This window comes from Falco rusticolus, chromosome 4 (assembly GCF_015220075.1).
Source record: "Falco rusticolus isolate bFalRus1 chromosome 4, bFalRus1.pri, whole genome shotgun sequence".
NCBI lineage: Eukaryota > Metazoa > Chordata > Aves > Falconiformes > Falconidae > Falco > Falco rusticolus.
In genome coordinates, this window is record NC_051190.1 from 10582958 (window position 1) to 10719714 (window position 136757).

The following is a 136757-nucleotide window of genomic DNA, read 5'->3' on the forward strand; positions in this document are numbered from 1 at the left end:
CAGTTGGTGCCAGGGCAATCCCTGTACTTGAGCTATGGGTGCTGGGGTCCCACGTGATGGGTACCGTAAGCTGTGGGTGCAGGAAAGGTCCTGGGCAAGGCTCAGCCATCCTGCAGCCTCGTGGGAGCTGCGGTGGCATGGGGAGCAGCCCTTCGCCACCACCATCGTCCTTCCTAGGGCTGGTGCTCAGAGCCAGGCTGTAACCGGAGGGGACCAGGGGCTTGGGTCCCCGTGGCACCTCTGTCCAGCTCTGTCCAGGGCCGGGCAGTGCCCTGAGGTCCCTGGGGACGAATCCCCTCCAGATGGATGGAGGTGTGTGGCCGGCTCCTGGCTGGCAGGTCTAAGAGCCACTTGCCACGTTCCTGAGATGTGAAGGATGGAGATGCTGGAGGGAAAACCGCCTTGAGCCTCGCCGGTGCCCACTCAGCCCCACACCGAGGTCACACTGGGCAAGCCCAGCAGAAACCCTGGCCGGGGGTCCAACCCCCCCCTGCTCCATCCCCACCTCGGTGCCCTCCTGCCCCTGCCCAGGGCGCAGCCGGCGGCGGAGCCAGGGCTGGTGCTTTGGGGGGGAACAGCCCGAAAAGCCACTTTCCCCCCATCCCCGGGGAGCGGGTGGGAAAAGCCCTTTCTGGGGGGCCGGGCTGGGCGGGGGCCGCGGTGCTCCCGCTCCCCCCCCCGGCACCGCGCTCCGGGCCGCCCTCAATAAAGGGGCGGGAGCACCGGGGGCCGCTCCGCGCCGGCACCGCCTGCGCCCGGCTCGGCACGGCACGGCCCGGCACGGCTCGGCACGGAGCGGCACGGCACGGAGCGGGGCGGCACGGCCCGGCACGGCGCGGCCCCGCGGGGTTCCCGGGTGAGTGCGGGCGGTGGCGGGGGGCCGGCTGCGGGCGCGGGCCGCTGCGGAGCAGGACCGAGCCCCCCGCACGGGCACCCGTGGGCGCTCACCCGCCCTCCCGCGCCGGGGCGGCCGTGGGGGCTCGCACCTCCTGAGACCCAGCGCGGCCATCACCGCGGTGTCAGGCTGGGTGACCCCGCAGGCGTGTGCGTGGGCAGCGGCGGGGTGTGAGGGCTCACGGGCAGGGCTCACCCACCCTGGTTCCCCTGGAGCACCCCGCTTTGGCCACCCATCCCGGGGTGGTGGGGAGCCCCTGCAGGCTGGGGCGGCAGTGGGCAGGAGCGGGCAGGGTGGGCTGCTGCCGGTGCCGAGGCGTGGGGCGGGCGGGCGGGCAGGCAGCGCCAAGGGCTTGTGGAGGCAGAGCCCGCGCACACCCTGCAGCCGGGGCTGGCAGCCTCCCCTGGCCTGGGCACGGCTCCCCCGGGCGTCAGGCAGCAAGCGGGGCCGCGGGCCAGGCCTGGCCAGGCTGAGCCGGAGGGCTGGAGCGGGGCCAGGCACCGGCCGGCATGGGGCACGCACGCGACCGTCCTCCTGTACCCTGTGCCACCGCCAGCCCGTGCCCTGCCACGGGGCAGCTGCCGGCACCGCTCCCACCTGGCCGGACGCTGGCCAGCCGCTGCCCACCCGCCACTTTTTGGTGAGCCAGCAGACCTGGCCCGCTGGGTAGGGCACTGGGTGCTGCCGGCTGCTCCTCTGGCGTGGGGGACACGTGGCAGCGTGGCTGGGCACAGCCCTGCTGCTCCCCGCCCCGGCTCAAAGTGAGGACTCTTCCCTGCGCCGTGGGGTGCCGGCAGCCGTGCCCAGGGCAGTGCTGGCACCGTGCCCTCCCGAGGCTGCCAGGTGTCCTGGCACGGCACGGTGCTGGGACATCCTGGACCCAGCCACTCTGCCACCGCTGCCCTCAGAGGTGTGAGGCTGTAGTGGTAGCATCCTCTCCCACAGGCTCCCACGATGAGTGGCTGGCTCCTGCTCCTCGCCATGCTCCCTGTGCTCCTGGCCCCCCCGGCCGCCATGGCGCAGAAGAGGAGCCAAGGTGGGTGCTGAGCACTGGGTGTACATGATGGGTGGGGTGAGAGGGCCCAAGCACCACTGTGCCATGGAGCCAGTCTGTGCCCTGAGCACCATCGCTGCCCCGCAGCAGTGTGCGAGGATGTGCTGGAGGCCGACATCGCCTTCCTGGTGGACGGCTCATCCAGCATCGGCAGGAACAACTTCCGCGCCATCCGCACCTTCATGGACGACCTGGTGGGGCCCTTCGTGCAGGTGGTGGGTGAGAAGGCGGTGCGCTTCGCCGTGGTGCAGTACAGTGATGAGCCGCGGTGAGCCCCGGGGAGAGGGCATGCAGGGCAGCGGGCAGCAGGGCTGGGAGGTGACACAGCCCCGCACACCCCCCAGGGTGGAGTTCCCCTTCTCCCAGCACACCGATGGCACAAGCGTCCGGAGGGCCATCCAGCAGCTCAGCTACAAGGGTGGCAACACACGGACTGGCGCTGGCTTCCGTTACATCGCTGACAACTTCTTTGGCCCCTCGCAGCTCCGTCCCGGGGTCCCGCAGGTACATGCAGGGCAGTGGCCCTAGGGACACCCAGAGTGTGATGTGGTGAGTCCGCAGGCCCTGGTCTGGGTCTCATGGCTCTGTCTTGGCCCCGCAGATCTGCATCCTCATCACAGATGGCAAATCCCAGGATGATGCTGAGGGGCCAGCAGCAAAGCTGAAGAGCCAGGGCATCAAGGTCTTTGCCGTGGGTGAGCAAGGCTTCAGAGCTAGGCAAGGGGGTTTCCCGCCGGGTTCAGGGTCCCTGCCCTGACCCATCATCTCCATCCCTGCTAGGGGTCAAGAACGCCGACCACAAGGAGCTTATCCGTGTGGCCTCAACACCCACTGAAGCCTTCTTCTTCTACGTCGGTGACTTCAAGCTGCTGGGGACGCTGGTGCCACTGATGACACGCAGGGTGTGCACAAGCGCTGGGGGGACCCTGCGCATGCTGGGTATGAGCCCCCATCCTCCTCCCTGTGGGGTGCAGCTGCCAGCAGTGCTGGCTGCCAGGCTGTGCTCACCCTGGTTGCACCCTTCGCACCCATCCTCCCCAAAATGCCCTCCTGGCCACCCTGTCCCACTGGGCACGTGGCTGTGCCACCCTGGCAAGCTCTCCCCACTGCCCGATGCACCCTGGAGACTATGGCCCCTGCGCTCCCCTGCAGATGGACCGAGCCACACTGGTCCCTCCAACCTGGAGATCCTAGAGCGCGGCCTCGACCAGCTGCAGATCCGCTGGACGGCAGCCAGCGGCCCCGTCACAGGCTACCGGGTTCAGCGTGTGCCACTGACGGGGCTGGGGCAGCCCATCGTGGCGGAGAGGCAGGAGGTGAGTGCTCCCACCTGCCTGCTCAGAGTCCCTGGAGATCCCCGGTGGCTCCATGTGTGGCCAGGGGATGGTGAGGGGATAACGCAGTCCCTGCCCAGGTGAGACTGGGACCACGGGAGACGAGCACTGTGCTGCGGGGGCTGCGCATGGGGACGGAGTACCTGGTCACTGTCACTGCCCAGTACGCCAACAGCATCGGCGAGTCAGTATCCAGCCGAGCACGTACCCGTGAGTGTCCATGCCCACAGGGACACGGGCAGGTGTCGGGGGTCTGCGGCACACGGGACTAGGGGCTCATCCGTGGCTCTGTGTGCCCCTAGAGAGCCGTGCTGGCTCCCTGCTGGATTTCCGTGTGGTGGAGACCGGACCAACCTTCCTGCGTGTAGCCTGGCAGCCTGGCCCTGAGCCCCCCCAGGGCTACGGCCTCAGCTACGCTGTGCAAGGTGAGGGGACGGTCCCTATGAGGGGACAGTGCACAGCTCGGTGGGCCGGGCAGGACATGGCAGAGGGTGTGCATGCGTGGGGGTTGATGCAGGGGGTGCATGCCTGCCTTCACCACAGCGGCCAGCACTTGCGTACGGGCTGTGGGGCACCCGTGCGTGCAGAGGCGTGGAGGTGGCGTGTGTGTTCCTACACCCAGAGGCTTTGGTGCGCAAGGCTTGGGGCATGTGCTTGGGTGTGCACAATGCCTGGGGGCCTGGTGTGTGCCCCAGCCTGGAGCTCGGAGCATGGGTATACGTGTGCCCCCATGATTGCTGCGCATGGGGGGCAGGCGGCAGACCCCCGTCCCAGCCATGCGCTGGGCTGGAGCTGCACACCTGGCAGCCCCTCCTTGGCCCCGGGCACTCCGGTGGGTGCCCTCATCCTGGCTGACATCCCAGCCTCTCCCCATGCTCCCCACCCCTGGCACGGCCTGGCATCCCTGGGGCAGGGTGCCGTCCCACAGACACCCCTTCCCTGCCAGGCCCGGTGCATGCTGTGCCCCTGTGCCCACCTGCACCCCCCCGCCTCCCCTCCAGGAGCAGCCCAGGGTGAGGAGAAGAGCCTGGGAGCCAGCACACAGTCAGCCACGCTCAGCAACCTGCGCCCCGACACTGAGTATGTGGTAATGCTCCGACCCCGCTATGCACAGCAGCCCACCGTCCCCGCCACGCTCACTGCCCGGACACGTAAGCACCGCGCCTTGCCCTGGGCCCAGCCAGGGATGCAGACAGGTTCCCAGCACAGGGATGCCCCTGCAGTCACGATGCCCTATGGGGAGGGGGCTGCCTGGCCCATTGCTGCCTGGAGGATCCCAACAGGGATGCAGGCAAGCATGACTACAGGGTGATGCTGTGTGCTCCCAGGGGAACACAGTACTGTGCACTCTCAAGCTCCTTCACAGCCGTCTGGGAATGTTTCCACCAGAGCTTTCCCCACGTGATGTAAAAATGTCAACTGAAAAAATGCGGGGTTTTGTTTTTTATAAATTGAAGCACTGCGCTCTTCAGGAGGAAAGTGCGGTTTCCACCAGGAAAGAGTGTGGTGGAAAGCATCGCTGGGCAGGAGCGGGGGTGAGGCCCCAGGGCAACACCTTTGCAAGCCTCAAATTTTGGCAAACCAATTCCTTCAGCTGCCCCAGGCAGCCTTAACCCACAGAAAGTATTTAAGGCATTAAGAGGAAGGTGTTTGAGCTCCAGTTTGCTGGAGCTGGGGTGCTCTGAAGGAGCTGTGTGGGTGTGGGCTGCACTCGGTGACTTCAGTGCAGTTCAGCATCCATGAGCAGGGGCAAGGGGGCTTCTTACTCCTGGAGCAGGTGGGTTTGCAGGTGAAGGTGCTTCCCCCTGCCTCCTGCTCCACTGTCATGTAGGGGATGCGACAGGCACCTCTTGCCCACAGGGCGCCTGGTGGGCATGCAGCACTTGGCTGTCCACAACGTCTCAGCGCAGAGCATGCTGCTGGCCTGGCAGCCCGTTGGTGGTGCCACCGGCTACCGGCTCTCCTGGGCAACCCTCACAGGTAGGTGTCTGTCCCAGAGCTTGTGGCCCTTCTGGTGGCACCAGGGAGGAGAGACGTGGGGGTGGTGGCACCCATTGCCTGGACCCCCCATGGGACTGCTGTGCCGGCTCTCACAGGGCAGGACAGGCATAGGGTGGACCTGGATTCTGGGCGGACGTCACACGCGCTGGGGGGGCTGCAGCCCAACACTGACTACGTGGTGACGGTGGCCCCACTTTTTGGGCAGCTGGAGGGGCCCACAGCCACTGTGCGGCAGAGGACGGGTAGGTGACGGGTACGGGTGGTGCCATCCTGCCTCTGGCTTTACTTACGCTGCCATTACCATGGGATGGGGTGGCAGCCATCCCCTGTGGCCCCACACCATGGTGATGCTCCCTACCCTGCCATGTGCGGGGGCTGGGGACCTGCTATGGTGGGTGGCTGGTGGCAGAGTGTCACAGGATAGCCTGGCCCACGGGATCCCTCTTGCAGAAGTGGGCACAGAGCAGACACTGCGGACCAACATCCTGGGCCCCACGTCCATCCAGGTGCTCTGGACCAGTGCCCGTGATGCCCGTGGCTACCGCCTGGAGTGGAAGAGAGCCACAGGTGGGATCAGGGTGCCCAGTCACCCTTGTGGACCCCCTATGCCAGCAGCCAGCAGTGACCTTCCCCTCCCCACAGGACTGGAGCCCCCCAGGACGGTGTCCCTCCCCAGCAGCACCAACACCTACCAGCTGACGGGGCTGCAGCCAGGCACTGAGTACCGCATCACCCTCTACACCCTCTATGATGGTGGTGAGGTGGCCACCCCCGTCACCACCTTCCAGACAGGTGAGTGACTACTGTGGGTCCATGGGTTGTCCCCCACCCTCCCGAGCCACTGGGATGGAGGAACATCTCACGTGGCATTGGTCAGCCTGGGGACCCCTTTGGTTGTGAGCCCCTCCTGGTCTCTGGTCACTGCCGAGGGTGAGGATGGGAGATGTGCTGTCTGGGCTGTGCAGCTCCAGCTGTGCCTCACCGTGTCCCCTTGCAGGTGTGGAGGCACCTGTGGGTGCCGTGTCGGACCTGCGGCTGGTTGAGGAGTCGGGCAGGTGGGTGCGACTGGGCTGGACTGGTGTTCCTGGTGCCACGGAGTACAAAGTGGTTGTGCGCAACAGCCAGGGTGAGTCTGTGGACAGGGGCGGGGACAGCACCCAAGGGACCCTGGCTGGCTGGCGCTGAGGGTCCTGTGGCTGCCCTGCTCCCGGCAGATGGCACGGAGAGGACAAAGCGTGTCCCAGGCAGCCAGACAGGGCTGGAGCTGGGTGACCTCCAGGAGGGCATCGCCTACCTGGTGCGTGTCTCAGCACTGGTGGGCAGCCGTGAGGGCAGCGCCGCCACGCTCACCGTCCGCCTCAGTAAGTCCACATCAGGGTTTGGTGCTGTGAGTCCCGGTACTGTGTTTTCTCCCCCGGCATGCATTTGCCACCTATCCCCCTGCAAGCGCTCAAGGTGCCAGGGTGGCCGAGGGCCCCCCCGGGCCCCCCAAGGTGACGCCATGGTGCCGTGGGGTGGTGCAGAATACCCAGCTGTGGGCAGCATCTCGGAGCTGCGTGTGATGGAGGCCGGGCCCAGCCAGCTGCGGGTCACCTGGCGAGGGCTACCAGGTGCCAGCAGCTACCTGCTGACGTGGCGAGGCAGTGACGGTGAGCATGAGGACCGTGGGGTGCTGCAGTAGAGGTGCTGGAGCCCTTCCCATCCTGGCCGTTTCTCCTAGGTCTGGATCAATCCCGCTTTCTCCCTGCCGACCCCACCACCTTCACCATCGAGGGGCTGCGTGCTGGCATTGTCTACACTGTTGGTGTCACAGCTATTGTGGATGGCCGTGAGGGCAACCCTGTCACTGCCACGGGGCGGATAGGTGCGGTGTCCCCCCACCTGTCAGTGCTGGCTGGTGCCGCTTGCTGTGAGCCCAGGTGACAGGGGTCCTCTTGGTGTCACAGCACCTGAGCAGGTGGGGACAGTGTCTCAACTGGAGGTGCAGGCATCCAGGAGCAATGTTGCCCGTGTCACCTGGGTTGGTGTGCCAGGAGCCACTGCCTACCGCGTGGTGTGGAGCCGCAGGGACGGTACTGTGGGACAGCATCAGGGGTGGGCTGCGAGGGCAGCAGGGTGGGGGCCTGACACTGCGGTCATTGGCAGGGGGCTCGGAGACCAGCCGGCGGGTTCCCGGCCACATCAGCTCTTTTGACATCCCTGACCTGGAGGGAGGTGTCTCCTACACTGTGAAGGTGACAGCGCTCGTAGGCAACCGTGAGGGAAACCCTGTCTCCATCATCGTCACCACCCGTGAGTGCTGGGGTGGGGGGCAGCATCCAGGGTGGCACCAGGCACCCTGCCCCTAATGCCTGTCCCTGCCCCGCAGCGGAGGCAGCCCCACTGCCCCCTGTCAGCAGCTTCCAGGTGATGGAGGCCTCGGAGCACCGCCTGCGCCTGGCCTGGGTGCCAGTGGCCAGCAGCGCCGGGTACCGCCTTGTCTGGCGCCTGGCTGAGGGTACGTGTGGCCGGCTGGCACCCCTGCCTCCCCCGCAGCCCCCGCGTCACACCCCCTCACCTCTCTCTGCCCCCCTGCACAGGGGGGCCCCAGCGCAGCCAGCAGCTCCCGGCCACCACCAGCTCCTACGACCTGGGCGGGCTGGAGCCAGGCCGGCGCTACCACATCAGCATCACCAGCCTGGGCAGTGGCCGGGAGAGCGAGCCAGCCACCATCACTGCTGTCACCAGTAAGGAACTGCATGGAGCTAAGGGGACGCTGGACCCCTGATGTGGGGCTGGAGCCCAGAGGGGCATCCAGGGACCGGGCTGTCCCAGCCTTAGGTTGGGGAGGGTGGTGGGTGGGGAGCTGGGGGGGGGGGGGGTGGCTGTCCCATGGGGCCAGGACACCCTTTCCTCTTCCTTGGCAGCTGCCCGGGGCCATGTCACCAACCTGCGGGTGACAGAGGTACAGAGGGACTCAGTGACACTCACCTGGACCCCAATTCCTGGCGCCTCTGGCTACATCCTTTCCTGGAGCCCCCCCACAGGTGAGACGGGTGGGTGGCCCCGGGATAGGGGGCAGCATCCCTGCAGGGTCTCAGTGTCCCCCCTGACTCTGTCCCCTGGGTGGCAGCTGGTGGGGAGACAGGGCAGACGCTGTCTGGTGCTGCCAGCTCCCAGCAGGTTTCTGGGCTGCGCCTGGGCCAGCGCTACACCTTCACCCTTCGTCCGCTCCTGGGGAGCGCGCCGGGCGCCGAGACATCTGTCACCGAGCGCACAGGTATGGTGGGGTCACTACAGGGATGGACTGGGCTTATCTCTGCTCTGGTGGCAGCTTCACCCCTTCCCTGCCTGTAGTTTGCAGGGATGCCCGTGGTGACATTGTGTTCCTGGTGCACGGCACCCGTGACAGCTCCTCCGGTGCCGATGCTGTGCGCACCCTCCTCTCCAACACGGTGTCTGCCCTGGGGCGCCTGGGCCCTGAGGGCACCCAGGTAGGGGGCTGCTGCATGGGCAGGGGGCCTGGGTGTGCGGGCAGGCAGTGGTACCCACTGCTCCCCTGCACCCTTGCAGGTGGCTCTGGCCACGTACAGCTACCGCAGCCTGCCCTGGCTGCTCCTCAACCGCTCCAGTGACCTGCCCGCTGTGCTGGAGCAGATCCGCACCATGCGCTATGAGGAGCCCAGCGGCAATGCCATCGGTGAGGTGCGGCACTGGGAGCCAGGGTAGTGGTCGGTAGGATCCTGCTGACTGTTCTCTTCCTCCTTCTCCCTCCCTAGGGGCAGCCATCACCTTTGCCAGGACCTACCTGCTGAGCCCGGGTGCAGGGCGCCGGTCCAGTGTGCCAGCGGTGCTGGTGGTCCTGGCTGATGGCCCTTCTGGGGACGATGCCATTGCTGCAGCCAGGGACGTCAAGGCTGGTGGTGAGGATGGATAGAGTCCCAACAGGGTGTGCAGGGAGTTCTGCGGGGTGCTGAGGGTGCTCTTGGTTCAGGAGTCCGGGTGCTGGCGGTGGGCTTGGAGGGGTCAGACCGAGAGCAGCTCCGGCGCATGGTCACTGGTGAGGACCCGCGCTACATCTACAGTGATGGTGGTGCCCTGGCAGAGCTGGAGGGAGAGCTCACCGACGACCTCTGCACCATCATCTCCACCAGGGTAAGGGGCCAGGGTGCCCCAGGGGGCATGAGGGGGAGCAGCCTCATGGGGGTCAGGAGCTTCTCCTGCTCCTGGGTTCATATGGGCTTCTCTTGTCTTGCCAGCCGGAGCCCCAGCCGAAGCCCTGCACAGTGCAGTGCCCCAAGGTGAGCATCGCCACGCTGTGCCGTGCTGCGCCATGCCGTGCTGCAGCACAGGGGCTCAGCATAGATCAGGGTCCCCCCAGATGGCAGCAGCGCAGTAGGGAGCCGAGCATGGGGGTGCAGCCCTAACCCCTTCCCTCTGTCTTCTTGCAGGGCGAGAAGGGAGACCGCGGCGAGGCAGTGAGTGCTTTGGCATCCCCCCCCAGCTGGTGGCACGGGGTGGGGGCTGCCTTCCCCAAACCCTGCTGATGCTAGCCTGCGGGGGATGCTCACCGCTGACTTTGTCTCTGCAGGGACCACAAGGACGCACGGGGCCACCAGGCCCCCCTGGCGAGCCGGTAATACCCTGATGGGGGGGGAAATGGGGGCAGTTCCCTGGTGGGGGGCAGCAACAAGGTCCCTGGGTTCCCTTGTCCTGCCGGCAGGTGGGTGCGGTGCAGGGACCTATCCAGCCCTTGCTACAGGGATGGATGGGACCATCCCTTAGCCACCACCCGCCTGTCCTCTCTGCTGTCCTTCCAGGGCCGCCACGGGCTGCCTGGCCCTCCAGGACCCCGGGGGCCACAGGGTCTGCCGGGAGAGAGTGTCGAGCGGCCGGGCAAGAAGGGGGACAGGGTAAGTAACTCCAACCCCCTCACCCAGGCACCCCAGGATCCCCAGGCATAGTGATCTGGCCCCACAGGGCCTCTCTCTGCCTCTCGTCCCTCCCTTCTCCTTCTCGTCCAGGCTGGAGGAGGGATCCCCTTGGAGACCCCTGGTCCAGCCCCACACTGCTCCCTCACACTCCGGCTCAGCACACAGGGGAAAGGCACCCTGGGACCTGGCTCAGCCATGGGGCTGTTCTGGGCTCCCAGTGCTGGGACCAGCACTGCCTGGGGCACTGCGGGGGTCTGGCAGTGCCAGGGTCCACCAGGTGCTGGTATGACGCTCTTCCCTCCTGCAGGGGTTCCCCGGAGCTGATGGGACACCGGGAAGCCCTGGCCGCCCTGGGAACCCTGGATCACCTGGGCAGCCGGTGAGTGGGGATGTTCCTTGGTTTTGCTGCTCCCGGAGCCTACCCTTTCCCTGTGCCGGTGTGGCTCTGTAGCTGGCAAGGTCACTGCTGTCCCCTGTGTGTGTGTCCCAGGCCAAGTGTACTGGGCAGGGACTGTCAATCCCTGCTTTGGCTGGAGCCCCATCCAGCCCCATCCCATCCCATCCCATCCCATCCCATCCCATCCCATCCCATCCCATCCCATCCCATCCCATCCCATCCCATCCCATCCCATCCTCACTCCCTTGGCTGGCAGGGATACACACTTACATCCTGAGCTGTTGTTTTCCAGGGTACCCAGGGCATCCCTGGCCCCCGAGGGGATCCTGTGAGTATGGCCCCAGCCCTCCCCAGCCCTGCTCCCTGTACACACCCCCTCCTCACTCTTAGCTTTCCTTCCCAGGGGGCACGGGGGCCAATGGGGCTTTCTGGCCCGAAGGGGAACAAAGGCGAGCCGGTAGGTGATGGGCGTGGGGCTGCCCTGTGGGGGTCCCTGGGGAGCAGCGGGGACCCTGATGGGCATACCTCAGCCCCTGGCATCTCCTGGTCCTTGGTGTCTGGGTGACCTTGGAGTCTCCCCATCTACCTGATGGGCCCCTGGCCTTGTGGCACTCTGGCCCCCATCCTGCACGGGGCACACAACAGGGCACATGGGGACACTGATTTTTCCTCTACCTCCTTGTGCAGGGAGAGCCCAGAGTGATTGTGGATGGAGCACAGGGACTGCCAGGCCAGAAAGGGGAGCCGGGCACACCGGTAGGTGTGTGGGTGGTGATGCCAAAGGATCTCTGCCAGCACTGCCAGGCCGTGCTGCAGCCCCAGCTTAACAGAGCATCTCTGTCCTCTAGGGCAGCCCTGGCCCCCCTGGGAGCCCCGGCCCACAGGGGCCCTTTGGTGATCCAGGTCCCCCCGGTCTGCTTGGACCCATGGGGCCACCAGGACCTCCGGGAGAGTTTGTGAAGGTACATCCCCTGCAGGTGCTGTGTGGGGACAGCTGGGGGGACGTGTGGACAGATGGATGGAGGAACAGCCAGCAACCTGAAGCTGCTCCCTCGTGCACTCCTCCTGGTCTCACTCGTGGGCTGTGCCCCCACCAGCTGTGCCCACGCACACTTACATATGCATGAGCTGGTGCTGGGCAGTGTGGGGAGAGACGCGTGGCTTGCATGTACCCCAATACCACTGATGATGGGCTCTGTCCAGCACGTTCCCCGCCTGTTCACGGGGGCATAGGAAGAGCCCAAACCTGCCCTTACTTGCTTTTTTTGCCCTTGCAGGGGGAGAAGGGTGACCGAGGAGAAAGGGTGAGTGGCTCTGCATTTCCCTGGTTCTGCCCTCCTGGATGGAGGTCCCTGAGGGCTCTGCAGCCCCTCCAGGGTGCTGGGAAGGACTGAGCTCCCTGGGGCTATCACGCAGGAGCTGATGCCTGTCTCTGCAGGGCCCCCCTGGACTTGTGGATGGGGCAGTGCCTCGAGGGGAACCCGGCCCTCCGGTGAGTTGGGCCCCCAGGCCAGCAGGGATGGCAGAGGGGAGCAGGGCCATGGCAGCCATGTATCCCTGGGGATGAGCTGCATCACCAGGGGCTAAGCTGTGCTCTCTTGCAGGGCCTGCCTGGGGACCCTGGGCCCCGGGGACCTGCTGGGTCCCCTGGCCTGAAGGGAGAGAAGGTAAGAGGATGGTGGAGATGCTCTGTCCTGGGGCTTGGACCCCACACCGCTCTCCAGTGGGGGTGCCAATCCCCATCTCACGGGCATGGCTGTTGCCTTTCCTAATCCCTAGGGTGATGGCAAAGAAGGTTTCCCAGGGCCACCTGGCCGCCCTGGGGACCCAGGAGACCGGGTGAGTTTCCCGAGAGAAGGTAAGGCGGGCTAGAGCTGGCCTCACCAGCAAGCCAAGCCCGGACGGCACCCTGGAGGACTCCTGCTCCAGACAGCCTGGGCATTGACCCTGCCACGCTGGAGGTGACATCTTCTCCATCTTCCTTTGCAGGGCCCTCGGGGACCACCAGGGGAGCAGGGCAGGAAGGTGAGTGGTGCGGGGACTGAAGGGGTGCTCTCGCCTTGCCTTCAGCGGGTTCTGTGCCAGGACCTGCGCCATTCCCTGCAGGTCCTGCTGCCCCTGACCCCATATTCCTCCTGTGCCAGGGAGACCGTGGGGCGCCGGGTGAGCTGGGAGAGACGGGCGAGAAGGTGAGACAGTGCCGGAGTGAGACTGTGCCATTTGGCAGCATCGGCGGGTCCTGATGTTCCTGTGGCCCTGGTTAAGGCTGCACTGACCCTCAAATAAAAAAGCCTAATCCATTGTAAATATGCAGAAGACACTCAGTTCTATTACCACCCACTGCTTGTTACTTTCATTCAGTTTTTAAGGAGTCTGCCTCTGAGGTATGGTCTCTAATCACAATTACAGCGCTGGCTGTGCCTGGGGGTTGCTGTCAGACCCCAGTGATTTTGGATGGGATTCGGGGCTGGGCCCGGAGGGCTCTGAGGCGGTGCGTGGGGTGGGGGCAGTGTGGCGTGGCGGGAGGAAGGCTCCCTGAAACCCTCCTCTGCTTTGTTCTGCAGGGGGACCGCGGCGTGCCAGGCCCCGAGGGAGAGAAGGTAGGTGGGCTGAGGTGGCTGCAGCCACACCGGGGTGATGCCTGTCCTGCCCTGCAGCAGCTGCCCTGCCATGGGGTGGGAGGATGCCCCTGACACCTTCCTCTTCCTCCCCTCCTCTAGGGTGAGACAGGAGCCCCAGGGCGCCCAGGGCCATCTGGCAGAGAGGTGAGTTGGGGTAGCAGCTGTGGTGATGAAGACCCAGCACCCTGGGACTGGGGGGGCTGCCATGCCCTGGGTGCGCATCCCCAGGCACCACCAGCCCCTGAGGTCTCTTCTTTCACCACAGGGAGGTCCAGGACCAGCCGGCCCCCGGGGGGAGAAGGTGAGGGCAAAGCGGGGCCCTAGCAGGGTGGCAAGGGGCTGTTGGGGAAAGGGCTGGCAATGACACCTGTCTCTCTGCAGGGCGATCCAGGACCACCTGGCAAGCCGGTAAGTGATGCTGCCTGGCAGGTCCCCCTCTGCCTGTCCCAGCTCTGAGACAGGGATCCGTGGGCAGTGCCCAGCATGGTCCCCTCTGCTTCTCCCCCAGGCTCCCAGTGTGGCCAGTGTTGGAGGAGAGAAGGTAACCCTGCCCCAGCTGTGCCCCCCAGCCCTGTGCTGGTGCTCCCTGGGCATGGCTGTGGGCTGGGGAGGGCGTTTGCACAGATGGCCATCAACACGAGGGGATGCCCATGCTGGTCCCTCAGCCTGGCTGTCTGCAGCTGTAGTGGGAGGAAGGGGGGTGGTTTGTGGGGGCTGACAGTGCCATTTCATCTGCTCCAGGGTGACAGAGGCTTCCCAGGACCAGAAGGACCTCCTGGCCCGAAGGGCGAGGCAGGAGATAAAGGCGCCCGTGTGAGTACTGCCTGGGACAGGGGGCACAGGGGGCACAGCACAGACAGCCTGGGCTCACGGTGCCTACGCTGTTGCTCCAAGCTGCATCCCTTCATGTCTAGGGTGCCCCTGGCCTGAGCATCCCAGGGCCGGCTGGCCCCAAAGGCGAGCAGGGTGATCGGGTGAGTCTGGGTGCACCCCAGGGGCTGGGGCTGGCTGGGCTCTGCCCACAGAGGCACTGGTTCACAGCCCCAGTCACTCCCCGGGCACGGGGCCGCCCCAGTCCCTGGTGACACGTGCTCTCCCTCTCCAACAACCAGGGTATCGTTGGCCTCACGGGCAGGAGCGGCCCAAAGGTAACGTCGCTGCAGGAGGCATTGCCCCTCCATCCATCTGTCCGTCCATCCATCCACCCACTGGGCTCTGGAGGGGCAATCCCTGCAGGCTGTGCCATGATGCTGCTCCAGGGAGTGGAGGGTGCCGTGCTGAGCCCCTTCTCCCCTTGGCAGTCCCCACACTCCCCCCACACTGTCTTAACCCATTGCCCTTTTTTCCCTGCCCAGGGCGATCCAGGGGAGCCAGGAGAGAAGGGTGAGCCGGGCCGAGCAGGCGCCCCAGGGCAGACCGGGCTGCGTGGCAAGGAGGTAGCGTGGGTCAAGGGGGCAGTGGGACAGGGGGCTGTGGGGCACCGTGGCCTTGAGGAGGTGGGGGATGGCAGGGAGCAGGGGGATGCTGGTGACTTGTGCTTTTCTCCTCCTGGCTGGTGCCCACTGACCTGTGCTGCAGGGAGAGCGTGGAGAGAAGGGTGATGAAGGCACCCCGGTAAGTGAGGACCCCCCAGGACCACTGCCCCCCTCCCCACTGCCCCCCACTCACCCCCTCTCTCCCTACAGGGTGAAGCGGGTCTGCCTGGCAAACCTGGAGACAGGGGCCCCCGGGTAAGTGCGAGGCTGGCGGGCACCCCGGGGCAGGCAAGATGCCCAGTGGCTGCCAGGTGGCTCCCGCCAATGCACGCCCTCCTCTGCCCTCCACCCAGGGCCTCCCTGGCTACCGCGGCCCCCCAGGGGAGAAGGGGGACTCAGGGGACCCAGGTCCCGAAGGCAGGAATGTGAGTACCACTTTGTGTGTGCCCACCACCCTGTGGGCACCCACCACCCCATGCACCTCATTGCCCCACACCCACCCTTTTACCCTTTTCCAGGGGTACCCTCCACCCCACAGGACCTCCCATCCCATGGGACCCCCATTCCCTCCTCCCCTCACCCTATCCTTCTTTGCTGCAGGGCAGCCCTGGAGCACCAGGGAGCAAAGGTGACCGTGGGGAGCCGGTGAGTGACGCAGGGCCGTGTGCCTGGTCCCCATCCCAGAGCCAGCCCTGCCCTCCCTGGAGCCACACCAGCTCCCCTTAACCTGCTTCCCTTGCCCTTCTTTCAGGGGCCTGCCGGACCCCCAGGACGAACTGTAAGCCCTGCCCCCACCCCTCTCCCTGCCCAGGGGCTGGTGCCTGCCCCCATGTGCTCTGATACCTCTCTCTGCCCCACAGGTTGATGTGGGGCTCGGTGGAGTAGGGGAGAAGGGTGAGAAGGTAACAAGTGGGTCCCCGGGAATGCTGGTGGTGGGGTGCCCTGTGCTGTCCCCGCTGGGCTCTGCCTGTGCACTGGGATCCTGGTGGCACCAAGCCCTCCCTGCCCAAAACAGCCCCTGCCATGCGGAGCTGATGCACCACAGCTGAGAGGCATGTGGGATCCGGGGCAACATAGGCTGATGCTCCTGCCCAGTGCTGGGAGGAGGGTGCCAGGGCAGGAGGGCCCTGTAGGGCTGAGTTCCTCGAAGGAGCCAGCATGCTTATGGCTCCTCAGCCCCACAGGGATCCCACGGCAGTACCCCACACTCTAGGTGTTCTGCTTTTATAAGCCAGCTCAAGTTCAGGGCAGCTTTGGCCATGGGCTGTGCGCTGTGCTGGATGGAATCATGGTCCCCAGCCGTGGCTCAGCTGGCTCCTGGCTCAGCAGCACTGCTCATTGCATTTCTTCTGAAACCAATATCTGGCCACCCGGGAGCTGCATCGAGCCCAGCAACCTCTATTTTTCAGCCTGTGCCTGTATTTTGAGACCTTTGCTATTATCCCGCCCTTAAACCACAGCATAAGCAGAGGTGCTCAGCATGGGCTCTGGCACAGGCGTTTGCGCGGGCGGCGGGGCAGTATCCTCTAACTGCCGTGCCCTTCCCTGGCAGGGGGACCCTGGGGACCCTGGTGAGGATGGTGCAAAGGGTGCCCGGGGCGATGCCGGCTCCCCTGGCCTGCCTGGAGAGAGGGTAAGTGCTGGGGCTTCAGTGCGGGAGGCAGTGGGACAGCAAGACGGGTGATGTTCTGCGGGAGAGCTGGGGGTCCTGGTGAGCACCCAGGATCCCCTCCTTTCCCTCCATGCCCCACTGCTAAGTGTGTGTCTCTCTTGCAGGGTGTGGAGGGTCCTCGTGGCCCCCCCGGTGCACGGGTGAGTGCCCCATCCCCACGGGGGTCTGAGTCGGGGGGTCCGTGCCCTCCTCAGCTCCCGTTCAGGGCGGACAATGCTTACTCCTGTTCCCACCCTGCAGGGTGACCCCGGGGACCGAGGCCTGCCAGGAGAGAAGGTGAGGGGGCTGGGGGCTGGAAGCTGCCCCATGGCACCCCTGTCCTGCCCCATGGCTTCAGCCCTCCTGCCCTGCTGTCTTACAGGGGGACCGTGGCCCACCAGGGCTGGATGGCCGCAACGGGCTGGAAGGCAAACTTGGACCCCCAGGCCCTGCTGGGCTGCGGGTGAGCGTGGTCCAGGGCAGGGGGCACGGCTGCCCCCGGGCACTGTGGGTGGGGGGCTGTGGGACAGAGGGGCAATGGGACAGGAGGAGCCACCCCCCCCCCCCCCCGGACACTCTCTGCCCCAGGCTGGGGATGCTCGTAGGGGGCCTTTGGCGAGGTGGGGGTGTCCCTGCCCTCACCTCCTCCTTGTCTGCAGGGGGACCCGGGGAAGCAGGGGGACCCCGGCCGGGACGTAAGTACCTGCAGAGAGGGCGAGTTTGGGTTGTGGTCCCTCTGGGGCCATCATCCTTGCAAGGGACAGATGTCCTGTCCCATGCTCCTTGGTCTGGGGCAGCGCAGTGGGACTGTCTCCTGTCCCCAGCAGGGTGCCACCGTTCCAGCCATGCTCCCTCCTCCCAGAGCTGGCTGGGGATGGTGGGTGCCCTGCTGCCCTGTGCTTCTCCTGTCTCCTTTCCTCGCAGGGGCTGCCTGGGCTGCGTGGGGAACAGGGACTGCCTGGCCCCGTGGGTCCCCTGGGACCACCTGGCATCCCCGTAAGTACCAGCCGCCCTGGGGACACACCCTGCTCTGTGCCCGCTGCAGTCGGTCCCAGCTGGGTCTGCCTACCGGGGCTTGCCCTATGCCCAGCTCCCCCTTCCCTGCACCCTGGGGCCGTGATGGGTGCCCAGGGACCCCTGGCTGCTGGGGCCGGGGGGAGAGCTGGGGGTCTCTCTCACTGCCTCTTCTTCCTCCCAGGGCAAACCTGGCGATGACGGCAAACCCGGCATCAGCGGCAAGAACGTGAGTAGGGGGAGCGGGGCTTGGCTTTGGGGCTCACCTGGGGTCCTGAGGGCCAGTGATCCCAGTACAACATAAAGGCGAGAGGGGGAGCTCCCATGCTCTGTGCTGTACACCCGGTGCCAGTCCCTGTCCCATGTGGTGCCTGTGCTGGGGTGGTTGACCCAGGCAATGACTGGCAGCCTGTGTCCCCAGGGAGAAGACGGGATGCCGGGAGAGGATGGGAGAAAGGTAAGGAGCCAAGCCCTGGGTGGTCTCTGCGTGGTCCCCACATGCCTGGTGGCTCCTCCCTGCCTGGGTCCAGGAGCATTATTTTGGGGCATGCGGATGGGGCAGCATCCCTCTAACTCTATTCCCACCTGGTTAGGGAGACAAAGGTGACACAGGACCTCCTGGCAGAGAGGTGAGTACCTCCCCACAGAGGAGGTGGTGATGGGGGTGCTGGGTACGTGCCCCCACCTGGGACAGACCTGGGCACCCAGGTCCTGGGGATGACACTGCTTTCTCGGCAGGGCCACAGTGGCGCCAAGGGCGAGCAGGGGGACAGAGGTCTGCCAGGCCCCCTTGGCCCCCCCGGCCTCCCCGGCATCCCAGGCCAGGTCGGCCCCCCAGGCCAGGTATGTAGTCCTTGAGCCCACAGTGCCACCCAGCACCAGACCCTGGAGTATGGGCTGCTGTGGGGCAGGCAAGACCCCTGCTCACAGCTCCCTTGGGGCATTGCCCTGTGTCCGTGGGTTCTGGGTGCTATTGTGTCCCCTCTACATCTTCCAGGGCTTGCCAGGGCTCCGTGGGGTGGCTGGACCAAAGGTAGGTGTGCTCATGCCCCTGAGCCTTCCTTGCAAGGCAAAGGTCTGGGGGACCCTGTGCCACCTTGGCATCTTTGCTGTGTTTCAGGGGGACCCGGGGGAGCCTGGACTGCAAGGGGAGCCAGTGAGTACCCAGCACTGAGCCTGACAAGCTGCAAGCACCCCAGGGTGGTGGCAACCACAGCCTGCCCGGGCAGCACCAGCAGTGTTAACTCTCAAACCTACTGCTCTCCTCGCGTACTGCACCTCTGTACATCTTTTCATTCCCTTTTTCTCTGCAAACCTAGGGGCGACCTGGCAACCCTGGAGCACGTGGAGACCCTGGGGCTGCAGTGGTGAGTGCATCTCGACCTGCTGGGCTGGGATGTCAGCTCTGCCTGGGGAATGGAGGACCCTCCACAGCCCCTATGATGGGCACAGGCCAACACTCACTTTGTTTTTAATATCTTTTTATTGCAGAACATTGAACGTAGCCTGGAAGCACTTGGCATCAAGGTATGTAGTCCATGGCTGTCATGCTGGGGGCTGTTCCTGCCCACATGGCAGCAGGAGGGGGGGGATGTGGGAGGTGGTAGGAGACCACCCAGGATGAGTTGTTGGGGCCATGGGGTGCTGCCACATCTGGGTTGCACTGACCCCATGACTTTTCCTCCCTCCCAGATTTCATCCCTGAAGGAGCTCACAGGTGCCTACGACGGGAGCTCGGACTCATTTCTGCCGGTGTCGGAGCGGCTGCGGGGCCAGAAGGGCAGCCGGGGGGAGCCGGGAGAGAGGGGGCCTCCAGGTCGAGAGGTGAGTGGAGCCAGGCTCAATGCCATGCCCCAACATGCTGCCCCACTACCCAGTCTGGTTGGGGGGGCCATACAGCCGGCTCAACCCTGGGATGCTCCAGAAGGACTGACCCCCGGCGCACGGCTGGCTCTGGCAGCACGGTGTTATGTTTTGCAGGGCTCCTTAGGCTTCCCCGGTGAGCGAGGACCCAAAGGTGACAAGGGGGACCCCGGTGCCCCTGGCCCCCAGGGCCCCACGGGCCGTGCCGTGGGCGAGCGGGGTCCTGAGGGGCCACCCGGGCAGCCGGGGGAGCCTGGCAAGCCAGGCATCCCTGGGGTGCCGGGCCGGGCTGGGGAGCTGGGGGAGGCCGGGCGGCCCGGAGAGAAGGTGAGTGGGGCAAGGGCTGTGGGACCTGGTGCCGGGGCTTGGGGACAGCCCCGTGATGGCTACCACATTGTTTTCCCAGGGCGACCGGGGCGAAAAGGGTGACCGGGGCGAGCAGGTGAGCCAGAATGGGGACACAGTCCCCTCTGTCCCCCAAATGCTGTGCACCTCCTGGGGGGATGGGGGGCTCTCCTGGGGGCAGGAGGATGCCCTATAGGGGCCAGGATTGGCCATAGCAGGATAACTCTGCCCAGTTTGATGCTCAGCCTATTTTTCTCCCCCTTCTACTAGGGCAGGGAAGGCTTGCCTGGCCCCCCAGGGCCCCCAGGGCCCAAGGTAGGTGATGGCTGCTGCTGGGGACCATCCCCAAGGGGTGCGAGCCTGCACCTCTGGGGATGGATGGCCACGTCCAGACCCCTGGCACAGGGGCCTGGGGAGGGCTGTGCCCCTGGGGGGACCTTACTGAGATCCCCTGGGTGCTGGCCCTGACGGTGCCCTGCCCGCAGGCAGACGTGGTGGAGGGCAGCCTGATGGGTTTACCGGGTGAGCGTGGCCCCACCGGACCCAAGGGAGCGAAGGTGCGTGGTCAGGCAGAAGGGAATGGGGCGACCAAGCCAACCAGGCTGGGACAAATGATGAGCTGGGCAGGGACTGAGGGCTGTGGTGGGGCAAGCATCCCCAGAGGGGCAGCAGAGGCTGATGGCATCTGTCTTCTCTGTGACACAGGGCGAGCCAGGAGCCGAGGGTGAGCGCGGACCCAAAGGAGATAAGGTCTGTGGTTTTAAGTCTCCTGCTGCCAACAGGGCAGCCCCATGGAGTGAAGCCCTGGGCAGGGGCACCGTGGGGGCACCCCTCTTTGAGTGTCAGCAGGCCCTGGGTGGGGACAGAAAGGTCCCTGCCTGTTCCACAACCCTGCACCTGTCCCCTCTGCAGGGTGAGGGTGGCCCACGAGGCGAGCGAGGGGAGCCCGGCGAGAAGGGCAGGGATGGTGCCCCGGTGAGTACCGCAATGTCCCCCCACCCCTTGCTGACCCTGGACCCCTGCCTGGCACTGACCCCGTCTGCATCTCTTGCTCCAGGGTCTCCTGGGTGAGAGAGGGCTGGCTGGCCCCGAGGGGAAGCCGGTGAGTGGGGACATGATGGGGAGGATGTGGGATGGGACAGGGGGAAGGTCTTGTGGTCCCACACCAGCCACCACCAGTACTAGCGGGAACATTCACATCTCATTTACCTTCTTCCCCCACTCATGCAGGGCCCACAGGGCTTTAGGGGGCTTCCCACCTCTCACCCCCACCATAAGTACCCCTGGGCTGGGTACCGCTTGCTGGGAATGGGGAGCATCCTTGGGGGGCAGGCAGGGCTGCTTGGGGGTAGTGGGCTCCCACTCACCTGCCAGCTCTGACATTTCTTTGCAGGGCTTGCCAGGCTTCCCCGGCGTGCTGGGACGCCCGGTAGGTGTCTGTGTCCCCTCTGTGTCACTGTGCCCCCCCACCTCAGCATGCAGCTGGGGGCTCCTGACGGCAGGTGCTGGGTGAAGCTGTAGGGGCCACCCTGCTGCCTGGGTGGGTGCTTGGCCCCAGGCATCTTGCCAGGAGCCGGCCAGGCTTGTCCTCACTCAGCATGGGTGCAGTGTCTGGGTCTCCTCTCCCAGGGGACACCCCATGCACCTACCAGGGAAAACTCATCCCTGCAGTGACCCCATCTCTTCCTCCCTTCAGGGCAACCAGGGAGACCCAGGACCCCCAGGACCTCCGGTAAGCAGCCACCCCATGCCACGTGCAGGGGAGTGCCATGCAAGTGGGATATCAGCTTGGGGAGGTGTGTGTCCCCAGGGAGCAGGGGTAGGGTGGCAGTGCTGGGACCATGCTACCCCACTGTCCCCTCCCTGTCCTATGCCACCAGCAAGCACCACTCCAACATAATGTCCCCTTGTTCCCTGCAGGGAAGCACTGGCCCACCGGGGAGCCAGGGCCCAGCTGGGACCAAGGTATGGCATTGGCATCGGCATTGGCATCGCCACGTCAGACCAGGCAGAGGAAAGCAGGGCCTTGCCAGATTTGGGGGCTGGAGGGACGGGGGCATTTCAGGACATTCTGGGCTGGACAGAGGAACATTTTGGACTGGCCACCCTCATGGATCCAGCCAGCCCTGGGGAACAGCCCCGTGGCAGGCATGGGGATGTGGCTGTGACCATGGTGGCTGGTGGGTTGGGATGGTGGGGCTGATGCAGGCACTGTCTTCACAGGGCGATCCGGGGGAACCTGGCTCTGGCATCCGGGTGAGCGAGCACTCCTGCCATCCCTGCTGGCACCTGCCTGCCCCCCCAAAACCATCCAGCTCCCACCCACAGCCGCTGCACCTTCCTGCGGTGGCAGCCGAGGTCCTGGCTGTGCCAGGGCAGCATGCCATCCTCTCTCTAATGTGGCTGTTTCCATTGCAGGGCTTGCCTGGTCCCCAGGGCAGCATGGGACTGCCTGGCTCCCCTGGTCCCCCGGGCCCAGTGGTAGGTATTTGCAGACATCTCTCGCCCCAACCTGTCCCTTGGCCATTCCTGGTGCCTGGGCTGCCACTTGATTTCTGCTTGTCTCCCTTGCAGGGCCCACCAGGTGTTCCTGGGCTGCCAGGACAAGTGGTGAGTGTGTTGTCCCCTGCCCCTGCCTGGCTGCCATCAGTGTGGACACTTGGGGTTGCCTGGGGGTGTTGCAGGGCCCCTGTACCCCAGCCCCACTCTTATTGCCCTCAGGGGGAGAGCGGGAAGCCAGGTGTGCCGGGCAGGGATGGCGTGCCAGGGAAGGATGGCGAGGCAGGGATGCCTGGGAAGATGGTACGTTGCTGCTCACCCCATCCCATCCCAATGTGAGCCCCGTGGGGCTTAGCCTGGGGTGTCTGCAGCTGAGGCTGAGGGCTGTGCTGCTTGTGCCAGGGCGTGCCGGGACCTTCAGGCCCTGTGGGTCCCAAGGGAGAGCCAGGGGATGCCGGCGTGCCAGGGCAGGTGAGTGCAGAGCTGCTTCCACAGCAGCTGGGAGCTTCCCTGGGTGTTCCTGGGCTGGGACGAGGGGGAGCATCCCCATGCAGCCCTACTCACCTGCCCTCTCTCTCCTCTGTGCCCCAGGCCATCGCCGGCCCTCCTGGCGCCAAAGGCGAGAAGGTAAGGAGTCAGGGAGCAAGGCAGGGGGGACCCCCACCCCTGCGTGGCGTGGGCAGGGGTCCACAGGGTGCTGGCACCCATTGCGGGCTTGCCTGAACACCCATGTGTCACTGCAGGGCGAGCCGGCGCTGCTGGAGGGTGTGCTGCTGGGAGAACCCGTGAGTTACCCCCTTAACCTCGTCCCCTCTATTAACCTCATCCCCCTACCACCACCCCCTGCCTTCTGGGGGGCGAGCCAGCCCTGTGGCCTCCCCCTCCCCTAATGCTGCTCTCCCCAAGCAGGGCTCCAAGGGCGACCGAGGCTTGCCGGGCCCCAAGGGCGAGAAGGTGAGCGCTGCCCCGGGAGGCAGCAAGGAGGGTGCCATGAGGTCCCTGGGCTCCCTGGCTGCCTGGCCACAGCGTGGGGGGGGAACTGGCTGCAGCTGCTGCCCCTGTGCACCATCACATATCCCAGCTTTTTGCTTGTTTCACCCCTGCCAGGGGGAGCCAGGACGATTCGGGGAGCCAGGAGATCCTGGGGAAGATGTGAGTAGGAGGCGTATGGGGGGCCAGGGGGTGGATGCTGGGGGCAGTGGATGCTGCGAGGGAGTGGGGCCTGTACCCTTGTCACCTACCACCTAGCCCTTCCTCATGGCTTCATGTCTTCATAGGGAGCCAAGGGATCCTCTGGAGCCAAAGGGGAGAAGGTGTGTGTCCCCTGCCCCCAAAGACACTCCACAGCCCTGGGGGGCTGCCCCTGGTGGCATGGTGCCCTGGCACTGCTGTGCCCACCAGCCAGGGGATGTGCCACGTGCTCTCTGCCACCACACAGGGATCGCCAGGTGTTGGTGTGCAGGGGCCGCCAGGACAGGATGGGCCTCCAGGTTTGAAGGTAACCCCTGTCGCCACGTCACCCTGGCTCTCACCACATCCCCAATGCTGGGGTGCTGCCCTGCCTTGGCTGGATGAGGGAGAGGCACGCTCCTGAGGGGCTGTTTTCATAATTTTCATCCCTGCTCCAGGGTGACACCGGTTTGCCAGGACTACCAGGACCCCCAGGCTTAGCAGGCATTGCTGGGACACCGGGACAGCCAGGCCTGAGAGGGGACAATGGGCAGCCTGGCCTGCCGGGTCCCCCAGGAGAAAGGGTAGAAGCTACAGCCAGCACCTGGCCTCAGTGGTCCTGGTGACCCTGGACCCTTGGGCAGTGTCAGTGGGGTCCCTGCAAACCCCGCTGCCTCCCAGGCACAGTCCTTGCTCACTCACCGCTGTGTCCCTGCCCAGGGTTTGATCGGCTTTCCCGGGAGAGACGGCACCCCCGGGCCACCGGGACCCACGGGGCCCCCAGGGCCAGCAGTAAGTATGGGGCTCCAGTGCCGCAGCATCCCCAGGGGTACAGGCTCTGCCCTGGCTCCCCACCAGCTCGGGCAGGGTGACAGGGACTCACCCTGCACCCTGTGGCCCCTGGGGCTGGGGGTTGCTGGGGGGCTCTGGCATGGGGGCCGCTGTGGGAGCCCCAGAAATGCTTCGCAGGGCACCTGGCATCGCCTTCTGTGACTTGCTCACCCCGTCTTTTCTTTTAGGGCGTACAAGGGGCTTCTGGCCTGAAGGGTGACAAGGTAAGATAGGGCGCAGCCCTACAGCATGAGGGGTGTGGGGCTGCTCCTCTCGTGGGGTGTCCCTGCTTCAGCCACCCCACAGGGGATGCTGAGCCCACTCTGGATGGTGGCACACGGGAGCCTGCTCTGCATCAGGCACACAGAGAGGTGGTGGGGACTGTGGGGTGTCCCTGGCATGGGGGGGGACGTGGCACAGCTGGGAGGAGCAGTGGGCAGCAGGGACAAGGATGAGCTCTTGTCTTCCCCCTGGCAGGGTGCGCCGGGGGCCGGGCTGCCAGGAGCCAGAGGCGAGCGTGGAGACCCAGGGCCACGGGTAGGTACTGCCATGGCCCCTCTGTGTTCCCACCGCAGCCCCCCATGTCCCCGCCACCAGGGATGGGAATTCCCACGGTGTCAGCCTTGAGGGGATGGCGAGCCAGAACTGTGCCTGTCCCTGGGGTGGGGTGATGCTGGGGGTGCCCCCATCCTAGACTCCCTTCTCACATCCCTTTCTTCTCGCAGGGTGAAGACGGGCGCCCAGGACCAGAAGGGGATCGAGGGCCGGCGGTAAATACCCCACTCCCCAGGTGCACCCCTGTCCAGGACCCTCCCTGACCCCCTCCCCCCTTCTTCTCTCCTGCAGGGCTTGCCTGGGAACCGGGGGGAGCGTGGGGACAAGGTAAGGGACTCTAGGGGCTGGTGAGCTGGGGGTGAGCAAATGATGCATCCCCAGAGATCGGGGTCCACAGGGAGGTGCTGCCTGCTCCCCACCGTGCATCCTTGCAGCGTCTCACCATCTCTCTTTCCTCACAGGGTGACATTGGGGCCCCAGGGCCCAAAGGAGACAAGGTGAGTCCCAGGGCCAGGGGCAGCAGGAGGAAGAGGGCAGCAGTGCTGACCTCCCCGCTCACCCCCACCTCTCTTCTTTGGGTGTACAGGGCGATACTGTGGTGGTGGAGGGGCTCGCTGGAGCCCGAGGCAGCAAGGGGGAGCCGGTAAGAGCTGTCCCCATCCTTCCTGCCCTTCTCTGCATCGTCCCTCTTGTCCTGATGGGCAGGGACTCTCCTGTACATCCCCTCCCCAAGGCCCTGCCCGCCCTGCCCATGGTACATGGCAGCTCCCAGCCTTGTGCTGGGAAAGCTCCCAGCTTTCCTCACGTACCCCCTCTCCCGCCCGAGTGGCACAGGACAGCCTTCCCCCCACCTCTGCTTGCCAGAAGAGCTGGGGTGTGGGTCTTCTTGCCGCTGAGGGACCCTCCCTCACAGTGCATGTTGTCCCCTCTCCTTCAGCCACCTACAGACCCCTGTGTCCCTACCCCAGGGAGGTCTGTCCTCCCCACCCTGATGTGTATCTGAGCATCTCCTTGTCCGCTGACCCCTCCCTGCATTTCCCTCTTTGCAGGGAGAGCGTGGCCTGAAGGGCACAGAAGGGGACAAGGGGGACAAGGGGGAGCAAGGCATGCCCGGAGAGAAGGTACAGGGCTTGGGGGCTTGTGCGGGGCTGGGGGCTGCTGGGTTGGGAACTACAGAGGGCTGTTGACAGGGCAATGGACAGAGGGACCAGGGCATGATGGCATCCCTGTGCCACATGTGCTGGTGCTTCTGGGCACCCGGGCATGGTGCTTGGCGCCCCAGCAAGAGGAGCTGCTGCAATCAGCCTCGGAGGTCACCATGGCTGTGCTGTGGCCATGCCATGGCCAGAGCTCTTCCTCTTGCCCTGTGTTGATCTGGTTTTCTGCTTGCAGGGGGTGAGGGGCGAGAAAGGCGAGAAGGGCTCCACAGGCTTTCCTGGGGCACGTGGCCCTGGTGGGCAAAAAGTAAGGAGCTAGGCACCCCCAACTGCTTGGGGTGCTGGGGGGTGCTGGGGGCACCAGCCCCCTCGCCTTCCCTGAACGATGCCTTTGCCTTCCCCAGGGAGAGGTCGGAGCATCAGGAGAGCCTGGCGAGCCGGTGAGGAGCCACGTCTCGGTGCCGCTGCCACCCCGCTGCGGAGCAGGAGCAGACCCCTGTCATGCTGTGTGCTCTCTTGTAGGGCCAGCCTGGCCGTGATGGGATCCCCGGAGCCCGGGGGGAGAAGGGGGACATGGGACCCCTGGGCATGCGTGGCCCCAAGGTGGGTTGGCCCCTCTGTTCATTGGTGCTCTCCCAGCCGGGACCTGTGCTGGCTTGGTGTGGCTCTGTGACTCCCCTCCTTATCCTCGCAGGGTGATCGGGGCATGAAAGGCGCCTGTGGCCTTGATGGGGACAAGGGCGAGAAGGTGAGTGGGTGCCCGCGGGGTGCCACAGGAGCCTGGATGCTGCCTGGAGGCTGCGGCCCTTTGGATCCCCTCTGCCAGCCAGCAGGAGCAGGGACATGGCTGAGGTTGGACCTCAGCCCCGTGGCAGGGGCATGGGGTCCCCTCCTCTGCCTGCGGCTCTGGGGTGAGCATTGAGGGGGCACAGGACTGACCGCCCTGCCTCTCTCCTGCCTGCTGTAGGGAGAGCCGGGGATCCCGGGGCGCTCAGGGCTGCTAGGGAGGAAAGGCGAGCCGGTAAGCACCACGCTGACACTGGTGTGGGATGGGAATGCACGGCTGGTGGCTAACAGACATCTGCTTTGTCCCCCAGGGAGAGCTGGGTCTGTCGGGACCACCGGGCATCCCTGGGAAGGAGGGGCTCATGGGACCCAAGGTATGTCAGGACGGCACTGGGAAAAGCTCTGCTGGCACCTCAGCCCCCATGCTGCCTGTCCCCCACTGCCTGTCCCCCACTGCCTGCCCCTTCCTCTTCACAGGGCGACCGGGGCTTCGACGGGCAGCAGGGAGCCAAAGGAGACCAGGGGGAGAAAGGAGACCGGGTGAGCAGGCTGGAAAGGGACGGTCTACATTGCACCCCACTGCACCGGGCCAGGATCCATCCTTGGTCAGAAGCACATCAGAGCCTGATAGTCCCAGAAGAGCCATCTGGTGCTGCTCTAAATTGTGTCACTAAACTAAAAGTGGCAACAAATTCCCGCTCTTTACAAGAAGGCACTGGTTCTGGTACTTCAGGGGTGCCCAGCTGCAGGGTCAGAGGATGCCTGTGGCACCTGCTCTGGGGCTGGGGGCTCCGACTCCCCTGGCCTCACCCTTTGCTCTCCTGCAGGGTGCCCCGGGCATTATCGGTGGCCCTGGTCCCCGGGGTAGTGATGGTGCTCCTGGGCCGCCGGGGCCCCCAGGGAATGTCGGCCCACGAGGTCCTGAGGGCATGCAGGGCCAGAAGGTGAGTCCGCGCTGTGGGTGGCTGGTCCCCCTCGGTGCGTTGAGGAAGGGAGAGCCTTGTCACCGGAGTGGGTGAGGGGTTGGTGGTGTCAGGAGCCGTGTCCCAGCTCTGTCCCTGCCCTGTCAGCTCACTGCCTCTGGGGTCCTCCCTTGTGTTCCCTTGTCCAGGTGGTGGGAGCCTGGGGGGTTGGGAACGCTGCTTGTCCTGGGGCTGGGCTGGACCCATCCCCAACCGCATCCCTATCCCCATCCCTACCTGCACAGGCATCCCCAGGGTGTGGGGACTGGGAAAACAGCACATCCATGGCACTGGGGAGAGCAGAGAGGCTCCAGACCCACCAGCCAGATCCTGAGCATGTGTCCTTTGCAGGGAGAGAGAGGGCCCCCTGGACAGTCGGTGCCAGGGGCCCGTGGTGTGCCTGGCATCCCTGGTGAGAGAGGAGAGCAGGTGGGTGAGCGGGTGCCTGGCCCTGCCTAGGAGAGCCCCAGCCGGGGCCAGCCTCCCACCTCCCTTCTGCTTGTCCCTAGGGCAGTCCTGGCACCCAGGGGCTCCATGGGGAGAAGGGGGAGCCGGGCATGACGGTAAGGAGCCAGAAGGGAGCCGGCACAGGCTTCCAGCAGGTCACTGGGGTGGGAAGGGGTGCCGGATCCATCCCACTGCTGCCGATGGAGGGTCTTCCCCCACCTCTGGGCTCTGGGGCCTGGGAAAAGGGATTTTGCTCCTCTCTAACTGCACCGTCCCCCATTGCGGTGCCGGTCCTTTGCCCCTCTGTGTGCATGGCAGGAGGAGGAGATCCGTGCCTTCGTCAGGCAGGAGATGAGCCAGCACTGTGGTGAGCATCCCCCACCACTGCCCTGGGGCTGGGGGTCTGGCCCCCACTGCCCCTGACCCCCAGCCCTGTCTCTCCCACAGCCTGCGGCGGCCACTTCCCGCGGCGCCTGGATTCACGTGAGCACTCAGGTTGCGGCTCTCCCTTCCTACCCCTCTGCTTCTGCCCCCGCCCCGCATGTGTGGCACTGAAGGGGCCCAGCACCCAGGTGTGCTGCTGGTTTGGGGGACACTAGAGGTGTCTGGGACCCTCTGGGACCCCCTCAGTGAGGACCAGCATGAGTGGGACCATGCACAGGGAGAAAGGATGGTGTGTGGCAGAAGGGATGGTGCAGCAGGGATCCCCAGGGGCATCTGGCTTGGGATGGTGCCAATGGGATCTGGGTGCTGCCAGGGTCTGCCTATCGAGAAGGGACCATGGGTCCTGCACCCCATCCATGCTTGAGTGCCAGAGCCAGGGCAGGTGGGCTTGCAGTGGCCAGTACTGCTGAAGGGGAGGGTGGGGTGAGGGATGGAGGCAAGAGGTGGGCTGGGATGAGGTGGGTGCTTTCTCTCCAAGGAGGCTGGGGGGCTCGGGCCAGGAGCAGCCTCCACTCTGTCCAGGGAGGAGGAAGAAGCGTCCGCCAGGAGAGGGAGCATGGCCAAACAGGTGATGGAGAGCCTGGAGGACCTACAAGATCTGGCCCCATGGGCACTTGGGGCTCCCCATGCCCATCTTCATCCCCATCCCCACCCTGCTGGGCTCCCAGCAGTCACTGTCTCACTGAGCAGCAGCTCCTCCTATCTGTTCCTCCTCCGGGAGCCCCCAGCAGCCCTGGTCTGCAGTGCAGAGAGAGGATGGGGTATCCCCAGGTCCCCCATCCCCAGCCGTATGCTGCAGCAGTGCCAGGGCACTTTCCCCCTGGGAGGCTGGGGGAAGCACCCTGGGCCTCCTCGCCTCCCCCCTGATGCCGGTGCTGTGTCCTTTCCCCTCACAGGGCTCTTCCCCACACAGTCGTTCCTTGCTGGCGGCGCTCACGAAGTCCCTGTGCTCAAGTTGTCACACACTGAGGAAGAGGAGGGTGAGTGTCATCCCTGTGCTCTTAGTCCCCATCCCCCTTTACCCTGCTCCATGTGTGTGGCCAGTCACGTCCCTGCTTGCACCATCGGTGGCCATGCTGCCGGTTCCAGGGGGCTTTAATTAAAGAGGGAGGAGAGGGCAGCAAGGAGCGTGTGTGCGTGCAGGCACGTGCAGAGCAGGGGCCATGGCTGGGGGGAGCAGGACAGAGGGGGAAGCAAGGACTGCTCACGCCTGGCACTGTCTCCCAGGGCAAAACAGGGCGGTTATGCTTGACACAGATGACCTCGAGTATGAGAGCATGTATGGAGAGGAAGAGGACTATGATGAGGTCCTGGAGATGGACAGCTTGGAGCAGCCCTCAATGGATGGTGAGCTTGCCTGTGCCCACCTGGCACCGAGGATGGAGCTGGCAGGGGTGACTGTGGGGCTGCCTGAGCTTTGCTGGGGTGATGCCTCCACATCCTGCCTGGCAGCTGGTCCCCACCCCCTCTGGCTGGGGGGATCTGGGATTCGCAGCCCTCTCGCTGGCACCCAGCTGGGGTGTGCGTTCCCCATCACAGCACTGCGCCGCGCACACCTCATGCTCCTTCCCCCTCACAGAAGCTGTCCCTCTGGGCTGGTGGGACCTGCTGGCCCTGGCAGGTTTCCTGTGCTCCTGGTCATGAACCACAGGAGGGGATCCCAGAGCTCACAGGGGAGCAGGGAAGCCCCAGCAGCAGCAGTAGCATGTGGAGGATCCCTCTGGTACCCTTCCAAGGGACACTGTGGCCATCACATCCCCATGCCACCTCCTTCCCAGCTTTTGCTAGGAGCTGCTCCTTGGGGAGGGCTTGCCCAGAGCTGCGTCTCCTGCCCTCGCTCCCAGCACTTGGGCAGGGCATGGGAATGTCCCCTCCAGCCAAACCCTGCCCATGCTCAGTTGGGAACCATCCCTTGCCTTCCCCTTCTGGGGTTTCTCCTCCTCTGCCAAGTGGCTCTGGCTGCCTCCACCGCTGGTGTGCTGCCGGCTCCTGCCTACCCTCACCATTGCCATTTGCCCCCCACAGCTGAGCCCTGCAGCCTGCCGCTGGACGAGGGGGACTGCCAGCGCTATACACTGCGGTGGTACTACAACCAAAGAGTCACCGACTGCCGGCCCTTTGTCTACAGTGGCTGCCGGGGTAACCTCAACCGCTTCGACAGCAAGGAGGAGTGCGAGCTGCGCTGCAGGCAGCGTGCAGGGGCAGGTAGGCATGGCATGGCATGGCATGGCTGCTGGCACCAGCAGGTCCGGCAGCATCCCTACGTGGTGCCACAGGCTCGGCCAATGCAGAGCCAGGGGAACGATGCTGGTCCCCTGCTCAACTCTGACACCGCTTCGCTTCTCTCCGCAGATGCCCGTGGCGTTGCCAGCAGCACGGCGGGAGGGCAGCCAAAGGCATAGGTGTGGGCAGTGTCTCGGTAGGCAGGGCTGCCTGGTGGCAGGGCCCTGCTGCTGCCTCAGCCAGGGCTGGGCTGCCCGCGGTGGCGGGGGCCACGTGCCCACCGGCCCCCAGCAGGAACCTGGTGCTATTTCTAACGTGTCTTTTTGCTGCTCGTGGGTTTTCCCTTTCATATCAGTTTTATTGCCCATTAAGGTGAAATTTATATTAAATGGGAACACACCCCCCTTCTTCAAGGCTCTTAACCCCCTTTCCCACCTGGAAGTTTCCCGGGCTGTTCCCAGTTTGATTTTTAACTTATTTGCAGCCAATGAGATGGTGCTTGGCCCCGTGCCCCCTGTGTGGCAGCCCAGGAGCAGAGATGGGAATTGGCATGGTTGGGCTCCTCCCCTCCTCTCATCTAACATCCTCATCCCCTTCCCTGGACCCCCCACACCCCCAACTCCTCCCTGATCTCTGCTGGGGGAGGCTGCCTGCATCCGTGGGCCAGGCAGTGCCTCCCTGCACGGCATCCCTCACCACCCCCGGTCCCGTAACCAGCTCCATCTGAATAAATTTCACCTTAACCTCAAGTGAGGCCCAGTTCCCCTTTTGTGGCTGCCGTGGTTTGGCAAAGACCTGTGGGGAGGCCAGAGGCTTTCTCCATGTGCTACCTTCCAGCTTGCATGCCCGCCAGCAGCACATCTGTCTAATCCAGGGGGGCTCTCCTGCACCCCCCAGCCCAGTGGGGAAACCCTGAGGATGGTGCTATGTTAGAGGAGGTTCCTGCTCGCCTATGCTCGCTCTCAAAGGCTTCATGAAAGCGATGTTGGCTCCAGGGGTCTGCAGCTCCTGCCTCCCCCCACCTTGGGGCCTGGAGCAGGCTGCTGGGTGGGCTTTGTGGCACCCATACGTACCGCTGCTCTTTGTGTATATCTGTATACAGTGAATGTATATGTGTACCAATGATATTAAAGCTGCGCTCGCGGGGAGATGCCACACTTCTTGATGCATTGCCAAAGGTGCCCGTGGAGTTTGGGGCCAGCTCTTGAGCCAAGCATGCCCCCTGCCCACCCTAGCTGGAATGCCCTTCCCAGCTGCTGAATGCTGCACCAGCTGGGGGTCCTCACCCCCCCAGGGACCCCAGTGCTCCATCCCTGTGCCCGGTGTGTGCCCAGCTGACGCAAGCTAGGCCACGACCCTGTGGCCAGGCTGTGACGTGTCGACACGTGAGGCTGCAGCACTGCATGATGTGCTGGGTGAATCAGTGCCACTGGCTAATTTTGGCTGTTGGGTGTGAGTTCCTGGCCATCCCCTGGAGGAGGAACAGAGCTGGCATTGTTTCCTGCCCTTGCCACTGCTGGGGAGGCTGCCCTGGGTTAGGTCATCCTGCGGCCACGGGGGTGGGCAAGACCCCCAGCAGTCTGAGCCCCAGCCCCGGGTGCCCTGGCTGCTGACCCTGGCCAGCCCTCCAGGCTGAGCACCCACCAACTGATCTCATGCAGGTGCCTGCCTGGCCTGAAAGCCCTTGGGTGCTCCCACAGCCCCTAGGGGGGGAACTCTGGGGCAAAACCCTTCTGTGTGGGGCTCACCCCACACCAATGCCTATAGGCTGCTACTCACGGCAGAGGGACTGGGACAGTCTGGACTGGTGCAGCTGGGCTGCAAACCAGTGGCATCCCATTAGGACTGGTTGTAGGTGGGCTGCAAACCGGTGATGTCCTGGTTGAACTGGTGCAGCTGGCTGCAAACCAGTGGCCCAAGCAGCGTGCTGGGGTTGGCACAGTGGGGAGGCAACGTGTCTCCAGATATAACCCTCAGCTGGCCAGGGCCAGGGACTCCATCAGGACAACAGTGCCAACCAGCATTGGGAGATGTCCAAGAGCCTCGTGTGGCACAACACCTGCGGAGCTGGCACTCACTGCCATTGCCACAGATGCCAGCCGGTAGTGATAACGCATATGTGTTTTCTCCCTTCCTTAAGTGATTAACCAAAGCTGACAGGAGCAGGAAGGCTCAGTTAGATGGAGAAAAACCATCTTGCGAGTCAGATGTGAAATAATTATGCCTGAGCTGCCCCAAGTTCCAGGAATCCCCTCTAAATGCAGTTGATGGAGATGCGAGGGGTCACACACCCACCCATGGCCCAGGATGATTTCATCCGCTATTAGGCAAAATGTATTAATAACACTGTCGTGTGCCCCCCGCCCCCCCCCCCGCCCCGCATGTCACCGTCACCCCCTGTGTGGGTCGGAGGTGGAGCTGAGGGCAGGATAAGAGCCAGGGCTTGGCGGGGAGCAGGGCAAACCCCCAGTTCATGGTCTGCACACGCTGGGAGCATTGGCTGAACATCCAATCCAGGGGACGAGGACCTGCTGGAAATGGTGAGGCTGCAGCCTTTGGTGGTGCTTTTCAGGGGGCTTTTAGCTGTGGGTTGCAGGGGGTTGGATGCTTTTCATTACCTGCTTCCCAGTGAGTTAAACTGCCTCCAGCTGCCCAGTCCGGTACTTTCCAAAGGGTTCCACCCCGGAGATGGGTTGTAGGAGGTTGGATGCCTTTCACTGCTCTCCTTCCAGCTGGGCAAACCCCTCTGGGTGACTGATTCAGGGGAGAGGCAGCTATACAGCAGGATTTGTGAGGCACTGCCCCTGCCCCTGCTCTGACCCCCACCCCACTGCACAGCATCCTGACCCGTCACACTGTGGCACAGAACCCTGCATCCCCCGGGGCCCTCCCTGGGACCAGGGTGGGGGACAGGGTCAAGGAAGATGCTGAGGCTTAGCACAACTCAGCACACGTGGCCAGACTCATGCCCTTGTCACCTCATTGCCACCGACCCGCTGTGTATTTTAGGTCAATTGGCTCACATCAACTCCTGGTGGGTGGCTTTTGCTCCAGAGAGCCTGGTAGCCCCGTGAGGGGACAGCATCTGCTGGGGAAAGCGTGGGAGGAGGAAAGCCCCACAGTCCGCCTGGCCCCGAAACCCCAGGCACGTCACACTTCCCCAGCCAAAGGGCAGGTCCGGGCCAGGGAGCAGCGGCAGACCCCGGGCAGCCACCCCCCCAGGCAGGAATGTCCCTTCCCCTGGGTGGCAAAGGACTGGAGGGTGTAAAATGAAGGGGACAGCTGGCATCTGGCCAGGGGCTGCAGGAAAGGATGGGGATACCCAGCTGATTTGCTTCCCATGTCCCCTTCAGCCTCCCCAAAACTCCCCCCACCCCATGCAAAAAGATTAAAATCAGGGTGGAAAACTGAAGGCCAAAAGGGAGGCGAGCCCCCAGCACTGGGCATGGCCAGCTGGTGCAGGGAGCGGGGGGGCTCTGCATGTGGCACCCCGGCAGAGATGCATTCTGTCCAGGGGGCTGCAGGGCCATGACAGTGTGATGGGGGGTGTGATGCTCAGCACCAGCCATGTGGTCCCTGCAGGCACTCCCAGCCACGCTGCACTGCAGGATGCTGCTCACCTTCCTGGTGGTCCTTGGAGCCCCAGTGAGAGCCTGGAAGGGGCTGAGCAGCGAGCAGCTCCCACCAGGCCCCCGAGTGGGGGACGGAGACAAGCTGATGAAGCAGGAAGCCACTGGTGCTAAGGAGATGCTGCCAGGTGTCCCTGAGATGAGGAAGGGTGACCACGGCTCCGGGGAAGGGTCTCATCCGGACAAAGCCAACCTGCCACTGCTAGAGGCATCAGCAAGAAAAGCATTGCCCTGGCCGATGAGCCCAGCCACCAAGAGACCTGCTCCCAGGAAAAAGTCAAGAAAGCTGTCCCTGTCACTTGATGTCCCCACCCATGTATTGAAAATCCTGCTCGACCTGGCCAGAGAGAAGGAGCTGCAGGCCAAGGCGGCCGCCAACGCTGAGCTGATGGCCCGCCTCGGGCGCAGGAAATAAACCTCCCGGCTGGGGCATGGCTTCTGCCAGGGCTGGGGAGGGCAGCAGGGCTGCTGGGGCGCACGGGTGGAGGGCACGTGCCCGCAGGGGACCACAGACACAGCACCTCATCTCCCCGGTCCCGGTGCACGAGGCACAAGCAGCAGCCATAGAAGGGTTTGGTTTAATAACTGTCACCTCAGCATCACCAGAGAAGATACAGCTGGGTTTGCCTATGGCAGGGCCAGCACAGGAGCACAGCCAGGTCCCAGCCCCAGGCACCGCAGGGACCTGTGTCCTGCTTCGGTCCCTGCTCCCCTGCTGCTGGGATGTCTCCAAGGAGGCTGCATCCAGCTAGGCAGGTTTTCCTGTGCCGCCTCTCTTGGGGTGGCTGCAGCGTGCAAAATCCTCTGCAAAGCTCGGCTGAGCCTCAAAGCCAGGGTTGGTGAGCGTGCACAATAAAAAGTTGGCATCAAACATGACTGGTTGTGGTTTATACAGGTCCTGCATCCCTGTACACCCCCATTTTGTGTTCCCTCTCCCCAGAGCTGCAGCGGGGACACATCCTGGGCCAGGGCCAGCACTGGAACTCAGCAAATCCCAAAGAGGGGCTGTCAGCCCTTGTACTGGCAGCAAGGCCAGCCCCCGGCCCAGGGTGTCCTCAGCAGCTCCGGGCCAACGGGGACATCGCGCTGTGCCGTGTGGCTGCCGTCTTTGGCGGAGCTGGGAGATAAGAGCGGCGTGGAGCAGAGTGCAGCTGCCCCGTGCAAAGTACAGGGTGGTGCGAGCGAGGCAAAAGCCAGGGGCCACGTGCCGGAGGGGCTGCTGGAGCTGGTGGGGGACACGGCCATGCTCTTCGAGGAGTACCTGCTGCAGGGTGAGTGCAGCCCCTTCACCTTGGAGCGGACAGAAGCCATCGGGGTGACCCAACGCCCCGTGGGAGGGATGTATCTCAGTAGCCAGCAAAGGGATGCGCCAGCAGATGGGTGGGTTGGGTGAGGCAGCAGGGTGGGTAACTGGTCCTGCCCTGCCTGCCCCAGGGCTCAGGCTACGCCTGGGCAGCACCGGACCCCCAGGACACCCTGCTGCAGTGGTGGGGGCTGCAGGGCTGGGCCCCGGGGTTTGCGGGTGTAGAGTACAGGTGGGGTGCCAGTGGGGACACGGGGCACAGGAGCTGCCAGAGGCGGTGTCCCACAGCAGGGACACACACTCAGGTGAGAACTGCCTGTCCCCAGGAGGGGTTCTCCCCCAGAGCACTGAGCCCTTGCCAGGAACTCCCCCTTCCCACGTCCTGCCCCACTGCCCCATCTTCCCTCCCTGACTCCCAGTGTGCCCCTGCCTTGCTCCGGCCCCCTCTGGCCCCAGCATTCCCTGATCGCCCGGTGCCCGGCTCTGCCGCTCCCAGGGTATCCCCCTGCCCAGTGTGTCCCAGGGATCCCAGTGTCCCCTCCTGCTGTGTCTCCTGGACTGTGTCCCCCAGTACAAGTGTCTCCTGCCCCAGGCCTTGTGCCGTCCCCAGCTCCACTGCCCCAGCATTCCCAGTGCCCGTACTGCCCTAACACCAGTCCCCCCAGCCCCACTGCCAATACTGCGCCCGCGCCAGCCCCAGTGCCTCCAGTGCCCCCCAGCGCCGCTGCCCCCGTTGCTCTCCGGTGCAAGTGCCGCCCCCAACCCCAGTCCCCCCCAATGCCAGTGCCGCCCCCAGGCCCCGTGCTCCCCAGCCCCACTGTGAATACTGCCCCAAGCCCAACGCCCCCCCGTGCCGCCCAGCCTCACCGCCCCCGGCCCCACTCCTAGCCCCGCCACCCCCCCGCCAATCAGGCCCCGCCCTTCCCAATCGGTCCCGCCCTCTCCTCCTGTCAGTCACCGAGAGCCACGTCAGGGCGGGCGGGGCCGCGCCTGCGCAGTGCGGCGGGCGGCGGCGGCAGTGACAGGCTGGCAGGAAGGGGCGGGGGGCAGGAAGGGGCGGGCTGGCACCGGCACCGGCACCGGCACCGGGACTGGGACGGGGACGGGGACTGCCACGGGGCGGGGAGGGCCTCACCTAGGGGCCGCTTGGCAGCACCATGCTGAAGAAGTTCGACAAGAAGGACGAGGAGTCGGGTGAGGGGAGGCCGCGGGGCTCTGCGTGGGTGGGGGGCCCTCCCGTGGGGAAGGGGAGCTGTGGGGGGAGACCCCTCCCGTGGGGAAGGGGAGCTGTGGGGGGAGACCCCTCCCGTGGGGAAGGGGAGCTGTGGGGGGAGACCCCTCCCGTGGGGAAGGGGAGCTGTGGGGGGAGACCCCTCCCGTGGGGAAGGGGAGCTGTGGGGGGAGACCCCTCCCGTGGGGAAGGGGAGCTGTGGGGGGAGACCCCTCCCGTGGGGAAGGGGAGCTGTGGGGGGAGACCCCTCCCGTGGGGAAGGGGAGCTGTGGGGGGAGACCCCTCCCGTGGGGAAGGGGAGCTGTGGGGGGAGACCCCTCCCGTGGGGAAGGGGAGCTGTGGGGGAGACCCCTCCCGTGGGGAGGGGGGTTGTGGAGGGAGACCCCTCCTGTGGGTAAGGGGGGGGCAGCTGCGGGGGGAGACCCCTCCTGTGGGTAAGGGGGGGGCAGCTGCGGGGGAGGCCCCCGAGGGAGCCATGAGGGGACACTGGGTACCAGCTTTGCAGCCGGGGCTGGCTGGCGCGCACCGGGGTGCAGTGTGAAGCACTGTGGAAGCACTAGAGCAGCCTGCTGCTGTCCTCTCCCTGCTGCATCCAGGGGCTAAACCAGTTGTTTTGGCACAGCACACCGAGGTCGCCCGCTGCACCACCAGGTGTGGAGTCTGAGACTAAATATTGAGCATATTAGCCCTGTTCACATTTACCCAACTCTCAAACCAGGTGCTAAAGCAGGGTAGAATCCGATTTGTAGTTTCTGGTATTTTTTCTGGCACACGTGGTCTGCTGTTCCAACAAGATCACTTCCACTTTCAGTGGATCTGAAAGGCTGAGAGCACCTAAAAACCACCAAGTGACTGCTTGACCTTTCAAAACTTTAGGCCTGGGTAGTAAGGAAGAGGTAGATATTTTATGTGGTGTGGAATTGAGGCTAGCTATGATAGTGTTTGCTTTCATGGTTGTGCCTTGTGGTATCTTTTTCATCCTCCTGTGAAGCTTTCTGTGTGCCTTGTTCTGCGTAATGAATCGGTGTGTCCTGAAGTGAATTCATTCAGTGTAAATCTTAGTGGTTGCTCTGTGGACTGTGCTTGCTTTTGATTTTAATATGCATTAAATGCTTTGCCCTTCTTTCCCTTGTCCAAAGCCTCCAGTGACATCCTGATAAGCAGAGAATTTAGTGAGGCAACTGTTGGAGGGGAATTGCTCTTGGCTTTCATTTTTGGGGCTATTCTTCATTTGCACCTGCCACACACTTCAAGGTGTTGGCACTACTTATGGCCAAGGCTGGCAGGAGATGCACTTCCTTGTATTATGGTGCTGACTTGTTGACTTTGCTCATATTCAGAGCTCACAGTGTTTGTTCTTTCTGCCACTGCTGCTTGCGTGCTTCCCAGCATTTTTTCTTTGCTATTACATCTATTTCTCATCCTATTGCTTCTGTCTCAAATGAAGATTCCTAGCATTTACTGCACCTGCCTTTCTCCCGTGGATTGTGTATATGTCCAAAATGTATAGCTTGAGTGCTTGTTTTTCTTAGTATTGGGTGCAGTGCATCACCTCTGAATTTACAGGCCTTGTATACCCATCTTTTCCATGTAAAGGCCAACAGGATGGTCATCTTGTTAAGATAAGTGTGTCTGCTTAATTGGCTTCTGTGACTCTGATTTTCATGGGTGGTTTAGGTAGCCTTAGATGAGCTGCTTCCAGCAGCTCTCAGAAATGCACTTTGAGATGTTATTTTGGGCATAAAATTACGAGATCCTTGCTTGGTCAGTGACTGTTTTTCTGCAAATCAGTATGAATTGTTATTAGTCATCCAATACTAGGAGCCTTCTGAACACACAGCTTCTGTCTTCCCTGTGTCTTTCTCCTCCACTGATGGAAGAATGCTTTGAGACCAGACTGAGACGTCATGTACAATGTATTTCAAGCTCCTTAGTACTATGAAAGATGAAGCAGCAATGCTCCCTTATTCATAGCTGATTTAGGGATTGTAGTTTTGCTGGGCCATGGGAAATACTGTTTTACCGGGCAGGTTTTTTGGAACGTGTTCACATGCTCATACTAGGACTGGTTCATACTAGAGATGTTAATTTTGTTCTTTCCCCTTGTTTTCTTCTCTCCTCAACCCCACGTAAGAGTCTGTGTTTTTTCAGCCACCTGCTGCATTTACAAACTCCTGAGCCAGAGAAGGGCAGTTTATGAACCAGGAAGGAGGCAGAGTGCAGATGTGCTTGCCTTTAAGTGTAAGGGTTACCCTTGCAAAGGCTTCTGGCACCAGCATAGGATGCTTCAAGCCCAGGTCAGATCGGAGCTGGGCCCAGGAGCTGCGCTCTCTAGCAGATCAGGCTTGTTAAACATTGCAGCCATTTCCAGCTCTGTTCCGTTTTGTCCCAGGGCCAGATTGAACATAGGTACTAATTAAAGCCTGCTTATCAATAACTGGCAGCTTTTGAAAAGCTGCAGCTCACAAATGCTTAGGAGGCGAGCTAATAGAGACCGTGCAGTATGATACTGCTTTTCCCTCTGATTATTTCATCCTTAATTGGTGAGGGGTTTAATTATTTAATATAATTTATTCTGTTAAGTGGAACAATGAAAGTTACTCTGTGTCCAGACTCTCTAGTCTGCTGTCTTGTTCTATTAATTAGTGATAGAGCCAAAAATACTTTACTGGTGGATTCCTGATTGGTTTATAAGGGAGGGATAAAGCACTCCTGACTCAACAGTCTGGCAAGCGATACTTCTTTTTGTCTGAGCTTTTGTTTCTAGGCCTGTCTTATTGATGCTCTAACTGTCAGCAAGCCTCCAGCCCAGGGGCTAGAAATAGGTCTTTGGGGATAACAGTGGAGCACAGTTACTTTACAGCTAATCAGTCTACCTCGGCTTATGGCTAGTTACTTCTGGAGGGGATGGCAAACTGAAGAATATTGTGTCTGCTCTTCCCTAACTGCTATGAAGACATCCAATTAATATTACTTAAAAGAGGGAGCTCTGGTTGCTTGGTGTTCATGAAAAAAGTTAGCCCAAAATGCTCAGTCTGTTTTTGAAGCATGGGCCTAGTTAGAAAGTCGCTTTCTCGTAGCACTATTCCTGGAAAGACTTTTCTTTCTTTTGCAGGTGGGGGGTTCCAACCCATTCCACACCTGAGAAGAGTGCAGTCTTGCAAGAGGTAAATGCTCAGATGATCTCCTTTTGTGTACCCCTTTCTGGATAGTCTCTCCCTTTCTTGAGTAGGTCACTGAAGAAATTCAGCAAGGAAGTGGGGGTTTATTAAAGTCTGTCTAGCTCTGAAAAAATGGGTAACACTCCCATTGGTTCTTATTTTATTGTTGGAGGGAGGAAGGAAGGAGGTTGAAATGGTCTCTGTGACAAATTAGAGACTGTGAATATAAATAGGAATAAAATGAATAAAATTACCTGGGAAAGCTCACCCTCAAACGAGAAAGTTGGAAAATGGGCCTTGAACACCCCAAATGTCCTGTAGATGACAAAGTTAATGGGTAGGGTGTCAGTAGTTATTGAATAGTCTGAATTCGCTCTGAAAAACTGCCTTTCTGTTCAACAGCAGGTAAACTCAATCCCCAGACGGTGTTGTTTCAGTGTTACCTGTTTGCTTGCAACGTTGTGAATGGTGTTGACTCCCCTTAGCCTTGCAAGAGCTTTCATACATCTGTCAGAAGAGTAGTGTTTTAGCTAGCATACAATCCAGACTTGTGTGGGTGAAAGTGTGATGAGGATTTGGCCTTTAAACCTTAATTGCACTTGGATTTGTGATCCCAGACTGTAGAACCAGCTGTTTAAAAAGGATTCCATGTTTAACAGGAATTAAGGGGTAATCTGATCCAAAGTCATTAAGAACCTTGCCATACCTTGCTCACAATGTGGTGTTTGTATTGGTGGCCAAGACCAGACAGGACAGTGTTTGTGAGGAGGTGTTGGTGTCAGCATCCTTATCTGTGCTTTGTTTCCAGGCTCGGGTGTTTAATGAGACTCCCATAAATCCACGAAAATGTGCTCACATCCTCACCAAGATCCTGTATCTCATAAACCAGGTAAGGGAGAGAAAACTTACACCTATACAGAGACACGTGCAGCAGGTCCAAAGCTGGTGGTGATAATTGATATTTCCTTCCTTCCTTTCCAAACATCTTCTAGGGGGAGCACCTTGGTGTCATGGAAGCTACCGAATCCTTCTTTGCTATGACCAAACTCTTTCAGTCCAATGATGTAAGTCTGCTTGTTGTTTTCTGCTGTATTTATCTAGTGGGACAAGCTGTCAATGGGACAAGCTTGACAAATGTCAAGCTTGAGGCATGCATTTTTATACAGTCAGCTTTTCTGTCCTGCCTGGAGCTACCTGATCTGAGTGGGAAGAGTAGGCTGAAAGTTTAGAAACAGAGATCAGCTTCCTAGCCCTTCCCAGACCTTGTAGCAGCTTAACTGAAGCAACCTCTGATTTTGAGACAGATTCCTCCTTCTGAATTGCTCTTTGCCTCTTGAGACTGTGCTAGGCACAGATCAAGCATATAATCAGCTAGAATATACTATGCTTTGTGTCTGGCTTTAAAAGATCCTGCTTCCTGCTGAGAGTCAATAACTGTGTGTCCTGGAGGAGTTCAGGAATTAGTACCTACCCACAGCAGTAATACCATCGCTAGTTGTCCCCTAAACCACAGGGCATTACAATCATGAGACCAGTGTAGAGATTCCGAGACTCAGGAGTATAAATTGCTTGCTTTCTTGCTTTTGAAGCAACAGGGTGCCTTCAGCTAACGATTTCAAGCTTTTCTCCTTGTTCAAGTGACAAGTGAAAGATGAAACTAGATCCACGTAAATCTGGTATCTCTGCGGCTTCACTCTAAGATTGACGGATATAGAAGAGGAAGAGGCATATTGTTAATCAACATGGGTTTTGTACATCTTTTACGCTAAGGCACTGGGGCCCTCTGAAGGTGTCAGGTTCTTGATCTTCACAATAAAATCATAGAAGCAGGGAAAACTGAGATCTCTTCCTATCCTCTCAGCTGATATCTGTCTTCCCTCTTTCCTTGTCAGCCAACTCTTCGTAGGATGTGTTACCTGACTATCAAAGAGATGTCTTCTATTGCAGAAGATGTAATCATTGTTACTAGCAGGTCAGTCACTTCAATTTTCTTTACTGTTATATTCATGTGTCCTCCAGAAGGGCTTGTTCAACCTCTTGAAGATAGTTGTAGTCCTTAAGTAGGGTGAGGATAGGGAATGTCCTTGGTGAGGAAAAGATTTTCCTTTAAAAGAGGCCATTAGAATACAGACATTGAACTCCTAGTGAAGTATGTGAAATGCGCTGTGTCCCTATATCCCATGCTCGTGGCTGTTTGGGTTGTCCCTTTTGGTTATGTGATATGGCAGCACTGCTGATCTTTTGCCCTTTTGCAAAAGACTGGTTCATTAACTCCTACTTTCCTGTCTGAATGCCTTGAAGAATTTCGAAGACTTCTGGCATTAATTCCCAAGGCTTTCAACAGGTAGACAAGGCTTTACTGCTCCTGTAGCAGCACAGGATGCAACTTCACCAGGGAACAGAATTCCCTCTGTGAGTCATTCCTGAATTTCTGATCATCCCACTAAAAGGCTGGTGGGGGGAGACAGGAGCCTGAGGGTATAGGGTGTGCTGAGGGCCAAGGCCATGCAGCAGACAGAAGACAGTCCCAAGTGCTGCAATGTGATGAACTCCCATCCACTCATAGATGGTCTTGCACTGACCAGGACCCTGGGGAAAGGGCAGGAATGAGCATTCACTAAGGAAGGCAGATGCCTTAGCGGGGTACATGTGTGTGCTCCGGTCTTGATTGGTGATCAGGAGCCCATACAGGGCTTGGAACCTGAGTACTGATCTTTTCCTCCTGCCTTCCCATCCTGGTGGGACTTTCCTGACACCTGCAGTTGCCTGCTTGGCATTCAGCTGTGGTGCTGGCTGCCTGCTGCTCTGTGTGCACTGCGTGTACCTGAGAGCTGCTGGCTCAGCAGTGCAGTACTGAGAGCTTCCTGTTTTCAACCAGCTTAACCAAAGACATGACTGGGAAGGATGACAATTACCGAGGCCCTGCTGTGAGAGCGCTCTGTCAAATCACTGATGTAAGTGCTGCTTTTCCCTTGGGGCAGCCCTAAGCCCTTCATCTTTCCCTACTTCACTCCATCCCACCTTCCACTCTGCTTTTCATGCCTTGCATCTCCCTTTTCACACTCCTGACAGCTTTTCTGTGTCAGCTGTTGTTTCCCTCTCCCTGCAGAGTACCATGTTGCAGGCCATTGAGCGTTACATGAAGCAGGCAATTGTTGACAAAGTGCCAAGTGTATCCAGCTCTGCTCTGGTGTCCTCCTTGGTACGTACTCCCTGCAGGGTGGGCCTGAGGGACAGTAAAGCTGGGAAGCAGTTATCTGTGGTGGGACTGAACAGTTTCAGGGTTTCATTGTTGCTGTTCTTTGTGAACTGAGGGACTAGTACTGAGTTCGTGGGCGATGATCGACCTCTTGAGGCCGCAGCCGTCACGGGCAGGTCTCTGCATGCTCTTCAGTACGTTGCTGCCACCAGCACCCTTGCGGGGAAGGCTCATTGCTTCTTAATATGAGCCGTGATTCCCAAAGCTTCCTCCGTCCTTTTCTTATGGGTCGTCTGTGGCTTGATCTCCCCACAGCACCTGCTGAAGACCAGTTATGATGTGGTAAAACGCTGGGTGAACGAGGCTCAGGAGGCAGCTTCCAGTGACAATATCATGGTGCAGGTAGGAAACCCGCTGCTGACACAGGGAACAGCAAGCAGCAGCTGGGAGTGGAGAAAAATGCTAGAGCTCAGCCAGCCACCTCTGGGCAACAGAGGGCATAACAGTGGAAAGAGCACTCCATGGGTTTGTGACGATCTCTTTCCCTGCGCAGTATCATGCTCTGGGCTTGCTTTACCATGTGCGGAAGAATGACCGCCTGGCAGTCAACAAGATGCTCAGCAAGTTCACGCGCCACGGCCTCAAGTCACCATTTGCCTACTGCATGATGATTCGAGTAGCCAGCAAGCTGCTGGAGGAAGAGGCTGGCAGGTGAGACATCTCCTTTGCCCTGCTGGAAGAATTTCCTCAGGTTCTGCTTCCATTTCCTCTTGCAGACTCACTTACCGTCTCATGAGGGCAATTATTTCTGTCTTTGAAGAGCAGCATGCAGCTTCTACCCTCTTACTGTTGGGTGAAAGCAGCAGAGAAAATAGAGGATGCTTTCATGTTTTTTACGAGCTGGCTTCTATGAGTTGTGTGCTTGCACACTGAATACTTTCTGGTTTCTCTGGACTGTTTTGCATAGGTGTTCTTTACTGAGATATTCTACTTCATTTTCTCTGTCTTCTGTAATTCTTTGGCTACCCTGTATGCAGCGTGGCTTCCTAGTGGATAAGATTTCTGGTGTGTACAGTAAACTCTTGATGTGTGAGGTCTAAGGGAGATTCTCTTTAGCCTGTAAGGCAGAGGGAGTCTTCTCAGAAGGTAGCCTGACTTCTAGCCCCTGCATGCTGGAAGTACAGTATCATGACCACTGCATAATCTGGGGACAGTGGATTTATGGCCACTTTTACCTTTCCAAGGGCTATGGGACCTGCCCATTTCTGCTGTCGGATTCTTAATGTTGTTAGCACCCTTGTTTTAATTCATTCTTGTGGGGTTTTTTGTCCCTTAGCCATGATAGCCCCCTGTTTGACTTCATCGAGAGCTGCCTAAGAAACAAGCACGAGATGGTGGTCTATGAAGCAGCATCTGCCATCGTTAACCTGCCCAACTGCACTGCCAAAGAGCTGGCTCCAGCTGTCTCAGGTAAATGTGGAGCTCACAGCAATGGCGAGGGAATTATGGACCTGCAGTGGTAACATCTCCTGATGACCCCAAGAAACAGGACCTTGTGTAGTTTCAGGCTTGTAGTACTGCCATACCGTTTTTTGCTTTATGCTGATGCTGAGAGCCTGTGATATGTGTGAGTAGCTTTTCTCCTGTAAAGGTTTTTGCCTGGTGTGTTCAAGTGTGGGTTACTGGAGGGGTCTCTTTTTTTTTTTTTCTTTCTTTCTTTCCCTCCTCTCTCCTGGGAAACAAAGCTTGAGTTCTAACTGATAAATCTTCCTGCTTTAGAGTGAGTGTACCTGTGCAAAAAGCCAAGGTATTGGGGTCCTGCCTTCCCAGCTCAGTCCAGTCCAAAGGTTCTTCTGAGCTGGGACTGTTGTCAGGTAGGGAGGCTGTGTGTCACCTCTTTGCACGGAGAGAGGGCCCTTCATGGGCCAGCCCTGGGAAAGGAACAGAGTTTGCATAGAAATGGAGAACAGCAGTTCAAATTGACTTAGTAGAAAAGATGACAAGGTGATGAAATCGGCTTTGAAGAAGAGTGAAGGATAGCAGCACCATGGAAGAAGAGGGAGGTGGGTAAGAGCTCTTTGTCAGCAGGGGTGTCTGGCAAAGGAGAATACAGGGAGGGAGGGAGGAATCTGGTAAATTCACAGTTGTTTTTTAAGCATTCTTCTAGTTACCTTGTGCTTGCAGCTGTCTCTTCATTTAAGCTCTTGCTTTAGGTATGAAACACTTCTCAATAATAGATTGCCTAAACGTCTGCCTTTGTTGTTTTCCCTCCTTGCAGTTTTGCAGCTGTTCTGCAGCTCCCCAAAAGCAGCGCTGAGATACGCAGCTGTCCGTACCCTCAACAAGGTAGGAGCCAGCCTCTTGGGAGCTGTAATAGTTTCTCATGTGCAGGGAGGTGCAGACTTCAGAAGAGAAAGGGGGGCAGATTATGTGATGATTTTCTGTGAATAACCTCTACCGTGAGCTACAGCTTTACATTTCATTGGTGTCTGAGTGCAATAAAACCTCAAAGAACACTTTAAGAAGGAAAAAAGAACACCTAAAGCAATCATTTTCACAGGTCTCTGTAAGTGTGTCACTGGTCTTATGTGTTAACTACTTTCCCTTTTGAGCTTCCCATGGTGAAGGAGCTCCTTGTAAAACAGGGATCAAACCTTGATGCTGCTTCTTGCCTGTTCCGTGGCAATCTTTGCTCCAGCTTTTCCTTTGACCTTGTAAACTCTAAAAAAAGAAAAAGACAGGATGGCAGTGTCTGGTAACTGCTGTGCTTCCACCCACAAAGCTGTTCTGCAGAACTAGGCTTGCTGAGTTTTTATTGGGAGTTCATAGCTTTCTTTTCTTAATATAAAGAGGAGAATGAGAGAGTTAAAAGTAGTAAAAGATCGTTTATTACTACTGCTTCTCTTCCAGCAAGAGATGCAATTCTGCAGGAAGAAACAGCTTGTTACTTCAACCTCAGATTAGTTGTTTGTCTGAGATGACCTACATGTACAATCATTTATTTTTACAGGAGGGAGTGAGAGCTTACAAGACTTGAGTGAGTTTTGCCAGCTGGACTTTCTGCATCTATTGAGTGATTTCTGCTCTTCCTTCTCTGCTCTAGGTGGCCATGAAGCACCCATCTGCTGTGACTGCCTGTAATCTAGACCTGGAGAACCTTGTGACAGACTCGAACCGCAGCATAGCCACCCTGGCCATCACCACACTGCTGAAAACTGGCAGTGAGAGCAGCATTGACCGGCTCATGAAGCAGATCTCCTCTTTCATGTCCGAAATCTCAGATGAGTTCAAAGTAAGGAAGTGGGAGGAGGAGGGACATGCAGGTTCCTGAAGAAAGCCCTTGGCCTTTGTCCATGTTTGTGTGTGCAGTCTGAAACTTGCATGGAGCTGTTCCCAGGAGCTGGGCTGCAGAATATTTTCGGGGAAGAGAAAGAATCTGAGGCTGTTGGCCTAAGCCATGCCTTGGTTGTACAGCACTCAGCTCCAAAGTCACATGCTCTCTTCTGGGAAGACACCCTTTGAGAATTAAATCTTTTTCTTCTTCCCAGTTGGTGTGGGCTTTTGCTAGGGGCTGGCCCAGTGCATGAAGAGCAGTCTCCCCCAGTTTCTAGGATTGTACCTCCTGGAACTGTGGTTTTTTGGATAAGTAAAGGCAAAACTGTAGTTTCCAGGCTAGGGACCAGCACAAAATTAACACAAGTCAGCCTTCCCCCCCCGGCCTGGTGACACTGAATCCTTTTTTCACCTGCCCCCCTTTTCCTCCAGGTTGTAGTGGTGCAGGCTATCAATGCACTGTGTCAGAAATACCCTCGCAAACATGCTGTCCTCATGAACTTTCTCTTCACTATGCTTCGGGAAGAGGTAAGTTTGCAGGACAACGACTTTTTGTTCCATGTTTATATGCATGAACTGCAGGACTGCATGGTGACCCCTGTGAGAGTCAAGCTTTTACTGATAGTGCTGTGCAGTAGGAGCCTCTCTCTAAAAGGCTTGCAGTCTGACTGGCAGAAATGGCCAGCTGGGCACAACAGTTATACGCATACTGCCAGGCATATTTTTAATGTGGTTTTCATTCTTTTATTTTTCTGGGGGTTTATTAACTCTCAAAGCAAATGCAGGCAGCAGCAGATCTATTGGCATTCCATGTGTGTTTCACATTTGAACCAGCTTTCTTTTATACTTTGACAGCAAATTCCAAGAAGTTTTGTCTTGTACACAAAGATTCTATAGCAACCTATTTATTGATGACACAGGACCACTTTTGTTCTGTTCTCTGTGGTGTGGTGATGAAGGCATCACGAGTACCTATAATCATTCCCTGCGTTCAGTCAGACATAAATTGCAGAAAGACAGCTTCACAGAGGTTTGCTGAGGCTGTTTCTAAATGAGCTAACATGCCTGCAACACAGCTGGCCCCACTGCTTGCTCTGACATCACTTTCTGCCAATTACAGCCTCTCATTTGGGAACAAACCAGAGCATCTCATTTTGCTCCTGTGAAAAATGGACTATTCTCCTTTCCCAGATTTTCTGTGGGTGGATGGTATCATTTTGAATGGGGTTTTGTAGTTCAAACCATTTTGTTCTAAAGCTTTTTTTTAACCAAAAGTAGCTCCAGAAGGATCCCCCCAAATACCCAGCACTGCACATGTAATTGGCAGAGGATAGTGTGCAATTTAATCCCCTGGTGTGTATTGAGGACACTAGGAAATAGTGTCTGAAGATAACCAAGCATCAACAGCATGTCAGGTTATGGGGTGTGCCTGGGAAGATACTGATTGCCTGTCTTCCCACACTAATGGGCCTATTTGCTGGGTCCTGCTGTGGCAAATATGATCCTTAATATATTTCTCTTGTGATTCATCCTCAGATGTCTGGTGCTAAAGGGGAGAGGGTTGGGCTTTTTCTCCTCCCATATGGCTGTTTTTATGCACTAATTCTAGTAGCAGAGGATTTTGAAGGAGATGTAAACCCTTCAGGCGGATGCATTCTTTTACCCTCTTTAGGACTTGTTTTTTCCTTCACTGCGGCCATTCTGAAGGGAGTTGGCAAGAGAGCTTGACTGTTAGCTGGCCCTTTGGGTGTAAAGAGGGTCAAAAGTGGGGACAGCATTACTGCCTTTCTCCTTTCAAACACAGATTAAGAGCGCTGAGTGTGAGTGACCTTTTTGAAGAAAAGTCTTTCCTGTCTGGCTAGTTCAGAGTCTCTAAAATACTTTGAGATTGCCAGCTGAGCAGTTCCCTTTTGCTCCTTAGGGTGGCTTTGAATACAAGCGAGCTATCGTGGACTGCATCATCAGCATCATTGAGGAGAACTCGGAGAGCAAAGAGACAGGCCTGTCTCATCTCTGCGAATTCATTGAGGACTGCGAGTTCACCGTGCTGGCCACTCGTATCCTCCACCTCTTGGGGCAGGAAGGGCCCAAAACCAACAACCCCTCCAAATACATTCGTTTCATCTATAACAGGGTTGTCCTAGAGCATGAAGAAGTCCGGGCAGGTAAGAGACAGACCTGGAAAGCTGTCTACCCTATGGCAGATCTCCAAGGAAATAGTGTATGAACACCTTTGCTTTTGTGATTCGCCCTTGTTCTGAGCAGATCTTTTTACACAGCAAAGATCCTGCAGTAGTATTGATGGAAGAGGTAGCCTGCAGCTGAGAAACGGGGAGGGAGATGCAACAACTAAAACTAGACAGAGGAGCTTTGCAGGCACTTTGCTGTAATACATCTGCCTCTCTCTAGTCACAGTAATGCTTTACTAGTGCTAGCATCTCTCACGTGGCATTTCATCAAGGCCAGGAAATGGAGGAAACTTCAACTGATTTCTTTGCTTTCTAATTCTGTTTTCATGACTTGTACTACAGGTGCTGTAAGCGCCCTGGCCAAGTTTGGAGCCCAGAATGAGGAGATGTTACCTAGTATCTTGGTGTTACTGAAAAGGTGGGTTGTACCTCAGAGGTTTTCAACATCCTGGGTGAAAAACCCTGTTTGCTTGAGAGCTTGTTAGCATCCCCATGCATGTCTAGTCTTTTCCAGCTGTGGACCTGAAAAGGTACAGTGGGTACCTGGGATCCTGTGATGGGATCGCCACTGGATTCAGCACCACAAAGTGGACAGAATCCAAGTGTGGCAGATGATTGCTTTTCTAAACCAATTACTAGTAGACTGCTGGTTGTCTCCTATTGGCATGTTCTTTCTGGCCCCGTAAGGTGTCTTAGTCACCTGGATGCATTTGCATGGACTCTGCTGCCTTGCACTGAAGAAAGTTTTCTGCTTTTTCCTCTCAGGTGTGTGATGGATGACGACAACGAAGTGAGAGACAGAGCCACCTTCTACCTGAATGTTCTGGAGCAGAAGCAGAAAGCCCTCAATGCTGGCTACATCCTGAATGGTAATGCAGGAAGTCCTCAAAACAAGTCTCATCTCTTTCCTGGTTTAACGAGTGACAAAGAGCTGGTATTATCTGTGGTTTCAGTGACTTGTCCCTTCTGTCCCCAGGTTTGACGGTGTCTATCCCTGGCCTGGAGAGGGCTCTGCATCAGTACACCCTGGAGCCCTCCGAGAAACCCTTTGACTTGAAATCTGTTCCTTTGGCAACAGCTCCTATCATCGAGCAAAGAGCAGGTGAGGAACAGTCCCCTAAATGCTGGTCAAAACTGCTAGTAATTCCCTTGCAGCTCAGCCCTCAGACAGCAGACTACACTGGGGTTGCTGGGAATTGCTGAGCTCCATCCTGTTTGAATTTTGTGGGATTACATCTTCTGCAAAGACTAAGGCCAGCAAATCTGGTTGCTCCCACATTAGTGTTTCAGTTTAGTACAACTGCTAATAGTAGTAATAGTTGGTAATCCTCACTGGAGCTGCTGCAGTTGCAAAGGTTTTAGGAAACTAAATATGGGTGTCTAGTCCATAGCAAGATGAGAAACGAGCTTTCCTCATTTCCTCCCTTAGACAAATTCCTCTCCAGACATCAATCTGTTTTCTTATTTAGTTACTACTTACTCTTCACCTTCAAATCTTTTGTTGGGTTTGTGGTGTGAGTGTGTTTTCTTTCTGTTTTGCAGAAAATGCTCCTGTTGCTGTAGTCAAACAGCCAGAGAAGGTGGCAGCGACACGGCAAGAAATATTCCAAGGTGAACTGATACAAGGCCTCTCCTATGCCTGTGTGTGAGAACAACATAGCAACTTCTTGCTGAGCCTGCCTTAGCCCCTCTGGCTTTTTCCCACCTGCTTTCATAAAGTGACATGGGCTCCCTCCCAACTTTAAGTCAACTGTTCGCTCCAGGGAGGGTGGGCAGGCATGCCTGCAGTCCTGTTCTTTCTGTATCGCGATAGATCTGGACACAGCATGACTCTGCCTTTAATTTTGAAAGTCCCTATTGAATCCTTATGGATTTTTGATGGACAGTTCCATACTGCAGCAGCTTCTGGCAGCTTAAATGAGGGCTCTGAAACTGCTAACACGTTCCTGTGAGGTGGGGAAGGCAATGGTTTCTGTGTCCTCTGTTTCAGAGCAACTGGGGGCAATCCCAGAGTTTCGGGGACTGGGCCCGCTCTTCAAGTCTTCCCCAGAGCCTGTTGCCCTGACGGAGCTGGAGACAGAGTACGTGGTTCGTTGCACCAAGCACACCTTTGTCAGCCACATGGTGTTCCAGGTGGGTAACTGTGGCATGTGGTGCTGAAAGATGATTGGAAAATAAGCTCCTGACCAGTTAAAAGCTCCACTGGGAAGAAGCTCGGGGATATCTGTGTGCAGAGCACGTCACTGCAATGAGGAGTCCTTAGTTTCTCACCCAGGGCAGCAGAGCCCCAGAAAAAATTAATTAGGGAGCCTGTGTGTGTGGCTGAATGGTGCTTACACGTAGTCCAAATAAAACGAGCAAGCACTAGATGGGGCTGTTCTCACTGAGCAGCTGGCAGGATGAGCTGTGTTCTTTCCTCACGGTCCCCAGGCTTGTGGTTTGGGCATAAAAGAGTGAAGTTTACTGAAACACTGAAGAGGGTACCCAGGAAAGGGACGTAGTGGGGGAGAACTCTTCATCCCCTACATCTTGTTTTAGCTTGTGTAGTACACATGCTTTTTTCTGTATGTCTTGGCCTTGGCTGTACTGCCCTGCTGCTACATGTGAGATACTAGGATTGGTGTGCCAGCATCTTTGGTCCTCGGGGAGTTCAAGGCACAATGAGTCTTACAATAGCTTGTCAACAGCCGTGTTTTGTCATTAGCCAGCTCCTTCCTCAAAAGCTCAGAACTGCATACGCAGTCCTCATAGGGGCTGATCTTTGTTTCTGTTGTCCATCTACCAGATATAATTGTGTGAGGTTAAGTGACTTGTGATTGCAGCTGGAGCAAAGTCTGATCAGCAAGTTTAGACTTGCTGAAACAAGCTTGCTGAAACTTGCAAAGGATCATCTTCCCATCTGCTGTGGGGCACTGTTCCCTATAGCGTCAAGTGAAGTGTAGGCAGCACAGTACTCAATTTCCATACAGCAAAGAGTTAACCTGGAAATTACCATCCAGGGAGAAAGGACAAAGTACAGTTAGAGGAAAAATTTCCATACTAACTGGTGACCTGAAACAGGCAGAAGCTGACACATCCCTGCCCTCGCTGAATTTGTGCTTCTGCCTGGGTTGCAGTAGGCAGGCCTCGGGTAGTTGTGTGCTCGTTCATTGTAAGTGTTGTTTCCTTTAAAAACCAAACAAACCAACCAAAACAGTTTGCTGGAGCACTGGAGTCCCCTGCAGGGTTTTAGTTTCTCCCCTAAAGCATTTAAATGAGTAGGTTTTAGTCACAGTTGCTCTGTGAGTAACCTGGAACAGACAAGCCCTATGACTAGCCAGCTGATAGCAGGGTGCCCTGCTGAAACACAAAGACTAGGGGTTCGTAAGTTGACACCACACTCCCGCTCTGCCTAAAGTGAGTCTGCTATTAGATCTATAGTGAGCAGCTTCAAGCTGTTGCTGCTTTCTGCTTCCCTGTTCAGTTTGACTGCACAAACACCCTGAATGATCAGATCCTGGAGAATGTCACGGTGCAGATGGAGCCAACAGAGGGATATGAGGTCATTGGCTACGTACCTGCCAAAACCCTGGTGTACAACCAGCCGGGTACCTGCTACACGCTGGTGGCACTGTCTGAAGAGGATCCAACAGCAGGTAAACAGTTTGCCCTCTGTGTTTTCCTGACATTCTCCAAATTAAGCGTACTGTATTGCTCACCCCCACAGATTCTACCTTGCATCCTAGCCAGATATTTATAGCTGTGTGTGGGTGCAGCCGTGAGTGATGCTGAGCATGACTTCTCTCTGCTGTTCGGGGGATGTCAGGTGTCCCTTCTCCTCTCCCCGTTCCCTTGTGCTATAGCATTGACGAGTCAGGCAATGAGAGCTGGCAGATAAGTATTCAGCACTCTGCTGAGTTATCTTCCATGCACCCTGGCATGTCCTTTAGCATGTCGGTTCTTTGTGTTAGTATGTGAGGAGCTGGTACTTTTGTAAAGTGCTGTGAGTGCCCAGCTGCTTTGAGTAGCAAATGCATATTTCAGAGAAACTGCTAGAATTTCAGGGATGTCTGTTTGAACTGAACATCCCCTCATTTGTCACTGTCCAGAACATGAACCGGGCCTTACCTGTGCTTTGGTTTCCCTCGTTTGTGTTCTGGGACTGTGCGCCTGTGGGTGTTGCTGCTGTTCACCCAGCAGTGCCCATCTTCTTAGGGGTGAGTCATCACTTCCTCTCCCAGCCGAGTGGTATTAATCAGCTGCTGTGTTGCAGTGCAGGGTGGTTTCATGTCAGAGGCACACGAACCGATCCCTAGATAAGGATCTTGCCTCTTTACAAGGCACTGGTGGGCCACGTTTAGTTAGTATTCCCAACACAACTTGAGGTTCATCAGTAATAGCATTTAATCTGAGGATTATGGTCTGGTACAACCATCATGAGCCTATCTTTATCACTGTTTGCTAGCCTTAATATTAAAAATAAATACCTTGTCCTTGAGAGACAGAAACTGTGGGAGAGCCCTCTCTAGGTCACTGGCTAAGCCTGTACTGCTGACAATGATGGAGAACCCAGATCTCCCAGCCCAGTCCTGCCACTGGGGAGTGCGGATCTGTGGTAATGTGAGATTTGCCTTTGCCTCCCCTGCCTCCAGTGGCCTGTACCTTCAGCTGCATGATGAAGTTCACTGTCAAGGACTGTGATCCGAACACGGGTGAGACAGACGACGAGGGTTACGAGGACGAGTATGTGGTAAGGAGCTGGGCGTGTACCTGATCATGGAAAATGCTGTCATTTTGAGGGGTTTTGTGATCTGTACTTAGATCCCTGCGAGCAAGTGATGTGACCACTGGCGCTGATGTGGGCAGTATTATGTGAAGAGGAGGTTCTTGCCATCTGTGTGGTGTCTGTCCCGGGATGCAGATGTGGGTTTGCAGAGCTTGCTTTGCCTTGTTTGGAATATCTGGCAGACACCTGACTGTGCAGGATACCTATGTTTTGGGAGGCCATGGTGTGTCCTCCAGGCTTGGCTGGCTGTGCCCTTATGGGCTCTAGCAATAGCATGGTCAGGCTTGTGGAGACAGAGGGCCTTTGGACATCTTGTGTTCTCCATGAGTTGCTCTTTGTGGTGGCACAGTTAATTGCCTAGTGGCTTGCCTGATACAGGGAGATTGCTGGCCTTGTTCTTGCTCTGGGGAAGGTGGGTATCATGGTGTAACCTCAGCTGGCAACTAAGTACCTCACAGCCCCTCACTCACTCCCCCCAACAGGGAGGCGTGGGGAGGAGATTCGAGGGAAAAGGTAAAACTTGTGGGTTGAGATAAGAACGATTTAATAATTAAAATAAAATAATAATAGTAATCACAACTGTAATGAAAAGGGGAGAGAGGAATGAAATCCAAAAGGAAAAGCCAAACCAAACAAGCTCCAGGTCACGCACAATACAATTGCTCACCACCTGCTAACCGATGTCCAGGCAGGCCCCAGCCAACCCCCCCAGTTTATACACTGAGCATGATGTTCTATGGTATGGAATGTCCCTTTGGCTCGTTGGGATGAGCTGTCCTGGCCGTGTCCCCTCCCAGCTTCTTGTGCCCCTCCAGCCTTCTCACTGGCAGGGCCTGAGAAACTGGGAAGTCCTTGACCTACAATAAATTGCTTACCAACAACTGAAACCGTCAGTGTATTATCAGTATTATTCTCATACTAGATCCAGAACACAGCGCTGTACCAGCTACTGAAAATTAACTCTGTCCCAGCTGAAGCCAGGGTGGTGGGGCTTTTCCCTCTCCAGCACCAAGACCGATGAAAGCACCGATGCTGCAGAAGTGCCTCTCTTCCAGGCTTTGCTGTTTCCAGGGCAGGCTGTTTTACCATAAAGCAAGAAGCTGAACTTATGCTTGGTCAGAAACTGAGGCTGGCTCACAGAGGGTGGTGCTTACTCTCTGGAGAGAAAGGGATGTTGTGGCACAAACTCAGCTTGCCCTGTTAGCTCCAGAGGCTGTTTGCTATGGATTGCCTGTCACTGCTTTGAATCTGATTTGAGGCACTGCTGTGCAGTGAGTCACTGAGGACACAGCTTCCTCCCAGAAGGAGTGGGGAGGGTTTTTCCTGATGGAATGTGCAAGGTTAACCCCTCTCTCTGCTTCTCACCAGTCATCAGGGCATTTGAGTGATATTTAAACAAGCTCTTCTATGTGTTTCAACCAGAATCAGGAGGAGATTCTTTCCTGCAGTGATTGCTGAAATGAATGCAGGCTGGTGTCCAGCCGGCTCTGGCACTGACTGCCCTGCGATACACGCTCTGGAGGGACAAGCTCAGTTCTGCTTTGCACAGATCTAGTCACAGCAGCAGTTCAGCTAACCTGGCGTGTCGCGTTAGGTGATAGCAACTGTCTGACAGTGTCTCACTGTACTTTACCAGTCTGCAAAACCATAAGGCAGAAAGGCAAAATACAAGCTTATAAACGTTCCAGGGAATCAAATGCGGCATCTGCGTGAGCACAAGCAGCTATTTCTTAGCTTTTGGTTTTTTCCTTTGTTTTGTATGTTTCTCCAGTGCTTTGATCTCTGTCAGGCCAAGGGCTGTGCTTAGAATGGGAACCTGCTTTGTAGACACTGGAAATGACATGACCAGTGGCTTTGCCAGGCCTAGCAGTTGCTTGACCAGAAGGGGCAGGACTTGTTCTGAGGTATCCACGAGTGGAAGTGGAGGCTGTCTCCTACGTTCACCTGATTTCAGGGAACCCGGTCTAAAGTTCACTTTGGAGAGAGCAGGGTTAAAAATAACCATGTTTCACTTGGACCTCTTCTGCCACCAGCTTGAAGACCTGGAGGTAACAGTGGCTGATCACATCCAGCGAGTTCTGAAGCCAAACTTTGGAGCAGCCTGGGATGAAGTGGGTGACGAGTATGAAAAGGAAGAGACCTTCACTTTATCTGCAATTAAAACCCTTGAAGGTAAGGGGTTGTTGAGCCCAGCAGAGCTCTTAACATTCCCTCCAGCAGGCAGAGTCTGGAGGCACAGTCTGGCTCACTTTAGATCTCTCACAGAAAGGCTAATGGGGCAAAACCCTTCACAAGCTATTTCACCACAGCTGTTAAATACAGAGCTACAGTTACCGTGATAACAAGTTGAGGTTTCAAAAAACCCAACGAGCATTCTGGGCCCTGTGGAGACCAGGCTGGATCATGAAGCAAGAGAACATCTTGCTTTGCTCTCGTACTCTACCTTCCTAAGTAGACAGACTGTCGTTCAGCTGTGAGCTCCCACTTTCCTTTTTGAGACCAGTAAGAAAAGATTCAAAGAGCAAAAAACATCAGGTTGATGGGCAGGCTCATGGTGTAAGCCCTCTTCTCTTCCGTGATGTTTTAGAGTCCTTTTATTTTTCCTGAGCAAGCTGCAGAAACCCAGTCCCTTTGATGGCTTAGAAGGGTGTCCTTGTCCTGTAACGATCGCTGTGCTTCCTTGTGCAGCCCCTTGGGATTTGTAATACCCTCCCTCAGCCTTTTCAAATTCCTCCTGAAGACCTGTGTCACCTGCAAGATGTCTCCTTCCTTCTGCAGCTGTCCCCAGAGAAAGAAGCAGGCTGTCAGGGCCGCACAGTTAGCGCGCAGTCAGCTGCATTCTCCTGCTTCCGTCGTCTGACTCATTCACCCTCCTCTTTCTGTTGCACCTTTGCTGCAACAGTTAACGGAACCGCCGTGTGGCGGTGGGGTTTTTGTGCATTGCCTTTGCCTCCCTCATGGCCTCCAAAACCACAATACTGGCCAATGCTATGTGTCCCTTGGGACCAGGAACATGAACCCTAACATGTAAGGAGGGCGTGAGTCGCCTTTAGATGCTCTCTGTGTGTCTCTGTTAAGGTACCTGTGACATGGAGCCCATTTTATTTTTTTCTTAACAGAGGCAGTTAGTAATATTGTGAAGTTCCTGGGTATGCAGCCCTGTGAGCGATCGGATAAAGTGCCAGATAACAAGAACTCCCACACGCTGTACCTGGCAGGTAAGCTGTGGGTGAGGCCTCTGCCGGAGGAGCAGCTCTTTGGGAGGTCACACAGAGCTGCCTGTTAAAAATCAGGGCAGGAGTTTCTGATGGAGCCCGCTGTGCTCTGGGTAGGATTTGGAGGCGTGTTCCTCCATGGCTTCTGTCTCCGCAAGTGTGCAGCAGCTGGTGTTGGGGATCAGCGAGGGTGCTGTGACGGGGGGATGTCGGCTGGGATCATCCCGAGGTTCAGCTGGGTGGAATTGGCTGTCTCCGTGACCTGTGGCCTCCTAGTTCAGAGTGAGCCTGCAGAGGAAAGTACGGCACCTTTGCCTGGCAAAATGGAGCTCTTGGGCAAGTGACTGGTGGTCACTGAAGGAGGGTCGTGCCTGGGTCTCTTCTCAGCTGGCGTTTAGGTTTTGCTTTCATGATTTGCACAGTAGCAAGAGCCCCAGGTACGTCATAACCAATGGGAAATGCGCTGCCTGAGGGTCTCTTCTGGCCCAGTGCTGGGGATTTGCTGGACTGCCTGGGGAAACCTGCCCTTGCCAAACAGTAGTAGTCATTTTTTTAAGCTTGCGGGAGAGGGTGGCCTGCAACACGCTCACTCCTTCCTCCCGCTCTCCCTTCCAGGTGTGTTCCGGGGTGGCCACGACCTCCTGGTACGGTCTCGTCTCGTCCTGACCGACACCGTGACGATGCAGGTCACTGCCCGCAGCGGAGAGGAGCTCCCTGTGGATGTGATCATGGCCTCTGTCGGCTAAACCGCCTTTTCCAGGACTGTCCTGTCCCCGAGCCCCTGCGGGCGACGCTTCTTTCTCTGGCAGCAGTATAGGGATCACATTCACGACAGCAGCTTTTGTGTCCTCTGCAGTACATTGTGTCCGGGGCTCTGTCCATAAAATAACCGTGCGTTTAGGGTCTGGTTTTACGAAGCGCCTTGTCGCCGCGCTGGAGCGTTTCCCAGCGGGTGCCCAGCTGTCGCCGCGGCGGGCAGGCGCCACCAGCCCGTGACCGTGACCGCCGCTCCCCTGTCCTTTTTATGTCGTTCAAATAAAACCATCTCGTACCGTTGCCGGCCTGTCTGGGGGAGGGCGAGGCGTTCCGCTCCCGGGGGCCGCCCCGCCCCGCGGCCCGCCCCTGCCCGCAGCCACTTCCCCGCCGGGGCGGAGCGCCGGGCCGAGCCGCGCCGAGCCCAGCCGAGCGGCGGGATGTGCGGCCGCACGGCCTGCTCCCTGGGCGCCGACAACCTCCGCCGGGCCTGCGCCTACCGCGACCGGCGGGGCCAGCGGCGGCAGCCCGAGTGGGTGCGGGCGGAGCGGTACCGGCCCTCGTACAACAAGGGCCCGCAGTCCAGCGGCCCGGTGCTGCTCTCCCGCCGGCACCTCCAGCAGGTACCGCCCTCCCCGCGCTTCGCAAACCGAAAGGGGCAGCCGGGTGTCCTGGGGCTTCAGTTCTGGGACGGGACGGGGTTGGGCCTCCCGCGGTGGCGTGGTACCGGTCTGCGTTGTAACGGCTGCTTGGGCTTCTCTTTGCTCAGGGTACGGGGCGGGTGTTGAATTTTCTAATTGCACAGATGCCGCCTCTCGTTAGTATTTACGTGTTCCAGAAGAGGGTGGGGAATCGGTACCGTACTTCCAGCATAGCCTTATATTTTCTGCAAAAAAATCATACATAAGTGATTAACTCTGGTAGAATTTGTTTCCTAAGTGTCTATAACTGCTCTGCTGGTTTCATTCTGCCTCCCTGAGGATTTTTTTTTTCCATTTCATAACATTGCATGATGTGTTCAGGTTGCATTGGTAGGGGAGAGCAGAGAAAAAAAAATCTGCTTCAGAGTTGTAAAATAACCGTACACCTGTGGTGACCGTTATCCCGGCTAATTTTAAGCCTCGCCAGACCTTTCTCAGAAAACCGGAGCAGCCTGTACAACTGTTTCTGCACCTTGTTTGGTTTCCGTGTAAGCAGGTGCCCAGGGAGGTGCTGCTCGTTCCTGTTCAGTGGGGTGAAGCTGGGCGCGCTGAGTTGGAACACACCTGTCTGGGCTCCCCGAGTTGAAGCACACCAGCCTGGGCTCCCCCTGCTCTTCCTCCCCTGGCCCGTGGGGCAGTGAAAGGAGCTGCTGCACTGAGCAGCCGGGACACCTCAGTGGGGCCGTGCTGGAGCGCCATGGGCGATTCCGTTAGCCTTCGTACCCTCCTTTCCTGCCTTGGGGTCCCACGTCCCCCTGAGAGCAGCTCTTGGAGCAGAGGAATGCAGGGCTGGGAGCGTCATACAGGTCACAGGCAGATGCCTGCTCAGTTGTCCACCTCTGTTGAAGTTGTTGGGATGCAGGTACAGTGTGAGGTGCCCTTTTTTGCCTCCCAAGATCTGTGGGAGGCTCTGGAAGACTTCACAAAACTGGGCACATACACATCCATATATATATCTATTTATACACACACGCCTATGGTAGGTATATATGTGTGTATCTACTGCAGTTCTTTGGGAGCAGATGCCCCCCGGGGCCTTGCTCACCCAGCTGTGTGCTGCTGGGGCTGGCAGCTTGCGGACGGAAAGTGAGAGCAAGCTGGGGGAGAAGTGAAAGCCACAAGCCATTTCCATTGTCCGAAGGCAGATGATATGCAAAGCACAAGGAGTGAAAGTGAACCAGGTCAGCAGAAATCATGTTATTAAAATGAAGGTGAGGTTTACACCCTTTGGGACACTCGCTGTAAAGAGGGAAGTTTTGAGGACCGTAATACCAGCCTGACGTGACTGTTTGCTCAGGAGCTGGGGAACTCACGCATCCAGGCCCTTCCTATGGAAGAAAAACCATGTTTTTCCTCCAAGAGTTGTCGGGCGAGCCTCACTGAAATGTTTATTTATTAGTTAGTTGTTCCCACAAAATATTCTTGTGCTTTCTACTGGAGATTAATTCTTACAAGCAAGCTGTTTAGAATATGTGAAGTGTTACAATTAGTGGTTATTTCTGCTGGTTTGTGAGTGGCAGCCCTGCAGAAGAGCAGAGGCAGGTTTGGTGTTGGAGAGGCTGCGAGTCCCAGCTCAGCTCTTGGCAGAGATGCCAGCATGTTCCCCTTTGCAGGGGGAGAAGCCGCATCCACAGGGCTCTGTGAAGCCCCTCTCTTAAGGGGTGGAGATGCTCATGGTCCTTGAGATGTGGCTCTGACCCAAGGTGTTTCTCTGTTTCATTCGAAAGGATGCCGACTCCTCCGAGCGGGTCCTCATGGACATGCGCTGGGGCCTGATTCCCTCCTGGTTCAAAAAGGACGACCCCTCCAAAATGCAGTTTAATACCTCCAACTGCCGCAGTGATACCATGCTGAAGAAGTCCTCCTACAAGGTGAGTTGCTCTTACCTTCGTGTCCAGCTTAGAGAGATCTTGTAGCTGGCAAAACCAGAGCCAAAGCATCTCCCTAGCAAGTACTAGTCACAGTACCTGCTGCCCAGGGGAGTAAGTCCCTGTACTGCAGAGCTGGTAGGTTTCATTAAAATAGAAGAACTCAAAAAGTTATTGCTGGTGAAGCTCATCTTTTATCACAGTACTGGTAGTGGCGGCATTTGTGCACCCTGCAGGGCAGTTTAGGGGAGCCCCAAGAGGGAGCGAGTGGGCTAGATGGTCCCAGGAGTCCCCGTCCTCCCTTGCAGGCTGCCCGAGGCTGCTGTTCACTGCTCACTTGTGCTTTCTCTCCCCCAGGGTGCTCTCCTCAAAGGCAAGCGCTGCGTGGTCCTGGCGGATGGCTTCTACGAGTGGCAGCAGTGCAGTGGGAGGAAGCAGCCATATTTCATTTACTTCCCCCAGACCAAGGATGCTGTGGTATGGAGTCCCTGGCCGTGGCTGAACGCGGGTGCCCAGCTCCTGAGCCCCTGCTCCCTCCAGCTGCCCTGGGAAAAGCCCCCTTCCCTCCAGCTGTGCCCATCTCTGGGAGTCTCTGTTTCCTGACGGGGCTCTGTTCTGCGGTGGGCTCTGCACTCTGGCATCCCTCTGTGGCCGCTGGTCCCTGCCACTGCGGTCTCCTGACTGTAAGCTGTGCCACAGCATCCCCACCGTCACGCTCACTGCTCCCCACGTGCCAGATATTTGCATGGCTGGGCAATGTGTCTCACAGGGGACTGGGCTGGGAGTTTCGCTACCTCTTTCTTTCGGCTGAGTCAGCAGTTGGGATGTTCAGAAGGGGAGGAGGGTGCTGGCTTGCCTGTGGGAAGATGAAGTAACTCTCCTGGAGTTACGTCAAATTAGCCGGACTAATTTGAGGACTCCTGGAAAGCCCTCAAATTAATTCAGTTCCTGACTTAGATCTGAGTTGTTGACCTGCCGTGGCACTCACAAGTCTGTGATGCTTCAGCTGCCCATGGGCTGGCACTGACCAGGGTGATGGGGCCTCTCTCCTGCAGGCTGAGGGGAAGGAGGGAGATGAGGAGTGGAGAGGATGGAGGTTGCTCACCATGGCTGGGATTTTCGACTGCTGGGAGCCACCAGCGGGAGGAGAAATGCTATACACTTACACCATTATCACTGTGGATGCCTCTAAGGATGTGAGCTTCATCCATCACAGGTGAGTGAGAGTGGGCAAGGGGCTGCAGGATGGTGGCAGGGCAAGGGAGGAAAGCTGCGCCTGTGAACACCAGTCTGACATCATGCAGGCAGGGGGGAGCCCTGCCTACTCCTGATGCCCTTGGAGAAAAACATTACAACATTACTGGCTTGTATCAGGTCACCGGCTCATGCCCTTTCCATAAATTACCATCTCTGTGCCTCTGGCAAGCAGCAGAGTTGGATCACACTCCACCTGACCAGGGCCTGGCAGTCAGCCCCTCTGTCTCTTCCAGCAAAACAGCTACCTGGGTGAAGTGGATGTGTGCTCTGCCTTGTGGAAGAGCATCTTGCTGCTTCAGTTTTCCATCCTGTTTGCTTCCCCGCAAGCTGCTACCTCCTTGCTAGCTTACAAACCTGGCTTTTGCCGCCCCGCTCTGCCGTATTGGTGCTGGGCTTAGTCTCCAACTGTCTTGTCCCCTAGGATGCCAGCCATCCTGGATGGGGATGAGGCCATCAGGAAATGGCTGGACTTTGCTGAAGTGCCAACCCAAGAAGCTGTTAAACTCATCCAGCCCACAGAGAACATAGTTTTCCACCCAGTGTCCACCTTCGTCAACAGTGTCCGGAACAATGCACCTGAATGTCTCGCACCCATTGAGCTGGGAGCCAAGGTGAGTGCTGGCAGGGGAGAGCATGGCTACATGAGGTCCCTGTGTGGCCACATGAGTGGGGATGGTGCTGCCAGGTTGCAGGAGGGCAGCAGCAGGCAGCGTCTGCAGGGCATGCCTGCGCTTGATGCTGAAGTGCAGAAGCCCTGAACAGATTCCTTTCTCTCCGCTTCCAGAAATAAACTTACCCTGTGCCAGGATTTCTCTGCCAAATGAGGCAAATTCCATGTGAAATGGGGCTTGGAACAAGCCTGTTCACAGCAGCCCAGGGAACCTCCCGCAGATGTGCCTGACTGCAGGCAGGGCCATTGCTCCAGCCTCTGCATCCCGCTCCAGACCAGCTCTCAGTCACCCACCTGCCCTGCTCTTGCCGTGCTTCTGACTTCTCTCACTCTGTCTTTTGTCTCTCTAGGAGGTCAAAGCCACCCCAGGTAGCGAGGTGATGCTGGACTGGTTAAAAAACTCCCAGGAAGGCTCTCCCCAGAAGAAAGAAAATGATTTGCCCAGGTGGACAAGTCAGTTCATCCACAGCCCTTCACCCAAGAAAACTAGTGCAGATATCCTGCAGCAGTGGCTGAGGAAGGAGGGAGAGCCAGCTGTGAAGAAGCGCAAGGTTTAGGCACCAGCTGGGATGGCTGGCCATCCTTTTTCCTCCTGGTTTTCCTAAGCAGAATGAAGAATGTTTTTTTTGGAAGGCTCTGCAGGCTGGTATTGAGATTCCCCAAGCCTTTCAGGTTTTGATCCGATGCTCTTAAGTTGTTGTCTCTGTTCTTTGTGTTTTGTTAAAGGTTGGTGTTTGTCTTTAAAGCTTTTGGTGTGGTCTTGTGCTGATGGGAGTGAATATAACCTGCTGGCCTCCCTCCCTGCTAGTCATTCGTGCCAAGCAAAGATAAAGCCCAGAGAAGCATCTTAGCCTGCAAGGAGGAGTAGCTTCTGCCTTCTGACAGTGTTCATAGTTCGTGTCTCCTTCTGTTTTCTTTTCTTTTCCCTTTTTTTTGATATTAAACTGTTACCTCTTTTCCACTTAATTCTGTATTGATCTTGTACAAATTCCTTTCTAATACTCTTGCCCTCAGAAGATGGCTGCAGTACAGAGGAATATGCAATAAATACCAGGAGGAAACCCCAGGCTGGGAAGATTTGCCAAGAGTCATCCCACTCAGCACCAGCATTGCCATGCGCATTTGTGGCTCCTAAACAGGGAGATGTTTAAGCAGCCCCTCAGAGGAACTGGACTTTGCTTGGGTTTTCCTATGGGCAGCAGGATGGGACAGCACGTCTTGGTCACGTTGCTTGTACAATCATTTTGTTAATGGGATTTGAAGACTTAAGAGAGGATTTTCTTGATCTGTGGAGGGATGCACTCTGCCTTGTTCATAAAGGTCAGTCATTAAAGCCCAGATAACCAAAGTGCCATTGCAGAACAGCACAGGGCGGTTGTTTTTGAGGTCAGGGATTTTGTAAACAGAGCCAGATGTTACAGACCAAAAGCCTTGCATGGTGGGACCCTTGCTGGAAGGCAGTACTTCATTTGTACTGGAAACAATAAAATGAAATTAACTGGTTGATGTATAGTGCCCTTGTTCATGTGCATGTCTGTGTCCCCCTTGCCCACACCGCAGCCCCGCAGGCAGCGTTTGAATCTCCTCCATCTGCTGAGATGGAGACCAGCTACCCACTGCTGGGCTATCAGGGTACTGGCAGGGCCATGGTGCTGGAGCATTTCCATTTGCCAGTGGAAATATTCCCCAGGGATTTAATTTGGGGTTCCTCTCAAACGATCTGTCCCTGGGGAGCTGCAGGGGTGACTGTAGCTGGTGCCCATCCCTGAGGGGGGGGGACGGTGGAGCTGGGGCAGGAGCCGCAGGATGGGTACCTGGGGAGACCCGAGTGCTCTCGGAGCTGTATCTGTCTCTGAACGCCTCATGTGGCACAGAGGCAGATGAGCCCAGGTCTCCCAGCTTATGGGAAGCTGGGGGTGGGATAATGATTTCTAGCCAAAAAAGCCTGTTGCTAGCTGGCTCCTCATCACTCCCACGGTAACTTGAAGCAAGAGAGTTGCTGCATTAGCAGCTCCTGGCAGGATAAATAGATTTTCAGGTGCTGGGGCTTTCACCTTGGTGCCTGTCCTTGCAGGAGCAACAAGAGACGTTTCTCTCCCTGCCCAGCCATCACTGCTCTAGGGTGAGCAGCTCAGCTGCCCTGGCCCAGTCAGTGCTAACTGCAGATCAGGCTTTTCCAAAGGTCACCAGCTCATCTCAAATTCATTTCAGGTCTCCAGTTGCTGTGGAGGGAGTGAAGATGCTGAGCATGAGTAGGAGATGCTCACCTTTCCCTGCTCTGGGGAACATAATCCTTCCCTTGGGGAGGCAGGGGCAATGGAAAGACACAGGGTACAGGTTATCGCCCTCCAAACTGTGAGCAGGAGCAGCACCAAAAAACCCTACGCTGAGGTGTTATTGCTGAACTACACCACCTTTAAACCGGAGCCTGGCTGCTTGCCCAGCACCGTTTGCAGCGGTTGCTCTACCGGGCAGGGAGGTGACCGCACTCAGCCAGGCAAGACCCGGCCCCGACAGCTGGCTTGGGAGCAACTTTCCCCTTGGATGCAGGATGCTCTGGCAGGGAGGGTAGTGCTGGCTTCGAGCGGGGAGACGCTCCGGGGGACACCCCCTCGCCGGAGCATCCCCCCCGCCCGCAGGCCCCGGCACCCTCGCAGCAGCGGCATCCCGCCGGCCGGGGAGGGGGCTCTGGGTTTGGGGAAGGTAAAGGGGGCAGCCGGGGAGGAGCAAGCGCTGCCGGGACACCCGCGGGGGCTCCGGCCACCCCCCGTCCTCGGCCCCGGCGCAGCCAGGAAGCGGCTCTCGGGCTGCGGGCGAGCGCTGGCTGCGGCCGCGCCGGGCCGGGCGGGCGCCGGGACCCCCTCAGCGGGGGGCAGAGCCGGGCCGCTCCGTGCCGGGCGCTGCCCTCGGCGCCGGCCCCGCGGCAGAACCGAGGCGCTGCGAGCCCTATGCAAATCAGGGATCGGCGCGACGACCAATCAGCACCGCACCGTCCGCGGCGGCAACCAATGGGAAGAGGCGGGCGGCGGGGCGGGCAGGGATATCCGCGGCGCGGCGGCGGCGGCGCTGGCAGTGCGGCGGCGGGCGGCGCGCAGGGCGGAGCGGCAGCGGCGGCTGCGGGTAAGGGCGGCGCAGCGGCGGGCGGGGATGGCGGGGCTCTGGCCCGGCGGCGCGGTGTGGTGTAACGGCGTTTATCTCCCTGCAGGCACCGGGACCGTCTGTGCGCGGCACTTCTTGGGAGGCGGCGGCGAGGGGCCGCTGCCTGCCGGCCATGTCAGGCCGGGGGAAGTCCGGCGGCAAGGCGCGGGCCAAGGCCAAGTCGCGCTCGTCGCGGGCCGGGCTGCAGTTCCCCGTGGGCCGGGTGCACCGGCTGCTGCGGAAGGGTAACTACGCGGAGCGGGTGGGTGCCGGCGCGCCGGTATACCTGGCAGCCGTGCTGGAGTACCTCTCGGCCGAAATCCTGGAGCTGGCGGGCAACGCGGCCCGCGACAACAAGAAGACGCGCATCATCCCGCGGCACTTGCAGCTCGCCATCCGCAACGACGAGGAGCTCAACAAGCTGCTGGGCGGCGTGACCATCGCTCAGGGCGGCGTCCTGCCCAACATCCAGGCCGTGCTGCTGCCCAAGAAGACGCAGAGCTCCAAGAAGTGAGCGCTGCCCCCCACCCCTGCCCCGGCTCCCTTCTCACCACTGCCTCATCTCCCCTCCCGATGGGGCTGGGGTTCCCCTTCCTGCCTCCTAGCCCGGGCTGGGTGGTGAGCCCTGGCAGCACCCCACCAGTCCTCCACTAGTCCCCCCAGCCTGGGCTGTGGCAGGGTGGTGGGGGAGCATGGCTGAGGTCAGGCCCTGCTTGTGTCCCCACCCTGCCCCTCTTCCCTCTGGAAGAAGTATTTTTGGAGGAGGCAGCTGGATCACAGCTGTTGGAGGTGGTGGCATCCGGAGCTGTATGGTTGGATCGCAGTGCAGAGCTGCTGGTAGCTGCTGGGGATTGTTTTGGTTGGCGTGGGAACGGACACGGGCACCCTTGGCTGCCTCTTCCCTCCACCAGCCCTGGGGCTGTGCAGGGCCCCCCCAGCTGGCCCTGCTCGCTCTGGTGTGAGGATGGGACTTGCTGCTACACTGTGCCCACCCCACCCCGCCCCCCGCCCCCAGCAATGCCATCCTGGCCGCACTGCAGCAGGGAGGGCAGCGGGCTAGAAAATGTGAAAAGGAGGAAAAGTTTCTCCGTTGGCAAGAAGTGACTGTTAGTCTTGGTTTTGTTCACGGTAAAGCTAGTGCATTGCCTACTGTAAAGAAGCTCTGGTCCTATTTATTTTAAGGTCTCTCATTTTGGGGTACCTCCCTGCAAAGTCACCTTCCTGCAGCTCCCTGGCTTGGTGGGTGCTGGGGGACTTGGTGGTCCCACATGCCATGGGTCCTGCTAGCGGGGTGGGCTGGAGGCTGCGGTGATAAATCCCCTCGGAGAGCGTCGCAAGGTCAGGCGCCCGCCGGGAGCGGGAGCTGCCATCTTCTGCTGTGGCTCCCCTCCTCTTCCAGCTGCAGAAGCCCTTCATCTCGCTGAGAGCAGCCCTGTACCCTGGTTCCACTTCTAGAAATGACATCCCATGTCTTTTTTTTTTTTTTTCCTGTTGTTTGTTTGTTCAACACTATTTCTGGTTCTGAGAAATAAAGTGATGATGCTATCTGTTAACTGTAAACCCTCTATGGATTAATATTTCTTTTTAAAAACAACCCTGGAGTTTGTATTAAAACCCACTCTTGGCTTAGTACCGTATTTATTTAATGGCTGTGTGGATAATGTACAAGCATGGGGGCAGGCTAGCTGTCCCATGACACCTGGAATAGCTGATGCAGAGACAGCTTTCCTCGCTGCCCAGAGCAGCCTGCTTCTGTGGAGACCAATAGTCATGTGCATGCAGCAGTGTCTAGGCAATTGGACTGTAGATCTTTATAACATGTTTTTTAAGTAAAAAGAAAAAAAGAGCATCTTCTATTTATGTGCTGTAAGTAGCATGTGTTCAACCTATTGAATCGGCTGTTAATCTTGTGGATGAAGTAATTTATCCTGGCTCTGAGTTTATTATCTAGAGTAGATCAACCTGGATGCTTGTCAACTGGTTTTATGAAGGGGTTTTTCACTCCGTTGTGGAACGTGGAAGCAGTGTGTTCTTTAGTGTCGTGCTAATGGGGGTGTGTGGATGTGTCCCATGGTTATGCTGGGGTACCCTGACCTTGGGTGGGTGGGGGGCAGCTGGGCACAGACCCCCTGGGATCTCCCTTCCTCCTGTAAAGTCACTGTCAGTGAGGTGGGGATAAGGTGTCCCCTTTCCACTGCCCAGTGCAGTGGTTGATGTGTCTGTACCTGAGTGTCTTGTTCTCTCCCTGTTGTTTTCTCCAGGACCAGCATTCTGTACAACCCGAGAGTGCTTTGTATTTCTTAGAAAAATGCAGAACTTGTGATACTGAAAAGAGCGGTGCAAACCCAATATCTGATTAAACTGGTTCCCTGTTGAATGCTGTCGAATGTACTGTCTTGTCACCTCACCAAACCTACTGAATCTGGCAGCAGTCTGCGGGAGCAGACTCTCTGGTGGCAGCTTGGTGTCTGGGCTTGGTTTTTTCCAAGCGGGGAAAGCCTAGTAAAAGCACAAGATACAGCTTAGCAGTGGTTCTTCTTGCCCTTCGCTTGGACAAATAGTCTTTTTCTACCCTTGGGAGCAGAAAAAACCCTCCTCTGGCTCTTCTTCCCCGCTATGGGAATGCCACATTGGCTGGTTGCTCTGTCACCAGGGCCAGAAAGCCTGAGCTGCAGGGGAGGAGTGAGGCTGGGCCGCCCAGGAGCCTCCCCCAGTGCTGGAGGTGCTTTCACCACCCCCTGGGCTGCCCCAGGACCTTCTGGGTGACTTTGCAGGCAAGTAGGCAGAGATGGGCTTCTGGAGGTCAGATGGGAAAAGCTGATCCTGAAGGGAGGGAGACCTGGCTGTACGGGGCTATTTCTTACTCTGACACAGTCTCCCTTTGTGGAATATCTCCCAGTTTGCTGTCCTGGTGACTGGTCTGCAAGCCAGAGTTGCTTCCCTGCTTGGGTTTTGGGGAGGAAGGGCTGTGGGAAGTTCAGACAGCTTCCTGCGGGGTCAGGGTTGGGTGCTGGCGAGGTCTGTGCCAGGCTGTGGAAGGTGTTGGTCAGGACTGGAGCCGCTGGGCTGCTCTCTGTGGGGCGATACGCCGCCTCGTGCCCTGCCAAACGTGCTGCCCAGAACAAAAAGCAAAAAGGTTTCAGCAGTTGGGAGCGCCTTGGGGCAGGGAACAGGGACAGCTCCGGCTGTTTAACCCGCCTGGGGCCGAGTGGCTCTGCAGCCACCTGAGCTGTTGTGTGGCCCTGCCCGGGCTGGCAGGGTGATGCCTGCAGCTCTGACCAAGCTGATGGCTGGGTGCTGGTGGCACATGCCCTTGACACTGGGCTGCAGCTGGGTTCTGAACTTCTGCCAGTCGTGTGATGGACCAGCTGGGAAAGCTGGGCTGTTGCAAGGCAGACCAAAGGAAATCCTGTCTGTCTCGCCAAGTGTTGCTTGGCCTTTATCACCTCCTGGCCTACACGTCTGACCGTTGTCATGACCAGGAGTGGAAGTCTTGGTCTTTATTAGAAAGCTGGAACGGACTTTGTCACCTTCAAGCCTGCAGCTCCAGTGATGAGTCTTGTGGCTTTTTTGAGCAGTGTTGCTGGTCGTGGCTCTTCTGAAAAACATCACAGCACCGGAGAAGTTAAGCTTCTAAAATGTGAAGGACTTGGCTGAGTAAAGCCTTCCCTGAGGTCACACGAACCTAAAAGGGTGTCTGTTGGTCTTGGCCTCCCTCGAGGAGAGGGCCAGGGAGCTGCAGGGCTCTCCCCCTGCCTCCGCTTTGGCACCTGAACGTGCCCTGAAGCTGCCTGCTGTAGGAGTCTGCTGTGCATCTTGCCATGTGCGGCCGTCTCCACCAGCTGCGTACCTCAGCTCTGGGGCTGGCTGTGTTTGTCTGGGTGATGACAAGTGAGTCACTGGCCCTTGGAAGTCCTTGGGGCTTGGGTTTCTCTCCAGAGCCTGGCCCTCGCAGCTGGCAGCACTCATGGGAGCTCACCCGGGGGTGCTCTGGCATGACAGCTCCTGGCGGTCTCAACCTGTGGGGTAAGATGCTGCTGGCCCCTGTGACCAAGCTGGAGGTGAGGGCTCCAGCTGGACTGGCACGGTGTGTCACCCTGCCGGGCAGCCAGAGGCTCTCTGCCTTCCCTCTGCCCCCACCTGCCCAGCACCTCCCTACAGGAATGCCGCCGGTGGTTTACCTTCGAGGTAGTGTCCTTTATCAGTCAAGCAGCTTGCGTCACAAGCCAGCGCGGAGGGCAGAGCCGTGGCCTTGCTGAGATGCGGTGGGCCTGGCCACCCCTCCTGGGAGCGGGGAGACCCCCAGTCTGAAGTGTTGCTCTGCTGTGAGACCAGCCAGACCGCGGTGGTGGCATCCCCTCCAGCCCTTGGAAACCTGCAGTGTCATCTATTGACTGAGGAGACAACTGCAGGTCGGTGCGGGGTTGCAGCAGCTCTCTCCTGGTTCCCGAGGTCACTGGTGGGTGCTCAAGCTCGGTGAGGGACTTGCGTGGGCAGCGGGGTGGTGGCTGGCCTGACTTGGCAGCTCTCCGTCCTAAATATAGACCTGGTCTCTTCCAGGAGCACAGCTGGCTCCTCTTGGTGTGAAAGCTGCTTCCCTCCGCCCTGCTGGCGCTCCAAGGAGCAAAGGGATAAAGCAGCTGCACGGGGACTGGCCCCTGGGGGAATGGGGCTGCTCCCCTCCCGGCAGTGCCCAAGAGCCCTGCTGTTGCGTGGGGTTGTGGCTGTCCCCAGGCACCGGCTGGCTGCTGTCCCTGTCCCCTCCTCACGGGGGTCTCGTGCATGGGGCTGATCCGTGCTGTGCCCCCCGGGCAGCGGGAGCATGTCGATGCTCTGGCACGGTGACTCAGAGGGGCTGGCAGCAGCTCCGGCGGGGGGTGCTCCTGCATGATGCTCGCCTCCCTTGCTGGTGGGGGCAGCCGAGCAGGACCCCGGCGTGAGGGCGCAAACGGCGGGTCCGGCTCCTTTCCTCCTCCCTCTCCCGCAACCCCGGGGTGAGCCGAGGGTCCCCGGTGTGTGCCCGGTGCTTAGCGTGGAGCTGCGGGCGCATCCCTCAGCCGGGCAGCACAAGATGGCCCAGATCCCTGGCAGGGCTTTATGCAACCTTGCTGGTGCGAGCTATAAATAGGCACAGCCATGGAGGCGCGGGGTGGCTCCGCGGGGTGTGCGGCGGGCCCTCCGCTCCCGGCGCCACTCATGCCCGCAGCACGACCCCCAGCTCCTGGGGGAAAAGCGCCCGCAGCTGGGGCGCAGAGCGAGGGATGGCGGTGGGGGTGCGCCCGGGGAGCTGCCCTCCCCCCTCCCCAAACCCGGGCGCCGTGCAAGGCCAGATGTGGGGGTCTGTGCTGCGGGGTGGGTACCCCGCGGGTACCCCTTCAGCGCAGCCAGCCTCCCCCCGTCGCCGTTCAGGGAACCCAGCCGAGCGCAGCTGCGCAGGAACCGCTCTCCTCCCTTGCCTCCATGGCGGGGGAATCCTCGTTCCTCTCATGCCATTCCCGGCAGGCGCGGCAGTCTCCCCCGCAGGCAGGGCTCAGGAGCGGCGCCGCAGCGCCCCCGGGCCCGCTCTGGCGCACCCACATCTGGACGGGCTCGGAGCGGCTCCAGCCCCCTCCGCGGGGACCAACGCAGCACGGCCAGCACCCCACAACCCCCCCTCCCCGTCTCTCCCCGGGGCTCCGCTGCCTCGCCCCGAGCCCTCCCCGCCCACTCCCCGACGCCTGCAGGGAGCACACAACAGCTCGATGTTTTTTTTAACAATTTATTTGAAACGACGATAAATGAAAAGAAAAAAACCGAGAACAAATATCCCACCCTCCCTCCCCACCCCACCCCAACCCCAGAAAAAAACAAACAAACAAAAAAAACCCAACCGAAAACCGATTAAAAAAAAAAAAAAATTAAAGGCCATTGAAGATGCGACCTGAACCGGCGGCCCAAGGGGCCCCCGCAGGCTGGCCCGCCAGGGGGCGGGCGGCCACCCGCGAGCGCCGGCCCTTTAAGAGCGCCCCGACGCCGCGGCAGCCAATTGGCGCCGAACGGGCCGTTGCCATGGCGCCGGGGGCCGGGAGCCAATAGGGGGCGCCGTGGCTTTTCGAAATCGCTGCGAGCAGGCACGGTGCGCCCGCGGGAGGGGCGGGGCGGGGGCGCGGAGCGGGCCCGGGCGGCGGGAGCCGGCCCACGTGGCGCGGGGGGCAGCGGGGCCGCCGCCGCAAAATGGCTGCTATGGAAACCGGGCGGGAAAAAAAACCTGTAAAGCACCGGGGAGACGGGGGGAGGGGGCCGGGAACCGTCTACACGCGGGGAGGGGCACGGCCGAAAACAAAAGGGGCGCGATCGGGGAGAAGCCGCGGGGTGGAGGGGGGTGGGGGGATGGAAAAAATAAGGCGTCGGAGAAAGGGTGGGGGGGCGCTGGGGCAGCCGCAGCCCCGCTCACCGCGCACGGCGGCGGCTGCGGAGCCGAGTCAGCAACACAAAGACAAAGCGGGTCCCCTGGGGTCCGTCCTCAGAGCAGTCTGTGCCGCGGGGCTCACAGTCCGGGGGGCGGCTGGGGGCTCCCTGCGCCCCACTCTCATGCCTTTCTGCTCTTGAGTGCCTTAGGCTTTGCGGACTTCTTCACCTTCTTGCCCCCGGGGGACGCGGCTCCCTTCTTGGTGGCCTTCTTGGTTTTGCCCTTGTCCTTCTTCGCCGCCGCGCCGCCGGCTCCCTTCTTGTGGGTTTTCTTCTCGGGCTTCTTGCTCTTGGCCGCCGGCTTCTTTTCCGCCCGCCGGGACGTGGAGGCCGTCGCCTTCTTGTGGGATTTGTGGGCGCTGCTGCCCGCGCCCCCATCACCGCCGCCTTCCAGCTTCTTCCTGTTGAGCTTGAAGGAGCCGTTGGCGCCGGTGCCCTTGACCTGGAGCAGTGTGTCGTTCTGCACCAGCGCCTTGATGGAGTACTTTAGGTAGGTCCTGCCGTTCTGCTGGTCGAACCAGGCCACCTTCTTGGCCTCGTTGTAGATCTTGGCCAGCGAGGAGCCATTGCGCTCGCCCAGCTTGCGGATCGTCTCCACCACCAGCTGGCTGTATTTGCCCGGCTGGTTCTTCTTCTTGTTGTTCTTCTTCTTCTTCGACGGCGTCAACGAGGAGCCGCCGCCGCCGCTTTTCGCTTTCTTAGCGGCCGCTTTTTTCTCCGGGGCGAGAGGCACCTCCTCCGCCTCGGTCAGGGGCAGATCGGCTTCTTCCAGCTCTACCGACATGTTGCCGCGGGGGCGCGGGCCGCAGGACGGAGGCGGGGGCGGGCAGGGGCAGTCGCGGCGTGGCGGAGGCCTGGCGCGGCGCGCTGCTGTCCGACTCCGCTCCGCTCAGCTCCGCGCCGCCGCCGCCGCGCTCTGGTGGGGCGGGCGCCGCCGCCGCCCTTTATATGGGCGCGGGGCGGACCACGTTGAGAACAACAACAGCCTGGTCCGCCGCCAGCTCCAACTTGTGCTTCTTGGGGCCCTTTCGCGGGGCTCCCGCGCCGCCGCAGAGCCCCCCCGGGCCGCCCCGCCCGCCCGGCGCCCCGCGCCCCACCGCCCCCCAGCCCGCCACCGCCCCCCCGCCCCGCGCCGCCCGCCGCCCGCCGCCCCCCGCCGCGATTTCGGGGGCGCGCCCAGCGCGGCAGCGGGAGCGAGGAGGGGGGCGCCCGGCGCGGCGGCGGCTGGGGCTCCGCGGCGGCCCCCCGGCGCATCACCACCGCCGCCGCCCGGCGCCCAAGAGGGGCTGCCGCGGGCGGGAGGAGGCGGCGGGCGGCCGGGGGGGGTGGCGGCGGCGCTGGCCCCGGGTTCTCCGGAGGGAACTAACACAGGCGACGCCCTCCCGCGGCCGCCGGCAGCAGCGCGGAGACGCCGCGCCGAGGCCGGGGGTCCCCGCCCCGGCGACGGGGGCCGCCCCTCCAACGACCCCCACACCCACGGCCGCCCGGACGGGGCCCCCGAGGGGGGAGCCCTGCGTGTCCAGTGTGCTCCCCCCCCCGGTGGGCATCGCCGCGCAGCGGAGGATGCGGGAAGCGCGGCGGGTCCAGATGGGTGGGCGACGGAGGGACTGTGGGCACCCCCGGCTTGGCGCTATGTGGGGCGGGGGGGGGGATGGTGAGTAGCTGCCGTCCCCGCAGCACCCGCGTGCCGCGGGAGGGGGCTGGGGGCGGCGATCTCCTAGCCCCACTGCAGGCCGCAGCGCTGCATGGGCTGGGGGGGGGGGGGGGGAGCAACGGTGCTATGACCGCCCCCCAAAATACACCGCACCCCCCGAAATCCCACCAGCGGAAGAGTCTTCCCGTGGAGGGGTGTGCACAACGCCCCCCCCCTCGCAGAGCCTCGGGGCCGGGCCTGGCTGGGCCCCTCGTCCCCCGCACCTGGGGGTGGGAGCCGTGTGCCCCCGCCGTGCGAGGGCCGGGGAGGGTGAGTGTGCGGGGGCACCCCCGCAGCCGGCACACGCGTGCCCGCCGGGGCCCGCAGGCGTGCACCGGCACACGGGGCACACGCGCAGGGGTGCGCACACGCGTGCACATGCACACGCGTGCACACACACACGTCCACACCCGCACACACCGTCCCCCGCCCACGCACGCCGCGCCGAGCCTGCACAGCCCCGCCACCTCCCCTTCCTCCTCCTCCTCCCCCTCCCCCTCCCCCCATCCCCCGGCCGCTCTCCGCCATTTCCCTCGCCCGGCCCCCCCGCCGGAGGGGACCAGCCCCTGCAGCCCGCGCTGGTGGAGGGGGGTCTCTGGGGCCGCCCGCCGGGCGCTCCCCTTGCCGGGGCCGGATCCTGCCCGGTCGTGTCCCCCCCGTCCTGCAGCGGTGTGACCTGTCCCGCCCCGCTCCCCCCCCCCCCCAGGAGAGAGCCCCCCGATAACAGCGGGGTTCTGCCCCCCCCATAGCAGCCGTGCCCCGGCACACCTGCGATGAGCTGCGTCAGGCCGCTGGGAGCCGCCAGGCGCTGGGGCGGGGGTCGGTACAGGGGGGCCGGGAGGTGGGGGAGGGGGCGCGGCCCCAGGTCCCCTCAGCCGGAGCCCCTCGGCCCCGGGGCGGCCAGCATCCCCACGCCCACCCCCCCGGGACTCGGCCCTCCCTGCCCAGCCTCCACGGCTGCAAGGCGGTGGGGGTGGGGGTCAGCACGCGTAATGTATATAGATCGATACATGTGCGTGTATGGCACACACAAACATATGCGTCTACATATGTGTAGATCTAATGCTGTAACCAAATGGAAGCTTATGGCTAAGCTGGCTATATATTATGGTTGTATAGGGGGAGCGTGCATGTCGTGTGTATTATGTATGTATGGAATATAGAACAGTTACTGATTGTAATAGCTACATGTAAATTTAATAGAAATGTTAAGTGCATGCATAAACATAAATACCTCAGTATATATTTTTAAAATCTTGGCATAAACACATAAATATTAAAATAAAATATATCGGCGGGGGTGAGAGGGGCTGGGCAGTGTGGGGGTCTCACCGCACTGTGTGTGGCTGCGGGCACGTGCAGTGACACCGCGAGTGACACCCCCGGCGGGGGCTGTGGGGGCGCACCCCCTCCTCCCCCCAGGGAGACCATAGGGAACAGAACGCATGTGTCTAAATATATGGATAGAGAAATATTTGAATAAAATATGTGGGGGGTGGCTGTGCCTGTGTGTGTCTGTGGTTCTCAGCCAGAGCGATACACAGGGAATGGGCAAAAATAGCCCCAACACACACATGTTCTCTCCCTATATGTACATATATAGGCACAGAGAACAAGCCTTGCTCACATACACCTCTATCGCATACGTGTATACATACATAACAGAGGGCTGTTCATACATACGCACATGCTTCTCTCACATGCTCTGTATATGCATGTATAGACACATGCTGAGAAAGTGAACTGTTCTCACACAATTACTCTTGTTATACATACACACATCGATAGGCATATATGCATATTTATAAACATATAGAGACACACTTCGCACATACTTCTATCTCCATTTTTTTAGAGATATATATACACAGCGAGAGGTTCATACATAGTTCTCTTGTCACTACATAAGCCTATATATGTGTGTGTATACATATATAGGCATATATAGAAATGGACGGGATGAGAGAAAGCGTTCTGTTTCAACACAGAAACATGTATGTATGCACATATACCGATACAGGGGTGAGACCTGGTTTCTCACACGCAGTTTTCTATTGACCTCTCTCTGTATGCACATATATATACATACACTGAGAGAGCGCATGTGATTTCACACAGAGACATACACTATCCCCTCCTCAATATACAGAATTGCATCTATCTCTCTGTACTTAGCTGTTCACACACAAATACATACACGGTATTCTCTCACTATATACCTGTTGGAAGGTGACCCTGCCCATGGCGGGGGGGTGGAACTAGACGATCTTTAAGGTCCCTTCCAACACAGACCATTCTGTGATTCTATGATATATACATATATACTTACATATATATATACACACATGTATATACAGAGAACTGTTCTCTCGCGCTCACACACATTTGCCCCTCTCTCCCCACATGCACTGTATATATACACACACAAAAGCGTGCATATGTACTATATATACACACACACAGCAAGCTGGTTTCAAACATACGTAATGTTCTCACTAAATATTTATACATCTATGTATAATTAGGGGGAGAGAGAGCTGTTCACACACACACACATTTCTCTCTTGTTATATACAAATATGCATATATACTTATGAACACACCTAAACACATACAAAGTTAACACACACGTTTCTCTCACGATATAAAAAATACACATACATATATAATGAAAGATAGACCTGTTTTCTGTCACTCACACACACACATACTTCTCTTGAGCAAGCTCTATATACATATACGCATATATATGCGCGTAGATACATAGATACAGAGAAGGAGCATGAGGGGTGTTCACACAGAGTTCTCTGTCACTATATATGCATGTAGAGAAGGGAGAGCTGTTCAAACAAAGAATAGACTTACTACACATACATACACACGCATGTACACATATATACTGGTGTGGGGGAGAGAGATCAGCACTGACAGACACACACACTTCTCTCTCTCAATATGCACATACATACAGCGCGGGAGCACGCCTGCGCACATCTCACCATCCCCCTCTATAGGAAACCGCATATCTGCAGCTCTAAGTAGAGCTGTTCACACACAAATGCATGTACAGGATACTCTCTCTGCACAGGCACATACATACAGAGCCAGCTGTTCACACGCACTCTTGCTATATCTATCTGTTTAGACATATATACATACATGTACATAACAAAAAAAGCAGGAGTGATTCACACACACACATTTTCCATCATCACCCCCACCCCACCCCATGTATAAGCTCTGGGGTGCATTAATATATACATATATATGTATATATCTCAATATATTCTCTTTTTGTATGTATATGCATAAGTAGAGGTAGCAAGAACTGTTCTTACACTATTCTCTTGCTATATGTATAAATATATAGAAGCATATATACATGTATATACACAGAGATTGTTCACACAGTTCTCTATATACATATACTCATATATAACTAGAGAGCACATACTATTTACACAAAACCACACTATTCTCTCTCCATATATATGCATACATATGTATATACTTAGTGAGCTGTTTTCACACATAATACTCCTCTATCTCTATGTATGTATATATATGCACATCTATGCATTCTATATATAGACCACTGTTCTCACACACACTTCTCTCATTACATATATAGATGTATACTTGGAGCTGTTAACATTCACAATTCTCTTCCTATATGTACACCTACATATATTTATATGCATAAATACAGAGAGACAGCTGTTCACTCACACAATTACACAAATACCTCTTGCCACACACACGCATGCACACGGTTTCTATCATTCTATCTCCCCTCCATGTATAATCACTGGAGTGTATAAATATGTACAGTTGTATGCTTATATCTTGATATATATTCTCCGTCTATAGACATATGTAGAGAGCGCACAATACTTGTGCTCAAACACACAATACTGTCTCATTATAGCTATGCCTCTATAGAGAAATATATACATATACACTTACATAAAGACTGTTCACACATATTTCTCTTTGTATATGCATATATACATATATAATTAGAGAAAGCACTGCTTACACACACACATGCATATAGAGAGCAAGCGCATGCGAGCTGTGCACACACATGCATAATGCTCACTACCCGTGTACGCCTATATATATTTAGAAAGAGACAGAGAGCTCTGCACACACAAATTCTGGGGATACACCCATGCTGTGTTGTCCTCAGTCACACCCCTCTCCCTTGCTATAAATACATTCTGTCTCTCATATGGAGGGGAGGTGACCCCTCACTCACCCCCACATATATAAATATAAATATATATGTAGTCACCAAGAGAGCACCCTTCACACACACAGTAGTCTCTGTCGCTATATATACACATATACATGAATATATAATTTTATATGTTCATACATACATGGCATCCCCACATCTATACATATATCCTTAAAGGCACAATGCCCTCTCCCTGTGTGCATATGCACACGCATGCTTACAGAGTGTGAGCAAGAGCTGTTCACACATTGTTTCTCTTGCTATATATACACATGAGAGCGCGCACGCACTATTCACACACACAGCGCGTTCCCCATACCCCTGCCACATACACTTTATTTGTTTACTTATATATGTAACAAACTCTCTGTGTGTCTATTTTCTGTCATTCTCTCTGTCTTCCCCTCCTCCTCCCCTCCTGAGGGAGAGAAAAAGACCTGCACGGAGAATGGTAAAAAATATTACACACACACCCCCCCAAAATGCATATAGGCTATGTGTGTGTGTGAGGTTGAAGTCTCTCCCACCCCCACGTATAATATCTAGGATGCATATACATATGCGTATGTATATCCGTAGACAGAGCATGAGGGAGCCAGTCCTTCCCTCTTCCCAAATCACAGGTAGATATACCCATATCCACCTCTACATCGAATTTATTTAAATTTTTACTTATGTGTCTATTTAATTTTTCTCTCCCCGTCTCCCTCCCTCCCCCTTCTCTTTCTCTAAGAAACGTAAAAATAGCTAAGCTACACACACGTACCCACACGTATATGACCCGTTTATGTATCTAAAACACTTAGAAATAGAAAATACATAAATATATTAAAATACATAAATAAAATATAAAAATATATATATTAAAACACACGTGTGTATAAATATAAAAAAATACGGAGGGTATCTGTGTGCAGACAAAGAAAAAACACATTTGCACACATACAAATACAAGCATAGAAGTATAAAATAATTTAAAATGTGTTAGTGTGTATGATCATGTCTGCTCTCCATAGATGGGGTCGATAGATAATACAGACGCATACGTTTTTATGTGTGTATATCTACACATTTGTATTTAAATGTTTTTTATAAAAATATATAAATAAAGTATACATGAGGGTAGCCATCATCTGTGTGTGATAACTTTTTCTCTCTCTGTATAGATATGTATATGGAGAAATAAATGCTTTGCGTTGCATATGCTTACACCATTAACCCTGCAACCATGTATGTCTCATAAATGGAAACCTGTAACACACACACACACGCTCCCCCGGCCCCTGTGTCCATGATGTCCTGGTTGTGCTCTTGCACCCCCTTGCTCTATCGCTCTGTGGCTCACAACAGATGTGTCTTGGTAAATATACACATACACACATCACTGCTTGTGTCAGTGTGTTCGGATATGTACACCACATACCTATTTTAGCGATACGTCTGTTTGTATCTGTGTACCTATAGAACCCTGAACATATTTTTGTGCTTCTGTCACACACTTACCTACAAGCACCCTGAAGTGCGTGTGGGGTGGGGGGTCCGTGCACACCCGGGTGCCGGGACAGGGGCAGCAGCGGGGGCGGCAGGGGTGGCCATTTGGGGGGCCAGGGCTGGCACCGTGCCCGCCCGTGGGGGCTGCAGCAGCAGGTGCTGGGCTGGCAGGGCTCCGACGGCGGGGTCAGGGCAGGGTGCAGCGCGGGGCACATCCAGCCCCAAAGGCCAGCCAGGTGCCACTACCAAGGCACACATGGAGCTTTCCCACCCTGGGCTTCGCAGCTGGGCATCTCCATGCTGCTTTCCATGCACCAGTAACAGCGGTCAGTTTTTCATTTTGCTGCTGCCGCTCCACCCCACTCCAGCCCCTGTGGCACAAATACAGTTGTACGATTCCCCAGCTTTCATGTTTGCACCAGCATCTTGCAAAATGCAGCTGCCTCTGCCAACAGCTCCAGCCCCTCGGTGGGGAGCAGCCACAGCCAAGCCCCACACCTGGCTGCCCTGCTGCTACCTCCATGGCCTTACCCACTGGCAGGGGCCCCGATCACACCACTTTTGCAAATTCAGGGCGCTGGTTGTAGCTATTGCTTATTACACTTGGTGTGGACTGGGGATCTGATCCCCTCCCCTCGCACCAGCCCGCCTCCCTCTTCTGGTCTCTCCCTCCTGCCCAGTCAGGACCTGGGCAAAGAGCAAAACCACCCACGGAGCTCAGCTGGCTCAGCACTCCGGTCAAACACTCCACCTCTTCCAGGACAAGGCTGCCTCTGCGATTCGCCCAGCAAGTGACCCTTGCACACATCATCGTAGCACCTGCAACTCACCAGGCAAAAAGGTCAGTAGAGAATAAAAGCCACAAGGCCTCACTGATGCTAGGGGCCGTTGTGAACAGTGGTTTTAAGCACGCTTGTACCCTGCAGGGACAATTAATCCAGCCAGCTTCTCCAGACCACAGCAACGAAAAGCAATTCTTGCAGGAACACCAGTCCCTTGTCTTTGACACCATCAGCCCCGAGTGCAACAGCAGGGCACTAACCCCCACACTGCTTGCCTCCTGCACTGGCTTTTGTACACATGCATATACATCATATTCCCACCTGCAAAACCATCAGTTTGTAGGTGGGTAAATGGAATCCTCCCCGTTATCACCCATAACATCTTGTGACAAGGAGCTCCACAGCTGTCCTGCCCACTGTGGAGTGCTCTCCCTTTGTCTTGTGTCACTGCCATTTTATTTAATTGGGTAGAAATTAAACACAGGGTCTCCTCAGGGCTCCTCCACAGCTGCACCACGCAGCCCTTCCAGCCTCAGCTCCACAACCCAAGCCCAAAGCAGCAGGAGGTAGGTACAGACCCTCCTCTTTCCCAAAAACATCACTTCAGAGTTATCATTCCCACCTCTCCCAGCTTGGCTTTCTCCACACCAGAACCGTATCTACAGAAAAACAAGCGTGGAGTGATGCTTTAAATAGAGACGAGCAGAAGGTCCAAGTCTTTAAAAAAAGGTGCCGACAGGAAAGCGGTCCCACCAGGATACGTTGCTATTACAGAGTAGTTATTTGAAATTGATGTGGACAGCAAAAGCCTAGTCAAGTGAGAGAAAAGCATGACAGGTCAAAGCTGTAAAATAGGATATAGAGCACAAAAACTGTTAGAAGACTCTTGAAATAACTGGCCTCATTTCACTACACTTTGTTTTCCATCTTCCTGTGGGCACAGTAGTAGGGAGCTCAGCCTCACTGAGTGCAGAGAGCCATGCCCAGCATCTAGAAAGTAAAGGCTTAACCTTTGACTAGGCTGGACCAAGGCAAGGTCCTCAGCTCTAAGATAACTCTGCCAGCATTGCCTCTCTTCCAGCTGAAGCACGGAACTGGTGAGCCGGGAAGGGCTCCTCCAAGTTGAGGGTAGCAAGAGCAACAGCACTGCCCTCCCCTCCACCCTTCCGCAAAGGCTTTTTGCGTGGCCAGGACAGGGCTGAAGGACAATGCCCATAACCGAGCCATCAGACCCAGCACCGTTCCTGCCCTGCAAGCAGCTTCAAGAGGAGCAGGGGGGCAGCTGCCCTGCTACAGCCTGGGGTCAGCCAAGCAAGCAGGGCCCGCTCAGCCCACTCCTGAAAACCAGTTTGGATGGCACAGACTAAATAGTAAGGAAGAAGCACAAACATCCTTCAATCAGCAAGCAGTGGCTTGCAGAAATGGTGACTAGACTGAGAAAGAAAGCATGTTAGTGAAGAGGAGAAAAAAAAAAAAGTCAGAAACAGGAGTAAACAAGAAGGTTTGTTCTTGTTAAGTTTATTGGCATCATGTTTGTCTCTTTACATAAGAGCTCAGCCTACGTACTAGAATGTAGACCTCTGGAAAACAGGTAGAAGGGCTCCATTTAAGCAAGCTACAAACGCAAGAACAAATACCAGGAAGAAAGGAAGAAAGGAAGAAAGGAAAGGGACTAGATTGCCAAGTTTTTCCATACCAAAAATCCAGATTAGCAGTCAGTAAGAAGAAAGGGAAGATTCATAGTCCAGGTCATTCATCAAGAAACAGCTACCACAACCCAGGTGGGAGAGGAGCTCCATCCACAGTACAAAGAGCCACTGGGGCACCTCAGCTCTGGCTCCTTCTCGCGCTCGCTCCAGGATGTTAGGAGTTAAGCAGTAGGGGAGGTGAACAAATGAGGTCATTTCATAGCTGTATTTAATTTTAAATCCAATAATCCAGTGTGCATATCAATGCTGTTATGCAAATCTGAGAATTTAGATACAAGGAAGCCAGACAGATTTTCCAGAAGATGAAGCCTTTTTGGCCTCGAAACAAGAAGGCTTACATAGTTCATCTCTACTGTACAGAATACTGCCTCTATCTGGACTTTGTGTTGCTAGCACGCTGCAGTTCACAAGTGTCCTCCTCACTTTCTACACAATCTGTGTTTCAGTACTTGAACATGTATTTCAGGAATTTTACACTAATTTATACATTTTTAATTGGTTGCATATATTAACATGTACTATAAGATTTTTCCTAAAGAAGCATTACATAATACATGGATACTGTAAAAAGATCTGATTAGTTAAAAGTAACAAGCATTAACAGAGATACATACAAAACTCAACCTAGTTGGACTGAGTGCTGAGCTTGCAATGAACTATGGGTAATCAGCCTTTCCAGTTGCAGCCTTCACAGGGGAAAACACGAGACAGTTAAAAATGTATGTAACTTGTTACACAGATTACCTGTAAACAGTTTCTCTCCATTGGACACCTGGAATTAGATTCAGTTCCAAACATACCCAAGAGTTTCCATTTTAAACTAAGAGAAAGGTCTGTTACCGTGAAGTGTGATGTGGATGATGTGGGGACATGAGCTCTCAAGTGCGGGACTCAGATGCTCATGGGAGATGGGTGGAATTTGGCAGCTGGAGATGGAAATTTTTTTAAATTTCATTTTAAACACAGAAGAGGGGCTGTGTGTTTGAAGGCCTAAGTGTGATAATCATTTGTGAAGGACTGTGCTCAACCCCTCCCTCTCCCCTCAGCAGCTGCAGCTCTCCGCAGAAGCCTTCACTCGGTCATTCTTGTCTAGTTTGATGGGTTCAGGAAATTCATTGTAAAGCTCCACTTCGGTTTCCTAGTGAGAAAGAAGAGCCGAGTTAGTGCCACAGCTCTACAGACAGCTCCTAGCATGCAAGGAGCCATTCTTGGCTGGGGAAAGCTGTTGGAGAGTCCAAGGCTGCCTGCAGTAGCCCAGCCCAGCAGGCAGGACTGGCCCCCACCAGCCCCCTCCCTACCTGTTTAAGTGCGTTTCGTGCAATCGTCTGGAAAGCTTGTTCCACATTAATGGCCTCCTTGGCACTGGTTTCAAAGTAGGGGATGTTGTTTTTACTGTAGCACCAGGCTTGTGCCCTTTTTGTGGTGACCTGGGTGGACAGAGAGCAGCATCACCACCTTCAGCTAGGCAGGAAGGGGGTTTTACTTCCAGGGCCAGGCCAGAGACCCTTTATTATCCAACCTGAGCCAAGACAGCAGTTCTGATCTCGTTAAAACTACAGCCTTGATACAGAGCACAGGAGACTGCTGCCCACCACCAGATACACTCAGCCCTGAGGCAAGGAACACCATGCCCGAGGAAGATGAGACCACAGGGCACAGACCGCTCAGGTATCCACACAGCGGGGACCTGCTCGCATAGGAGTTTCTCAGCGACTCTGGAGGAGAATCGGCTCCTCTCCTTGCATCTACCTAGGAAACTGCTGCGATCCTTCCACCAGTGGGCAGGAGCATGCTGTGCACAGGGGTTTGACCTCTCCAGGCAGTAGAAACTCTTCCTTAGTGACACACAGCAGCTGAGCCACTCAAGCACCTCCCACTCCTGTTTCTCAGATAACCCTCCCACGTTCCTACAAGGTCTCCCACTCCCGGAATTTAAGGGGAGGCCAGCAAGTCCCACTACTCACTTGTCTGTTTTCTAGGTCAATCTTGTTTCCCAGCACAACAAAAGGAAAGTTCTCAGGATCCCTTGGACTGGCCTGAATGAGGAATTCATCCCTCCAGCTGTCTAGGGTTTTGAACGTGTTGGGGGCCGTGACATCAAACACCAGCACACAGCAGTCCGCTCCCCTGTAGAAGGCAACTCCCAGAGACTGAAATCGTTCTTGTCCTGCTGTATCCCATATCTGGAGCAAAAGACAGGTCAGATAAGCCAGCTCTACTCCACATAGTCAGTCCATGGTTAGGGCATTCATTTCAAAACTCCCTACCAGACATCTACAGTCCCCAGCTAACCAGACACGAGCACCTGAAGGCTTGAGAATTTCTGTAGGCACTATTACACCAGAGCCAGCAAAAGGAAGCCAGAAACACCCTTCTAAAGGTAGTGAACCTTTTTTGTGTTCAGCCTCAGCAAGGGACTTACCCTTGTTCTGGGCAAGCAGGACCTGGGTATTAGGGTCAGCGGGTGACCTGCCTGCAGTGCTGGGGTACACTTAGGTACCAGCACAGTCCAAACACCCCTGATGACTGCGAGGCAGCAAAAGCCTTGTTGCAGGCAGTCTCACCATGGAGAGATAAAAGCTTCAGATACTAGAGACATAAGTAGCCTGGCAGGTTAACACTATACCCATAGGACTCAGGGTAGCACCAGTAGTCGTCCTGACTAAGGAGTCCTTTTCCAGCCCTTTCCAGTTCCTAAACACTAGGGAAGCAAACCTTTCTAATGAGATCTAGTTTACTGACAGTCAAACGCTAGTTTGTAAACTGGGCCTGCCCAATCTGCTCTTCGCTGAGGCCAAACTGGTACTTGGCTTTCCCTTGCACAGACCTGTAGAGAAGCCCAGCAGTACCTATGGCCAAGAGAAGTTCAGTGCAAAGAAGGTTCGCACTGAGTACACTGATCCCTGCACCACTCTGGACTACACTAGAGCAGGTACTTCCACACGAGCGTGGTCCAGGCAGCCAGGTACCCCTTGCAGCAGGGAGCAGAGTTACCCCTTACCTGCATTGTCACTAGCCTGTCATCCACCATGACCTCTTTTGTCAGGAAGTCTGCGCCTATCGTAGCCTTGTACTGGTTACTGAATTTCTTGTTCACATACTGGTTCATGAGCGATGTCTTTCCCACCCTGTACAGAAAGACAAAAAGACTATGTAGGCTGTTTCTACAAGCGTGTGCATTAACCACCCTGAACAGAACATACCAGTGCCCTTTGCCTTCCACCATAGCACCCCTGGCCTTTCAACCAGGGAAAAATGCACCCGCCTCCACAAGAAGGTGCTTTTACATCAATAGATGCTGAACCAACACACTGAGTAAGAGCATTAGCTACCTAAGGATACAAAGGATTACAGTATTGAGAAACCTTGTTTCCCCATCAGTAATCTGATCCCCAGGAAGCAGTATGCATCACATTATCATCATGAGGGCAATTCTGGAAGAAGATGAAGTGCCCCAGAGAAACCCACCAGAAACGGTCACCTTCAGCCTCTGCAGAATGAAGGGGTGGAAGAACAGACAATCTCAGCTGGCAACAACCCACATACACATCTGCTAGGCACCCAGAGGTGGGGATCCTCCCATGAGAGCCAGCTTAGAAGCTCACATGGCCTCTCAGCAGCTGAGAAACACCCCCCGATCGACAGCTTGCTGGACACCGTGGTCCCTGATCAACAGCCTGCTGGACACCGTGGTATAAATAAACTTTATGTCACGGGAGTTCGGTTACAGCCTGCAGGGCAAGTAACCTGCAAGAGCAGAGCAGGCTCCTGCTGCTGACCAGCTCAGAGCAAAGCCTTTCACTCCAAGGGGCAGGCTCTAGCCATATCAGACAGAAGCTAAGCAGATGGCTCACTATAAACAGTCTCTGACAGAGGCAGAGTTTTCAGAAATCACCTAAGACTGCTTACTAGCAGTTTTGGGATTTTAATTTTTTTGATTTAAGTGAAATGCTCATTTCAACACCACACATCCTCCTTGCAGAAAGGCTATCCAGTTCTGCTACTGGAGTCATCTGCCCACTGCATTTTCATCATTTATTATTGTGATAGGACTTCAAGATGTTGAACCGTGGGAATGCATTCAGGACAGCGTGGTGAGGAGTTCTTAAAGCCATAAAGTAACACACCTATCTGAGGATGCAAAATATCTCCTCCCAGCACTGCTGGTTACTTACAGAGCATCCAGGCTCCCACTAGGCAAGAGCACTGCTCCAGTCAGATGCAGATAGGCAGCTTAAAGGCTCCTCCACTTACCCAGAGTCTCCAAGGATGATGACTTTCAGTAACACTTTCTTCCTAGAAGTCATCTTTTACCCTAGAAAGGAAAAGGAACAATTCCATCAGATACATCACTTCTCAGGACAAAAAGCAGCAAGTCTGCAGTCTGAGAAACCCGATTCCCAGCAAGGAGCCAGCAACATGCAGAGTCCAGCACCCCTGAAACCAGACTCCTTCAATTCAAGAGGCAGTACTTGAGCACTAACCAGGTGTTTGCCCATTTCATAGGCAGAGCCATGCCAGACCAGTAGTGGCAACTTAATACCAACAGATAAGCGAGCCAAGCACTTGGCCTTTACAGTCCATTTTGGGGCCTATTTCCAGGCCATTTAGCAGTTATCTACTAGCCTAGGGCATCTCCCATAGCCCTACTGGAGGAAATTAACTAAAGCATATCAGCCCCCAACACAGGCCAACTCTTACACACACTACCAAGTGAGATGTAAACAAGGATGTGTCTAATAAGATAATCGCTTTTTTTGTGCTGTTCAGTAGTTTCGCAGTAGGAAAAAAGTGGGCTTCCTTCACCTTCAGATTCAGCTTGGAGAAGCAATAGCTTTCTCTAGCAGCTGTGCTTTGTGGAAGCATTAAGCCCCAAGGATACACTGTGGTTGGAACAGTTGCAACACAACCACACAGGCCAGCTGAACAGCTGAATTACAAGGCAAACTGCTTTTTTTTTTTTTAAACCAGACTACACAGCTTTGCTGAGAGCATGTGAAGCTAACTACTGCCACCTCACCTTCAGTGGAAGGCCATGTAAGGCTACAGTGACAAACCTCACAACAATCGGTCTATTGCTCTGTTAAACAAGGAGTTTTTAGTTTAGTTTCATCCTGCCACGACTCCAGTCTACTTTATAGGCTACTAATGGTCCATCCAATTAGCACGAGTGAGAGCTGAGCTCCAGAGATCCACACTCTTACTTGTTCCCAGGTCTCCTTCAGGTAAGTGAAGAAGCTTCAAATACAACAGCTGCAGCAGGCCTGAAATACACTTCTGGATGTGCTTTAGCATAGTGAGAGCAAGTATGAAGTCCTTCTATGAATGGTTGAAGATGTCCTTCCTACCACAAGGCCCTTCTCTCCACCTCTGGGGAGGTGATGGGACAAACCATTCTTAGGTACTCAGGCTTAAATCAGGTCACAGATCCTGGTTTGGTACTGACCTGGTCTGCAACACAGACTCCTTGGCTTTCACTGAGAAGCCCTGCAGGTTCTGTACAGCAAGAGGATCCAAAAGATGGTTATAGCTGTGCTACATGTATTAAGGTCTTATATGGGGACTTGGTTACCTTAAAACTACCCTACACTACATCCATTGCACCACATAGCTACTCTTCAGAAGCTATTCCCCACTTGCACAGCTAAAGAAGCCTTCACTTCTACAACATGGATACACACACCTTCCGTGCAGCTCAGTTCCTGAGGATATAACAGCCTAAGCTGCTAGACAACTGCAACCTGCTTCATCCCACTACTACTGGAGGTAACATGCTACAAGCTGTAAAAGCCTCTTACTAGATGCAGAGTCCAGTTGCAAAAGGTCTTATTTATCCCAAGCTTTGAGTGTTAGAATACATGCGGTCTTTTAGACTCTGCCAGCAGCGAATGCTGCAGAAGCTCAAGTCCTCCTGTGGCTGCCACAGGTAGTGCTGCCCTTACAGCTACACCTTGTTGGACTGCACCCAGCTCACAATCATAGGATCATTTAAGTTGTGAAAGAAGGTGAAGACTGAGTCCAACCCTTAACACTGCCAAGCCCACCACTAAACATGTCCTTAAGTGCCACATCTACACGTCTTTTAAATACCCCCAGCGGTGGTGACTCAACCACCTCCCTGGGCAGCCTGTTCCAGCGCTCAACAACTCCTTCAGTGAAGAAATTTTTCCTAATATCCAATCTAACCACCCCCACCCACCCACCCACCCACCCCCCCCCGGCACAACTTGAGGCCATTTCTTCTTGTCCTATCTCTTGTTACCTGGGAGAAGAGACAACCACCACTCCATCCCAATCTCCTTTCAGGCAGTTGCAGAGAGCGATAAGGTCCCCCCGAGCCTCTTTCTCTCCCAGCTGAACAACCCCAGTTCCCTCATCTGCTCCTCCTAAGCCTTGTGCCCTAGACCCGTCCCCAGCGTCCTTCTCTGGGCACATTCCAGCACCTCAACATCCCTCTTGCAGCGAGGGCTCCAATACTGAACACAGTATTCAAGCTGCAGCCTCCCCAGTGCCGAGTGCAGAGGGACAGTCACTGCCCTGGTCCTGCTGGCCACACCGTTCCTGATACAAGCCAGGATGCTGTTGGCCACTGGGCACACGGCTGGCTCACATTCAGCTGGCCATCAACCAACATCCCCAGGCCCTCTTCTACCAGACACCTTTCCAGCCTCTCTCCCAAGCCTGTAGCGTTGTGTGGGATTGTTGTGCCCCCAGTGCAGGACCCAGCACTCAGCCTTGCTCAACCTCATACCATTGGCCTCAGCCCATCGGCCCAGCCTGCCCAGACCCCTCTGCAGAGCCTCCTGCCCTCCAGCAGATCAACACTCCCCCCCAGCTTGGTGTTGTCTGCAAACTTACTGAGGGTGCACTCGATCCCCTCGTCCAGGTCATCATTCTCTCAGGATGATCTGCTCCATAACCTCTCTCAGTACCAAGGTCAGGCTGACAGGCCTGTAGCTCCCCGGATCCTCCTTCCAGCCCCTCTTGTAGATGGTGTCACATTTGCCAACTACCAGTCTGCTGGGGCCTCCCTGGTGAGCCAGGGCTGCTGATAAATGAAAGTGGCTCAGTGAACACTTTCACCAGCTCCCTCAGTACCCTCAGGGGGATCCCATCCTGCCCCATAGACTCATGTGGGTCTAAGTGGTGTAGCAGGTTGCTGACCACTCCCCCTCCTATTACAAGGGCTTCATTCTGCTCCCTGTCCCTGTCTTGCAGAGCAATGGGCCACATACCCGGAGAACAACTGGTCTTACTAACAAAGACTGAGGCAGAGAAGGTATCAAGTACCTCATCCTTTTCCTCATCCCTTGTACTATGTGTGTCTGCCCTGCCCCAAATCCAATGAAGGATGGAGATTTGCTCTCCTTTTAGTTGCTAGTGTATTCACACAGACATATGGTTTTATGGCAGTAGCCAGATTACATTTGGTGGGGCTTTGCCCCTTCCAATTTTCTCCTTGCATAACCTCACAACATCCTTATAGTACTCACGCATCTAGTGATACATCTAGTTGGGAAAAACTGTTAAGATAACAGCCAGAGGCTGCCGAGTGAATAGCAGTGGCAGGCCACCCATAGAGCTCATGCTATCCTTAGATGGGTGTTAACAGATGACAGAGCCTGCACAGGACAGTTTCTCCAAGGGTAAACACCTCTCCTTTCCACAGCATCTATGCTGGACTGCCTTGCTCAATGATCCAGCTGGCAGCACAGCTATACTTGCAAAGATATAGCTAGCTGAAAGTTGTCAACAACCCCAACATTTCATCCTGCTTCTGGTCTTGCCAAGGTCCACAAGCTATAGCTCGTTTCCTCTACAGCCATGGGGACAACAGACCATGTAAGGTCCTTCAAGCAGACTGAACCTCCTGTGTTTCCCAAGTGCACAGCACAAGTGACACTTGTGCTAGCCGAGCCAGAGACTTCTGCAGCACAATTGGCTTGGAGCAAGAAGCAAGGGAACAGAGCTTTGAAACAGCTTAAAGACAACTGTGTACACCAAACTGTAGAGGAAAACATCAGGTTTTCAGGTCCAGTATGAGAATCACCTGTTTTCCTCAGGACAGACCAAAACTCACCCTGAAAGTGACTATGCCGGAGCCCAGCATGTACAGCTTCTATTTTCTTCTGAATGTTTTCAATATTACTTGCCATTGGCTGCTGCAGCTCACTGCTTCCTGGTATTCAAAGCAGCTTTGGACAAGCTGGCACTAGTTCTCATGCTCAGGAAGGGATTTGCAGAGCCCTAAAATACACCACTAAATCACACTGGATGCTTAGCACCCAAGTTCAACACAGTCTGAAGTCCCACTATGAAGGGAGGGGAAACTGTTGTCAAGTCTCATTACCTTGGAAGTAGCTCAGCTGAGCAGGCACCTGCAGACATGGGAACAACATCTGAGTCACTAACACTGCCTTCTTGTCATAGCTGATGGGCTGCCCCATCATGTGAAGGGCTATTACTGCCTCACAAACACCAGTCAGGCAGTACACTCAGCTTCCATCCCAGGTGATGGAACGGATATGAGCCATAGCACAGAAGGAGCTGCCTCAGCTTGGTATTTGGTTTGGGCCATGAGACAGTGAGGAACTCCAGTCCTACCAGGGGCCAGCAGTGGACATTACTCAGAGCTTCCCACCCCCTGTTCTACTAGGCAGTCGATGGGTCAAGCCCTCAATCTTCTCATTACAGGTATAAACAGACCAACACTTCAGAGTTACTCCTTGCCAAGTACAAGAGATCTTGCCTTTGGAGAGGAGACCACATTTGCAGGTCTTGGAGGAAGCACCAGTGTTTGATCTCCTGGAGCTTTCCTACAGAAGGAAACCACTCTAAGTTTAAGTAGCATCAGGTTGCTCTCTACAGCACCACCTTTGCCATTTCCCCCTTATCCTTACCATGTTCTGTGTGGCTGAGCAGGTCTCCAGCTCTAAAGCAGCTGTTTATGCTTAACAGAGCTCTGACTGCTCCTAGTGAGATCCTCACTCTAGACAGATTGAAGACATCCTCATTATCTTAATGGGGGTTTCTTATGAAGCAACCTAAAGGGTCAAACTACTGCAAGGACAGGATACCATGCCTCCTCCAATACTTGCTTCCAGCCACAGTGTGTTTAACAAGCCAAGGTACTAGAAGCAGAAGACACTAGAGCTCTCTGAGGATCCTGTAAGTAAAAGCCTTACTACAATCTCCTTAGCACCATGCAAAGGATTTTGGTGACTTCAGCTCATACTAAGCCAAAAGCAAATACAATGTCTTCATGGTAGAGGATGCTTCCACACACTGCAGTTCAAGTAAGCTCAGAAATACCGCAGTCGATCCTGGTTACAGCATGCCACCTGCTGTGTCAGTAGAACAAGGTGCAATGAATGAATGAACCCTTGGTCAGGTTCAGTACTCAAAGATCTGCTTGCCTGAAGTCAGAGGCAATTTATGATTACTCCCTTGTTAACACCGGCTGTTTCTCACATTACACGACACTGAGTAGGTTCATTTCTGCCTTTCATCCCAGAAACAGAGCCCACATACATGCTATAAGCTATGCAGATCTTGTTTCTGGTGAACCTTGCTAGTACAAAAATCAACTGAAGATCAAGAAGAATATAGCTTTAGCTCACAGATGAAGCAGGTTTGGATACCTGAAGGAGCAATTTAGTTGACATGAGGAGTTTCTCTAGTCACACCTACAAGAAACATTACTGAGCTAAGCTGAGATGTAGGCTGTGCAGGATTTCACCCATGCTCTTGCAACGAGCAAGCTCAGCTTGAGACCACCAGATTAGAACCGTGATAGTGCTGAGTTAGTGGTATCCAAATCCAAAACTACTTTGCACAATATATGCAGCTTGTCTTGCTTTATAAGATTTGGTACGATTAATCTAGAGCAGCATCCTGTACAAGTCACATAAGCCCTTAAGATGGCACTGTGCAAGCTCACATAGGGCTCACATCCAGTCCCAGGAGCACTTCTGAACACACACTTCCTTTTTCAGAGATATCATGAAGAAAAACTTGTTTGTTAAGATTTGATCCAAGACATCAGTTCTGTTTTACATTGTGTGAAGTCTCTTGTAGTGAGGTCACCTGCATGAATGCTCAGAACACAGCCTACCAGCATACCCAGCTAGCCCTGCTCAGGAACTGGCAGAAGCTTCCAGTCAGGAGACCAGTGAGCATCATTCCTCCTCCTGGCTTAAGTGGTGCCAGAGGAATGACACAGCTGCCTAATACAGGAAAGGGGTCCTTCCACTCTTTTTTTAATGGCAATCCCTCTAAGCAAACTAGCCATAACAGTTTGTTGACCCTCATGAGATAAGCCTGACATAGCATGTTCTCACCCACAGTAGCATTACTACCTTTGTAAGGCTGGCCTGCTGAGGCAGCAAGGGAGAAACCGTAACATCTGACCTGTAAATGTTACTGGCTTAACCGATCTGAAGGGAAGGGTCAAGAGCTATCCTATGAAGCTCCATAGTGCCACAGCTCCTCAGATGCAAGAGGAAATAAAGCCTATGCCAAATCTAATTAGGCTTCCCTTGTTGCTTCAGAGTACATTACTACTGTCCTTTCACTTGCTATATTAAGACAGCCGCTTTGAATTAAGGCATAAATGGATGGTTAAGGATTCCTTAGAGATGTTAACATGTGTCAAGTCACAATGCAGGCATTTTAATATTAATTAGGTTGGTAGAAATGAAGAACAGTAGCAGCTTGCATTGATGGCCCACCAGCTCCTTGGATAAGCTATCCTTTAACAGAAGTAGACCTCACAATAAGGACACCCCGTTAAGTTGCTCATTGACCATTTTAGTATGAAAATAGCTAGCCTTAGGGGGAGAATCTCACCTCCACGGAAGACAGACAACAGCTCCCTAAGCAGCAGCATATCCATACCCGTTTTGAACCTTCTGACAAGCTGCTGGAGCAGTCCTTACTGTTGCAGCTTTGCTATGAAACAGTTCAAATCACAATCCTAACAAAGAACCAAAGCATGTTTACACAGAGGCCAGAAGAACTGGGACATTTGGCCAGGAGTTCCCTGCTCCTACAACCACCAGTCTGCCATCTGCATCTTCCACCAGAAACCAGCTAAATGCTGAAGCAAGACCATGCCTCTCTCCTGGTGTCCTTTGCCAGGGATATTTATTACTATGCCAACAAGGTGCCAGCAGCAGGTGAGCAAGCATCAAGCAGAGCTAAACTTACTGCAGCACTGAGGAATACCTAGTTCTGCACCCCTGTCCAGGCACACAGCACAGGAGTAAACAGATGTTCCACAAAGGCATATCTGAACATGAAGCACTGCAGGTCTGGTCTAGGTGTTGTGGCTGATAAGCAGAGCATTCACTTCTCCACTGTATCAAACAAAAATATAGTTAAGTACTCCATTAGGGGATACCACACACTGCAGTGGACTCGCCACAATGACCAGACTGAGAAGACAGCCACACTTGAACACTGGAAGAACTTCCTGTCCTAACACACAGGAAAAGTATCCGAAAATGCAGCTAAGTGTGTTTCTGACACAGGAACGCCACCTCTGCTCACTCTTCTCTTGCATGGGGGAGGCTGCAAAGCATTAAGTCTCTGTACTACACCAGAAAGCTATTTTTACACACACACAGAGACCAATGGTTCTGCATTTCTTCAAGGAAACTGAAGCTGGAAGAATGATTCAGGACCAGCTCAGTCAGACTGAACCAGTTCCTTCCCAGAAGCAGCAAGTTCCCTAGCATGTTTGTCACCTCAGGGGGGTATGTCTGCTTAGACCTTCAGCCACTGAAATGAGATGCTCACTGGATGTTTATCCTGGTCTTACAGGATCAAGCACACCAGACAGGCATATATCACTTGCCCTGTAGTCATGCTGTACCCTGCCATGATTTTTCAAGCCAAGTTTAGCTGAGGCTTTGAGGAGATGTGAATTTGTTCCAACTGAGCTACCCTGAACAAGGCCTCGTCTGGAGGAAAGGCCGATAGCCTCCGATTGCCATCGGCTGACCAGGATCACAGGTCCCATTTGCAGAGTACCAAGACACCCTTTGTATTGAAGCCTCAATCTCCAATTGCAGCAGGAACTCAAGGTGGAGCTGAACAAATTTGACCAATACAATTTAACAAGAACAGCTTGGTTCCAAATACCTGGCCACACAGACATTGTTAACGAGGTGTCTGCTAATGCAAAGCTACACGTGACAGCCTGAGCAATTCAACACGAATGACCAGCAGATACCAACATTTAACATCTTGCATTCTTCCCAAGTGACACAACAGCCCACCAGTAAACAGAAGCCCTGTCCCTTCAGCTGGGAAAAAGCCAAGTGCCAGCCAGAGAACAATCAGCAGGAGCCGTTTCTTTCACACAAAAATGGCTTAAGAGGCGCCAAGCTGCCTTTAAGGAAGAAGCTAGAAATAAGCCTGCTTTGGTGTTTGTTCGTTCGGTTTTTTTGACTGCTACAGAGCCTGCGTATTTTCCTCACCAAATCCGAGTGCTCGACAAGTGGAACAAGTGCCTGGCATCCTCACACTGAGGACTGCTACAAAAGCACATGAAGATTTAACAGCAGATTCAGTCTTGTATCAAGAAGGGCTGCACAAGCAGGACAGTACCCTCTTCCATGCCCGTGACAGGTTTACTAGTAGCTCAACATCCCCAGCTGGCTGCAAGATCCCATATAGGAAAGCTTCACATTTAGTGGGGACATGTGCTGGCTTTGTGCCTAAAAAGCAAATTAGGAACATCTTGCCATTTGGGTTGACAACTTGCAAGAACTGCTCTCTAAATAGGTTGCTTTTTAGGGCAACAGGCTCCTACAGTCCATAGTCAGAGGTGCTTTAGAGGTGTTTTCAGGCCTTGCTGATGCACCACAGAGCAGCTATCAAAGTAAAGCCCACACCAAAAGCAGCTGGCAAGATATTCCTGTGACAGCTTCACAGAAGGGTACACTCTAGCTACTGCTGTATCAGTAGCATCTCAAAACTGCTTTCCACCTCCTTCCTCCCCACACGATTATGTTGCTGTTCTAACCAACACATGTCCCTCCTGCTGGTACCCAGCCAAGAGCTTAAGCACAGCTCATCATTCCCTCCTCGGCTGCCTGCTACCTACTGCAGTTTCACCAAGAGCAGGCTTCTGTCCACTTGGTGCTTTTCCCAGACAGCCCTCTGAGGTAGGAATTACCTCTACTCAGGCAGCTGGGAGCCTCGGCTACAAATTAATTTTTGATACCTCATGTAAAACATTATATTGCAAGTTGTCAGGTGCAGGTATGCTGTCCAGTGTCTTCCACCCCCACCCAAGTCCTCAGCCAAAAGCTTCACCTTCTTTAAGAACAGCCTAGAACTTTTGATGCTTGCTAGCACACTGACACGGCTCAGATCAAAATAGAATCTTAAAACATGTTTCAGCATCCCAGAGGAACTGGATTTTTTAGACTACAGCTGTCTGCAGTAAGCTTCCACCTCATTTTGAGGGTGGAGTTGCAGCCTCCCATACCAGAGGAGCTGCTCTAGGACCAAATGAAGCTCAGGAACCAGCCAGCAACCACCAGCTACAGCTGAGGCACATGGCTTCTAGTTCAGGTCATTGGCTGCTTCAATGTGAGCACCAAACTGGCATGACATGCCAATAGCTAACTGACCTGGTCTGTGAGCTAACTACCAGATGGATACGACACCAGGCCCACAGATGCTCTGCTGCATCCTGTTGCTGGATAACATGCTCTTAAGACAGCTCAGGAGAGAATGATGGGGCAACATGCAACTTGGGGAAACATGTAGGACCCAGCTAGAAAGCAAAAGCTCTGGAACAGCTGTGAGCAGAACAGGCTCTTGGTGTGATCAAGGCAGCTCCAGAGCTGGTGCTGAGGAAGACACTCCTTTCAGTGGCAATAAGGTTTTAGCTTGCCCTCAGACATACCCTTCAAGCCTCAGCTGGGGGCTCTAGGACACATCCCAGCTGTGGGCAAGGGCTCATAGAGCTCCTTGGAAAAGTATATGCCAACGGCCAGTTTGCCAGAGTCCAGATACATGGAAGGCAGAAGCAATGCCACTGGTAGGAACCACGTCTGCAGTGGAATCACAGGACCCACACATGAGAAGGGGTCTGCCGCACCTGAGGTATCAGCTCAGCTGCGTGAGGGCTGAGATTTGGAGAGCACTGCATTCCTGAGAGGCACTGATGCATATGATCAGTCAGGCTCAAAGCCCAAGTTCTCAAACGCAAGTCCCCCAGCCCAAGCCTCACTGATTCACAGCCCTGTTACACCTCCCGGCATTTCTCCAGATCAGTTGTTTTATGCCTGCACAATGCTTAAATCCCAGATGTTGATCTGAACAAGCTTCTTGCTCTACAGCTGCCATTTGAGTCATGACTCTAGCCTGGAAAAGTCCAAACTATGTAGGACTAGCCCCCACCCCCACATCCAGGAAGGTATAAAGCTTAGAAACTGACAGTTTAGATATCACAGCATCTACCTTCTCTTGAGGGGATATCACGTTGATCTGACTACATGGTTTGAAAGTGGGAGCAAAACAAGCACAGAAATGTGTTTTCTTACAGCACTAAGGCAGATGTATCACTGCATGTTTAGTCAGACCACCAGTGTGCTTAGGAGCAATGGGAAAGGTCTGGAGATCATTTCTTGCTGTCTACAGGAACACTACTTTGTCCAGACTGCTGCTTAGCCTAAGATTACAGCAGCACATGTAGGCTCTTCTAGGTGATAGACACCCTGAGCCAAAGGGAGGAAGGGAAGGGAGTGCAGGAAGTGTCCCTGGCAATGCAGCCACCTATGCTGGACAGCCATCCTGGATGGTCACTTCACTCCTCAGCAACATGAGGACGATCATCTCCACAGCAGGTAGCATGCATTTTCAGACTGCAGCTGTATGCAGGACAGGAGTGCAGGAAGGCCCTTTAGAGCTAATGCCACACAGTAACAAGACCAGGATTCCCAGACAGAAAGCCCGCTGAAGTGGTAGTCTTCAGGCTTTAGGAAGGCAGCTCTGTGAGAAAGCCATACCCAGAAGCTTCACCGAAAGCTAGATGTTTCCAGTCATGAAGTTTCATAGTCCACCGGCTCCTCCAGCAGCTGAAGGGCCCTTGTATCACAGGATAACTTTCTCCCAGGAATGGGCAGACACATACAGAGCCCTAACAGGCTTATAGTGAGTGACTGAAGATCTTCAGCTACCCTTCTTTTGGAGGCTCAAGTTATGATGTCATCCAAGAATCAGTATTGCTGTGCCCCTGCCTTCCAGGGAGAAGCAGTTCCCCTGTAAATCCTACAGGATTTCAGGTAGTTCCCAGTTAATTTTCCCCAAGGATCAAGCTGTTACAAGAACAGGCATGCCTGCTTTAATACCCCTCCCCCTTTATCAAAGCAAGCTCAACTTCCCCTATTCTGCCCTGGGGGAGACAATCTCAGGATGTGGGAGGAGAGTTGAGCACATTGCTGGCTGCTGGGAGACACTAGGCAACAAGCCATGTGTCTTGACTAAGGGCCTTGCCTACGCAAAGCGTTTCAGCTATGCCAGTATAGCTTCCATATTGCCATGCCTCTACCAGAACAGTCTCCTTGGTGGAGAGCTTTCAAACCCAGCAAGACAAATCTTCTACTATTAACTGGAACATAGCTATAGTGCCCATACAGCCTTGTTTATACAGGAAAGTCTGTCAGCCTTTTGGCACACAGCCACCCAACCATTAGAGCCAACCAACAGTTTCAGTAACCCCTATACCAGTACCAATAGCCCAGCACGGTTCTCACATCAAGCCATGCCACTAAACACTATTTCCCTGTTACTTTCTATAAATCAAGCACAGTGCCAGCTGAGTTTTAATCCTCATATCCAGAAGATAAGGGTGACCAAATCAAAATACTGCCAGTCAGCCAATCCACTAAAACAGTAAAGTTGTCAGATATAGTAAAGATCTAACAGTATTTTTCAAGTACTCCGATTAGTTTCTAGTTTTGTCTACAGCTTCCTAAGGTTTCACACATTCCTGTCGTGCCTTCAGTTTTAGAAACACAAATAGGAGGTGTTGGATAACCTTTGCAGTGGTAAGCAAAGCACAGATCTTACACCTTGTCAGTGGTAAACAAGCCTTGTTTATCTATTCCTGGCTGCTAGCTTCCACCAGTTCCTAGAGGCTGGAAACAAGTGACTGAAGGGAGGCTGACCAAGGTTCAGGGCTTCAAGTGAAATCACGGCCCTCAGGAAGACTGCCAGGCCCTGTAGCTTACATCCAAGACTCAGATCCAAGAGTGAATATTGTCCCTCCTTCAGCACCAGCAGCTTGATAAACAGATAGGACAAATACTGATGAGAGATCCTACCGCCAGACAAGGAGGTGTAGATAAGTACAAGACCAACACTAATGGCAAAAACCTTGCTCCCGTACATCTATTCCAAGAGGTCCTGTTCTCAGCAATTAGTCTTCCAGAGAGAAGGCTTCCTCCAGGGCCAGGTTGCAATCTAAGAACTAAACCTTGATCTGCAAGCAGAACTCCTGATCCTACACACTCAATACCTCTTACTATGCTAATGCAGTTTGCAGAGCAGGAAGGACAAGTATTTCAGTACCAGTCCCAGGATGGGAGTGTAACAGGTAGCCTGCCTTGACAGCTGAGTCAGTGCCTAACAACGAATTCCTACTGTGGATACTGTTTCAGACATATTTCATACCTTCCTATCTCTTGCACAGATCATGCATTGATAATTTACCCGCTGAGCTATTCTCTTGATGAAGCTCCACAAGAGACAAAAAAACCCCAACAACTTACTGAAGTGGTGAGATTATGAGAGCAGTGCTAGTAAACTCCATCTCGGTGGGGGTGGGGGTGGGGGTTGATCAGGCCTAGGCATGCCTCAGCTACAACCATCTCACTGCTCATGCTCGAGACACTGTTACCACTGTGCCAGTTTGGACTTCAAATATTATCCATGTCTAGGAGCCAGCAGGAAAAGTGAGCTACAGAGCCAAGTGGCTCAACCCACTTGAGAGAAACAAGCACCAAGCAGGTTACTTTCAAGAGGATGCTGCTTCCCAGTTGGAAAGGGATCAAGGGTTCAGCACAGGCTTGTTAGATAAACTGGTAGCCCCAGCAACCAACATCCAGGTACTCCAACCAGGAAGCCTCTGAAGGCAGCTCCACCTGCCTGCTTTCACTTTTGTCCACCACTTCACTAGTCCTGCTTGTCCACCAAGTGATCGAAGTATGCAGTGATATAGGACCTCCAGAAAAATACTGTTTTCTTAATTGACAGCGTAAAGATCTACTTGATTTTATTCAGGAATTTCTGCTTGAAACTCATGCAAGTACAGTTAGATAAAATGCCAACTGAAGGTGACTAATTGTAAGTAGTTATGGTGAGGCAAGAGCAAGTCACTCACTACATCAAGTGCCTTCAAATTATACGAACAGGAATCTGTGCCACAAGTTAATACTTCAACCCCATCTCAAAGGCAGCGCACCCCTCCTGAAGTTTCGCTGCCCTTTGAAAACAGCCATGGCTTCAAGAACAGGTTCCCTTGCAAGCAAAGTCAAAGCTATTTGAGATCAGCTGTAAATCAGCACACTCCAGTGACCCTCACAAGCTTGCTTCCTCCCACCCCATCACTGACCGGCAGTTAGCAACAGCAGTGTTGACACAGCTTCCCCCATGGACAGCACGGAGCGCTCATTGCTGGCACCGGAGAGGAGCAGCAGTCTCGCAGGAACAGCGCTAACAGCAACAATGACATCACTACGGCAGATCTCCACCGAGCAGAAAATGCAGCAGCACACTGGGTTCAAGCACTGCATCCCCACCAACAGAGCGCAAAAGCTACAAGCACACTGGAAGCCAGAAAGTAACCATGTGATAGAGGGGTATTCCTTCACTGCCTGCTATTTCTGAACAGCACATGTGGAGTCACTGACCTTGGGCACTCATTTGGAAGTTTTATTCAAGGTGCATTTAAAGGGAAATGTAATCTTCAATAGGGCAGCTAACTGCAGGGCTGAATATGGTGTATTAACTATGCTTATTCCATTCATTATCCATATCTAATTCAGTTTTGAGATGCACAGCTCACATTTGGATTGTCGCTGCAGAAAGTGACCCATTTATCCTCAAAACCCACTGTCAAAACTTAACTACATCTGAAGGCAGACTGTTATATAGCAACTACAAAAGATCATTTTAGGAAGCTGCAGGGGGAAGCCAACTGAACTCCAACTCATCAGGCAATTAAACTGCAATTATCAAAACAATGCTGTGCAAGAATGAAGTACTTCAGCACCCGAAGGATACAGGACTGCTGGCAGACAAGCAGCGTGCAAGCATGCTAGTGCCCAGCCAAGTTCATCATTTAGGTTGGGTCTTATCCTGACTCCCTTCCATCAAGGCGACAAGCTTTAAATTACTCTACAGTTCCACAAGGGAATCTTGGATCCATCAGGCCCTAGTAACAAGGGTTACGAGCAGTTAGGGTCTCAGCTAAGGAGAAGCCCAGAAGACATTAGGGAATGCTGGCAGCATGCAAGGTGAGGGTTCTGTACTCATTTATCAAATGCCAATTTTTCTTTAGTTACTGAAGAAATTGCTACATTTTAACAGCAGGAACAGCTCTCAGAAAGTATCTCTGATCCCACAGATCCACCAGTTCTAGAGAATGCAAATATCCAGGTGCCCTATTCCACAGCCCTCACAGCTTGCCAGACACCTACCTCACAACAAAACATTTAAAACTGCACCCTCTAATAAAGCACAAGCAGCTCTGTTTACAGCCCAATGTCAAGTTCTGCATCAACTAGTCTCATTTTCACACAGAAGTCAGACCAGAACCCCAAACATGTTAGAGACAAAGCTATTTATAGTTTTGCACAGATGGTTTGACTGTAATTGTTATGTTTCCTCAAGGACAAGCTTTGCCAGAGATTTGCACCAACAGGTAATTCACATGACCTTCCAACACAGGAGTCTTAAAACAGAAGCTTTAAGAAGCCACTGCAGAAATTTAATCTGGTAGCCCTCTTGCCTGCAAACATTCATTTTGGGTAGTAAACCAAACACCATGGTATTTTCTCCAAGTGATTTCAGAGGAGAGCCTATAGCAGAGCTTGTACATTTTCCACTTCCAGTTAAGAATTCAATGTTATAATATGTCTGTGCTACTCAGCATAGTTTGATTCACTGGCAGAGCAAGGATGCCTGTAGTGTAGGCTCTGCAACACAGTTATTTAAATTCTTAACTTGGCACCTTTGCCTTTTAAGGTACAACTCAGCATGCCACGCTGAACTATTAGTAGGGTGTCTGAGGACACAGACCACTGCGTAACACCAAAAGGGAAAAGGAAAGTTTGATGTAGCTACTGCCTGGCATCTTACCAGTTATACTCCTCACTGCAGGTTAGGATATCAAGAAACTGCTATTGGATTTTAAGTCTTCCTTACCGAGGGGTCAGATTAACCCCATCTCAGAGCTTTTCTACACCAGAAGTAGAGAATTAACATAAGAGCACAAAAAAAACCACGGGGGTAGCGCTTGAAAGTAACAGTATTAGAGCTGCTTTGGATTGTAAGGACTCAGGCCAGGCATGGTGGGTCTACTCATTAGTTCATGGAGGGCAAGTCATGTGTTCAGTCAGCTGTTGGAAGTCACAAGGGGGAAGAGGGGGAAAACAGAAAAGAGAGACAAGTATACTCGTTCTTCCTGAATAAGTACAGCAAGGAAGCCTGATTATTTAACAGGGAATATTCAAATGACTCCACCCACTTTAACCTCAAAATACAGCCACTGAGAGAACAGGGTACGCTGACTCCAGCAGCCTGGCTCTACTGGAAGCGTAGCCAGGCTACAGCTTCTATCCTTCACTACTAGGACCACCTCAGTCCATGAACATTGTATAGCCGCAAATAAGCCTTTAAGTCATAGCCAAACACTGTGGCATAGCTGGTTATGTACGATTCCCCTAAAAAGAGAACTCTCCACTTCCCCCAGTCCCAGTTTCCACACAGATGGAGTGCTAGGCACAGGCCAGAGCTGGCTGGACAGTGGCAAGTGCCAGAAACTTTAAAGCTTCCATATTGGCAATTGTCAAACAAAGAACAGCTTGCTTACAGTTGAGAGGACTTTGTGTTGGGAGGTCATATGTTCTCAGTTTACAAATAAAAAACCTCATACACACATATCAACAGCTCTGCTTATCAGCGAGTATTTTTAGTCCTCAGGGAAATAATACTGAGAATTCTAGCGTTGACTTGAAGGGTTTAGAGTTACTGTGTAAGAGATACTCATTTTGATGAGTAAGTTACTCATCTTACTTCAGATTAAAACAGCCTTTTACAGCTGTTTTGCTATTAAACTAATCCCTCTATCTGTAGGGAAGGCAGTGCAGTTGTCTTAACTACAACAATTAGGTATTTCCATATTTATTAGTCTATATATACCTGGAGACTAGTAATGTATCTATCACTTAATTTACCTTATTATACACTCACCGCCAAAAGCACTTCTAACATGCACTCCAATATTTCTTAGAACTGACTCAGGCTTTACACACGCCGAGAGCTACTTTCGCAATAACTGCCAGTCTCTTCAGCCGCCTGTTTTGTCAATTTAATTGCTCCCAGGGCAGCCTGCCCATCTTAAAAGCGATATCCACTGACCACCCGGAGCACCATTTCACGCCCCCCCCGCCCCAGCGCTTCCCCAAAGACCAGCACTCGAGCCACCTTCGGCCACCAGCTGCCCCAAAGCCTCTTCAAGCTACGCGAGCAGCAGCACATGTCACAGACAATACGCTCCCCTTGCCGGGAGGCGCCACTTCGGGCCTCTTTAAACCTCTCAGGAAAGGAGGCTCCCACAAAGGCCTCGACAAACGCGCATCCCGGGGAAGGCCTACGGGTCTCTGCTCCGGAGCCCCTGCCCGGGCAGGCCCTCGCGGCCCAGCTGTATTGTTCCCGGGGAAGCCACAGGCCCGGGCCGGCTCCAGGGAGCTCGGCACCCGGCAGCACCGGCCGCCTGACCCTGCCGCGGGGACAGCCAAACACCGCCCCTCCCCGGCGGGCCGGACCCCGCTGAGCCCGCCCGCGATAGCGGGAAGGCAATGCCTCGCCCGCCGCCCCCCTGCAGAGGGGTCCCCGACCGACCGCCCCGGCTGCGGGGAGGGGCCCACAGCGGCGCCCCCCACCCAGCGTCTCCTACGGCCGGGGCGGAGCCGCCACTCCGCACCCCGAGCCCCGGCGGGAGGGGATTCCCTCCCTCCCTCCCTCCCTCCCTCCCCTCCCCCCCGCCCCGCACGACCCCAGCGCCCCGCAGGGCCTCACCTGGTGCGTGTGCCGCGGCGCCCGCCCGAGACTCACTGCCACCCCCCGCTCGCCTCGGTCGGCTTTAATGGGCCCAACCGCCTCCCCGCTTTCACTTCCGCCTCCCCCCCGACAACTTCCGGTCACGGGGCCCGCCCGCTGGCCCTGACGTCAGCACGCCGCCCGGCAGCCGGCGGGGGGGTTGGTGGTGGAAGGGGTGTGGTGGCACGCGCGTCACGTGACCGCGGGCTCTCGGCCGCCATCTTGGGTCGCCGAGGCAGCCGCGTAGCCGCGCCCCGTACCGGCTCTGGGGCCCGGCTGCCTCCCGCTGGAACCGGCAGCTTCTCCGCGGGAGGCGGGCCCGGGCCGAGCGCGCCTGTTGGGAGCCCAGATGGTGCCTGTGGTACCGCACAAGCCGCTGTGCCCGCCCTAGCACGGGGGGAGGTGACCCGCTGTGGCCGCGGCCTCCCGCCACGCCGCGCCCTGCGGTCCCGAGGGGAGGAGGAGAGGGCTGGAGAGCTTTTCATGCTTTCACTTACAAAGGATGGGCACACAAGGGCACAAATCTGTGCTTTGGCATCTTTTTATTTGCAGCTGGGATCTGGAGTGAGGTTGTAGCAACAGCATTTGTCAGGAAAAAAAAGACAAAAAAGTAAAGGATGACAATTAAAGATACATTCAGGTTGATTAATCGAGCAATTACCAGTTCCAAGAGCAATACTGCAGGCGAGTAAAACGGGACTAGGTAAACTCTCTAGCACCTGAATCCATGGGACATTGGCCGCCCTGGTCATACCAGAGATACCCATATTTTCTACCCTGCACATTGGCAGCAAGTTCATTTTATTATTCAGCAATTACTTGGATATTCTCTTGGATTCATTCAAGTCACATGACTGTTGTGTGTTTAGTTAGCCTGTGAAGTCAGGAAAGCGACTAAGGAAGAGAAGTATTTTTAGAGCTAATTAGAGCTAAAAGGGCTGAAGCTACTTATAGCTACATTAAAAAGAAAATCACTTCTGAGCAATATACAGCAGACTGCTTCCAGCTCTGTAAGAGATGGGGACTGTGATTTGCAGGGAGATCACAGAACTGGCAGTCAGAAGACCTTCACTTTTCCTTCTGTCCCAAGACAAATCTGCTACATACTGTTACACAAATCACCTGCCTCCTCTGTAGGGTAACAGAGTTTCCCTGTGAGTCACCTGGAAACAGGAACAGTCACCTCAGAAAGATGCTGCAAGGTTTGATTCATTAATGCTCACAAAGCAGTTTGAGATCAATAGTGTAAAGGCAGCACAGCGTAGCAAGCATGCTGTTCACGTCATCGTTACCTGTCGGGTCTGGCCTGAGTCCCACCAGAGGAGTATCTTACCACAAAGCATGCAGGGTCTCCTTACAGTGTCCTGCTTTAGAAAAATCGGGCAACAATGGCATAGGCGCGTGAGCCTGATTTGGCATCTCTGTTGCCCAGAGAAGCCTGTGTGCTGCCTGCAGTGGGAATCACCTCTGCTGCAAAGGGCAGACCAGCCCAAGCCATCTTCAGGTACTCGCCACACCGTCACACTCACCCTCCACTATGCCAGTGCTAACACTTGACTGAGCCTGCCCTGAGTCACTTGAGCGCTAAATCTGCTGATAACTAGCAACAAAAGCAGCATGGTTAAATTTTCTGCCGGCTTAGTGCACTGAACTGGCTTCATGCAGGGCGCACGTCATGCAAGGGAAGGTGTGGATGAGGCAGGACACGGCTGCCAGTCCTTGTGCTGGTTTAAGTTGTGGAAATGAAGACTAGGAGAAGGTGAATGGGAGGCTGGGGTGCTGGGCTCTCCTTGTGTGATGCCAGCAAGTTCATTACCAGTTTTGTACCTTCAGTTCTCCACCTGCAGGACTGAGTGACTGTTACCAATCCATCCCACAAGAGAGGGGAGCCTGTGACATCTCATTTATCAGTGCTTTTAAGGTGCCCCATCAGATACAAAGAGCTCCAGAACTTGGCGCTAGTTAAAACGCAGACTGGACAAAAGAGGAAAAGCTTTGATTAGTGAAATGATGGAGAAAAGCCTCCCAAACACACATGATTTCTTCAGGTGGGGAAGAAAGTATCCTCTCAGCTCCACCACAGGACTGTGGGCCCTGGGCTTAGCAGCAGCTGGTGGAGCAGAGCACTGGCTTGCTCCAGTCCATTTTCCTGTAACAGGAGACCAACACGCTGGGCTGTTACGAGCAGGCATTAATGGTGAGTTAGACTGTTCCTTGGCTCTCTTTTCCTAAGTTTCCTTTTTTCTTTCTTTTTACACAATATGAAAAGCAATCAAAAACTGTGGGTGAAATTTCCTCCTTCCTTTTCTACCACAGAGCAATCCTGGCACCATCTATTACATACCTTTGTTACGCAGACAATAACCTCACACCAAGTTCCCATGTCACTTGCTAGCTTTCTTGGCATGACCAATAGCTGTGTCATGCAATAGCTGTTTGTGATGAGTTTCTCATCCTCTGTGGGAATGCAGCATTTTCTCAGACTGACGAGGCAAGATCCTGCCTGCCTTGAAGAGCATATGAATCCTGGCACTCAGGAGGACAACGTCAGCAGAGAGGTCCTTGCTATCCAGGCTGGATGCCTGTCTTTTGGCACAGATGAGAGTTACGCTTGGAGTGGCAGAATGAAAGTAGACGGACAGTGGTGAGAAAGTGGCAAAAGGAAGTACTGAGCCATGGCTTTTGTGTTTTGCTTAGCCCTATGGACACACACACGCATGCACCTCCCCACAAGAATAAACATGTGGCCTGGGAGAAACCAGAACATGGTGCAGTGAGCAGCCCAGCACACTTGGTTTCAGAGCCTGTGAACAAAACTGTATTCCTCATCTGACCACTTATTTGATAACAACAAAACCCAAGGAAAACCCATAAAAATGGATCAGTTTGAAACCCAATGGCATTTGTTTCCAATCACTAACACTGCTCTGAAGAAATCCATTCTCTGTCCTTGAAGGACCTTCACACGAGTGGATCTCTTAAAGTTATAGTGACAGGTCTTAAGACATTCACCATTGCAAAAACCTCAATCTATTTCATGCATTTTTCCCTCTAAATTGGGAAGTCAGAATGCCTCCTGCTTTGATTTTCTTCCCTTTGTGACATCTGATCTCTATGTACTAATCTTCCTGATCCGATTACAGACAATAAAACATGATATATATATTATGCCATCTCTTTGCTTTTATTCTTGGACGGAAAGGGACCTTCCCTTTCTCTTCCAAGTCTATAAGACGGCAGAGTGAACAGGGATACAGTAACACATGCTAGTTGCTGCCTTCTGGAATGGCCTGCAGAGAGATCCAGGGAGCACATCACCTTAGCTGTAGTACGTACAAATCCTTGACATTAACTGTGAACATCTGACATTCCCTACAGTGCCTAATGCATTCACCCTCTTCTATGGGCACACAGCTACTCCACCTCTGGCCACCTGTGACATTAAAAGCTTGGGGAGAGCCTCCTCATTCTTCTGATTCTTATCCAGCATATTTCAGCTCTTCAGAGTCCTGCTGTCCCTCCTCCTCGTTCGCTGGGCACAGTCCTGGGACCCTTTTTTGCCTCTGTGCCCAGAAAGATGTAGCACCAGCCCACAGCGGCTGTACTGCTCAGTGAAAACTGACTTGTCTGGAGATCCCTACATAGAGCTGTCCTCTCTCAACTAGCTATGCAATGTTTTCTTCTGGCTTTCCAGATCAGCTTCCTCAAATTATAATTATAATTATAATGGTCTAACTTACAAAAATAAAAAAGGGGAACTAAAATGCAGTAAACACACAATATCTTGCTTTTGTATTCCAAGCTTTGTCATCCTTTATCTTGTCTAAAGCAGATTCACCCTGCTACTGCTGGCATTTTGTTCATCAGAAATCTACTGCTGTTGCATGACCACAGATGCATTTCCACTGGCAAGAGTACATCCGTAGTCTTTTGTCTGCCCTCTTCTCTAATCCCTGCCTGCAGTACAAATACTGCTCCGGTAATCTACTAATGCTTTCACCTTTGCAATCCTCAGCTGATTTCTAAGCAGCAATACATGAAAGCAAAAAGCTAGCTCTGGACAAGACTTGATCACCAGATACCAACCGTAGGAAGCAACTGCAATCACGTTATCTCATGGCAGATCTCCAATCTGAGCTTCTGCGTGCAGAGGACATTGCATATAGTGCAAGGGATTACCAGCATCTGTACTTGCTGATAAAAATGCAGCTGCTGGAGGTTGAACATGTTAAAAAAACAAAAACAAAACCAAAAAACCCAAGACAGATAAAGGGTCTAAATGCAGCCATTGAAGCCTGAGCCCCACAGTGTGGGTGGGGGCCAACCTGCAGTGCTGCAAAGTCTGATTCTGCCATGTTCCCTCACACCAGACACAGGAGACACGAGCACATATAAAGGAAATGTCTTTTGACAGCTTCCCCCTGCTCAATAGCAAGAGCCGCAAAACCACTGCAGAGCTGTGATCTCTTTGATACTGGGAAGTGGCAACACTGGCATCTTCCCTTAGATGCCAGCTCAATCCCTGAGACGTGAAGGTCCAAATCTCTCCCTTGTTCTGCCTTTGAGTCACCCTCCTACAGAGGTTATGGACAACATGCTGAGCACAGGGGACATCCCCTTAATGCCTACACTGGTCCTGGTAAGACAGGCAGGGAGCAACAACCACATGCTGCTGGCACAGTGTAAGATGGGCACCACGCAGCTTTATGCTTACCCATTTGGCACCACTGCAGTTACCTGGAGCCTGGACTGGTGGACACCAAAGCCCATGGAACGTTCAAGTGTCACAGGGTAAAGGGGTGTTTTGATGGTCCAGACTAGCAGAAAGGCACCTGCATCCTACTGATGACCATAATCCTAAAAGGCTGTCACACAAACAGTGACAATCACCCGTGTCCTCCACAGGACTCCCAGCTGGCCTCCCCAGCTAAGGAAGTTCTCCAGCCACACCAACACCTTCCCACTTTTACAGCCGGTGCTAAATACCAGTTAATTAATTTTTTACAGCTGCACTGGAGGTATGCTGGGTAATTTCATATGACTGTTCTCAGTACTCAAGTGGAGAAGATGATCCAGGGAGTGAAGTAACTTGCCTGAGGTCAGAGTGAGTCAGTTACTTCATCAGATCTGGGTCCCTCTAAACACGGGACATTTCTGAAAGGTTTTTAAACCATAGGAATGGTATAAAAATAGGTGCAGAGAGAGGTGCACACAGCCAGCACAGGCCTTTGCAGAACTGGCCTTTCTTCAGGAATCAAGGTTTTGTTAGTGCAGTGCGTTACTAAAGCAGCAGGTTCTGCAAGCTGTTACTTACCAAGCTCTGAAGGCTTCACAGTAAAGGTCTGGTGTGCCTGAGACCTCTCAGCTCATTATACTAATGGCTTTAAAGCCATGGGGACAGGCCGATGGGTGGCAGTGCCTGGAATGCTCTGCAGGACCCACAGGCTGCATGCCACCACTCCTCTCTGCACTGGGTGTTGTGCGATGGGGTGGACCAGCCACGTGAGCTCTGCAACCAGGCGTTTTGTGGCAAAGGTGGCCATGTCACACTGTTGTTGTACCCAGAATGTGTCATGGGACAGCAGCCCGGTGCCACATGACCACTGTGAGTGGGACACTTTATGGGACAGGTGACTCGCATGTTGCTTCTTCCTTAGCAGTGAGTCAGTGCCAAAAGGTGTCCCAAAGACAGTGCTCCATGGGCACGAACCACACTGGCTGCATGCATGCTCTCCAGGACCTGCAGGTCCGTCCTGGATGTGAAGGGCCAGGGGTTGTCTGCATAGACCCAGGTGCTCTTCTGGGACCTTCCTGGGAAGGACACAGACATGGCCCACAGCGTGATTCCCTCCTCAAACACCAGCCACCTCTCTGCAAGCACAGGGTGCTGCCTGTTAGCTTCAGATCTATCTGCCTCAACTCTTTCAAGTCACAGATTTTTGCAATCCCTTCTTGTCTGCTCTAAAAGAAGTAAATTCCGTATCAATGGCAACCACAAGAAGCCTGTATAATTTTGAGTCCATGTTTTCAAAGAGGGTGATAGAGATACTCAGCCTTGAAGGATAAGGGTGCGTGGGCAGTGAGGTTTGCTTTGCTTTTATCTTGGACAACACTTTTCAATGCCTGGTGCCTCAGCAGCTGCATTTTTGACCCCAGGGAGTTATGACTCACTGTTTGCAAATCCCTGAGCCACCAAATTGAAGGTATGCCCTGCAAAGCACAATTGCCTAAAACTGAAATGGTTATAGGTGGGTGTTAAAGCTTCAGTTATTCTGTTCTAGCACTCAGGGCTGGCTCCATATCCCTGCCTGAATTTCTGGCAAATAGAAACCAGCACATCTTTCTTCGATTCTGGGACAAACCGCGGATCAATCTGGGTTTGTCTCCTTCAGGGAATTCCTCAGTGAACTTGAGAGCCATCGAGCTAAAAAGACTCATTCCATCTACCTTCCCATCACAATGCAAGCCTGAGGAACATCTGCTCTGCCCCCCAACCTGCACTCCTGCCCTCTGCCAAATTGCTTCAGACACCTGGGCCACCTCCACATCAGAGCTGGGGCTGGCCTGCTGGAGTACAGGACAGAGGCTGTCTTTTAGCTGCTCTCTGGGTGACCTGCGTGGGGCTACCTGCTGCACTGCCTGCTGTCCTTTCTGTTGGAGTGGATCGGTTTGCTGAGCAATACCTGCAACTCAGGGAAAAACAATGCATACATCGCATCAGGCATTTCTCAGCAGGCAGGTAAGAGAGCTGTGTGTTAGGAGCCTGAGACCCACCTGAGGAATAAGAGGAATAAGAAAGAATGACCTTTTTATCCTCAAGCTTCTTTTTTTCCTTGATAATCAGTGTTTTTCTTATCAGGAAAGAATGACTGCATTCACTGCTGCACACCAATGCTGTTCACAGAGGGTTAACGCTCCCTCTTTTTGGCTCACACATCAGCCATCTGGTGGGGCACCTCTGGGGAAGGGGCCACTGCTGACCACCACATACCTGAATGCCCGAGGTCCATGAATAGCCAGGCTTGGGTCAGAGGTTTTGATTCAGCCTGGCACGGGCAAAGAAACGTAAATCCCAGCTGGCACTTTAGAGAGCGCCATCCAGGGAAGTCCCTGTCAGTGGATTCCAAAATTTAGTAACCTGGTGAGAAATCTGCATTATCTCACAGCAAGCACTGTCAAACGCAGGGCTCCTGGAGGAAGCAGAAGGCACAGCAAGAGCTGCCAATCTGCAAATGACCCCCTTTTGCTGCTGTTGGAGGAATCCTCAACCTCCCACTGTCTGTGGCAGATCCTGCAAAACTGAGGCTTTAAAGTCCAGGCTTAAACTCTACGTGAGCAACAGGGTTCCAAAGGAAATATATCAACAATTGCCTTCCTTTCCAAAAATAATCTGGGAAAGAAAGAGTTGCTCCATACAAAGATGGAAACTCAGTTATTGTACTGAGAGTGACCAGCAACAGTTCCTCACCGGACTTCACTGAGGACAGGATTGAAACGGGAGTTTGGGCACTGCTTGCTAGTTCGATTGCCTGACAGCTGAAATACAGTGTGAGTGCAGTGAGATAGATAGGCGCAACATGCTAGCATGACTTTGCAGGTGGGGGCCTGTTTTGAAAACATATTAGGCGCCGATACTTCTACTTCCGTAAATAAGCTTACAAGCAGAGATGGTATTCATAAGATAAAAGTAAATAAACAGTAAGAGAATAGCTACTGCCATGTACAAGGCGAGAAGGGCTTGGGCGAGGGGAGGACCTCCACCTAAGTACCAGAGGTCCACCTGGGGGTTCACCCTGTATGGACCCTAGATCAGGAACCTGTGCCGTTAGTATGCATCGCGTGTGGTAACTATTATCAGATAACCAAAAGGTATAATTGACCTGTAATCTCAAAAATCGTTGGACACGTACAGGGAGGTGCTAACCCCTATGTGCTCCTGGCACCAATAAAGGTGAAGGTGTGCTTTACTTGACAGTTGTGGACTGTGAGGTGATTTCTTTGAGTCACGATCGTGGCCGTGGGACTGTACTGTTCTGAGGTAGGTCTTGGCACCACATTTTCAGGATCTTAAAGGGTCAGAAGGAAAAATGCAATACCAGTTATCTGGCAGATTGGGCACTACATCACACACCACAGTGGCGTGGCACCCGGGGGCTGCATTATTGCACAGCCCTTCTCTCACCCGGGCAGAAGCGTGCCACTTCTCCCCATCTTTCACCCCAGCGACAAACATCACCTCCTGCAGCAACCCCGGGAGATGCACTGGACATCCCAGAGCCTGGCAGATTGGCGGGACAGCGATGACACCAGGACGATGCGGTGAAACCTGCTGATCCTTGCAGCGGATCCCCATTAGACGCTCCGTTACCCCGCAGACCTGGGTGACTTTTGCCCATCACAAAGAGCCAGGGGATGCAGCCTCAGCGGGGGTGCCTGCCCGGAGCCTGCGGGGGGGAAGGGGCCCTCCCTTTCATTAACTGTTGTTACTCCTGCGAGAGCTGCAGCGCACGGGGCGGTTAAGCCACCAGCGGCGGCCGAGAGGCGGCGGGTGGCCCCGGGCCGGGCTCTGTCCCCCGGGGGCGGCGCCACGGTACCGCGCCAGCACCGCCCCCTCGGCTGCCGGGCGCATGGGCGCCCCCTGGCGGCGGCGGGCGGGCACCGCGGGGAGGGAGCGGGCGGGGGGCAGCCAGGGCTTTTTGCAGCGCCCCCCCCCCCCCCCCCCCCCCACTACCCGAGCCAGGAACTAGCTCCATCTCCCAGTCTAGGCGGGGAGCAGTGGCAGCGCTGCCCGCAGGACCCCGCCAGGACCCCAGCACACAGCCCACGCCATGGGCGCTCCCTACCTCGGGGCACGAGGGTTTCCACTGGACGTGCTTTCACTGGTTTGTCCCCAGATTTGTGTTTCTGTGCCAAACAGGCGTGCTGTTGCCTCCACCGCCGGCCCTGGGAGGTTGCAGCCTTGGGCAAGTGACCAGCTGGCCATGCTGTGCCAGACCCTGGCAGGAGGAGCTGAACGCAGCCTGCTCGCAGTGTGAGGGTGCAATTCAGCCCAGGAGGCAGCATCTCCCCTCTCTGCCCGTGCTTAGGACCCCCAGCCTCCTGCTCTAAGGACAGCAGCTTCCCTGCTCCCCCTGGTTCTCTGAAAGCCAGCACTCATCTTTTCAGACCAGGATTTGCACCCCATCCTCCTTGTACCTCCTCGTGTTTTGCAGACACCAGTCTGCCAAAGGCATTTTCAAGCCACAGAGCGACGTGGACGGGCCACTTCAGGGCTGGTTCAAAGCGGGTGTTGTACCCAGGTCCCATCTGCGCTGGGAAGTACTTGAGTGGCAGCCCTGAGCACACAATTTTTTTGATGCAGTTCAACTGGCACTGCTCTCTCCATCCAAAACACACCCTGATCCTGTAACAAAATCTAGACCCAAGCCAAAGGAGGTCTCCTGAAGTGGGCAATGTGCCCATTCCTTGCTCAGGCTCTGCATTTTAATGACACACGTGTAGCAGATTTCTTCCATTAGCAGCCCACCAGTGCCTGTCTATAGCTATTTCAGTTAGGGTTCTAGTAAGCTTTAAAAATGGAGTTAAAAATGCTTTTTATAGCAATGAAGTGTCCTCCCTGCTGCAGTCTTTTCCTCCCTATTGCAACAATACCTGCCACACAGTGCTCTCAGCCCTTTACAAGACCCAAAGACACTCTCCCATTTCCTTCCAGCAGGTTTTCCTTGTGTGCTTCCCAATGCTCCATACAATTGCGGTGCACAGACAGTTTTCTCCATTAGTTTTTCCAAGTCTCATGGTCTAACGTGGGCAGGAAAACATTTTTTTTAAACCCAGGAAAGAAATTATTTTAAAGAAAGGTGAACATTGTAAGGAGGGCTACTGCAGATTCCTGAAGTCTCTTGAAGAAACCCCGGAGGAGCAGCCCCTGAGCAGACAATGCCCTGTCAGCACCGTCTCTGTGCGAAGGCAGGACACGTTTCCAGGGCAGCCAAGCAAAGCCCAAGCGCTGAGCCCCAACCAGCCCCCCTCCAGGCCCACCACTCCCATGGAAATCGCAGGCAAACCCCAAGCAAGAATCACTGTGTGTTTTGCTTGGCAAAGGCTCAGTGTAAGTTGTGCTGACTAGCTGAAAAATGAGGTTGTAAAAATAATGAAACTGGAAGACTTATTATTTTTTTCCCCAGCTACTTTTCGAGGGCCTTAGCAAGGCCAGGTGGTACCTGTGCTCTCATGGCTGGGAACTGCAAAACCTCACCCGGGATCTAATGCAGCGGGAGAAATACCTCTGCCTCCCACTGGCAGCCAGAAGGCTGCCTTGATTTTACACGGACAGGATTAAACAGTGAAATAAATAACATTAAAAGCTGAAGCATGGAGGTTTTTTTCTCAGTCATTATGACAGCCACGTGCCTGGGGGTTTTTCTCAGGATTGTTGTTAGATTTTTACTACAATCTGCAAGCTAAGGTGTTGCCAGGATGACTTCTGCTACACATGCACAGCTCTGTTTAATATCTCCTGCCCTGACCTGGGCTCCTCAGAGAGCAACACATTATATCACGGTACCTGCATATTCCCAGTGCAAGCTCCCGTGGCATGACGATCGCACTAGGATAAATCCTGTTCCCTGCTGCTACAGGCTTAAGTGTGCTTCTGTGGTCACAGCCAAGCCGCTCCTTCAGGAAAACAACTTCTCCTTTCCTCCTTGAGAACAAATTGCTCCGACAGATGACACAGCTCTTAAGCCTGGCATCAGCCCTGTGAAAACAGAAGAGTGTAGGGCTTTTCCTGGGGTGCAGTTCCGTCCATGGCTTATCCTGCCAGAGGCATTTATTAGACCGCCCTTCTCCCTCAGCCCTGGCAGACGGCTGCGCTGGCACGGGCTCCATCATGGCTGTTCCACTCACACTGCCTGGGGTCCCTGAGGTTGACATGCTCTCTCCACAGCACATTGTCACCAGCAGCTGGGGCATTATGCCAGTGCCTGGATGGCAGCAGGGTCTGGTAACCTCTCTCATGCTGCTTCCCAACCCACAGCTCTCTGGGCCATTACTGCTGGAGGGGAACATTCCACGCAATGGGAGAATTAAAAAAAAAAAACAACCCACCGCTAAACACTTAAAGAGAGAAAAGTAAGTGGCTCTGTGGACTCTTGCTAGAATCAGCCCTAGGTGGCCAGATTCTCACACAGGCACCACAGCCTGGGACAATTAGGAGGCAGCAGGCCCCGCAGTGCTCCTTGCCTGCAAAAGCAGCCTCTCCCTACTGGAACACAGCCTGCAAGCTATCCACCAGCTATCCCAGCCACCATAACCAGCACACCCAGCCAGGGGGCTGCCACCAGCTGTTAACAGAACCCGTACAAGAACAACAGCCTGGCACCACTCGATGTGAGCTTAAATATCTACACAACATGCAGGGCAGCAGTGAGAGGGGCCTGCGGAGCCAAACTCATCCTTCACGCAAGCTGAAAGGCAGCAGCTTTTCAACCCAAAGATAAATTTAGCCTATGTGGTAGGGCTGAAGCCTTGGAAGAGACGCTGCACAGGCTTGGCATGACTCAATTATTGCAATTAGAAATGGATCCAAACACGGGGTTAGCATATAACAGCCTGATTCAGAGCTCGCCAGGGTCTGGGATGGGTCAGATGTTGAAACTTTTGCATTTGCCAGCAAGCTCAGATCCAGGCTCTGGGCTGAACCCATCAGAGAGCAACCTTTAGCCCAGGAGGTAACGACTGAAGCCCAATTATCTCCAGACACAAGGGGAACATGTATTTATTTCTTCCTCTCCCTTTGCCAGGAGAAACTGCCCTGAGGGAGAGAGGGCAAATTAAGGCTGAAGCTGCATGTTATTAAAGATGCAGCCTGGAGTTCATTTATTCCCTCTGACATGAAGACTAGGGTTGAAGGAAGGACAGCGACAGCCACTCTTAGTGGAGGAACTTTCCACAGTAAAACCAACCTGGACAACTGGAGGGAGTCCCCAGACACAGCACTGCTGGCCAGCCTTAAATTAGAGCTGGCTATTTCACTCAGCCCTCCATGTTTCATAGCTGTTTCTCCCTGAACTGGCCCACCCACTTGCAGGGCCCTGAAACCCAGCTCTTTGGAGAAGCTGAAGATAATCATGCTTTTCCTGGAAAGCAGAGGGACCTGGAACATTTCCCTAGCTGGAAACACAAGGCTGAGGACGCAGACACCTGCCCCTGCAACCTTCCCCTGCTGTGCTGCTGGAAGATAGCCTGCTGTCACCCAAAACACAGTGACAAGACTACCTGCTTGTGCTAGGGTATGCTAGCAGGGCCAGCTGCCAAATTCACAGGTCTGGTGCCTAAACCAAAGGGAAATTGAAGTCATTTGCCAAGAAAATTTCCATAATAGGAAGGGGGGGGGGGACGGGACGACAGTAAGGGAAGAAAGGGAAGGCCAGTTAAGAGGCATGCTGTTTTGAACACAGCACACCAGGAAACATCCCATTTTATTTAGCTTTTGCCAAGGGGCTATTAGACTCCAGATCCAAACTCACATTTAGGAAATCCCCTTCTGATACTTGGCAACCTCAGGCCAATCCAAAGACTTATCTTCGTGACTCATATTAGGATCTTAAAGAAAGGTCGAGTCCTGGATCACATTATACAAACATGAAAAGTCTGTTGTCCCACAGGGCTCACAGGCAAAAGCGTTGCTCCAGTAATCACGGCAGACAACATCCGTTCTTTGCTTTTATCTGGTTTACATGTTTGGGAATAAAGTGTCTATCACCTCTTCCCCAGTCATGTGTTAAACCACTAACATCTTCCTTTCTCCAGCTCTCTCTGCCCAAGTCAGTTCAAGGCTGGTTACCACGCCTCGGCTGCCTGTGGCACTTCTACTCCGGCATCATTTAGCTGTCAATTACCAGTGGTTTTTTTAGCAGATTTTGATTTACAATCTTGAAAATCACTCACAACACAAGCTTAAAACCTACTCGTGTTGAACCTCACCTTCCAGAGCAAGTGACCTGCGTGCCAGGCCTGTGAGACAAACTGCCCCGACTTGTGGCTCATTAACTCAGCAGAGCAATCAAGAGCACCAAGCCCCATCTCCGCACAGGGCCCAGTGCCACATGGCGCTGCCAGCGGTGCCCACACTTCTGGCTGCTCGAAGCCGCCACCGACAGAGCCCTGGCGAGAGCCGAATTCTGCAAAAAACGAGGAGACAACAGAGCTGTTCCGTGCGGTGGCTGGAGATTTAAAAGCACCTGGTGCCCTGAGCGTCCAGGATTATTTGCTGTAATTGCTCTTTGCTCCCTTTCAGGCCCCGCAGCGGTTCACCACAGCAGGGCCGAGCGAGCGGCTGCCGCGCCTCTGGCGCTTGGCCGGCCCCGGGCCCCGGCAGCGCGGCCCGTGTGGAGCCCAGCCGCACCGCGGGCGCCCCTAGCTTGCGGCCCGGTGCTTTCAGCGAGGCGGGAGCGCCCGGGCCTGCGGGAGGCCGGAGCCACCCCGGGGGCTCTGGAGGGGCCCGCCCCGCCGCAGCGCCTCCCGCCCGCCCTTTCTCCCCAGGCACTGACGCGGCCACCTCACCCTGCGGGGGCAGGGCCTGAGGGGCCGGTAGGCGCCGCCATCATGGGCCTCCTCCCCTGCTGGGCGCCGCCATCTTGTGCCCTCCCCGTACAGCGTGGGCGCCGCCATCTTGTGCCCTCCCCGTGCGGTGTGTCGGCCATGGCGGGGCTGCTGTGCCGCCTGCTCCTCTGCCTGGCGGCCGCCGGGGCCGCCGCCGACCTGCTGCTGGAGGAGGTGCGGCGCTCCGTGGACCTCAGCACCCACCTGGCCAAGGTCTCGGCCGAGCTCAGCCTCGCCAATGCAGCGGGCGGCGCAGCCGCCTCCACTTTCCTGCTGGCGCTGGAGCCCGGCCTGGAGCCCCGCCTGGCCTACCTGGGCGTGCAGGTGAGCGAGGGGCGGCGGGGGACGGCGCCCCGCTCCTCGGGGGGGGCGCGGCACGGCCTGGGGCGCTGCGCGGGCCCCGCCGCCCGCAGGGACACGTAGGCACCGCGCCGCGCTCCCCCCGCACGGGCTGCGCCGCCGGCCGGCGTGGCGGGCGGGGACGGGCTGCCCCTCCAGTGCGTGAGGAACAATGAAGCCGGGGGCTGCGGCGGCCGCGGGACGAGGCGCGGTGCCGGCGGAGGGCCGGGCGGCGGGCCGGGCGCTAATTAACGGCGTTAGACTGCGGGCAGAGCGGCCGCGGCCCCTCGCGGGGAGCAGCGCTTGCGGTTCCAGCTGGTGCCGGCCGGGGGTCGGGGTCCAGCGCCTGCCCCCCGGGCCGTACGTGCAAGGGGGCTCTTGTACGGCCAGGAGCGCTTCCACTGAGCTCCTCTGTGCTTGCTGGCTGCCCAAGCCAGACCCCGTGGCCTGCTCGCTCCCCAGCCACCGTAGAAAACTACAAGAGAAATCACAAAAGCAGTTGACCGATAGTCTGGTTTGCAGAAGTTACCGTGACTGTGCTGGCTTGGGAACCAGGCCGAGGGGAACTTGAGAGTGCTAGCAGAAATAACCAGTATCTGTTCTTGCATGCTGACCGCACTGCAATTTGTATTCATGCAAAACATTATTAAAGGGCTTTTATGTATGTATGTAAATAGTTATCAGCTTGTACTTTCTCAGGGAGCATCCCCCTGAAAAATGGATAGGGACCTTCTGGAGTTTGCCCTGGACAAGTTAAGCCTCTTAAACAGTAACACACTCATCAGTCTGTCATTTTGGAACAGGTCAAGGGTGAGGAAGAGGAGGAGAACACCTTGGAAGTGAGAGAGACTAAAGTTAAGGGCAAAAGGTGAGTGTCACCCTCTAATGTCAATACGTGGAGTTGTGCATAGGGGTTCCACCATTGTCCTTATGGTGGAGCAGAAATACTACCCCAGTCCCACATACCTAAAGATCCTAGAGTCTTCTGTTCCTGAAAAGATCCATTCTGTAATCAGGCTGCATCCTGGGGTGCCACAGAGCCAGGGAGCACAGCTCACACAAGCAGCCAAACCCAATTCCTGCAGCCCAAGAGGCTCCAGTAGAAGTCGTTTCCCACCCTTAGATGCTCCTTTCTTGGGAAATAGCGTGTGTGGGTTTAGATCTCTGCACCGAGCCTAGCACAAGCAGTGTATACCTGCTTCTCACAGCCACCCGTGGCTGCTAGGGAGGGGAGAGCATCTCTTAAATGCAACACAGCTGCCTTCAGGGGAGCTCAGCTGTGCGTAGTCTCTTGTACGCAATGCTTTGAGTAATGCCCTGTTCCTTTATTAAGGGACATCAGGTAAAAGAAGCATTATAGCTATGGTCATGCTCTTACCCATTGCTCCCTTTAGAGTTCTCAAACGATTAGCAGTGGTGATTACTGAGAGATTGTAAAGTGCTCTTTGGCTGCCCCCGGAGCACAGCTCTTAGTCTGCGATGTGGGGAGTACGCAGTACGCTGCCTGCTGTGGCCCAGCATGGTCTGTTGCTGCTGCAGGGAGAGAGAATGCTATCTTTTGCATGAGGCTCTGTGCTGCCAAGCTTGGGATGCTTTGCTTACACTGCATATCTGGGCAGGCAGGTGCTTTCTGAGCCGTGAGAGCTGAGAAATAAAGGGTGCTTGTAAAGTGGGTCAGAAGCACCGTGCTGCAGGATTTCAAGAGGACTGTTGAATTGAGTTGCCATGGTAGACCATGGGTTTCTGACCTATCTGGAGGTCTCATGTCATCCTGCTCTGGGCCCACCAGGCATGTATCATCACCGTGGTCCATCTGGTGCATCCTTACAGGTTTGGTGAAATCTCAGTCTTTTCTGTAGAACCTCAGTCCAAAACTGTGCTTATTTTCTGGCCATTCCTTAGTTTCAGGTCCTGTGGGCAAAAAGCTGAGAATGAACAGACTTGGTGGGAACAGGTGGTGAAGATGTTTGTGATTTGTCTTCTGGACATTTGCACATGCTTCCTCTCATTCAAATCATTCTTGTCATCTGGGGAATAGAAAAAGCCCTGCTGAAGCATGCTTTATAAATGCAGAACGAGGGAGGGGAGTGTGTCACCATTCCCTTTCCAAAATGGGAGCCCAGACTTTTTGTGAAGCAAAGACTATAAGTGTGCCTGGGCACAGTTCACCCCTGTGCTGCCTCTTGTCCTGCTTCCCCAGTCCAGAGTAAGTACGCATTCTGGGACCAAACATCTATACACCTTGGAGAAGCAAATAAAATATTGGCCCCAGTCACGCACGATATACGGGCTCCCATACACAGGAGGTGTTGCAGAGGTTGGATCTGATTACTCTCTCAGGGGAGATCTCATATGACTTACCTGTTTTCCCTTCCAGTGGAAAATTCTTCTCTGTGAAGCTGCCATCTCCTTTGGCACCAGGGGCCAAGGTCCGTGTATCTGTTGAAATGGTTTTCACGCACGTCCTGCAGCCCTACCCCACCCACATCACCCAAAGTGAGAAACAGTTTGTGGTCTTTGAAGGAAATCACTATTTCTACTCGCCATACTTCGCCAAGACTCAAACAACCCGGGTCAAACTGGCCTCTAGGAACGTGGAGAGTTACACCAAGCTGGGCAACCCTTCCCGCACTGAAGACATGATTGAATATGGCCCCTTCAAGGATATTCCTCCATACAGCCAGGTAAATATTGGTGCAAAGAGGTTGTGGCTGTGTAGAGAGCGTCTTAGAAACACGGCACCTGTGTCTCAGAGGCTGGAGAGTGGGAATTAGAGGCTTTCATATAAGAATTGCAGGTCAAGCCTGAGTTAGCCTGCATGCAGGCTTGGAACATGCGCTCCAGCAGGGTGCTCCTAGTACAGATGTGATCGCTGACCGCTGCTTGATGTCTACAGAGCGAACCAAGCCAGTTTGTGCATGGTTCTGGCAGGGGTGTATTTGCAGTGGGGAAGACTGCATCTCTAGCACACTCACCACCATAACAGCCAGACACACAGGGTGTGACCTACGAGTACACCCCAGGTACCCAGCGCTCTGTGTGAGCTGGGCTGGGCTGGGGTGGCTCAGTCCCTCCTGTGCAGTCAGCCTCATCTCTTGCAGAGTCTGTCAAGGAGGTTTCTCTGTGGGACACGGAGACAGATAATTATGAGCGGAGGTTGCTCCTTGCTTCAGGTCTAATAGTTTATCTTTTTTCCTCGGTAGGACACTCTGAAGGTGCACTATGAAAATAACAGTCCATTCCTGACCATCACCAGTATGACCCGAGTCATCGAGGTGTCTCATTGGGGGAACATTGCGGTTGAAGAGACGGTTGATTTAAAGCACACCGGAGCAGTGCTGAAAGGGCCTTTCTCCAGATATGACTACCAGAGACAGCCAGACAGTGGGATCTCTTCTGTCAAGTCTTTTAAGGTTCACATTTTGCATAATATTTTTTTTTCCTTTAAACTGTGGCTTCCCCCTTTCTTACATCCCCAGAGGAGAAAAAAAAAAATACAGTTGTCCTTTTCCTTTGCCTCTTCTTTGGTAACCATACCCAAATAATAAGGGAATATTAGAGCTCTGATCTATTTTCAGAGAAAGCTCGTGCTAGATAAGGAATAGGTTTTGGAGGTAGAATTGGGAGGTTATGTGCTTTATTGCATCTGTTCCCCAAACAAATTGCATATACCAGGGCATGTAGTGTTTCTTCACACTCCCACCCCTCCAATCTCAGAGACTCTCTAAAACCCTTAATATCTGCTTTCTGTTTTCTACTGTGCAAGGGCCATTCATTCTGTCCCCACCGTCTTATTTTTAGAGTTGCCTTCTCTGTCATAGTCTCATCATGTCAAGCAGTATTGATTAAAAACTCACCCATTCATTCCTTGCTCACAAAGCACTCAACAGGAGTTAAAGCTGTGGCTTTGCTAGGCAGATGTGAGAAGTATTACGTGTTTTCATCTGAACCAAAATGTTTCTCGCTGCTTGAAGCCTCCAGAATTGATTGTTGTAGTTCTGTAAGGTGGTGCAGCCAAACAGAAATCTCGTTTTGCTGAGTGTAAAGCCAGCAAGCCTAGTGAGCTATGGCAGCGGGCTGGAGTGAAAAGGGAATTGCTGTCCTGGTGGGCATGATGAGATCCCTTGCTGTCTGAGATACTTGAAACTGGGCTGGAGAAAGGCACGTTCATTTAGAGTCCAAGTGATTTTAGTGCTGGCAGCCACTTCTGTGACTGATTGCTTATAATAGCACAATTTTACCACTTGGTGCAACTGAATGGCCATTTTGTCATCTCTCACACGGGAGCGCAGTTTCTCAGCGCTTTAACAGTCATTATTGGGTTTGCCAGTTTCACGGGAAATAACTCCTAGCTGATGCACTTGACTTGCTTCTCTCCGTACAGACCATTCTCCCAGCTGCTGCTCAGGACGTCTATTATAGAGATGAAATCGGGAACATCTCCACCAGCCACCTCCTTGTCCTGGATGATTCCGTGGAGATGGAGATCCGTCCCCGCTTCCCACTTTTTGGGGGATGGAAAACACATTACATCATTGGCTATAACCTGCCGAGCTACGAATACCTCTACAATCTCGGTGGGTGGCATAGGGGAAGGGGGTAAAAAAACCTTCTCCTCTGTGTTTATAGGTGGTTGCTGTACAGTGAAGAATTCAAAGCTGCAGTATGCAGCACCTTAGCAACAACAGTTGCTAGCTATTATTTCTAGAATATGCAAATCCACCTTCTTTTCTTCTTTTCTGTGCTTCCTTCAGGTTTTTGTAGACATCTGGTTAAAATATACTCGAGTGAGCTAGTGCCCCCTGCTGCACAACCGATCCATCCAAATTCTGCTTTTACTTGTGTTAGGAGCTGAGCTTCAGTTCTTTGAGGAATTGTAACCACCCTCTGGCCTGCACTCTCTTAGGTGATCAGTATGCCCTGAAAATGAGGTTTGTCGACCATGTGTTCGATGAGCAAGTTACAGACTCTCTGACTGTCAAGATCGTCCTGCCAGAAGGCGCCAAGTAAGTGTCATTATTCCTGGCTTGTTACTGCAGATAGTGCTGTGTTGGTGGCAACTCTCCAGTCTACTCGAACGGCCTGGGGGCAGTGAAACAAAACTATGACTTTGCACGTGGAGGAGACCTTGGAGCACAGCTTTGCTTCCTTTTAGAGTGGTGTTTAAACTGCATAATTTGCCTTGTGCTAGAGGCCATGGCTGGCCAGCCAACTCCGAGGTTACATCATCTCAGACACTGTATAGTCATATGGGACTGTCTGATTTTATCCACAGGAATATCCACGTGGACAGCCCCTATGAAATCAATCGTGCTTCAGATGAGCTTCACTACACCTATCTGGACACTTTTGGACGTCCAGTTATTGTGGCACACAAGAGCAACCTGGTGGAACAGCACATCCAAGACATTGTGGTGAGTGTGGCCTCCGTGCGTGGTTTGCCTGAGCAGTTGTGCCTCCTCTGAATTTAGGAACACGGTCAAAACACCCGTATTGGGTTCCAGAAATAAATACTTGCTGGACTTCATGTCCAGTTCCACTGCTGTCCGAGGAGGGTAGTTCTCTCTCATAGTAACATGGGTTACTGCTCAGCATTTCAAACTTCTCTTCTAGGTTCATTACACCTTCAACAAAATCTTGATGCTGCAGGAGCCTCTGTTGGTGGTTGGAGCCTTTTATATCTTGTTCTTCACTGTGATCGTCTATGTGAGGCTGGATTTCTCCATCACTAAGGTGCTGTATGATGAAAAGCTCTGCGGGAGCATTAGTAGCTTACTCAGCTGATGGAGATTTTTTCACACCAGTAATTCTCACTGGATGTTCCTGCTGATCAGATATTTTACTAGATGTTTAAATGAAGCCCTTGTTTTATGCTACCTGAGCGTTGATATTTCTGCAGGGTTTGAACTGGTGTACTAAGGCTAGCCAGACTTTTGCCTTCTGGATAGAAAAGAATCCCCCCAAGAAGTAGGGATAGCTGTAATTCTCCTGCAATGTTTTTACTTATTTTGTTAAACTATTTGTTGGGCCAGACTGAGTGCTGAAAGGTGCTGGCTGTAGTCAGTACTTGTACCATTCACCTAATTACTATTGGTTGACTAAGTTGCAAAGGGAGCAGTTTCTGTAACAGGTCCGTGGCAGATTGCAGGCATGGTTTGGTGCAGGTCAAAGATGTGACTGCTTAGATCTTCCCTTTGTCTTCTTGCAGGATCCAGCTGCTGAAGCCAGGATGAAGGTTGCCTGCATCACAGAACAAGTGCTTACTCTGGTGAACAAGAGACTTGGACTGTACCGTCACTTTGATGAAGCAGTGAATAAATACAAGCAGTCGCGGGACATCTCCACGCTGAACAGTGGCAAAAAGTCTTTGGAGACAGAGCACAAGGCCCTGACAAATGAGATAGCGTCTCTGCAGTCTAAACTGAAGACAGAAGGCTCAGACTTGTGTGATAAAGTAAGAAATTCTAGTTTATATTTATAAACTCTTCCTATTGTTGGTTCTATCAAGTATTCTAGGCAAGTTTTAATTTGGGGTTTAGCTTCTGCAGCCTGTATTTGTTGTGGTGGTTTTTTTTCCCACCTCTGGAAATGGCTTGATCCCTGCCAGGGGGTGTGAAGATCAGCTTGTTCTCTTTGCAGTAATCTTGGTTATGCAGCCATTAAGTGCTGCTGTTAAACAGCTGCTTGTGCTGTTTCTTAAACAGCCCTTGAACCAGCTGCATGAGTACAGATTAATGCTTTTGTAACACAATCCTGATGCTTCTGATTGAGCTCATGGTAGAGACACTTAGGTAAAAATGGAAGCTATCAGCGCGTTATCAGTTCTGACTTTACTATTGACACCAGCCAAACCAAAATCTTCTCCCTGATCTCTTGTATTCTTGCACACTTGAATTTGGTGCTGACAGAATTTTAGTAACGTGATGCTCCTCCGGGGGTATTTTGCTGTACCATGTTGAAAGCCACAGCACAGCAAGCACACACCCACTATCCTTTCCTTCCTCCACCATATTTCAACACTTAACCTGCAACAGCCACTTAAACCCAGGTGAGCGACACTTTAGTGTAAGGTCCATTCAACCAGCAGCCCACCTTGCTTAATCTATTATTAACTCAGAGCAGCTCTGTCATTGCAGACCTGCTTCTCACACACCATTAATATTAGCTGTAGGGACACAGCTTCCAGCTGTCATAGTTGTAAATTAGCTTGAAGCCTTTAAAATCTGTCATTAAGCACTCCTTAACAGTCATTGCACCTGTCTCCTGCCAGTATGGCTCCTGGGTCCTCAGAGCCCCTTTATCCGCACTGCTTAATTATCCATTCATGAGATACTCCTCATAACGCAATGCCAGAGTAAGGTGATGGCTCGGGAGGCAATATTCAGGGATCGGAGATGTTTCCTCTTAGCATTGACTTCATCTTTTGCTCCAGCTTCATCCTCTCTTCTATTCCAGCATCACTGTATGGATGGGGTTTTTGTCTCCTCTAATATTCCCTTTGTTTCTTACCCTGTAAGGTAAGCGAGATTCAGAAGCTCGATGGCCAAGTCAAGGAGCTTGTTCTGAAGTCCTCGGTTGAGGCTGAGCGGCTGGTAGCTGGCAAGCTCAAGAAGGACACGTACATTGAGAATGAGAAGATGCATTCCAACAAGCGCCAGGACCTGGTCACCAGAATCGACAACATCCTTGACGCACTGTAACTCTCTGGTTTAGTGAGCATGTGGACGGGAGAAGTATGGAGGAAAATGAGAAGCCTGGGAGTGGATAACTTTGAGCCAAAACTTCTTCCCAGCAAAGTTAGGGGAAAAGTTGACGCGAAATGTATGAGAGTACGTTTTGCATTTAGATTTTTCTATAGAGCCTGTCTGCTCAGCAATACATGCTGTGCAAGGGACCACAACATCATGCTGTTTGGCTGAGTCTCAGCCAGGTTATAAAACAGTCTCCCACTTTTGCTTTTCCCTGTGTAAATGTGCCCTGACTAAAGTGCACACAAACAGCCAGTCTGAGCTCTGACACGCTCATGGCAAATCTGAATGTTGCGCCTCCAGAAAGAATAAAAGACACCTTTGTTCTACTTTGAAATAAAACAACCACTGCCTCTCCTTTACGTGTCATGCTGGGGTGGGGGGAGGCAAAGATGCTGGTGCAGAGGGGCTGGGTGGCCCTGTCCTGCCCATGGCCAGGCAGGGCAGTTCCCCGGGGACCAGCGTTCAGCCCTGACCACTCCTGTCTCCTGTCAGCTATGTGCCCGAAAGGCAGAGCTCTGCCACCCTGCACAGGCAGACCCAAGCAAGGGAGAAAGCCAAGTACTTGTTCCCTAGGGATATGCGTGCACCTACACCCTTACAGGGAGAAAAAACATGCAATATAACTCCTCCTGCTAGTCCCTCTCAGTGTGCCATATGCTTTCCTGCTGCATATGACAACAGTCCTTGCAGCCCTTGTGCTGCCCAAGTAGGCCCTTGCTCACACCTGGGTATCTTGGGCTGTTGCATGCATTTCCCTGCTAATTTCAGTCTTGCAAGATTTTTTTTTTTTCCCCTGTGCCTCTCTGCTTCAGTGCACTGCTAAACACCCCAGAGCTGGCTGCCGGGACAGCAGTATAGGTCTTCCCTACTGCACTTGCACGGCTAAGTTGTTTACCAAGTTGGTTTGAGATCCTAGTACAGAAAAAACCCGAAAGTTCAGAACAAGATGTGTCCCTCTGACTTTCTTGGTGATGCCTTGCCCTGAGCTGTGGGCGAAGGCAGCTGCCTGCGGGTGTTGCTTCTGCAGGGCAGGGGTGGTTAAGCGGTATGCCACCCTCTCCTTCGGGCCTTCGCTTCATGCACCCTTCCAGAGGAGCTGGAGGCTGCTTACAGACCGGGCAAGAACATAGTTACACCACTGAGCACATCCAGAGCATCTGAGTCAGCGCCAGGATGCTAGTGCCAGAAGTGCCCGTGCTGGGAGGTGGAGGTGTCCCCCCCCACACAGCACCTGCACTGGCACCGTGCGAGACTCGGGGCAAACATAGACTCTGTGGCCCAGTGCTAACCTGCAAGCCCCGTGCCTGGACACCCGCAAGCAGCTGGACGCTTTCCAGTCCTTCGGCAGGCCACCTGCGCTGCCTGTCCCTCTGTCCCAGACCCACGTAGCACAGGTCTTTGTCACATTCATGGTCTCTGCCCCCTTACTGTCCCCTCTTAACTTGGATAAAAGTGGTCTTTGTCCTCTCCTGGGATGGTTTTCTCCTTTTACAGAGGATGAAGTTGGTAGGAAAGCCCTTTGTCCCATGCCACACAGCCTCCAAAGAGGTTTGTTAGCGTTTTGCTGTAGGCTTGAGCCCCGGTGCCAGCTCCCTCCCACACCCACAAGCCTCACCTTGCAGCGGGGTGGGCAAGCCTAGATCCCCTGCCTCTGCTCCCTGCACAGGTGCTCTTGGGAGCCCTGAAACCACAAGTCCTGCCTGGCAAGGGTGGCGATGACCAACAACTAAAATCAAATAAATAAACGTTACCCCACTGGGCCAAAACACACGCACAATATTCATAGAGGTACCAGGGGCATGCAAAGCCCAGACAGGGGCTGCCTGTTGCACCCAGGGCAACACAAGCAGGTCCAGGGAGGAGGAGAGGGATCAAACTGATGATCCCAGAGACACCCCAAACTTTCCATTCACCCTGGCAGAGGAAAGGCGATGCCACCCCACCTTCCCCACATACTACTTCTGCCTGGCTTTGCAGGCAGCCCAGACCACCAGGGAACAGCGGAGTTTGTGCCCATTACAAAGCCCCGTGGGGTTGCAAGTGTGTCTCTGTGTCTTTCCTCCCTGTTCCAAGGGGCTCTGCTTGATCAGCACATGCCTCAGCCCGCACGGCTACTGGCGGCTTCAGATTTTGCTTGTTAATGGAAACCACGGCTGCGGAGATAGCAGCTATAAATAGGCAGGATGAACGCAGGCAGCTCCGGTAAAAAAGGCTTCTGGTCCCTAAGGAGAGCTGCCCCAATTCCAGAGGCTGAGAATAAACCAGCCGCTGCAGAGAGAGATGCTTTGCTCCCCTCCGCCACCCTCCCCGGGCGGACGCAGCCTCCCACGCGGTGCGCCCTGAGCCCATCCTTCAGGACAGCTCACATGCAGGGAAGGGGCGATTCAGGGTGAGTGGCACAGGGGTGTCCCTGCCCTGGGGCTTAGTGCAGGTCCTTGGGCTGAGCAAGAGACCCCTGGAGAGACAGGCTCTGGCTCCTACCGTGCTTTTCAACTGCGTTATGAAATAGGATGGAGGCACACATGCTGCTGCATTCCCCAGGGTGGGTTTCACCCCCCAGAGTTGCCCCCAACTTTTGTGTCTGCTCTCCTGTGCCAGCAGCCCCTAGAACTTCTGGGAAACCACAGCAAAGAGGGACCCCACACCTCAAAGCACACAGCCTCCCTGCTTGACCCCCCCCCAGAAGGGGCAGCTGAGCACCTGGAGCCTGTGATAGTAGCCCACAGCAGCATATATATCAGGGAACCCTTTCAACAAACACACAGCAGCAGAGCAACCTAGAAACCAGAGCAATTTCTGGATTCCTGCATCATTAATTCCTGAGAATAAACTAGAAAAGGAGGAGGAAAAAACATAGCACCTACCAGAAGTTTGGTGTCTGCAGGAGCTGTGGGAGGGCCAGAGCAACAGCACCTGATAGCAGCAAATGGATCAATTAAGGCCAAATGATTTTTCTCTCTGCCAAATTTAAAGGCATCAGCCTCCAATCCATGGGGTGGGGGAAAAATGGGGAGGGCCATTGGGCCAGAAAGGCAGTCAGCTGTCCATGTCCTGCCGTCTTCCTCCTCAGTTCTGAGGGCTTGAGGGGATCTGACTTAAAAATCTCTCTCTTGTGGCTGGGTATGGCAAACTGTAAATGCATCCAAGGAGGTTTCAAAATGTTCTCCCTGCTCAGACCCCAGTGACAAGCAGAGAAGCAGCCCCTTGCCAGATGTGTCTCCCAAGGTGCCCATTGAGGACTAATTTGCTAGGAAGGAGCTACCGCGGACAGCCCAAAAAAGCTCCCACCAGCAGATCCATCAGGGAGCTCAGTCTCTCCTCCACGTGGTTCAGGCTGTGCTTGCTTTGCTCCTGCAGCTGCTGCATCCTCCAGCCAGCATCACCATGCTGGCCTCTGCCACCAGGGCCAGTCCAGGAGGTCCTTGGCCAGGGCTGGCCTTGTTGGCACCATTTTTAGTTGACTTTGGAATCACCCTCCAGCTGCTCCAAAGCTCCAGCTGCTGCTTTCCAAGGATATCCCTTATTTCTTCCAGGCTTGGCAGCTCATCAAGTGTGAGGAACTGGAGCCAGCGGGTTCCCAAAGCACCACAGCCAACATTGGGGATGTAGGCACTGCCACCAGGGAATCCAGGCACGAGGGCTCCTCTTCCCTTCAGCTACGCTTGTGGCCATCTAACCTGAGACCTGTGGTCAGGGGGAATCCCAGGCTGATGGAGAAGACAACCCCATCCTTGCGCTGCATCCAAAACCAGCTGGGCCTTCAAGAGAGAGCTGAGAACTGCAAGAAGACTGGGCTTTGTCTCTGCTGCTCTGCACAGAAACTTTTCTGGGCTAGGAATATCGCTTGTGATCTTGTTCAGACAAAATCCTGGAGAGCCTGTGAGGAGTTGGGAGGCATTTGCCAGGGGAATTGTGGAGCAGCAGAAGGAATAGGAAGGCTTGGATAAAGGAGCGCTTGAGACCCTCTAGCAGATTAACATCTCATGGGTAATTAAAGCTGAGCCCTGCTGGGACTCTGTAATTAGTTTTCCTCCTGTGCCGAGTTTGGAACCAAAAGGTTGAAAGGGCTGAAATTTGCCTCTACAGCAAAGGGAACAAAATGAAGAGAAAAGGGGAAAAAAAAAGTATATGTAGAAGAAGGAAAAGGAAACCACACAAATGCAAGATTTGCTGGCGAAAGCGAGCAGCCATGATTTCAGGTCCCCAGCTCAGCACAGCCACCTGCCTTGCATGCAGCTTGATTGCAGCTCCCCTCTACCTCCCTGCTGCTCCCCCCTGCCTCCCTGCACCCCACGGCTCCCCTTCTCACCAGCATGCCACCCGCACCCAAAGCTTCTCCTGGGGGTCCTGAGGAGCCAGAGAACAACTTCTCCCTCTTTGACTTCTCACTTACAATCCTCCAAGGGAAATTACAGACCTGAAGACCTGTTCTGGAGGTCCAACCCATCCTTCAGTGGATGCTCGAACTTAGGGGCTGGAGGCAAAAGTTGGGTTTTATAGTCAGTTGCATTGTGACTCACACCCACACCCCCAGCCGTAGCCAGCCCTCCCTCCATCCTCTATGGGTGGGGATAGCCCAGTAATATTTCTGCGCCACTGACCCTGTCTCCCCTCCCCGTGCTGACACCTCCCCTCTATTCCACAGGGACCAACCACCTTTTTTTTTTAATTATTTTTTTTCTTCTAACCAAATAAAACCACCAGGCTTAACCCGGAGCAAATCTTTCAGGTCTGCAGTCAGCTCTGGGGGGTGCCACGTCTCCGTACGCCCTGAGGAAGCACATCCAAAAGCGCGGTGGGTTTAGCAATGCCTGACCTGACCCTGGATCTTCAAAGGGAGGCAGGGATGGAGCACACGCTAGGCGCCGTGCAAGCAGCTGTGCTGTAACGCTGCCTGCTGAGTTACAGCTGTGGGGAGCGCACACCCGCGTGCACACCCTGCGCCAGCGCAGAGGGGTTTAGTGAGCTCCCAGGTTAAACAGCATCCATGGTCTGTCCCCTTCATCTGTCTGCAGACCATCCCTGGCAGCAGGGCACAGCGCCTTGGTACCTCAGCCCCATGGCAGACCTGGCAGCCCCCCCAGACGGACAGACAGACTTCCCCAAATGTTCTTTCACCATTTCCCTCCCTCCATCCCCAGTAGCACTGCCCGGTTCCCAGTCTACCCAGTCTGGCAGCTGCTCAGAACCATCTGGTGGCTATGGACCGGTGGCCTTGGGGGCACCTGCCCGGTCTGGGGTCACCCTGGGCTGTTGCTGGCTGAGGGGTCTGTGGTACCTCACACCCCTGCTCGTGGCACCCGCTCCCTCACCAGCACAGGGTGGGCCACGGCCTGGCAGAGGACCACGTCCCACCAGACAACAGCACTGGGACAAGGACCACGTCCCAGCGGGTGGCAGGGCCAGGAGGGGCGAGAGAAGGTCCCTGTGGCACTGGTGGGGCCCATGGGGCCATCATGGCACCTCGCCGCCTCCACCGCCGCTAGAGGCCGACACCAGCGGGGAGGCCGCACCGCCCTGTCGCCACCCCAGCGTGCCCAGCCCGCTGGTGGCCCCGCTGCTTGGGGGACCCATTGCCCCGCTGGTGCACGGGCCAGCCCTGGCTGAGGATGGAGGCAAGCATCTTTATTTTTTTGGGTTTTGGTGGGGGGTTTTTTGTTTAAATTTGTTATTTTTTTCTTTCCCCCCCTCTCGCTCCTCCTCATCCAATTTGTCTTCGAGGCTGACATGAGAGAAAACCCCAAATGACAGCGCCTGCCCGGCACAGTTTTACCACAGTATCCTGAAAAAGGCATCTGGTGAGCTGATAGTGCAGGGGGGCTCCGGGCGGGAGCCCCTGCCGGAAGCGGAGGACTGGCGGCGGTTGAAGGGCCGATGCTTCAGCGCGGGCAGCAAACAGGAAACGTCCCCTGGGCCCAGGGAGCTCCTCCGGGGCCACCCCAGGGTCTCGAGGCACAGCCAAGGGAGCCCACCCCACTGGGGCCATGGTGGGCCCGCCGGGACCCCCGTCCTCCTCACCCAGCCCTGCCGCCATCTTGTGCCGAGCCCCATGTTGCACCTTGGAGCTGCCTCTTCCTCCCAAGGGCAGCAGCCATGCACACCACGGCTGGAGAGATACCACAGGGCTGGCGTGGGCCTCCCTGCCATGGTGGACGAGACCCCGGGCTTTGATGACTCTGGCTTCAGGGGACATTCCCTGTAGGTGCCACCTGCGTGGCTCTGCGTGGTGCCTAGCTTGAAGCCACTGCTGTGCCAGGGGCTCCAGGGGTGGTGGGGAGCATCGTCCTCCCATGGGGACACGAGGGCTGCGCGTGGCAGTGGCCCACGTGGCACAGCTGCAAGATGCAGAGCATCCCTTGGCCAGCAGGGATACAGCTGTGTCAACCCTACAGCCGCAGGCTGGAGAAAGCCAAACTGAGTGAAGAGCGGCCCAAGAGTGTTCCACGCCTCTGATTTTGGTATGGCATGGGACACTCAAAAGAGAGGAACCCACCTCCTAACATTTCCAAGAGCACAGGGGTAGGCAGCAGAGAAGCAGCAAGCACATGGCTAAAGCAGGAGCCACACCACATGTCACGTTAGGTCCCTCCTCACTGAGAGATGTTGGCCCAGGCACATGGGCTCTGCTGGCTGCATCTATGTCACCATGCCTCTGATCACCTGGCCCCGCCACATCCGTCTGCTGGGGGACACAACTTGTCCTCTCTCCCCATCCTTCCCAGTTCCTGGGCTGTACAAAGCTACTGGGTGGCTGTGCAAGTCTCCGCCCTGAAGCTCGTCATTAGGACAAGTCTTTGCTCTCAGCCAGGTACACAAGCAAGAAAGCCCCGGGCACTTCTCACCCTCTGACTCAAACTGGTCCAGACTGGAGTGGTCCAGGGCTTGCTGGGCTTGGACCGAAGACCAGAGATGCTGGCTTACCAAATACCGCCCAGGGTGAAATTTCCGTGCTCACTGTCCACAGACCAGCATCATGGTAGCAACGGTCAGAAGCTGGGATGGAGAAGATGATGCTCAGCACCTCTTCGGTAAACCTGCCATGCAAAGAGGAAAAGGGGCTGGTGGAGGAAATGGCAGTGAGGAGCTCAGGGCCAGCCCCCAGGGGATGCTGCTCCACAGAGGCAGGCTGGTGTTCTCAGCCAGAGCCAACTGCTCGGGGTGAGGGTGGCAACTTGCCACCAAAATCCCTGGGTAGATTTTCCTCCAAGGGTCATTTTCCAGCAGGTAGCTGGTTCATCTGGCTGGCCCCGGGACAAATCTGCTTCTGTTGCACAGCCCTTCTCACCCCACTGTGTAAGGGTAACTCAGCCCTGCCCCCTCTGCCTCTGTTCTCTGCACGGAGAGACTAAGGAGTAGGACAAACCTGTGGCCAGCCCTCGGGAACACACCGCTGCTCCCTACTCCATGCTGCTGCCACTGTGGATTCCCAGGCAGCCAAGACCACACTTCCCTGCTGCTCAGGAGACCAATGCTTATGCCAACACAATTCTACTGTAACCTTTGGTACCAGGGGAGCTCATAGAAGCTGGAGGCATTCAGAGAGGGTTGAGGAGGAGGATTTAGAGAAGGTGTGCTGAAGAAGCAAATCCATGTGGCAGGGGTTAGCAGCGGTTAGCAGCAGTTAGCAGGAACGAGGTGTGAGCTCAGGTATGAAAGATCAAGTGAGTACCAGCACTGGGGAGGTGAATGACTTAGGTGCTAAATCTAAAAAGGGCATAATAGAACCAGAGCATCAGAGTGAGCATCCTAACAGCTCACTGTCCTGGAGAAATTGGTCCCTGATAGCAGGGGCTGCTGTTCAGGATATATAAAACCTGGGTTGTTTGAAAGGGGACTGGCAGGACAGAGCTGCGGGACTCAACGTTGTCCAGATAAATGCATTAGTGAGCCTCACCTCTGAGTGAGGCAACACGGGAGGAGAATGTATGTCCCATGGGTGCAAGTCCAGCTGCCCTCCCTCCTCAGCCCATCTCCTCTGGTTCCTGCGCCGGCAGTGCCCCCTGCCTTTGCTGGCACAGGCCACGCCATGTCTCAGGCGTGCTCTGCCCACAAAATTTGTTGTAGCCTCGGCCTTGGGACATCCCTGTGCCAGAACAGTAGAGCAGGCGGGAGCTTTTGCTACCTTTGGGACACCGAGCACCTGCGTCACAGCGTGCCTCTGCGTGCCAGCTTTATAAACAGGCAACAAATGTGCTGGAGAGCAGTGCTGAAATCTGTTGTCCTTACTCTTTGCTAATGACTTGCAAGCAGATTTTGATTTTCATCGCCTGCATTCAGCATCCCTGGCTGTCCAACAAATACGGTGGGGGAACAAGTACAGCTGAGACAGACGGGCACTGCCCACACTCACCTCTCAGCTCCCAGCTCCTGTAAGATTTACTCTTCACTGCTCACAGAAGGTGATTTTGTCACCCATCACTGCCATTTGTGCCTAGGACTGTTTGGTCCCACACCTGCACCAGCTACCTCCAACTTCACAAGCAGGAGCCAGCATCACCTCTGCAACAGCTCAGCTGGTGCATGAACAGGCGCCTGCAGCCCAGCCGTCCATCCGCCCCCCTGCAGACCTGCAAGGAGGGGAGAAGGAAACCAGACAAAAAGGGGTTGAGATGGAAAACGCCTCTCGCTGACTGCAGCCAGCCCAGGCGAGGGAAAAGTCTCCGGTTCCCCCTTCTGCTTACGGCAGAAAAGACGGAGCTGCAGCTGCTCGGGGGATGCCGTGGCTAAAAAGAGCCTCCGTACCCCCGGCAGCCGTGCCCCGGGGTTTCAGGGCTCCCCGGAGGCAGCACCCCCCGCGGGGCCCGGCGCGGCCGGCAGCCGCCAGGTGTCCCTGCAGGCTCGCGCGTCGCCGCCGCGGCGCCGGGGCCGGGGAAAGCGGCGGCACCTCCTGGAGCTGGAACCCTGGTCCTCCGGCCCTCCGGCCCTCCGCCTCTGCCCACCCTGGCTGGGGGTTTTGAGGTGTTTCGCTGGCTCGGGCGGGTCAGCACGGAGCCAGGCCCCGCGCCCTGCCGGCAGGGAGGGATGCGGGAGGGATGCGGGGGGATGCGGGGGGATGCGGGAGGGACGTGGGGCAAAGGTGCGAACAGGGCAGACACGGCCCCACTGGAGCCCAGCTCCTGCGGCTACTTAGCTACGCCCTGGTTTGGGGCTGCCTTTTCTCTGACCTAACCTGGTGAGACTTTTGTTTTGGATGATGCCACGGGCAGGTTTTGCGGGGCTGGATACTCCCTTGGAAGAGAGCTACAAAGAGCCCAGGGCGCAGCAGAGGACAGGGATGGAAGGTGATGCGCTGGGGGCTGGCTACGGACACGATTGCTTCATTCAGGTGGGGAAGAGGGTGTGACCAGTCAGACATGAACATCGACCAACAGAACAGCCTGAGAAAGTTGGGGCTGGAGAGAAAACAGTCACTGGGGTCACCAAAAGTGATGGATGGAAGAAAGAAGGAGCTGTGGTGAAACCAGGGGACCAGGTAGTGTGAGAGATACTGAGCGACCAGACTTCTCTGGTGATGCAGGCAAGGCCAGAGCAGCTGATAGCAATGAGAAGAGCTTTGTACCTGTGAGCAGCCATGGCGAAGCACCTTCTTGCAGCCAAGAGCTCTCCAGTTATAGCCAAAGTTTTGCTGGTGGGAAACACCAGCAAACCTGGCCTGGGCAGGGACCCACAAGAGACATGCAGCAATGTGTCAGGCAGCAGGTGCTGCTAATGTTGGTGTTCAGGCCAGTACAGAGGGGCAGGTCCCCACCTGCAGAGGTGGGAAGATGGCAGGACAGGGATCGGCAAGGGTGATGCATGCATTTCAGGCAAACTCTTCGTCCCTTCTTCTCTCTTGAAAGGCTGTAGGGGGGGATGCAGATCTGCAGATGCATCAATGTCGGGAAAAGTGGCATCTACCCGCTTTGCCCCCCCAACACACTCCAGTATCTGTTTGAGTGCTGTCTGCCTTAGTTTCCTCCCCTCTGACAATCTGACATTAATCTCCCTCATGCTGCTGTCCTGGTCACATTCATTTTTATCACAGTTCCGTTAGTGCCAGGCTGAGCTTTCCGGGCACCGGCGGGGCCCTGCATGCGGCCCTCATGCTGGTGCTGCCAGGTCCCCGCAGTCCTGCTGCCACTAGTCTCCCCAGTGGGGCTGCCCCCACCCTTGCTGGTCGGAGCTGCTCACCACATCAGGATACAGAGCAGTGCACCAATTCCGGCCGGGCTTATTTCAGCGTTCTGGTCAACCGCAAGCACGGCAGGTTTCACAAACATGGCACGCCAGCCCCATTCAGCCTAACGGATGCTCCGGCTGCTCTGTGAGACCACACCGACAGTGAGATCCCCTGCATCCTCCCCAAAGAGAGTCCAGCCCAGGTCTGGTGTCTCTGCTCCGGGCCAGTCATCCTGGGGCCAGGTGGGTAAGAAACCTGAGGTGTGTTGAGCCTCTTCAGTTCTCAGCCTGGTTTGCAGCACTTCAGATAGCACGTGGCAAGCTGTGAGCAAGGCAGAGGCTCTGCAGTGGCTGTCTGCCTTCTCCTGGGAGCTTAGGTGCATCCACAGCACAGCTGTGTGAGCCAGGCTGTTGCAGAGCAGGATGGTGCCAGGCTATAACCCATGCTGGAGGAGGTGGGCCAGACAGGTGATGGCACACAAATTCCCCGCCACTTATCAAGTTATCAGAGCTAACAAGTTATCACAGATGTACAAAAGCTGGTGCTGTGTGCTGCTGAACAAAGCTGTGGTTTCCACAAGGAGCCTGAGCAATCACTGCAGCTCACTGATGGAGCAGCTCCTTACACTGGAGTAAATGCCCCTGGCACTTGTTTGCCAAACTCCACAGCTCTGCTGGGGTACATGTTTCTACTCAGTTAAATTTGGCTCCTGGTGACTGAAGCTTCAGCAAAAGTCTGGTAAAAGAAGGAATGTGACTGAGCAGGCACGAAAGGGCCTGCACAGAGCAGGAGAGCAGTTCTGGGAAATCCCGTGTATGGACACAGGCTCCCCCCTGCACAGGGGGCATCGCCTCGCACCAGGGAAAGTAGCACCTGCAGGTGATACCCTCCCTGCAGCCAGGGCCACATCCAGCCCACCCATCAGGACCCATTTTCAGGAAGCAGGTGCCACCCAGCGCTGGCTGCTTCTGTGGGTCGCTAGTCCTCTTGCAGCCATGCTTTCTAAAGCTGAGCCAGAGCACAGAGCAGCCCCTGTGGTGCTGGTGCGGGTTTCTGGGCAGGAAAACCTTGGTGAGCAGCAACCCAGCAAGGCATGGGTTTTGTCACTCTCCAGGTTTGAGCTTCTAATTGCTTGTGATTGCAAATAATTAAAAAAAAAACCCAAACAAACAAGAAACTGAACTCCTGTGCACGCATTACCTGTTTACCTGCACGTCCACCCTTTTCCCAGGCTCTGCTTGTGCCTGCACACATGTCCCATCCCATCATCCCAGGGGTCTCCAAATGGCAGCAATGGCCTTGGGTGGCATAGGGAGATGCCCTGGGAAAAAGCTGGCTGCCATAGGGGGTCCTCTGCACCATGGTGGGCTCCCCCTGCCCCAAGGTACTGTCAGAGCCTCCCAGACTTAACAGTGCATTTAGTTCCTCGAGACAAATACCATTTGTAAAACCAATAAGTAGAGAAGCAAAATCTGGCCCACAATACAAGCACCTTCATACTCTGTGAACAGACACTGCCTGGGAGGAAGGGCTTGCCCCCTGTCTGCAGATAGGGACAGGCAGTACAGACCCTGAGGGACTCATGGGGGTTACCTGGGCTGTCAGCAGCAGAGAGGCACCAAAATCACCCCCGTCACCTCTCCTCCCCCTCCCTGCTGCAGAGCACCCTGCGCCCCATTTGCCTGCCTGCAGGACCAGTGGTGCTGAGGGGGACCCAGGGCACATGGGAAGGGAGTCCTGGCAGAGATGGGTCTGCAAAGCAGCAGCACCTGCTCTGAGCGCATCCCGTCTGCGTCAGGAGGCAGAGGCTGCTGAGAGACACTCCTCTTACCTGTCATCAGTGCATCTTCTTCTCTTCAAGGCCCTTTGTGCCCCTTTGAGCACACTGAGAAGCTTTGCCAGACTAATCCTGCCTGGTATCCACCCCCCCTCTGGACCTGGGAAAACAATGCCAGCCCTTAACTTTCTTATCCCAGCAGGCCTGGGAGCACCCACGCTTTGCTTTGAAGGCAGCCCTGCCTCAGCCCATCTGCAGGGCAGGGCTGGGAGCTTCTGTCCTCAGTTGTTGTCCCCTGACAGCTCCAGGAGACGTCTCTCACCGCTGGCCTGGTGCGTGGGTGGGACAGCATGGAAGGGGGCTCCGGGAGCCA

At 55.2% G+C, this 136757-nt stretch overlaps 7 protein-coding genes across 7 annotated transcripts; 5 read left to right on the forward strand and 2 right to left on the reverse strand.

Annotated features, from left to right (window-relative positions):
• The first annotated feature begins 810 nt into the window (after nucleotides 1-810).
• COL7A1 (collagen type VII alpha 1 chain) lies at nucleotides 811-31787 on the forward strand. Its single transcript, XM_037387225.1, has 120 exons — nucleotides 811-856; nucleotides 1841-1931; nucleotides 2037-2217; nucleotides 2294-2453; nucleotides 2551-2644; nucleotides 2730-2888; nucleotides 3102-3265; nucleotides 3364-3493; nucleotides 3586-3708; nucleotides 4285-4434; nucleotides 5144-5263; nucleotides 5380-5526; nucleotides 5735-5851; nucleotides 5927-6076; nucleotides 6282-6410; nucleotides 6499-6645; nucleotides 6808-6933; nucleotides 7005-7148; nucleotides 7231-7356; nucleotides 7430-7576; nucleotides 7653-7781; nucleotides 7864-8010; nucleotides 8191-8310; nucleotides 8397-8543; nucleotides 8621-8757; nucleotides 8837-8963; nucleotides 9043-9186; nucleotides 9258-9418; nucleotides 9523-9564; nucleotides 9715-9741; nucleotides 9855-9899; nucleotides 10084-10176; nucleotides 10505-10576; nucleotides 10887-10922; nucleotides 10998-11051; nucleotides 11282-11350; nucleotides 11443-11556; nucleotides 11872-11898; nucleotides 12033-12086; nucleotides 12199-12261; nucleotides 12374-12433; nucleotides 12584-12619; nucleotides 12739-12783; nucleotides 13159-13194; nucleotides 13315-13359; nucleotides 13481-13516; nucleotides 13597-13623; nucleotides 13724-13756; nucleotides 13957-14028; nucleotides 14130-14189; nucleotides 14328-14363; nucleotides 14571-14651; nucleotides 14794-14829; nucleotides 14901-14945; nucleotides 15044-15115; nucleotides 15291-15335; nucleotides 15442-15468; nucleotides 15551-15592; nucleotides 16243-16323; nucleotides 16467-16502; nucleotides 16603-16638; nucleotides 16724-16804; nucleotides 17001-17036; nucleotides 17266-17337; nucleotides 17540-17584; nucleotides 17777-17812; nucleotides 17949-17984; nucleotides 18094-18198; nucleotides 18353-18388; nucleotides 18476-18511; nucleotides 18675-18722; nucleotides 18847-18882; nucleotides 19048-19179; nucleotides 19336-19545; nucleotides 19625-19660; nucleotides 19834-19878; nucleotides 20049-20120; nucleotides 20269-20313; nucleotides 20476-20538; nucleotides 20621-20665; nucleotides 20957-20992; nucleotides 21260-21295; nucleotides 21484-21528; nucleotides 21787-21819; nucleotides 21982-22044; nucleotides 22138-22173; nucleotides 22285-22365; nucleotides 22465-22533; nucleotides 22654-22689; nucleotides 22806-22847; nucleotides 22972-23016; nucleotides 23170-23214; nucleotides 23340-23375; nucleotides 23501-23560; nucleotides 23691-23816; nucleotides 23953-24024; nucleotides 24252-24287; nucleotides 24541-24600; nucleotides 24789-24833; nucleotides 24910-24945; nucleotides 25080-25115; nucleotides 25205-25261; nucleotides 25668-25739; nucleotides 26011-26082; nucleotides 26180-26215; nucleotides 26298-26378; nucleotides 26470-26523; nucleotides 26743-26796; nucleotides 26873-26935; nucleotides 27039-27101; nucleotides 27389-27505; nucleotides 27875-27952; nucleotides 28033-28086; nucleotides 28289-28337; nucleotides 28418-28465; nucleotides 28893-28982; nucleotides 29311-29394; nucleotides 29642-29761; nucleotides 30440-30619; nucleotides 30767-31787. Exons 2-120 carry the CDS (start codon nucleotides 1850-1852, stop codon nucleotides 30814-30816), a joined length of 9102 nt encoding a protein of 3033 aa, XP_037243122.1. The 5' UTR covers nucleotides 811-856; nucleotides 1841-1849; the 3' UTR covers nucleotides 30817-31787.
• A 4840-nt stretch (nucleotides 31788-36627) lies between these two features.
• COPG1 (COPI coat complex subunit gamma 1) lies at nucleotides 36628-57718 on the forward strand. The gene is made up of 24 exons (XM_037385108.1): nucleotides 36628-36792; nucleotides 39947-39967; nucleotides 40770-40850; nucleotides 40954-41025; nucleotides 41854-41933; nucleotides 42840-42915; nucleotides 43071-43163; nucleotides 43476-43562; nucleotides 43714-43871; nucleotides 44497-44630; nucleotides 45439-45506; nucleotides 46264-46452; nucleotides 46926-47021; nucleotides 48415-48658; nucleotides 49025-49100; nucleotides 49448-49551; nucleotides 49659-49784; nucleotides 50225-50293; nucleotides 50673-50815; nucleotides 52146-52317; nucleotides 53314-53411; nucleotides 55481-55619; nucleotides 56567-56665; nucleotides 57278-57718. Exons 1-24 carry the CDS (start codon nucleotides 36727-36729, stop codon nucleotides 57406-57408), a joined length of 2622 nt encoding a protein of 873 aa, XP_037241005.1. The 5' UTR covers nucleotides 36628-36726; the 3' UTR covers nucleotides 57409-57718.
• Nucleotides 57719-57812: 94 nt separating this feature from the next.
• Nucleotides 57813-63417, forward strand: HMCES (5-hydroxymethylcytosine binding, ES cell specific). The gene is made up of 6 exons (XM_037385105.1): nucleotides 57813-58038; nucleotides 59844-59987; nucleotides 60342-60461; nucleotides 61040-61200; nucleotides 61663-61852; nucleotides 62262-63417. Exons 1-6 carry the CDS (start codon nucleotides 57856-57858, stop codon nucleotides 62466-62468), a joined length of 1005 nt encoding a protein of 334 aa, XP_037241002.1. The 5' UTR covers nucleotides 57813-57855; the 3' UTR covers nucleotides 62469-63417.
• Nucleotides 63418-64976: 1559 nt separating this feature from the next.
• Nucleotides 64977-67426, forward strand: LOC119147509 (histone H2A type 2-B). The gene is made up of 2 exons (XM_037386643.1): nucleotides 64977-65031; nucleotides 65117-67426. Exon 2 carries the CDS (start codon nucleotides 65183-65185, stop codon nucleotides 65561-65563), a length of 381 nt encoding a protein of 126 aa, XP_037242540.1. The 5' UTR covers nucleotides 64977-65031; nucleotides 65117-65182; the 3' UTR covers nucleotides 65564-67426.
• A 3457-nt stretch (nucleotides 67427-70883) lies between these two features.
• Nucleotides 70884-72430, reverse strand: LOC119147643 (histone H1.10). Its single transcript, XM_037386919.1, has one exon. The coding sequence runs from the start codon at nucleotides 72278-72280 to the stop codon at nucleotides 71618-71620; it is 663 nt and encodes a 220-aa protein (XP_037242816.1). The 5' UTR covers nucleotides 72281-72430; the 3' UTR covers nucleotides 70884-71617.
• Nucleotides 72431-81207: 8777 nt separating this feature from the next.
• Nucleotides 81208-102862, reverse strand: RAB7A (RAB7A, member RAS oncogene family). The gene is made up of 6 exons (XM_037385267.1): nucleotides 102736-102862; nucleotides 85669-85729; nucleotides 84416-84542; nucleotides 83379-83597; nucleotides 82713-82841; nucleotides 81208-82552 (listed from the first exon to the last, which is right to left on the reverse strand). The coding sequence occupies exons 2-6, from the start codon at nucleotides 85719-85721 to the stop codon at nucleotides 82457-82459; spliced, it is 624 nt and encodes a 207-aa protein (XP_037241164.1). The 5' UTR covers nucleotides 85722-85729; nucleotides 102736-102862; the 3' UTR covers nucleotides 81208-82456.
• Nucleotides 102863-116421: 13559 nt separating this feature from the next.
• On the forward strand, nucleotides 116422-124802 carry RPN1 (ribophorin I). The gene is made up of 10 exons (XM_037385259.1): nucleotides 116422-116682; nucleotides 117501-117565; nucleotides 119075-119381; nucleotides 119901-120110; nucleotides 121082-121274; nucleotides 121604-121703; nucleotides 121973-122111; nucleotides 122311-122430; nucleotides 122906-123151; nucleotides 124215-124802. The coding sequence occupies exons 1-10, from the start codon at nucleotides 116458-116460 to the stop codon at nucleotides 124395-124397; spliced, it is 1788 nt and encodes a 595-aa protein (XP_037241156.1). The 5' UTR covers nucleotides 116422-116457; the 3' UTR covers nucleotides 124398-124802.
• Nucleotides 124803-136757: the final 11955 nt, after the last annotated feature.

What these genes read in the sequence shown, in the direction of transcription:
- COL7A1 (XM_037387225.1), top strand. Translation starts at nt 1,850, where the DNA reads ATGAGTGGCTGGCTCCTGCTCCTCGCCATGCTCCCTGTGCTCCTGGCC. An exon ending in CAGTACAGTGATGAGCCGCG is followed by an intron (nt 2,218 to 2,293) that starts GTGAGCCCCGGG and finishes CACACCCCCCAG; the next exon opens with GGTGGAGTTCCCCTTCTCCC. An exon ending in CCTCAGCTACGCTGTGCAAG is followed by an intron (nt 3,709 to 4,284) that starts GTGAGGGGACGG and finishes CCTCCCCTCCAG; the next exon opens with GAGCAGCCCAGGGTGAGGAG.
- COPG1 (XM_037385108.1), top strand. Translation starts at nt 36,727, where the DNA reads ATGCTGAAGAAGTTCGACAAGAAGGACGAGGAGTCGGGTGAGGGGAGG. An exon ending in AAATCTCAGATGAGTTCAAA is followed by an intron (nt 46,453 to 46,925) that starts GTAAGGAAGTGG and finishes CTTTTCCTCCAG; the next exon opens with GTTGTAGTGGTGCAGGCTAT. An exon ending in ATCTTGGTGTTACTGAAAAG is followed by an intron (nt 49,101 to 49,447) that starts GTGGGTTGTACC and finishes TTTTCCTCTCAG; the next exon opens with GTGTGTGATGGATGACGACA.
- HMCES (XM_037385105.1), top strand. Translation starts at nt 57,856, where the DNA reads ATGTGCGGCCGCACGGCCTGCTCCCTGGGCGCCGACAACCTCCGCCGG. An exon ending in GTGAGCTTCATCCATCACAG is followed by an intron (nt 61,201 to 61,662) that starts GTGAGTGAGAGT and finishes CTTGTCCCCTAG; the next exon opens with GATGCCAGCCATCCTGGATG. An exon ending in CCATTGAGCTGGGAGCCAAG is followed by an intron (nt 61,853 to 62,261) that starts GTGAGTGCTGGC and finishes TTGTCTCTCTAG; the next exon opens with GAGGTCAAAGCCACCCCAGG.
- LOC119147509 (XM_037386643.1), top strand. Translation starts at nt 65,183, where the DNA reads ATGTCAGGCCGGGGGAAGTCCGGCGGCAAGGCGCGGGCCAAGGCCAAG.
- LOC119147643 (XM_037386919.1), bottom strand. Translation starts at nt 72,280, where the DNA reads ATGTCGGTAGAGCTGGAAGAAGCCGATCTGCCCCTGACCGAGGCGGAG.
- RAB7A (XM_037385267.1), bottom strand. Translation starts at nt 85,721, where the DNA reads ATGACTTCTAGGAAGAAAGTGTTACTGAAAGTCATCATCCTTGGAGAC. An exon ending in ATCATCCTTGGAGACTCTGG is followed by an intron (nt 84,543 to 85,668) that starts GTAAGTGGAGGA and finishes CTTTCTGTACAG; the next exon opens with GGTGGGAAAGACATCGCTCA. An exon ending in ACAGGCTAGTGACAATGCAG is followed by an intron (nt 83,598 to 84,415) that starts GTAAGGGGTAAC and finishes CTTTTGCTCCAG; the next exon opens with ATATGGGATACAGCAGGACA.
- RPN1 (XM_037385259.1), top strand. Translation starts at nt 116,458, where the DNA reads ATGGCGGGGCTGCTGTGCCGCCTGCTCCTCTGCCTGGCGGCCGCCGGG. An exon ending in CTTCTGTCAAGTCTTTTAAG is followed by an intron (nt 120,111 to 121,081) that starts GTTCACATTTTG and finishes CTCTCCGTACAG; the next exon opens with ACCATTCTCCCAGCTGCTGC. An exon ending in GCTCAGACTTGTGTGATAAA is followed by an intron (nt 123,152 to 124,214) that starts GTAAGAAATTCT and finishes TTACCCTGTAAG; the next exon opens with GTAAGCGAGATTCAGAAGCT.